Here is a 144,179-nt window from a genome sequence, read left to right as displayed (position 1 = left end):
GACAGACTTCCTTCCCCTGTTGGGAGCAGACTCAGCTCCCACTGCCTCCCTTCATGCCCTGACTCAAGAGTCTTCTGGGCAAAGCCCTAGATGGAGCAGAAGGCAATGCTCATAGGAAAGCCATCCCCCTCTCCACAGGTTAAGGTGGACCTGGCCCCTCAGCTCTGAAGCTATTGTATTCCCTCCTTAATATGGCAGAATAAAGGCCCTGGAGGGCTCCAGGCTAGTACCACTCCATAGTCCAGGTTGGCCACTGTGAGTCTTTTCCTTTCTCTGGCAGATGGTACTGACTGCCATGCCCAGGCCTACCTCCATGAATCTCTAAGTTGTCTCCCAATTTGGGGGTTAAGGAGAGAGTTTGTCACTAAATATCCAAAATGTAGTTTGACATAAGTTTCATTTTCAAACTATCTTACTACACATTTCTGTTAGAAGAGAAGGAAAGAGTATCTTCAAGTTGAAAAGAGCTAAGGCATTACAAGTCCCCAAAGTTTGGGGATCAGCTACTGTGATAACTGAATGTAATTTATAAACTGCTCTGCCTTGTTCCAGTGTAGAAAAATTCGCAACATCCTCTCGATTTATGGTGTTGCCCTTCTCTCTGCAGACAGCAGAGGGCCTCATTAGCACAAACTCAATGTCACTGACATACATGGGAAGGGATGTTTGCCAAGGTTCTCAGTTCAGTTCAGTTCAGTTCAGTCCCTCAGTCGTGTCTGACTCTGCGACCCCATGGACTGCAGCACACCAGGCCTCTCTGTCCATCACCAACTCCCAGAGCTTACTCAAACTCATGTCCATTGAGTTGGTGATGCCATCCAACTATCTCATCCTCTGTCGTCCCCTTCTCCTCCCACCTTCAATCTTTCCCAGCATCAGGGTTTTTCCAATGAGTCAGTTCTTTGCATCAGGTGGCCAAAGAATTGGAGTTTCAGCTTCAACATCAGTCCTTCCAATGAATATTCAGGACTGATTTCCTTTAGGATGGACTGGTTGGATCTTCTTGCAGTCCAAGGGACTCAAGAGTCTTCAACACCACAGTTCAAAAGCATCAATTCTTCAGTGCTCAGCTTTCTTTATAGTCCAACTCTCACATCCATGCATGACTACTGGAAAAACCATAGCCTTGACTAGAAGGACCTTTGTTGGCAAAGTAATGTCTCTGCTTTTTAATATGCTGCCTAGGTTGGTCATAACATTTCTTCCAAGGAGCAAGCGTCTTTTAATTTCATGGCTGCAATCACCATCTGCAGTGATTTTGGAGCCCTCAAAAATAAAGTCAGCCACTGTTTCCACTGTTTGCCCATCTATCTGCCATGAAGTGATGGGACTGGATGCCATGATCTTAGTTTTCTGAATGTTGAGCTTTAAGCCAACTTTTCCACTCTCCTCTTTCACTTTCATCAAGAGGCTCTTTAGTTCTTCTTTACTTTCTGCCATAAGGGTGGTGTCATCTGCATATCTGAGGTTATTGATATTTCTCCCTGCAATCTTGATTCCAGCTTGTGCTTCCTCCAGCCCAGCGTTTCTCATGATGTACTCTGCATATAAATTAAATAAGCAGGGTGACAATATACAGCATTGACGTACTCCTTTACATATTTGGAACCAGTCTGTTGTTCCGTGTCCAGTTCTAACTGTTGCTTCTTGACCTGCATACAGATTTCTCAGGAGGCAGGTCAGGTGGTCTGGTATTCCCATCTCTTTCAGAATTTTCCACAGTTTGTGGTGATCCACACAGTCAAAGGCTTTCGCATAATCACTAAAGCAGAAATAGATGTTTTTCTGGAACTCTCTTGCTTTTTTGATGCCAAGGTTCTAGAAGCACTGTAAAACTTTGATTAACAGAAATGTGCAAGAAAATTGGCTGTTTAGGTTAATTCCCTAAAAAAAGAAAAAGACTTTCTGAGTTAATAGGGGTTAAACAGAAAGGAGGGCTTCCCAAGTGGTGCTAGTGGTAAAGAACGTGCCTGCCAATGCAGGAGACATAGAGATGCTGATTCGATCCCTGGGTTGGGAAGATCCCCTGGAGGAGGCATGGCAACCCACTACAGTATTCTTGCCTGGAGAATCCCATGGTGTAGCCTGGTGGGCTATAGTCCATACGGTTGCACAGAGTCAGAAACAATTGAAGCAACTGAACAAGCAAGCAGAAAGGAATAAAAGAAGGAATCAAGTCTTAGAACATGAGGAAAAATGAAAGAACACGGTTAAGCAAAAACATGGTGAATGCAGTGGGCTTGCTTTCTCTTCTTGAGCTTTCTAAATTATGTTTTATGGTTGAAACAAAATATAACTATGCCTGATGTGGTTCTTAACATATATAGAAGTAATATTTAAGATAATCATATATTTATAAATTATACTTTATTAAAGCTAGCCCCTGGTGGCTCAGATGGTAAAGCGTTTGCCTACAATGCGGGAGACCTCGGTTCAATCCCTGGGTCGGGAAGATCCCATGGAGAAGGAAATGGCAACCCACTCCAGAACTCTTGCCTGGAAAATTCCATGGATGGAGGAGTCTGGTAGGCTACAGTCCATAGAATTGCAAAGAGTCGTACACAACTAAGCAACTTCACTGGCAAACAGCCACTAGAAAAATTATACAAACAGCTAAACCCCAAAAGCACTATAGATAATTAAAATAAAATTCTAAAAACGATACAAGTAACCAACAGGAAGTTAGAAAGAGGAAAACAAACAACAACAACAAAAACCAGAACAAGAAAAAAAAAACAGTAAAATAATGGTCTCAATCTCCAGAATATATAGCAAATTATTCTATCTGATGTACTATATATGGTTTAAATGCACCTAAAAAGTCTTCAATTTACATAGTAGATTAAAAAACATGAAAAAAATACTGGATGGATGTTAAATAGATTTATTGTAATCATTTCAAAATATATATGTATAGCGAATCATATTATACACCTGAAACTAATATAATGTCTTCTCTCAATTAGATCTGCATTAGTATAACGTTAAAAAAATACTGGATGCCCAGCTAAGTTTGAATTTCAGATAAAAATGAATATTTTTTTTAAATGACTAATTTCTGTGGTATAAGTAAGTCCCACGCAACTGTTCTTTTACGTTCCTCATAGCTGGTTCTTTTCTTCCCAATTTGCTCACCTCTTGTAGAAAAATCAGTAGTCTGAAGAAAAATAAGCAGTTTAACTCAGGTCTCTTCTCCAAGGAAACTGAGTTGATTGTCTATGAGGTAGATTTCTCTCTCCAGATTATTGTGTGGATTAGACAAGCAAATGGAAATGAAAGCTCTTAGCACCCAGGAATTGCTCAATAAATATTAACTTTCCTTAAACATCAAGGAGAACTTCCCAACATCCTCGGCTTGTCTGTGGCTCAGATATAAAAACCCAGCTGACCCTCTGAACTCTGCATGTCATTATTATTTTAGTAATGAATGTTTTTTATTGAAAAGATAAGACATGGTTAACAAAAACCCAAGCAGTACAAAATGGTATACTATGAAAACGAAGTCTCCCCTATCCCAGCCACACTCATCCACTTCCTCTCCCTTGAGGCAACCTCTGTTACCAATTTATTCTTCCAGAGTGGCCCTATGCATATGTATGCCTATATATAACCTTCTTTTTTTCCCACCAGTGTGAACATACTAGCCACACTGTTCTGCACCTTCACACGCTATTTTTAGCATCTAATTGCCTGACTGCAGTGGGATACAGGCCACGGATCCTGAGGGTCCTTATGAAAAACAGTCCTTTGAAACTTGTTGCTACCGCTGTTGTAAGGATGTCGTCAAGGATGTTGTTCATTGTATCCCACAGCATCCTCTCTGAGGACCCCCCGGGAGGAATTCCTGTCTGATCTGAGTACTGGAAACAGTTGTCCTTCTGAGCAACGAGTTTGTTTTTATCTCCTGGACATTGTGAATTGTGTAACAAGATTTCTTTCCCCTTTCCTGTTTGCTGCTAGAAAGCTTAGAGGCGACTTTCAGGCCCACCCTTCGTGGGAGCAGAGATTTGATGGTATGCATTCCTACCCTTATTCTTGGCTCTACGTTCTGCCCACTCTTGTTTTTCTGTCTTTAATCTATGCTGCCTTATCTTGTGAGCCTTGTAAACTATTGAGAATCTCTTCTGAGAAAAGGCGAAGTTGGAATAATTAAATAATCTCCTGGCTTTATTCACTCCCTCCCTCCAGTCCCCACTACTCCCCCCGAACCCCCATCATATCCTTTCAGCGGCTTCCAGCACTCCCCTCTGGCCTGCTTGGTAATTACTCTCCCCTCCAACCTTTTATCTCAACCTGCTTTCATTGGTCTTGGCCTTGAGGGGCCTCTCTTGCTTGTCATTGTCCCCTCAACCCCTCACCATCATCCCAACCTCAATATACTCTGTGGGCAGCTTTTCCATGCTTCGTTTGATCATTCTAGGACTGAAGACTCTGGTGCCTAGCTACACATCAGAGCCTTTCTCCATCCACCCCAGGTACCAGCTTGCACCCCTGACAGCCTGGCCTGCATTTCCTAATGTCAATGGTGCATGATGAAGGAACAGAGCCTTCACAGACTCAGCTTGCATCTTTGGACCCACATGGTCAAAGCTTCAAGGGAGGATTCCATAGAAGAGATGAATTCATTTTGAAGGGAGCTGCATCCTCAGGTCCTAACCTTGTTTCCCAGGTAAAGGATTTGCAGGGCCAGGAAGGCAGGGTGGTCTCTGGAAGAGACCCTGCAGACCCACCAGAAAAATTTGGAGTCTGGAGTTCTGTTCCCACACTTGCCACTGAGTGGCTGGGCAATGCTGGACATGTCTTGTCTCCTCCTGGACCCTGCTTTTTTGAATTCATAGTGATAGAAAAATTAGATAGAAAATTAGATCATAGATGATCTCTAATGGGCCTTCTGGGCTTCCCAGGAGGCGCTAGTGTTAAGTGTTATATCTCCCACTTGCCAATGCAGGCGATATAAGAGATGCGGGTTTGATCCCTGGGTTGGGAAGATCCCCTGGCAGAGGGCATGGCAACCCACTCCATTATTCTTGCCTGGAGAATTCCATGGACAGAGGAGCCTGCTGGGCTACAGTCCATGGGGTCACAAAGAGCCAGACACAGCTTAAGCAACTTAGCATGCACTCAAGGGCCTTTCCAGCTTTAATAGTTCATAGTCTCATACTTGGGTTCGCTCTTTTCAGGGCCTCTATGTACTCCTCCTGCCCTGAGGTGTTTCCCAGCCTCTGTTAGCCAGTCCACAGATCTAAGCAGGTCGGCTGGGTCTATTCCCGCTAGACGATGTGCTCACCCCTCTCATCTGCTGCAGGTCTGCCTATCCTGGCCTGTCTACTGAGACACTTCTACCCCTTGGCCACAGAAGAGCAGTTTCAGCAATTGCCAGTCTTCCAAACTGGCAGAGACGCTCCTATAGACTATAATTGTCTGCATTCAAATTGAACAGCATAAGTTCAAGGGAAATGCAGCTGGAAGGTCCGATGGGCCCACCGCTTAGCTAGTTGTGTTTTTCTTTCGATGCCTCTGCAGTATTGTCCATTTCACACTGCAGTGCTATGGCAGGTAAACGGTCTGGATTAAAATGAATGATATTAGCACAGTGATCATTCCCCTAGGAGCTCAAAGTGCTCAGAACTTAATCGATACTTTTTCCACAGAGTGGAAATACATATTTAATAAATTTTGAAATCCTTCAAACACACAGAAAAATAGAGAAACAATAATAGCTGCTTGGAAAAGTTCATCCTTGAGTGCAGTAATGTACCAGTCCTATTCAAAGTACTTTTGGTGGATTAACCATTCTTCACAACAACCCAGTGAAAGTGGTGCTGTTATAATAAACACCAGCATAGCCACCTGCCAGATTTAACAAATGTTCACTTTTTCCCATGTTTACCTAGGATCCTTTCAACAAGCAAACAAAAAATGTGACACTTTCTGACTGTGCCCGTGGCATTCAGGATCTTAGTTCTTTGACCAGGGATCGAATCCATGCCCCCTGCATCGGTGGCACAGAATCTTAACCACTGGACCACCAGGGAAGTCCCACCTAGTTATGCTTTGATAGTTTTACCACATCGGGTATATCCATAAACATTCTGTAGTATTGATTTATATATTTTTTAATTTTTAAAATACTTTTATATTTTTATTTTTTGGTGGTGCTGGGTGTTCACTGCTACATGGGCTTTTCTCTAATTGTATGGCAGGGGCTACTCTCTAGTTGCAGTGTGAGGGCTTCTCATTGCGGTGGCTTCTGTTGTTACGGAACATAGGCTGTAGGACATGGGCTTCAGTAGTTGAGCAAGTGGGCTCAGCAATTGTGGTTCCCAAGCTCTAGAGCACAAGTTCAATAGTTGTGGTGTGTGGGCTTCTCATTGCCATGACTTCTCTTGTTGCAGAGTAAGGCCTCTAGGGCAGGTGAGCTTTAGTAGTTGTGCCACATGAGCTTAGTTGCTCTGGGGCACATGGGATCTTCCCCAGATGAGAGATCAAACCCATGTCCCGTCTTTGGCAGGCAGATTCTTTACCACTGAGCCACCACAAAAGCCCCGATTTCTGTTTTTCTTATTTTCCACTGTTGGTGTCGTGATGTACATTTCTTTCAGAAATGAAAGGTTAATTTGCATCTTGCTCTAGTGCAGTGGTCCCTAACCTTTTTGGTACCAGGAACCAATTTCATGGAAGACATTTTTTCCATGGAATGGTCGGGGTAGAGGGGTGGTTCAGGCAGTAAGGTGAGCAATGGGGAGCAGCAGATGAAACTTTGTTTCCCCAACTGCCACTCACCTCCTGCTGGGTTCCTAAGAGGCCATGGACCCGTACTGGTCCTTGGCCCAGGGAGTTGGGGACCCCTGCTCTAGTGGATGGCTTCATTGACGTAGTTTCCAGATCATAAAATGTCAAGAGTTAGGGCCCATCTAGACTTGCCTTTGGGCTTCCCAGGTGGCTCAGTGATAAACAATCCACCTGCTAATGCAGGAGACGTGGGTTCAATCCCTTGGTGGGGAAGATCCTCTGGAGTAGGAAATGGCAACCCACTCCAGTATTCTTGCCTGGGAAATCCCACAGATAGAGGAACATGGTGGGCTACAGTCCATGGGGTCGCAAAGAGTCTGACACGACTTAGGGACTAAACAACAACAAGATAATCACCTTCACAGAGAGCTCCGATTCCTTCACAGCCTTGTGCTTCAAGAGGTCTTAACACCAGCCTTCCGTAGACCAGCTTTATGTCCCTTACAAATAGAGCCACACTAACTAGCTCCTATCAGGCCAACAGCCAGGAATTTCCTCAACTTTCAAGCTGCCCCCCTACCAAATCTTCTCTATCTTTAGTCACCACCTTAACTTTCCTTCTTCCATCAGTCCCCAGCACTTCAGTGATTACCTACTGAATGTGTGACTCACGAAACTGTATACAGCCCAGACTTTTCTTCCCATTTCCAGGCCTGTACCTCCATCTGCCGAAATGAACACTCTGGATGTCTTAAAGGCACCTCCGACTCAATTTGCCTCAAGTTGAACTTATTTCCAGCCTCCTCTCTAAAACAAAACACAACTCTTGAAAGAATTGTCTGCACATATGGCTTCAATTTTGCTTCCCATTTGGTCTTCCTTTTTAATTCATTCATTCTTCAACCCATTCTCATCTAGTTGCTAGCCCCAACATTTCAGCAAAACCGTTCTTGTCGAAGTCCCTGATTATCTCCAAGTCACCAGCTCCAGTGATCAATTGTCTGTCCTCAACTGACTAGACCTCTCAGCACCAGTTTTGCCACTGATCACTTAGTCCTTCTTGAAATTCTTTTCTCCCTTCGTTTTGGGGGCTCTTCCGCACTTTCCTGGTTTCCCTGCCTCACTGGTTGCTCCTTCTCAATCTGCTTTGCAGGGCCCTTCTCATCTCTGTGCTATTAGCACTCAGAGCCCTTGTCTTGTCTCTCTGCACTCAGGCTGATGGGGAGTTCATTCAGTCTCATTACCAATGAATCCCAAGCCTACAGCCCCACTCCACACCTCCTCTCTGAACTCAGAGTCATATAGCCAAGTTCTTACTAGGAGATTCCACTTGGAGATCACATTGCCCCATCCAGTGTGGTTAAGACTGAGCTCAAGTCATTGCCCAACTCAGATTCCCCCACTTCAGGAACTGGCCCTAAGCAGAAACCGAGAAGTCATATTTGACATCTTCTTCTTGACCTCCTGTGCCCTATCCATTGCTAGGTTCTGCCAATTCTGCTTCTTAAACCTAGCCCCATCCCCACAATATCTCACCACCTCTATAGCTTTCACCCCTTTCTGAGCCACCATATTCTTTCCTGAACTTGTAATTGTTTGTTTGTTTTTTTTTTTGTGCCTCCATTCTTGTCCTGGGGCTTCCCAGGTGGCACCAGTGGTAAAGAATCCACCTGCCAATGCAGAAGATGCAAGAGGCTCAGGTTTGATCCCTGGGTCAGGGAAGATCCCCTGGAGCAGGAAATGGCACCCCACTCCAGTATTCTTGCCTGGAAAATTCTATGGGCAGAGGAACCTGGTGGGCTACAGCCCACAGGGCTGCAAAGAGTCAGACATGACTGAGCTACTGAACACACAATCTTGTCCTAGAATCCATTCTCCATACATATAGCAGATGTATCTTTATATATATATAAATTTTGATATTTAATAGCCCCCGACTAAAATAAATTAATTAATAAAAAATAACAAAAATAAATAAATAAATAAATAAATAAAATTAGAAAAAAAAAAACTGCTGCTGTGGACAATGCTGTGCTATGCTTAGTCGCTCAGTCATGTCTGACTCTTTGTGACCCCCATGGACTGTAGCCTACCAGGCTTCTCTGTCCATGGGGATTCTACAGGCAAGAATACTGGAGTGGGTTGCCATGCCCTCCTCCAGTGCTATGGACAATGTGCAGATAGTAAAGGATTGGAGAGTAAGCAAGTTGATATATTTGACTTATATATGTATTTGATTTATCACAATCTTGGATTTATCATATATATGTATGTATATATATATATATATATATATATATATATATATATATATATATGAAAGCATATAAATCAAGTCTCTTATTCCAAATCATTTGACATTTGCCCACTGTCCACACCAACAGTTTTAAAACTTCTGTGTGGGTGGTGGTTTTAACAGAGGAACTTTAAAAAAAGTTTTTATGGAAACAAATGAAACTTGTAAACACAGGTCAGAATGGAGCTGTTCTAGTTGGAGAGGGGCAAGTATCCTAAAGCCCCATCTGCTCAGTGTCCCTCCATGTCCCTTTCTCCCCTCTCAGCTCCCGAGGAGAGCAGGGCAGCTCCATGGAGGCCATGGGGAAATGTGCAGAATAAAGTCCAAATTAATAAAACAAACAGCAACAACCCATGCTCTGGGTTCCGCTCCCCTGCCCATCTTGCCACCCTACTGCATTCCTTATGCACTGGCCAAGGCCACAGCACGGCCCTCAACACCCCCAGCAGTTTCAGTCCCTTGGTGCATAAACGTCATGTCCCCTGGGAGAGTGCCCCATGCCCCATGCCTTCTCTCACTCTGACAAACTTCTCTTTCAAGAGTCAGTGCAGGGACTTCCTTTGCGGTCCAGTGGTTAAGACTCTGTGTTTACCATGCAGGGGGTATGGCTTCAGTCCCTGGTCAAAGAACTACGACCCTGTATGCCACAGATCAGTTCAGTTCAGTCGCTCAGTCGTGTCTGACTCTTTGCAACCCCATGAATCACAGCACACCAGGCCTCCCTGTCCATCACCAACTCCCGGAGTTCACCCAAACCCGTGTCCATCAAGTCGGTGATGCCATCCAGCCATCTCATCCTCTATCGTCCCCTTCTCCTCCCACCCCCAATCCTTCTTAGCATTAGGGTCTTTTCCAATGAGTCAACTCTTCGCATGAGGTGGCCAAAGTATTGGAGTTTCAGCTTCAACATCAGTCCTTCCAATGAACACCCAGGACTGATCTCCTTTAGGATGGACTGGTTGGATCTCCTTGCAGTCCAAGGGACTCTCAAGACTCTTCTCCAACGCCACACTTCAAAAGCATCAATTCTTTGGCACTCAGCTTTCTTCACAATCCAGCTCTCACATCCATACGTGACTACTGGAAAAACCATAGCCTTGACTAGACGGACCTTTGTTGGCAATGTCTCTACTTTTAAATATGCTATCTAGGTTGGTCATAACCTTCCTTCCAAGGAGTAAGCGTCTTTTAATTTCATGGCTGCAGTCACCATCTGCAGTGATTTTGGAGCCCCCCAAAATAAAGTCTGACACTGTTTCCACTGTTTCCCCATCTATTTCCCATGAAGTGATGGGACCAGATGCCATGATCTTAGTTTTCTGAATGTTGAGCTTTAAGCCAACTTTTTCACTCTCCTTTACCACTTTCATGAAGAGGCTCTTTAGTTCTTCTTTGCTTTCTGCCATAAGGGTGGTGTCATCTGCATATCTGAGGTTATTGATATTTCTCCCGGCAATCTTGATTCCACCTTGTGTTTCTTCCAGCCCAGCGTTTCTCATGATGTACTCTGCGTATAAGTTAAATAAGCAAGGTGACAATATACAGCCTTGACGTACTCTTTTTCCTATTTGGAACCAGTCTGTTGTTCCATGTCCAGTTAAGGCACAACCAAAAAATAAATAAAACGCATTTAGTAATAGAAAGAAAGAGTTAAAACGATGATATAAAATAAAAAAAAATTTTTTTTAAAAGAGTCAACACAAAAGTCCACAAAGCCTCTTTGAAGTCTTGCCTTATTCCTCTTAGGAGGACTTGTGTAGGTGAGGTCTGTGGTGACCTTCTTCAATCTCTGTGTTCCCATTTTCTTGGCCTGGGTGCCCTGGAGGGCAGGCAACTTCCTCTACTTATCTGTGTGAACAATGGCACCTGGTTTGTAACAGGTACCCAATCAATGTTTGGAGAATGGCTGGGGAGACAGAAGTGATGGTCTTGACCCCATGAATAGACCCTATTAATACGTTGCTTTAACCAACAGGACTAAGTAGATAGGGCTATCTTTACTGATAAGAAGGAACTCCCCAGAGCCTGGTTTCTTCTCTCCTATCCTGGAAGCCATAAGCAATGTTTCCCCACTGTTTCAGCTAGCCTCCTGAGAGGGGAAGATAAGTTTCATCAAGCCAGCTGCTCTTGGCAGCTTTCCTCAACCATATCTAACCTGTGTGGGAGCCCAACGAGGCACCTCTAGGTTAACGAGCACACAATGGCTACAATATGCTGGGCTGTGGGATGAAGAGTACAATCTCTCTAGTCTTTATTGTTTACAACAACTTAATAAAAACACTGCACACCAGTGGAGGGGTGGCAGCCTGAGAAGACAGATCAACACAGGGAAAGAGTGGAGGATGATGGAGGAGGGAGTGTAAACTTTCAACAACAACCCTCCCTGGAAATCAGACTGAGGTGGCACCTGTTATCTCCTGATGGGGTTGTTGTTTTGTTTTTTGGTAGCCAAGGAGGCACTGAAGAGGAAAAAGGTGACTTAACAGGTTCCAATTATTTAGAGTTTACTGTGCACCAGATGGGCTTCTCTGATAGCTCAGTTGATAAAGAAACCTCTTGCAATACAGGAGACCCCAGTTTGATTCCTGGGTTGGGAAGATAGGCTACCCACTCCCATATTCTTGGACTTCCCTCATGGTTCAGCTGGTAAAGAATCCGCCTGCGATGTGGGAGACCTGGGTTCAGTCCCTGGGTTGGGAAGATCCCCTGGAGAAGGGAACAGCTACCCACTCCAGTATTCTGGCCTGGAGAATTCCATGGACTGTATAGTCCCTGGGATCATAAAGAGTCAGACACAACTGAGCAACTTTCACTTTCATGCACCAGATGGGTTTCCCTGGTGGCTCAATCTGCCTGCAATGCAGGAGACCTGGGTTTGATCCCTGGGTTGGGAAGATCCCCAGGAGAAGGGAATGGCAACCCACTCCAGTACTCTTGCCTGGAGAATCCCATGGACAGAGGAGCCTGGTGGGCTACAGTACATGGGGTCACAAAGAGTCGGACACAACTGAGCAACTAACACTTCACTTTTCAAGCCCTTGAGATGATTACTATCCTTATTGTCCCCATTTACAGACAGAGACACTGAGGTGTGACAAGGCCAAGTAGCTTGCCCCAATTTACACTAGGACCGAGCCAGGATTCAAACTCGCCCACAATTTGGCCACAGAGCCCACACAATTTACCGTGGCACCACACTGTCTCCCACTTGCTGTACAAAGGCCATGGCAGTTGTGGCCGTGGTACTTGTGGATTTGACAAAGAAGGCAATCAAAACCAACATGATCTTCAAGGGGAGAGAATATGACCAGAAGTACACAAGGCAGAAATAGTAAATGAAGCCCAGAGAGGCTCACCAATCAGAGTTGGTGCTGAGAAACTTTGGCAACAGCCTAGAGGCAGGATGGGGCTTCCCAGGTGGCTCAGTAGTAAAGAATCCACCTGCCAGTGCAGGAGACACAAGAGACCCAGGTTTGATCCCTGAGTCAGGAAGATCCCCTGGAGGAGGGCATGACAACCCACTCCAGCATTCTTGCCTGGAGAATCCCATGGACAGAGAAGCACAGCAGGCTATGCCCCAGGGGGTCGAAGCATGCATGTTGCAACAGGATGGGGTGAAGTGAGGAGCTTTTCCTAGAGACGCTGATAGGTGTGCTGAGACAAAGCAGAGTCAGGGCAGAAATCTGTGAAAGCAAGTTTCCTCCGAGGATGGCCAGGCCACTAGCCTGTTGTGAGGAAGGGGCTAATACCACAACATCCATTCTAGGCAGATTTGAAAGCAGAGACTCCAACAGATCTTTGAACACCTATGTTCACAGCATTTTTCACAATAGTCCAAAGGTGGAAGCCCAAATCAACAGATGAGTGGGTAAACAAAATGTGGTCTCTACATACAGTGGAATATTACTCATCCTTAAAAAAGAATGAAATGCCAACACATGCCACAACTGGCATGTAAAAATTGATGACATTATGCTAGTCAGTTCAGTCACTCATTTGTGTCTGACTCTTTACGACTGCATGGACTGCGGCACGCCAGGCATCCCTGTCCATCACCAACTCCTGGAGCTTGCTCAAACTCATGTCCATCAAGTTGGTGATGCCATCCAACTATATCATCCTCTGTCATCCCCTTCTCCTCCCACCTTCAATCTTTCCCAGAAGCAGGGTCTTTTCCAATGAGTCAGTTCTTCGCATCAGGTGGCCAAAGTATTGGAGTTTCAGCTTCAGTATCAGTCCTTCCAATGAATATTCAGTATTGATTTCCTTTAGGATGGACTGGTTGGATCTCCTTGCTGTCCAGAGGACCCTCAAGAGTCTTCTCCAAAACCACAGTTCAAAACATCAATTCCTCAGCAGTCAGCTTTCTTTATAGTCCAACTCTCACATCCATACATGACTACTGGAAAAACCATAGCTTTGACTAGATGGACGTTGGCAAAGTGATGTCTCTGCTTTTTAATATGCTGCCTAGGTTGGTCATAGCTTTTCTTCCAAGGGGCAAGCATGTTTTAATTTCATGGCTGCAGTCACCATCTGCAGTGATTTTGGAGTCCAAAAAGAAGACTGTCACTGTTTCCATTGTTTCCCCATCTATTTTCCATGAAGTGATGGGACCAGATGCCATGATCTTAGTTTTCTGAATGTTGAGCTTAAAGCCAACTTTTTCACTCTCCTCTTTCACTTTCATCAAGAGGCTCGTTAGTTCTTCTTTGCTTTCTGCCATAAGGGTAGTGTTATCTGCATATCTGAGGTTATTAATATTTCTCCCAGTAATCTTGACTCCAGCTTGTGCTTCATCCAGCCTAGCATTTCACGTGATGTACTCTGGCATATAAGTTAAATAAGCAGGGTGACAATATACAGCCTTGACATACTCCTTTCCCAATTTGGAACAAGTTTCTTGTTCCATGTCCGGTTCTAACTGTTGCTTCTTGACCTACATACAGATTTCTCAGGAGGCAGGTCAGGTGGTCTGGTATTCCCATCTCTTGAAGAATTTTCCACAGTTTGTTGTGATCCACACAGTCAAAGGCTTTGGCATAGTCAATAAAGCAGAAGCAGATGTTTTTCTGGAGCTCTCTTGCTTTTTTGATGATCCAACAGATGTTGGCAATTTGATTTCTGGTTCCTCTGCCTTTTCTAAATCCAGTTTGAACATCTGGAAGTTCATGGTTCATGTACTGTTGAAGCCTGGCTTGGAGAATTTTGAGCATTCCTTTGCTAGCATGTGAGATGAGTGCAATTGTGCAGTACTTTGAACATTTTTGGCATTGCCTTTCTTTGGGATTGGAATGAAAACTGAACTTTTCCAGTCCTGTGGCCAATGCTCAGTTTTCCAAATTTGCTGGCATATTGAGTGCAGCACTTTCACAGCATCATTTTTTAGGATTTGAAACAGCTCAACTGGAATTCCATCACCACCACTAGCTATGCTCATAGTGATGCTTCCTAAGGCCCACTTTTTGCATTCTGGGATGTCTGGCTCTAGGTGAGGGATCACACCATCGTGATTATCTGGGTCATGAAGATCTTTTTTGTAGAGTTCTTCCATGTATTCTTGCCACCTCTTCTTAATATGTTCTGCTTCTGTTAGGACCATACCATTTCTGTCCTTTATTGTGCCCATCTTTGCATGAAATGTTCCCTTGGTATCTCTAATTTTCTTGAAGAGATCTCTAGTCTTTCCAATTCTATTGTTTTCCTCTATTTCTTTGCAATGATCACTGAGGGAGGCTTTCTTATCTCTCCTTGCTATTCTTTGGAACTCTGCATTCAAATGGGGATATCTTTCCTTTTCTCCTTTGCCTTTTGCTTCTCTTCTTTTCTCAGCTATTTGTAAGGCTTCCTTAGACAATCATGTTGCCTTTTTGCATTTCTTTTTCTTGAGGATGGTCTTGATCACTGCCTCTTGTACAATGTCATGAATCTCTGTCCATAGTTCTTCAGGCACTTTGCCTATCAGATCTAGTCCCTTGAATCTATTTGTCACTTCCATTGTATAATTGTAAGGGAGTTGATTTAGGTCATACCTGAATGGTCTAGTGCTTTCCCCTACTTTCTTCAATTTCAGTCTGAATATGGCAATAAGGAGTTCATGATCTGAGCCACAGTCTGCTCCCGGTCTTGTTTTTGCTGACTGTATAGAGCTTCTCCATCTTTAACTTCAAATAATATAATAAATCTGATTTCGGTATTGACCATCTGGTGATGTCCATGCGTAGAGTCTTCTCTTGTGTTGTTGGAAGAGGGTATTTGCTATGACCAGTGCGTTCTCTTGGCAAAACTCTATTAGCCTTTGCCCTGCTTCATTTTGTACTCTAAGGCCAAATTTGCCTGTTACTCCAGGTATCTCTTGACTTCCTACTTTTGCATTCCAGTCCCCTATGATGGACATCTTTTTGGGGTGTTAGTTCTAGAAGGTCTTAGAGGTCTTCACGGAACTGTTCAACTTCAGCTTCTTCAGCATTACTGGTTAGGGCATAGACTTGGATTACTGTGATATTGAATGATTTGCCTTGGGAACGAGCAGAGATCATTCTGTCGTTTTTAAGATTACATCCAAGTACTGCATGTTGGACTCTTTTGTTGACTATGAGGGCTACTCCATTTCTTCTATGGGATTGTTGCCCAAAGTAGTAGATATAAGGGTCATCTGAATTAAATTTGCCATTGAAGGGAATGGCAAACCACTTTAGCGTTCTTGCCTTGAGAACCCCATGAACAGTATGAAAAGGCAAAATGATATGACACTGAAAGAGGAACTCCCAAGGTAGGTAGCTGCCCAATATGCTACTGGAGAAGAGTGGAGAAATAACTCCAGAAAGAAAGAAGAGACAGAACCAAAGGGAAAACAACGCCCAGTTGTGGATGTGACTGGTGATGGAAGTAAAGTCAGATTCTGTAAAGAACCGTATTGCATAGGAACCTGGAATGTTGGGTCCACGAATCAAGGTAAATTGTAAGTAGTCAAACAGGAGACATTATGCTAAGCCAGTCACAAAAGGACAAATACTATATGATTCCACTTATATGAGGTACCTAGAATAGTCAAATTCATAGAGACAGAAAGTAGCATAGTGGTTGCTAGGGGCTGAGGAGAGGGAGGACTTAGGAGTTATTTATTGTTTAATGGGTACAGAGTTTCAGTTAGGGATGATGAAAAAATCTAGACATGAACAGAGGTGATGGTTGTACAATATGTGAATGTACTTAATGCCACTGAATTGTACACTTAAAATGGTTAAAAAATAAATAAAATAAAATAAAAACAAAACAGGTCCATCAGCGGCCTGGTCCGCTGAGCTTGCAGGCCACAAACAGGTTTTGAGGTCCAAGGACAGAGCCTCACATGTCAGAAGCAGGTCACACAGAGAGAAGAGCGACAGTGAGTGGCATTGCCTCAAGAGGGCGCCAGAGAGCTCTGGGAGCGCCTTACTCCACCCCACCCCACGCGCAGTCTGTGCCTGTACACGGACACACACACACCCCTCTGCAGTGAAGACACTGCCGGCCAAGCCAGCAGTTTTGGGTGTGGCCTGACTCTCAGGGAGTCCTGGGGAATCCCTATAACTGGGCAAAGGTCGTGCCTGTTTCTCCCAGCTTCTCCAGGGAGTAAGTCCTCCCCGCCGAGGCCTGAGTCGGTTTATCCTCTCCAGTGAAAAGATTGCTAGGAGGTGCTATCTGTCCAGGCTTCCCAGGTGGCGCTAGTGGTAAAGAACCTGTCTGTCAGTACAGGAGACAAGAGATGCAGGTTCAATCCCTTGGTCGGGAAGGTCCCCTGGAGGAGGGCATGGCAACCCACTCCAATATTCTTGCCTGGAGAATCCCATGGGCAGAGGAGCCTGGTGGGCTATACAGTTCATAAGGACACACAGAGTTGGACACAGCTGAAGCAACTTAGCACGCACGTATGCTACCTGTCCAGTCCTCAGGAACGCTGGGGGGAAAGGAGGCAGTCCAATCAAAGTGGCAAGATCAGGGATTCAGACTAGAATTCAAATCCTGATTATGCCACTTGGTAGCGTATGACCTTGGGCACACTGTTTAACTCCTCTGTGCGTCACTTTCCTTGTCTGTAAGATGTGACTGATAATAGTACAGGAACAGCCCTTCAGGTGTTGTGAAGACTAAATGAGATCTGTCAAGTGCTCACAACAGTGCCTGCACAGAGAGGAAAGCTATGGTTCATGGTCTCTGGGGAAGACAGTGACAGCTAGTCCCCAGAGAGCCCTGCCTTGCATCCCCCTAGGTGGTTGTTGGATGGGTCTCAGGAGGGAAGCCAAGAGCCAGCAGCAGAGAGCTGGTGGTACTGCTGATCTTCCAAGCCCCGGACGCCTTCAGAGAGGAATGGGAAGGGGGTGTGTCCATCTCAGAGTCTCCTAGGGCCAGCTGTACAGTAACAGCCACTGTTTCGATTCCCCCCTCCTGATGTCTAAGCTTGTTTTTGTGGCTGGAGAGGAAAGGCATGGGCGGGGCTCTGCTGCACAGCACCAAGAACCACAAACCCGCCCCCTGAGTGAGGGTACAGAATGTACCCAGACTGCAAACCACACCCTGTGGCTTGGGGAGGCCCTTGGGGTGGGCTGGGGAGCTGTCACACAACACTGTTTGAGAGCCCTGTGCCTAGCAACTGGCTTGGGATGCCACAGCATTTGGACAGTGGGATGTCCCAAGGGGGCCAGGACTGAGTTAAGGGACCTCCCGCCAAAGGATCTCCCAGGATCCTCGGTCCCTCTGATCCAAAGAGAGGTCTGTGGACCCCTGGCACCCTCCTGGGCCAAATTAGGTCTGGAGCTGACCTAGAAGAGCTTCCAGCCTAAGGCCACCAAGAGGGAGCATTCCCAGTCCCAACTAGACCCGCCTCCACCCCAACTCATTTCGGGGAACAGATTCTACCCTCCCCTCCACCTGTCTGCTCCAAGCCCAGGAGGCCTCACCAGGGTTCCCAGAGCAGTGAAAGCACAGAGACAGATGGGACCTTTGGGGAGGGTGGAGACAGTTTCTTGAAGCAATTTGAAAATGAAAGCAAGTTGGGAAGAGGCCAAACCCACAGAAAATGACGGAAGGACTTCTGGTCAGATGAGTTGGAGAAAGAAGGTCCTTTGAAACCAGATGAAATTAAGTGGGGACAAGTGCAAGGGGCTTGTTAGTAACAAAACCTGACAACATAATTTGGCTCAACACAAATAAACATGAAAACACCAAGGGAAGGAGGGAGTTGACCACAAGTTGGATATGAATCAGCCTCAGAAGAGAGCATGGCTCACTTACGTTGGCTGCATTTTCCAAACCAAAGATCAGAATGCCTATTAAGCAAGGATGAGTATACTTAGGGGAAACAAGTTTCAGTGGTTGGAATTGAGACTCTCTCCCCAGCAAACCTAAGTCCTAGGCTCACTGAGACCATGCTCTGTATGAGAGCTATGTCCAGAATCTGGGGGAAATGGAGAAGGTTCAAAAGAAGAAAAAAGATGAAAAATGGGACCTTTGGGCAAAAATTGGCAAAGGAGAGGTAGCATGAGGAGGTGAGAAGAACCTAGGCACCAACATCCGGGAGCTGGACGCTGAGCTACTTTGCAACGTCAGGAAAGGTACTTAACCTCTCTGAACTCCAGTTTCCTTGTCTTTGAAAGTGGAATCATAATATCTGCCATAACAATTTTTGTGAAGATTTAAGTGATTCCAGAGACATAAAGCACAAAACACATAGTAGGCCCTCAATAAATGCATAGCTGTCAGTTTGGAGAGGGAAGAATAAGATACAGAGGATTTTATGAGGAGGTTACGAAGTAGTTGTTCTTCCATATCCATGGAACAAGGAGAAATGGACGACAACCGGAGTAGGAAGCACTTTGGTAGGAGTGGGTCAGAACCTGGTGATCATCAGAAGTTGCAAACTGGCAGCTGACAGGCTGAATCCAGCCCTCAGGCATGTTTTCTTTGGCTCAAACAGTGTTCTCCAAAAATCTGAATTAGTTGCCAACCTTTTAAAATGTGAAAGATTTCACATAAAAGTCCATATTTCTGGCCTCTCTTGAGAAAGCAGAAAATCTGGCAACCCTGGACCCACATGTTTGCATGACAGCGATTGTGGGAAGGGAGCCAGCAAGGGCTGCTTCTGGAAGGTCTCTCACACCAGTGTTTCTCAAACTGTAATTCTCAGAGTAATCACCTAATGTATGTGCTAAATTGCTTCAGTCCTGTCGGACTCTTTGTGATCCTGTGGACTGTAGCCTGCCAGGCTCCTCTGTCCGTGGGATTCTCTAGGCAAGATTACTAGAGTGGGTTGTCATGCCCTCGTCCAGGGGATCTTCCCCACCCAGGGATCAAACCCATGTCTCTTACATCTCCTGCGTCGGCAGGCGAGTATTCTGTTAAAATGCACATGCTAATATCCAGAAGAGGCAAATCCACAGAAAGTATAATAGTGGTTGCCCATAGCTGGATGGAGGAGGGAATTGGGGGAGGCGGGGTGATTGCTAATGGGTACCAGATTACTTTGGGGGGTGACGAAAAGTAAATCAGATAAGAGGTGGTAGTTGCACAAATTTGTGAAACTTACAGTAAAAATGATTGAGTTGTCCTCTTTCAGAGCATGAATTTTGTGGTGTGTGAATTATATCTTAATAAAGCGGTCACTTTAAAAATGCAGATACTGATTCAGTAGGACCAGAGGTGGGGCTGGAGAAGCCCGCAGTTCAAACAAGCTCCTGGGAGTGGACAGGGCTGTGAGGCTGGAGACCAGCTCACTGCAGCTCTAGACACCACGGGCTCTCAACCTCGGGTGCACACTAGAACCACGTAGGGAGTTTTTTAAAACTACTCACACCTGGGTCCCACCCCCAGGGACTCAGATCACTTCTGTCTGGGGTGAAGCCCGGGCACCAGGATTTTTTTTTTTTTTAAGCTCCTCAGTTGATTCTACTTGGCAGCCAACTTTGAGAACCCCTGTCTTGGCCGGTGGCTGCTTTCCTCTTTGCTTCCTTGGCGCTCCCCAAGACATCTGAACCCCTGCTCCGCTCCAAGCCCCCCCCCCCCGCCAAGGAAGGCCGTGACTGGCCACCCTGGCCCTGCCCACTGCCCTCATCCCACGATGGTTCTGGGATTCGAAAGCCAAACATTTCCTACCCCCACTCCTCCCAAGTGCCTGGGAGTTGGCGTAGGTCGTTTGGTCTTCCCAGGCAGCTTTGGGTGAGGACGTTTGTCAGAGGCTTTTGGGAAATTGAAAGAGCCCCCGATTCTCCCAGGTGCCTCTGGTAAGTAAGCCGGGTCTCGCCAGGAACCCAGGTAGGGCTCCGCGGCCGCCGGGCCTCCCCTCCCCACTCAGCCCTCGTCTGGCGGCCGCCCGGCCCACTCACACGCCCTCTAGCTTCTCCTGTGGCGACCGTATGGGAAGCCATGTGCCCACCGGGGAGGGTGAGCGAGAGGCAACGGATGCCTTGGATGCCGCTTAAGAACCAACCGCAGCGACTCTTCCTGTGGGACTAGGGCATCAGTGGAGGAGGAGAGAGGGCGGGGGAGGAGAGCGTCCGGTGCCCGAGGTTGACTTGGATAATTCACGATTGCGATTGCGTGAGAGCGTCTTAGAGCGGCAATCCTGAGCAAGGTCCAGACACGGGCAAGTCATTCCAAGTGAAAAGAGGTTATAACCACAGAAAGACAGAACATTTCGTTCTGAGTGGGAGGAAGACAGCTGGGCAAGGCCAATGGAAAGCCCCCCCCCCCCAACTCCAACCAGCCTTGCTTTTACAGGACTGACACCGTTTCCCAGATGTTTTAAGGATAACATCTGTATTTTTCCCCCCACTGACTACTTATTTTCTCTGTGTAGTTGCCTTGAATGCAGCTATTTGTGTCCTCTTTTTCTCAAGTGCTTGTCTTTTTTTCCTAGAGATTGAGGAAGATCTAATTGGCTTCTACCTAGAAGGTGCAGTAAAAGCTGTTGTTAGGGCTAGATTGCCAAGGCAATCCTAATTGATTTAGCACCGGGGACATTTTCACACTTGCTCTTGATAACTCCTGGGAGGTGCAGGAACAAGGAGGTGCCTTTGAGATCTGGTGTACAGTTGAGAGCAAACAGATGCCTCCAGTGGTGGGTCACTGCTTGGCCCTGCAGGACTCCCTTTGTTTTCAAGACTAGCTTTTCTCCTTCGTTTTTCAGTGTGTGGTATGAATCCAGGCACATGGGTGCCTTGCGCTGGAGGATGGTAGCTGAGCGGCCACGGGGATGGCTAGGTAGGAGGTAATCTTTGAGTTCTCTGAGCTCCTTGTTGCTTCTTTCCACTCAAGAGATCAGAGCTTGTGGGGGAAGGGGCCATCCCCCCCTCCTCCCGCCGCCACATACACCTGCTGCTACCTCCCAGCATGCCTGCTTAGGGCAAGAGCAAGGTTGGACATTCTCACAAAACTTACTCCCTTGGCGGTAGCTGCCTCTCCATGCTGAAAAAGTGCTGATTGGACAGACTCTCAGCATCTGCTTGGCCCCACCTGGCGTAGCCTGCTGGCTCTCTGCCCTTGCCCTTTGCCCTCTGTCTCTGGCTTCTTCTCCAACAATGGCACACGAGATAAAAGGCAAAAGGCTGAGCCATAGAGGCAAGTTGCTATGAATTGGGATGAGAGGCCTTGGAAGGACCACTGTCTGTGGAGCAAGGACTGAGTCCCTCAGACAAGGGTTCTTAAGCAGGGCTCCATGGCTAGGCAGTGGTGGGCTGAAGGGGATGGTTCTGAGCTGTGACCCTGGGGAAAAATCTCACAAGGGGAGATGGACATAAAGTCAAAGGTGAGCAGTTATACCCTTTAGCATTTATTGAATGCTTCCTAAGTGCCAGGTACAGGGCTAAATGCTTTACGTATATAATCTCATTTAAGCCTCCCAACTACGTGTGTGCTAACTCACTTCAGTCATGCCCAACTCTTTGCAGCTTTATGGACTGTAGCCTGCTAAGCTCCTCTGTCCATGGGATTCTCCAAGTAAGAATACTGGAGTAGGTTTCCATGCCCTCCTCCAGGGGATCTTCCCAATCCAGGGATCAAACCTGCGTCTCTTATGTCTGCTGCATTGGCACGTGGGTTCTTTACCACTAGTGCCACTTGGGAAGTCCCCCAACTACCCTAATTGGCTCCGTTTTACACACGGCTAGTAGCAATTCCGGCTCAGAGAGGTTAAGTAACTTGTCCAAGGCCCATAGGTAGTAAAGGGAAAGTGAAGCTTGGCCTCAGCTCCATCTGAGTTTAGAGCCACTTCCCTTGGACCGATAGCCTCCTTACCGCCGGCATAATGGCCTCAGAATTACCGAGGAAGGTGCTGGCAACTCCAGCCCAGGCCCTAAGGGATCACTACCTCTCAGAGATCCTGGAGAAAGACAGTGGCGCTTGTGGGGGAAAAAATCTCACCCCATCCTCTGTGCCCAGCTTTGCAGCCTGTGATGAGCCCTTTCCTGCTGTCAGCTGTAGGTGTCTGCCCCAGCCGTGTGTAGATCCACATGCAGCCACAAGGATCATGGGACGAGCTGGAACCAGAGGGCGGTGCAAATGTCTTGGCTGGTGGGAAACAAATCAACATGCAGGAGGCTTGGTCTTCTTGGCTCTTGCAGCCCCAGGGAGCCCTAGGTTTGAGCTGGGAGAGTATTCTAGATGTTCCTGGCCAGCAGGGCTAAGATAGGGCATCTCTTTCATCAGCCATGCTAAAAATTGCCCCCCAGAGAAAGCCAGCACTGTTTAGACACCTGTTGTTTTCCTCGGTGTGAACTTTTCTGTAAGGGTTTGCACCAGGGGGCCCTTTGGGGTGTTCTTGGGGATGGCCTGGTCCTTGTCCTAGCAGGCAGGGCCTTCTGGCCAGGGAGAGTGAATCACCCAGCCCAGAATTCATGCATCTGTTTGGGAGAACACTGTGCTCTGGACTGGCACTGGAGCCCGAGGAGAAAGGGAAGAGTGCAGAATGGAAGGCAGTGGAGAGACTGGGAGGGGCTTCTGCTTTGGCAGCTGCTCAGTCTCCTCCTGCTAAGTGTCACTGCTGACGCCTCGATTCCCCACCTTGGGTGGCAGGAGGTAGCAGGTGAAATCACTCACGGGTGCCCCAACTTGGAGGCAGCTCTCTTGATGGCCCTAGGTGTTGAGTCACAGTGCCCATGCCTTACTCCTGCAGTGTGTATTTAGCATTAATGGAGCATCATCTGATTTGAGCTGGGTTCTCCAGCCATTCCTGTGCCCACCATTTCTGCCAGGACTCAGACCCTGAGCGTCTGTCTTCTGAATTACTGTTAAAGCCTCCAGCCACCACCACCATGCCTCAGCCGATTACCCTTGCCACTACCTGAACCATTGTTCTGAAAGGTATCTATTCACCTGTGGTTAAAACCCTCCAGTGGCTCTTCATTACCCACCAGGGCACAGGGTGAACATTTTGGCGTGGCATTCAACATTCTCCAAGTTTAGCCCCATCTTGCTCTCCACCAGTGTAGGCATGTCAGGTGAAATGCAGGGGTGCTCAGTTAAATGTGAATTTCAAATACACACAACATATTATTTTTTAGTTAGTGTGTCCCTTGTATTGTGTCCTGTATTTTCATTTGCTAAATCTGGAAACCTTACTTCAGCTGTGTTGCCATTCCTACTGATAGAGCCCTATTTCAGGCCCTTGGCATCACACTCTCTTGGATGAAGTTGCCAAGGAATCAGCATCCAAACTGATTCCTTCACCCCTGGGCTCTCTCTCTTCCAAACCATCCTCCCCTCCGTCCCAAGATGTTGCTTGGGTCATTCTCTTGCTGCCATGGAAGACTGCTTTTTACATTTCCCACTCCTGTCCAGATCCTTCTCCACACTTGAGTTCTTCCTCCATTATGTTCTGTTCAAGAGTCTTAACATTGGTCACTGCCCTCACTTCTGGAATGCCATTAGGACACCCCACTGTTCCACCTAAACACTTGGTTATGTCATGGTTTCATTGCAATGCACTGATCTGTGGAGAGTGTGTCTTCTCCACATCCTCATCATGGCTGACATCATGCGTGGATGCTCAGTCCCTTCAGTCCTCTCTGACCCTTTGCAATCCCATGGACTGTAGCCCACCAGGCTCCTCTGTCCTGGATTCTCCAGGCAAGAATACTGGAATGGGGTGCCATGCCCTCCTCCAGGGGATCTTCCCCACCCAGGGACCAAACCCGAGTCTCTTATGTCTCCTGCACTGGCAGGCGGGTTCTTTACCATTAGCGCTTTTTGTTCTTTCCTTCCTCTCACCATCGCAGAATGGGGCCTCAATCAATGTACATGGGTAAATCAATGATTTTATTTGCTCTCTCACAAGACTGTGAGCTCCTCAAGGGTGGTCTGTGGACTCAATCTCATGCAGTTCTCTTTGGTCTGACAAACGTTTCTTTTAAATTGGAGGATACTTGCTTTAAAGTGTTGTGTTGGTTTCTGCCATGCAACAATGCGAATCAGCCATAATTATCTAATCTAATCTAATCTATATATCTCCCTTCCTTCTTGAGCCTTTTTCCCACTCCAACCCCCCATCCCACCTCTCTAGGTCTTCACAGAGCACCAGGCCTTACTCCCTGTGTTATGTAGCAGCTTCCCACTAGCTATCTGTTTTACACATGGTAGTGTATATATGTCAATGCTACTCTCTCAATTAGTTCCACCGTCTCCTTTCCCAGCTATATCCATAAGTCCATTCTCTATGTCTACGTCTCTATTCCTGAGGATACAGAGATGGCATACAGGGGGAATTGTGCTACTGCTCTCGAGGAACTCATGGTGTGTCTAGGGAGGTATGATCAGTCTGGTTACTTACAGAGCAACATGAGTTGTGCAATGAATAAAGCATATACAAAGTGTAAAGTGCTTCCAGAAGAAGTGATAAGCAGAATTTGGGAAATGAAATGTTGGAGACATTTTGCCAGAGATTATGCCTCTTTAGGGGGATGGAAAGGGCCCCTGGATGAGGGTGAAAGAGAAGAGTGAAAACGCTGGTTTAAAACTCAACATCCAGAAAACTAAGATCATGGCATCTGGTCCCATCACTTCATGGCAAATAGATAGGGAAAAAGTGGAAATAGTGGCAGATTTTATTTTTGGGGGGGCTCCAGAATCACTGTGGATGGTGACTGCCACCATGAAATTAAAAGATGCTTGCTCCTTGAAAGAAAAGCTATGACAAACCTAGCCAGTGGATTAAAAAGCAGAGACATCACTTTGCAGACAAAGGCCCATATAGTCGAAGCTATGGCTTTTCCAGGAGTCATGTACAGATGTGAGATTTGACCTGTAAAGATGGCTGAGTGCAGAAGAGTTGATGCTTTTAAATGGTGGTGTTGGAGAAGACTCTTGAGAGTCCCTTGGACAGCAAGGAGATCAAACCAGTCCATCCTTAAGGAAATCAATCCTGAATATTCATTGGAAGGACTGATGCTGAAACTGAAGCTTCAATACTTTGGCCACTTGATGCCAAGAGCTGACTCATTAGAAAAGACTCTGATGCTGAGAAAGATTGAAGGCAAGGAGGAGCACGAGATGACAGAGGATGAGATGGTTGGATGGTACTCAGTGGACATGAGTTTGAGCAAATTCTGGAAGACAGTGAAGGACAGAGAAGCCTGGCATCCTGCAGTCCTTAGGGTCACAAAGAGTCAGAGACGAGTTAGTGACTGAACAACAAAGTGCATTCCAGGCAGGGAAATTGCAGGCACAAAAGCATGGAGGCAGGAAAGAGTGTATTGGATTGGCCAAAAAGTGCATTCCTATATGTTAGGGAACCATAGGGTCAGGTGTAAATAACCTGGAACAGTAACATGAGGTGTCTGATGGGTGGATGATGAACAGCTGCTCAAGATTTTTTTCCCGACTTTATTGAGATGTAATTGATGTAAAACATTGTGTAAACTTAAGGTGTATCTGATGATTTGATATACATTTGTATTGTGAAATGATTATCACAGTAAGGTTAGTTAACACATCCACCACCTAATTATCATTTCATCCAAGGGTTTTAACTGAGCAGATGTGTATATTAAGAGAAGCAATCAAAAAGCCCAACACAAAAGACCACATATTGCATGATTTCATTTATATTGAAATACCCAGAAAAGGCAAATCCATGGAGACAGAAAGTAGATGAGTAATTGCCTGAGGCTGGGGGTGAGAACAGGAAGTGACTGCTAATGGGCACGAGGGACCTTTTCAGGGTGACGGAAATGTTCTAAAATTGGCTTGTGGTGATGATTACACAACTCTGAATATACAAAGATCGGTGAATTACATGTTTAAAACAGGTGAATTGTATGGTGTGTGTGTTGAGTGCTAAGTCACTTCAGTCATGGCTGACTCTTTTTGATCCCATGAACTGTAGCTTGCCAGGTTCTTCTGTCCATGGGATTCTCCAGACAAGAATACTGGAGTGGGTTGCCATGTCCTCCTCCAGGGGATCTTCCGATCCGGGGGTTGAACCCACATCTCTCACATCTCCTGCTTTGACAGGCGAGTCCTTTGCCACTAGCGCCACCTGGGAAGCCCTGAATTGTATGATATATAACATATATCTTGATAAAGCTGTTTCAGAATAAGACCATCAGTCTGGCCACAGTGTGGGAAATGGATCAGAGTGAGGCAAGCCTGGGCTTGGCAAGAGCAGTGAAGAAACTACTGCAAAGGTCTGGGAAAGAGTAAGCTGCAGTGCTCAGGCAGCGCCGGAGGGGTTGGGGAAGGAGGGCTGAAATCACTAGACATTTAGGAGGTGGAAGCAATGAGCCGTGGTAAACAGATTGCCTGGAGGGGATAAGGAAGAGAGATGGAAGGGTCTAGGATGACACTCTGGTTCCTGACTTTGATGGATGGCCAGGTGGTGGCACCATCAAACCTCACAGCACTTAGTACAGTGCCTGGCCCTCAGCACAGGTCTGTGGAATTAAGAAATGATTGGATGAATGAATGAGGTGCATTCGTGTCATCTCCTGCTCTATTTCGCCCATAGGCTAGGCCTTTGGACCCCAGTGTACTTGTTTCCATCAATGCCCATTTGGAGACAGGGAGCAGCCTGGAGATTCCACCGTTCCCAGTTCACCTCTAGGAAACCCGCATCTTATTCTTTCCCTTCTGGCCCCAACACCACCCGAGCACACAAGGGATCCCTGGTCTGGGGGTGGGGGACACATGGGAACGGATGGCCACCTAGGCCCTGAGGACTCTTGTCATGGGCTCAGGACTCTTACATCCTTAACCGCCACCCTCACCCGGACTCTGTTACTTAACCCTAACCCCTCCCGCATCCATCAGCAATGCATCCCAAGTGCTCAGGAAGTACCGTCATCCTAAGCTTCCACTTAAGTTCCCACTCAGGCATGAGTCGCCTGCCAGAGCAATGGGCCAGTGTCCCTCTAAGTGTTCTCTTTAGATCCCTTGCCTCAAGATGATGTGGCGGGGGTGGGGGTGTTTATTAAACAGGCAGATAGCCAGACTCCACACTTGACCCACTCGATCAGAATCTACAGGGCTGAGTAGGAGGAAGGAGTGGGTTCCACATATTTCAGAAATTCCCTGGATGGTTGTGAGAGCCAGCAATGTGTGACTGTGTATTCAGGGTGCTTGTGGCCCTGCTACCCCAGCAGGCAGTCCCCGATGGACAGAGTCCACCCCAGAATGCTGCCCTCAACATGGGCATCCTTCTTTCCATCAGGAAAAGCACTCCTGCCCCGCCACTAATTAGATCACCCTCTTGCACAATCTTCTGCCCCACCTTCCGCCACTAAATTTCCACAGGACAATCAATTCTCAATTGCTCTTTCCTCTGTCCTCCCGGCACTCAGCACAGGCTGCAGTGCGTGAGAGCTGGTTGTTTACATGTGAGCTCTTTCGGAGCCCAATACATTTAGACCAGCAGCCTTGAGGAAGGGTCGGGCATACTGTAGGTGCTGGATGGATACTAGGGGGGATTGAATCACTAAACAAAGGAGCAAGAGGACTGAATGACATAAACCGAAGTCCTTCACATTTGCCTGTAGGAGACCATGTTTGCCTGCCAGTGAGGTCAATAGATCAACACTGCTGCGTTCGAGCCCCAGAGAGGGTGGGAACACAGTGACCAGATTAAGGAGTTATGGGGCTTACATTGCGGGCTGCCCAGGCCAGCAAGGAGCTTCATTCATTCACTCATTTGTTCACTGAAGCAAATGTGTCAGGCACTGCCCAAGGTGCATGCTCAGTCGCTCAGTCATGCCTGACTCTTTGCGACCCCAGGGACTGTAGCCCACCAGGCTCCTCTGTCCACTGGATTTCCCAGGCAAGAATACTGGAGTCAGTTGCCATGCCCTCCTCCACGGGCTCTTCCCAAACCAGGGATTGAACCTGGGTCTCCTACATTGTAGGCAGATTCTTTATTGTCTGAGCTACCAGTCAGGGAAGGTACCAAAGATAAAAAGGGGAACAGAACAGACAAGACTCCTGCCCTCACAGAGCTTACAGTTTTGTGGGGAAGACAGATGTTAAATAATTGTAGAAAGACTTATAGTTGTGAGAGAGCTATGAAGGCAAAAAACAGTGTCCAGTAAAAGCGTGTATAACAGGAGTACTTGAATTAGACTTTTGGGAGGGGCGATGCTGTCTGTACAAGGAGGATTTTCCCAAGGAGCTGACCTTGAACCAAGACCATAAGCATGACCAGGAGGTAAATAGGCAAAAGGCTGGGGAAGGGCATCTCAGGCAGAGGGTACAGGCATGTGAGGACCCGAGGCAGTTACAAGCTTGATGTGTTTGTGGAACGTGCTGGAATGCTGGGACTGGAACAGAGGGAGTGAGGAGGAAGGGGGTGAGGGGAAGGTGATGAGACTAGACCAGATCACATAGGGCTTTTTGTGGGTTGTGGTAAGGACTTCAGATTTATTTAAAGTGGGATAGGAGGCTTTTAACCTGGGAAGAGTTACAATTTAATTTGCATTTTTAAAGAGGGTCCCCTGGCTGCTGTGTTAGTAATGGATGAAAAGGGGGACGGGAGTGGAAGCAGAGAGACAAATCAGGAGGTTATGATGGTGACCTGGCTGAGAATAGTGGCTATGGAGACCTCAGTGAAAGTGTTCAGCCCACACGTTTTACAGATGAGGAAACTGAGGCCCTGAGAAGGGGAATGATTTGCCCACACTCACCCTGCCCCCGGTCCTGTTCTCCCACAAGAGAGAGGTTAACAGAGGACCAAGCAGAGAAAGCTGAGTGCATTCTGGTAGGATGAATTCATGGATGCCTCGTGGCACATCTGGGTTCTGGCAGCCAAAGCAGATGCTTGGAGTGGGAAGGAAATGAAGTGACTCTGGTATCCATTATATGGGGGTGCTCTGTAGTTCCACTGCCTGGGGGTGCAGTGAAGCCAGCACCAACCCTCAGTCGCATATCCCAGCTCTGTTTAGTCTGGCTATGGCCCAACCAGGAGCTAAGTACTTACTGGCCAGTTCCTTCCTTCCTCCATAGTATAATGAAGTGCTGAGCTGGGCAGAACTCCCAGTGCTCCTGGGTCCAGGAGCAAGCAAGCAGCAACCTCATGCAGGGCCACGTGAGGTCAGAAGGCGGGGCCTTGTACACCCGAGCTTGCATGGAATTGGCTGCTTGTTGACACACCACTTCTGTGGATGGCCAATCACAAGAGCCACAACATCCTTGCTTTCCCCACCCCGCCCCTCACTTGTCCTTGTGAAAACCACAGAACTTCCCACCACAAAATGAGCTGGGGAGAGAAGTCTCTTTCCTCTGCTACCTCACACCAGGCCTTGGCGAGAGGCGTCCTGCTCACAGTCCAAGGAGTATCAATGCTTTGCTTCCCAAAGCAGAATGTTTGATTTTGGGGGAGAGCTCCGTTGAAGACCTATTAGGGAGTTCAGTTCAGTTCAGTCGCTCAGTCCTGTCTGACTTTTTGCGACCCCATAGACTGCAGCACGCCAGGCTTTCCTGTCCATCACCAACTCCTGGAGCTTACTTAAACTCATGTCCTTTGAGTCAATGATGCCATCCAACCATCTCATCCTCTGTTGTTTCCTTTTCCTCCTGCCTTCAATCTTACCCAGCATCGGGGTCTTTTTCAGTGAGTCAGTTTTTCGCATCAGGTGGCCAAAGTATTGGAGTTTCAGCTTCAGCATCAGTCCTTCCAATGAATATTCGGGACTGATTTCCTTGAAGATGGACTGGTTAGATCTCCTTGCAGTCCAAGGGACTCTCAAGAGTCTTCTCCAACACCACAGTTCAAAAGCATTAATTCTTCGGTGCTCAGCTTTCTTTATAGTCCAACTCTCACATCCATACGTAACTACTGGAAAAATCATAGCTTTGACTAGATGGACCATTGTTGGCAAAGTAATGTCTGCTTTTTAATATGCTGTCTAGTTTGGTCATAGCTTTTCTTCCAAGGAGCAAGTGTCTTTTAATTTCATGGCTGCAGTCACCATCTGCAGTGATTTTGGAGCCCCCCAAAATAAAGTCTGTCACTGTTCCATCTATTTGCCATGAAGTGATGAGACCAGATGCCGTGATATTAGTTTTCTGAATGTTGAGTTTTAAGCCAACTTTTCACTCCTCTTTCATTCTCATCAAGAGGCTCTTTAGTTCTATTAGGAAGAAATGACTCCAAATGGATGGTCAACCAAGGTTATAGCCTTTAGGTATAGATAATCACGAAAATAACCGTAGATGGGAAAATTCTCACAAAGCCTCACTTGCTAGTCAGCTCTGGTGCCTCCATACACTGCACAGGCCAAAGAGGCATTTACCATCTGCTCTCCCTGGGCCCCAGCAGGTCAGGCCTGGCCTCACTACCTAGCCTCTGCTTTTGGAGTGCCCTTCCTTGGGCAAGAGAGGCATTGAAAAGGTGCATTGAAAGGAGTCAGGGAAACTTTCCTTTTCTTTCTTTTTTATTGGAGTTGATTTACAATATATAAGCTTCAGGTGTACAATATGTGTGTGTGCTTAGTCATTCAGTTGTGTCCGACTCTTTGCGACCCTTTGGACTGTAGCCCTGCCCATGGGATTTTCCAGGCAAGAATACTGGAGTGGGCTGCCATTTCCTTCTCCAGGGGATTTTCCTGCTGCTGCTGCTGCTAAGTCACATCAGTTGTGTCCGACTCTGTGCAACCCCATAGACGGCAGCCAACAGGCTCCTCTGTCCCTGGGATTCTCCAGATAAGAATACTGGAGTGGGTTCCCGTTTCCTTCTCCAATGCATAAAAGTGAAAAGTGAAAGTGAAGTTGCTCAGTCGTGTCCGACTCTTCGCGACCCCATGGACTGTAGCCTACCAGGATCCTCCGTCCATGGGATTTTCCAGGCGAGAGTACTGGAGTGGGGTGCCATTGCCTTCTCCTGAGCTATGGATCAAACCTGCCTCTCCTGCATTGCATGTGGGTTCCCTACTCACTAAGCCATTGACTCAATATTAGTATAAACATGTATAGTTATTTTAGAATATTGGTTATATTCCCTGTTGTTATATATATATATATAAATAGTTTGTACCTCTTAACCCCTACCCTTATCTTGCCCCTCCTCCCTTTCCTCTCCCCACTGGTAACCACTAATTTGTTCTTTATATCTGTTAAGTCTGCTTCTGTTTAACCCTGGTTCTTTTATTAGAAGTCTAATAGCTACTGTGTACCAAATACCAGGCCAAGCATTTTGCATTCCTCATCTCATTAAATTCCCACAACAACTTCTGTGACATAGATACGATTATGTCTCACCTCCTCTGACTTTACAGATAAAGAAAATGAAGCTCAGAGAGGCTAAGATACTTACCCAAGAACACACAGCCAGCAAAGGGCAGAGCCAGGATCTGAGTTCAGATCTATCTGATCCCACACCCCATACTCATAACTGCTTCCTTAAGCAGTGACTTTACAGGCTACACACCATCCATACTGCCCTTGAAGCCCTGACAAGCTGGGAAGGCCCAAGAGACAAATGACCTTGCCTCCTCATTTTACATTTTGTGTGCCAGCCTGTTATGTTGGTAGATGGACACTTTTCTGCCGTGAGCTGAGGGGTCAGGAGAAGGCCTCTTTCAATTAGTTCCTGGCAAGGGTGCAATGGTGGGGTGTCCTGGGGGCCCAGGGAGAAGCAGGAGGGCACTGCCAGCTGGGAAAGCTGGCAGGAGGAATGCCCCATGAGGGCATCATCGGCATCATCCAATTTATAGCTTCGGATCCCTTCCCTGGGTTCTGGGATATCTGACAAATACTGGACAAGTTCTCAGGTCTGTACCCTAATGATATTAATGAAGGCAGGGGAGCCTAGTGAAAATTTAATAGACAAGTATAAAAAGTTTCACAGACTCTGTTCTGCAGAAGTTCTTTTGAAGGTCTGCACAAAGCCACAAGTGCTGCTTGGAACTCTTCGTCCAAAGAAATTATTAACCTTCCTCATTTTTGGAGAATGATGCAATCTGTTTATTAAATGCCTAATTAAAGGGAGAGGATACAGTGCAGTTGGGGGTTTTCCATCATAATTCATTGGAGGCTCTCAGTCAGGGAAATTCGAGCCTGGGGCAGATTGGGCTTCCTGACCACTTCCGGCTCCCAGGCTCCCTCCAATCCTGTTCTTCTAATAAGTTCAGGTTGCTGGGAGTTCAACTCTCATTAACCCTTTGAAGTCTGGGTAGATAAATTACAATTAAAGTCCATGAACCACTTAATGTACATCAAAGATTGGCCAAGGAAGCAATTGTTCCAGCATGGATGCTTCTGTTGTATGGATCAAATGAGATAATGTGTGTGTGTGGGTGGGTGAGTGGATGTGTGTGTGTGGGTGGGTGTGTATGAAATCACTTTGTGATCCTTGAAGCACAGTAAGTTACTTTTGTTATTATTTTTCTGAATAGGATGGTTTATTTATTTTCAAGATGGATGCCTGTCCTCATTAGATGGCTTTGAACAAACCAAATTGGTACTCATTTAGCCTAGAGAAGTACCAAACTTTCCTTGAACTTCCTCCTTTGTTCCTCAAGCTGATTGAGACTTAAGAACCTTCTGATAGGTCTGGAGCCTTGCACACGTGGAGCCAGTGTAAAATTTGCTGATTGTTTTTCCTTCACAAATAATGTGAAAGGCAGAAGATGCAGGAGCATTGCCAGCAATGCAGGGCGTGGGTTTCTGCACTGCTGCACCCAGAAGGAGAATTCTCAAAGGGCAGGATTGTGTGCTGAGAGGCTGAGCAGCCTTCGTATGTGCTGGGGTGGATCAGTCACAAAGACAGGTGAGCTAGGAAACAGAGCTCATGCCCTGAGAAAACCCTCTTCCAAAAATTCCTGAGGTGACTCTCATACATTACTGGTGGAAAAGAAAATGGATACAACCCTTCAAGGGAGAATTTGACAATATCTCACAAAATCATATCTGCATTTACCTTTTGACTTACCAATCACATTTCCAGGAACCTACCCAGGTGGCTCAGTGGTAAAGAAACTGCCTGCAATGCAGGATATGTGGGAGATGTCGGTTCAATCCCTGGGTCAGAAAGATCCCCTGGAGGAGGAAATGGCAACCCAGTCCAGTATTCTTGCCTGGAGAATTCCATGGATGGAGGAGCCTGGCGGGATACAGTCCCTGGGGTCACAAACAGTCGTACATGACTCAGCATACACACACATACACACACACACACTGACAATATACCTCAAACAATATGAAAATGTATGTGCACGAGGTTGTTCATTACAGCTTTATTTACATACATGCAAAATATTTGAAATTACCTAAGTATCCTTACAGAGGAGAGTGATTGTACAGACTTTGGTACAACCACAGAATGGAGTCCCATGCTGCTATAAAATAGGAGGAGGGTGCTCTTTATGAACTGATAGGGAGTGATTTCTAGGATATGTTGGTACATGAAAAAGGCCAAAATCAAACAAAAAAATTATCTGTAGTATGCTTCCTTTGGTGTAAAAAGAAGAGGAAATAAGTAAATAAAGATGCATCTGCTCATTTGTACAGAAACACAAGAAGTAGAAGCTGTAAACTCATAGAATTGGTTACCTACAGAGAGGGTGGGAGCAGCACGTAGTAGGTGCTTCACAGGCATTTCCTGATAATGACCATTGGGTGCTATAGAGGATACTGTGGAAGGAATGGTAGATTCAGCTGGGAATAACAGGAAGGGTTTCTATTGTCATCTTGAAACATGAGTCTGTGGTCAACTTGCTGGCTGGCCATTTTGAGATATTGTACCAGGCAGAGGGAAGAATTGTGAGCAAAGATCCAGAAAGGGGAGAGAGCGTGGCATGGAAAGGGGCTGTGACTTTGGATGGGAGGGGGGATTATTGTGAGAAAGGCTGGATAGGGCAGGCAGGAAGCAGAATGTGGACTTTCTTTTATGCAATGGTAGTGAGTTTGAATTTTATTCTTAGGAACATGAGAAGCTGTTGGAATATTTTGAACAGAGGAGTGATATGGTCAGTTTATGCTACATCGATCCCTGTGGCTATAATGTGGGGTGTGGACTGAAGTGGGAGAGAGTAGAAGCAGGGAGGCCACTTTGAAGCAAGAGAGGGTAGTGACTTGGAGCAGGAAGGTAGTATTGGGTTAGCCAAAAGGTTCATTCAGATTTTTCCATAAGATGTAGTGGAAAAACACAAATGAATTTTTTTGGCCAACCCAATAGTATAAATGGAAAAGAGTGGTCATGTTCTGGATATGTTTGAAGGTGCAGCTGGTGGGACAAACTGATGGATTGGGTGTAGGGGAGGATGAAGGAGGAAGAGGAGTCTGGGATAACTCCCAGCTATCTGGCTTCAGTGATTGGGTGTCGAATGGAGCCATTCAGCAAGATGGGGAACACAGTAGAAGGAGCAGAATTTGTGGGGAAAGGTCAAGTCACCTCAGATGTGTCAAGTGTGAGGTGTCAGCAGATTGGATCTGTTGGATGTATGGGTCTGGGGCTCAGGGGAGAAGTCTGGGCAGGGACCATAGATGCGGGACCATGTAGATGGAAGTTGAAAAGATGAGGCCAGAATGGGAGAGCGTAGGTATCACTGTGAGAAGAGATCTAAAGGCAGAGTCCTGGGGAACACTAACAGGAAAGAGAGGCAGAAGATGAAGGCCTCATGAAGGTGGCTAAAATGAAATAGTAGTAGAAATAGCATGAGGACAAGGAGAGAATAGGGTCTGGAGGCCCAGGGGGAGGGAGTTGCAAGAGGAGCATGCTCAGCAGTGCCTAGGGCTGCATGGGGGGCCCCAAGACAAGAGCTGCATGATGGGGATGGGGGGCAGCTAAAGGCAAACTACAAAGGCTGCAGAGTGAACACAAGGGCTCAGTGATGGGGTTCTTCTTCAAGGACCTTTGACTGTGAAGGGAAGGAGTGAGGAGGGATGGCGGCTGGAGGAGGGGATGGTGAAGGGTTGGAGGAGAGCCATTATTATAAGGAAGAAACAAGGAAGCTCATTTTTAACTCCCAAGTCAGTAGACACACAAGACTGAAAACCCAGAAAAGGAAGGAATTCACCGGTGGAGGAAAGTGAAAGTGTTAGTCACTCAGTCATGTCTGACTCTGCAACTCCATGGACGTAGCCTGCCAGGCTCCCCTGTCCATGGGATTCTCCAGGCAAGAATACTGGAGTGGGTTGCCATAGCCTTCTCCAGCAGAGGAAGGTGGGGGCCTAATGACATGGAGAGCCCGGAGACTGGGGCTAGGGTTGAGCAGGAAAAAGCATATATCTCTCTAAAGGGTCACTGCCCATGGAATCATTTTCAACATGAAGGAAACAGCGAAGATCAAATTATCCACGGGTAAATTGGGGCCATCTGCAAAGTCAGAGAGTGAGGGTGTAGTCATGTGTCAGTTCAAATAGGATCCCAGGCTGTGGTCAGAAGCATCTGGAAAGGACAGTGTTGACAGAGGCACTAGTCGCCCACAGGGAACTGCAGAAAATGCACACCTCAGGTACAATTGTACAGACTCAAACATAGCCTCACACATGCTTGGGAGCTTTGGATATTAATCAAGGTAAAAAGTCTCCCCTAAAACAAATTATGAGACTTTATGATGAATAAATAGGACCTAATGAATGAGTTTACCAACTGTTCTTCCCTGTTTTGGACTTTGGGCAAGAGCTGGAGGGCTGAGAACAGGACAGAGAGCCAGGCCTCAGGCTCCTTTTTGGCTTTGGCCTCAGGGGCCGCCCCTAACCCTGACAGTTTAGTAGAACTTGGATAGAAGTGAGGCCTGGGTGTGGCGCTGATCTTCTGCGAAGCGGAGAGTTTGTTCTCCGAGGGTGAAGGACTGACGGCTAAAACACTCTGTCCTTTTGCAGACAGTGGAGCTGGTAAGCTGTTTCAGAGGTATTCATGCAAATCATTGTCTAACTAAAAAAAAAAAAAAAAACAACCAATGTGCTGACCCTTGCTACCTGGTGTGATATGTATCAGACAGAGAAACACAACATTTGGTTTTGGCCCAGGCTCTGCTACCAGCTTGCTGTGTGACTTTAAGCAGGTACCTTCTGCTCTCTGGGCCTCAGCCATTGCATCTGCCAAATCAGGAGAGTGGACAGATGATCTCTAAGGGAACTGCTGCATCAACATTCTGGTTTTTTTTTTCTTTAATTAATAGACTACTTTTTAGAGCAGCTTTAGATTCACAGTACAACTAAGTGCAAAGTGTAGAGTTTCTGAATACCCCTTGTCCCCCCAAATGCACAGCCTCCCCCACTTGGCTCGCGCCCCACCAGAGGGGTACGTTTGTTACAATCAATAAACCTACATTAACATGCCATTATCACTCAAAAGTCCTTATTCGTGTTGCACACGTTATGGGGTTTTGACAAATGTATCTGCCATCATAGTATAGTTTCACTGCCCCTAAAAATCCTCTATGCTCTGAGAATTGGTCCCTCCCTCCCCTCAACCCCTAGCAACCACTGACTTTTTCCTGTCTCCATAGTTTTGCCTTTTTCAGAATATCATATAATTGATATCATGCAGTTTGTAGTTTTTTCAGATTGGCTTCTTTCACTTAGTAATAAGCATCTGAGATTCTTCCATGTCTTTCCATGGCTTGATAGCTCACTTATTTTTAGTGCTGAATAGTATCCCATTGTCTGGATGTACTCCAGTTTATTTATCCATTCATCTACTGAAGGACCATGTTGGTTGCTTCCAAGTTTTGAGAATTATGAGTAAAGCTGCTATAAACATCCACATGCAGGTTTTTGTGTGCACATAAGTTTTCAGCTCATTTGGGTAAGTAACAAGGAGCATGACTGATGGATTTATGAAAGTGTATGTTTGGTTTTTTAAGAAACTACGAAACTGTCTTTCAAAGTGGCTGTCCCATTTTGCATTTCTCAGTTCAGTTCAGTCGCTCAGTCGTGTCCGACTCTTTGCGACCCCATGAACCGCAGCACACCAGGCCTCTCTGTCCATCACCAACTCCCGGAGTCTACCCAAACCCATGTCCATCGAGTCAGTGATGCCATCCAACCATCTCATCCTCTGTCGTCCCCTTCTCCTCCCGCCCCCAATCCTACCCAGCATTAGGGTCTTTTCCAATGAGTCAACTCTTCGCATGAGGTGGCTAAAGTATTGGAGTTTCAGCTTCAACATCAGTCCTTCCAATGAACACCCAGGATTGATCTCCTTTAGGATGGATTGATTGGATCTCCTTGCAGTGCAAGGGACTCTCAAGAGTCTTCTCCAACACCACAGTTCAAAAGCATCAATTCTTCGGTGCTCAGCTTTCTTCGCCGTCCAACTCTCACATCCATACATGACCACTGGAAAAACCATAGCCTTGACTAGACGGACTTTTGTTGGCAAAGTAATGTCTCTGCTTTTAAATATGCTATCTAGGTTGGCCATAACCTTCCTTCCAAGGAGTAAGCGTCTTTTAATTTCATGGCTGCAGTCACCATCAGCAGTGATTTTGGAGCCCCAAAAAATAAAGTTTGACACTGTTTCCACTGTTTCCCATCTATTTCCCATGAAGTGATGGGACCAGATGCCATGATCTTAGTTTTCTGAACGTTGAGCCATTCCTACCAGCAAGGAATAAGATTTCCTGTTTGCTCTACATCCTCATCCAAGCATTTGATGTTTTCAGTGTTTTGGATTTTGGCCATTCTGGTAGATGTGTAGTGGTATCTCATTGCTGTCTTGGTTTGCTTTTCCCTGATGGTATATTCTGAAAGAGATGGGCATACCAGACCACCTGACCTGCCTCTTGAGAAACCTGTATGGAGATCAGGAAGCAACAGATAGAACTGAACATGGAACAACAGACTGGTTCCAAATAGGAAAAGGAGTACATCAAGGCTGTATATTGTCATCCTGCTTATTTAACTTATATGCAGAGTACATCATGAGAAACGCTGGGCTGGAGGAAGCACAAGCTGGAATCAAGATTGCCGGGAGAAATATCAATAACCTCAGATATGCAGATGACACCACCCTTATGGCAGAGAGTGAAGAAGAACGAAAGAGCCTCTTGATGAAAGTGAAAGAGGAGAGTGAAAAAGTTGGCTTAAAGCTCAACATTCAGAAAACTAAGATCATGGCATCCGGTCCCATCACTTCATGGCAGACAGATGGGGAAACAGTGGAAACAGTGGCTAACTTTATTTTTCTGGGCTCCAAAATCACTGCAGATAGTGATTGCAGCCATGAAATTAAAAGACGCTTACCCCTTGAAAGGAAAGTTAATGAGCAACCTAGACAGCATATTAAAAAGCGGAGACATTACTTTGCCAACAAAGGTCCTTCTAGTCAAGGCTATGGTTTTTCCAGTGGTCATGTATGGATGTGAGAGTTGGACTATAAAGAAAGCTGAGCACCGAAGAATTGATGCTTTTGAACTGTGGTGTTGGAGAAGACTCTTGAGAGTCCCTTGGACGGCAAGGAGATCTAACCAGTCCATCCTAAAGGAGGTCAGTCCTGGGTGTTCATTGGAAGGACTAATGTCGAAGCTGAAACTCCAATACTTTGGCCACCTGATGGGAAGGGCTGATTCATTGGAGAAGACCCTGATGCTGGGAAAGATTGGGAGCAGGAGGAGAAGGGGACAACAGAGGATGAGATGGTTGGATGGCATCACCGACTCGATGGACATGGGTTTGGGTAAACTCCGGGAGTTGGTGATGGACAGGGAGGCCTGGTGTGCTGCAGTTCATGGGGTCACAAAGAGTCGGACACGACTGAGCGACTGAACTGAACTGAACTGATCTCTTTGTGTATTCTTTCATTGATACCATATTGCCTTGATTGCTTTAGCTTTATAGTAAGTCTTAAAATCAGATAATGTCAGTCCTCTGACTTTGTTCTGTTTCAGTCTTGAGTTGCCTGAGAGTTTGCAATATATATTTACAATTCATCCAAGTTGTATTTCGAATAATACTATACCATCCTATGGGCAGTGCACATACCTTATAGTAACAAAATATTCCAATCCTCTCTCTTGTCCCTTGTACTACTACTGTCATTCATTTCACTTATACACAAACATACATAATCATATGGTTATTGTTGTTTTGTCACTCAGTCATGTCTGACTCTTTGCAACCCCATGAACTATAACCCACCAGGCTCCTCTGTCTATGAAATTCTCCAGACAAAAATATTGAATTGAGTTGCCATTTCTTTCTCCAGAGGATCTTCCCAACCTAGGGATCGAACTGCATCTCCTGTATTACAGGCAGATTCTTTACCACTGAGCAACCTGGGAAACCCCAAACATAATCAAATACATTATTGCTATTACTATTTTGAAAACAACTGTTATTGTAAGATCAATTAAGAATAAGAAAAAAGTTTATTTTACCTTAACTTATTCATTCTCTGCCTAGAGAATCCCATGGACAGAGGGGCCTGGTGGGCTGCTGTCCACAGGGTCGCACAGAGTCGGGCACGACTGAAGCGACTTAGCAGCAGCAGCAGCATTCATTCTCTGATGGTCTTCCTTTCTTCATATAGATCTGAGCTTCTGACCTGTATTATTTTCCTTGTCACTAAAGAACTTCTTTTAATGTTTATTACAACACATGTCTACTGGCAACAAATTCCCTCAATTTTCATTTGTCTGAGAAAGTCTTTGTTTCTCTTTCATTTTTTTAAAAGATTTTTTTTGATGTGGACCATTTTAAAAAGTCTTTTTTGAATTCATTACAACTTTGCTTCTGTTTGGTGTTTTGGTTTTTTGGCCAGAAGTCATATGGGTTCTTAGCTCCCCGACTAGGGATCGAACCTGCACCACCACCCCTCACACACACACACACACACACACACACACACACACACACACACACACTGGCAGGTGAAGTCAACCATTGGACCACCAGAGAAGTCATTATTTCTCCTTCACTTTTTTAAAAACATAATTTTATTTACGTATTTATTTTGGCTGTACTGGGTCTTCGCTAGTGCTCAGGGTTTTTTCTTGTTTCAGCAAGTGGCAGCCACTCTCTAGTTGCAGTGTGTGGGCTTCTGACTTGGGTGGCTTCTCTTGTTTTGGAGCACAGGCTCTAGGGTGCACGGGCTTCAGTAGTTGTGTCACATGGGCTCAGTAGTTGCAGCTCCCGGGCTTTAGAGCACAAGCTCAGTAGTTGTGGTTCACGGGCTAGTTGCTCCACAACATGTGGGCTCTTCCTGGATCAGGGATCAAACTCGAGTCTCCTGCATTGACAGGAGGATTCTTGACCACAGAGCCACCAGGGAAGCCCTCTCCTTCGCTTTTGAAGGATAATTTTACAAACTACAGAATTCTCTGTTAGTGTCTTTTTTTTTTTTCTCTCTCTTTCAATACTTTAAATATTTCACTGCATTCTTTTTTTACATGCTTGGTTTCTGAGGAGAAGGCAAATGTAATCTTTATCTTTGCTCCCCTATGGGTAAGGTGTTTTTCTCCCTCTGGCTTTATTTCAAGTTTTTTTTTTTTCCTTTATCTTGGATTTTTCTCAAGTTTGAATACGATATGCCCTTATGTAGTTTCTTTAGCATTGTTCACTTGGTGTTCTCTGAGCTTCCTGGATCTGTAGTTTGGTGTCTGACATTAATTTGGAAAAGACCCTGATGCTGGGAAAGATTGAGGGTAGGAGGAGAAGAGGGCAGCAAAGGATGAGATGGTTAGATGGCATCACCAACTCAATGGACATGAATTTGAGCAAACTCTGGGAGATAGTGAAGGACAGAGAAGCCTGGCGTGCTGCAGTCCATGGGGTCACAAAGAGTCAGACACGACTTAGCGACTCAATAACAACAACAATTTGGGAGAACTTCTCGATCACTATTGCATCAAACATGTCTTTTCTCTTTGTTTTCCTTGTGGTATTACTTCATATATATATCACACTTTCTGTAGTTGTCCCACAGTTCTTGGATTCTGTTGTGTTTGTTTCCCCACTTTTTTCTTTTTGCTTTTCAGTTTTGGAGGTTTCTATTGTCATATCCTTAAGCTCAGAGATCCTTAAGCTCAGAGATTCTTTCCTCAGTTGTATCCAGTCTACTAATGAGCCCATCAAAGGCATTCTTCATTTGTGTTACAGTGTGTTCAGTTTCTAGTATTTCTTTTTGATTCTTTCTTAGACTTGCATCCCTTTGCTTGCATCATCCATCTATTCTAAGCATGTTGTTTACTTTATCCATTAAAGCCCTTAGCATATTCTTCATAGTTTTAAAAAATTCTTGGTTTGATAATTTCTACATTCCTGCCATATTTGTGTCTGGTTCTGGTGCTTGTTCAGTCTCTTCAGATTGTGTTTTTTGCCTTTTAATAGGCTTTGTATTTTTTTTTCATTGTTGTTGAAAGGGGGACATGATGCACTGGGCAAAAGGAACCAGGGTAATAGTGAAATGGTGGCAAATTGTCAGGGAGCAGAAGAATTCCACAGGTCTAAGGTTAGGTCTCAGTCTTTCATGATGTTGTGCCCCTCGACTTTGAATGCCACCAGTGCATCTCAGTTTTTCCTCCAGCTTCCATGGGACAAGATGGTTAGAATCAGCTGGTATTGACTACTTCCTTCTCCTGGGTCAGTTAGGCTCTGATAAAACCCCAGAAGATTAGGCATTGGTTAATTGGCTTCTCTGGAAGTCAGATCATTTGAAGAAGTGTAGAATGATCTGGTATATTTCAAAATGATTGCTTTTTGCCGTCCCTCTGCCTCAAGCACAGGAAGTTTTTTGTTTTCCAATATTCACGCTAAGGACCTGGTTGAGCTCCTGGATATAAAGTTAACAAAAGTATCATGGCCTCCCTGTGGACTGGGTCCCCTGGAATTTTAAAATCCCAGCTTGTCCACAATGAGTCACCAGCAATTCCTTAAGTATGTTCAGATTTTCCTACTCCAGTACTGGTTTCTGTGGAGGTTTCTGCTCTAAATTGTGAGTCTGTATCTCCTTGTCTGCCTCTCCAATTTGGAGGGCAACAGTTTACTCAGTGACCTCACTTCTCTTATGAATCTAAGCTTTTTATTTGTTGTTCAGTGGAGTGCTGACTTCTAAACTCCTGACATATTTTTTTTTTTTTTGGTCATTTAGTCACTAAGTTGTGTCCAACTTTGCAACCCCATGGACTGTAGCCCACCAGGCTCCTCTGTCCATGGGATTTCCCAGGCAAGAATACTAGAGTGGGTTGCAATTTCCTTTTTCAGGAGATCTTCCCAACCCAGGGATCAAACCCGCTTCTCCTGTATTACTGGTGAATTCTTTACTGCTGAGCCACCAGGGCTTCCTTACATACTGGACTAGAAACCGTAAGTTTCTACGGTTTTCTGTGTGTTTATTTATGGAGACACAGGAGACGTGGGTTCGATCCTGAGTTGGGAAGATACCTTGGAGGAGGAAATGGCAACCCACTCCAGTGTTCTTGCCTGGAAAATCTGATGGACAGAGGAGCCTGGCGGGCTGCAGTCCCTGGGTTAACAAAGAGTTGGACAAGACTGATCACGCACACGCTCCCTGATTATACTATAAACTCTGTAAGGACAGGAACCCTGTCTGTCCTATTTATCTTGTATCTTCAGTGTCTAGCACTGTGCCTGGCACATAGTAGGTACTTGACACTCAAAATATATTCAGTGAAAAAATGAGAGACGGAGAGTCAGAAGACATGGACAATATAATCTCAGGCAAGTCTCTTCCTGTCTTGTAGCCTCAGTTCCTCACTACCTGATGTTGCTGTTGTTTGTTTGCCTCTTTGTTTTGGCTGTGCAGCATGTGGGATCTTCTTTCACCAGAGATTGAACCCATGTCCCCTGCACTGGGAGTGTGGAGTCTTAACCACTGGGCCACCAGAGAAGTCCTTGTTTGTTTCTTGATTGTCTGTCTCCCTCTGCTAGAATGTAGGCTCCAGGAGATCAGGAACCTCATCTGTCAGAGAGCTCAGCACACAATAGGTTCTCTATTAATATTTATTGAATGAAGCAATGGATGACTGACTGACTTAATCTACTAAACCAGGGGGTTAACCTTGGTAATTTGATGGCAGAAATTTCTGGGAACTTTCCCTTTCCCATACCCTAACGGGCATGCCTGTCTGAACTAGTTTTATGTACTTCTAAGAGAGCTTCATGCCTCCCTAGGACAGGAACGGAAATAGGTCGCTTGAGTTAAGATGATCAGAAGTGTATGGAAAAACAACTTGCTGAAATGTGGAGCTCAGTGGCTTCCCTTCGTGTCACCCAGGAGAACACAGGCTGCACTCCAATGTGTGTCTGACAACAATTTGAAGCTTGATATTGAGCCCTGCTAAACCACACAGACTCAGATAATGTCACCCAATTCCTTGGTTTTGCAAAGGAGATGGTGTGCAACAGGGAGAAGAGAAGGCAGTTATTTACCAGTTTCTTCCTCAGGGCAAAAAACAGAATGTTCAGCATTCGTGGGAGGGGCAGGAGTTATGTTTTGCCTGAGGAATCTTGCTTGCTGGATGGGCAGGGTCAGGTGACAGACTTCCATAGCTTGGCCAGAGGCAGGAGCAATATTTTCTTGAAGTCCTAGTTTCCTCAGCATTCCCCAACCATTCCCTGGTGGCACATTTCATGGGCTTGATAGGGAGAATCTCAAATCATTAACCTGTGGGACCTTCCAAGGAAACTCTTGTAGAAGAATTCAATTGGGAGCCTGGAGGACCAAAGTTCTAAAGAGTCCCTTGCTTTTTGCTAAAAGCAAAACAAATCCATTCCTTGACCCTCTGCAAGGCAGAAGCTGCTAAGATGATATGGATGCCTTTGGAGTGAGAAGGAGAAGGGAATTGAGGGAGCAAGTCGGTCCTTCAGGGACACTGAATCATCTGTTATTCTTCATAAGGTCAGCAGCTGCTCTTCAGCAAATTTGAAGACTGTTGAAACAGGTCCTGTATTCCTAGGTTTGGGGAACTGGGTGTTACTGGGTAATTTTTACCCGCAAAAATCTTTTAGCTCTGCAAAAAGCTACATTCCCATATAAAATAATCCCCTCAAATGAATGTCTTCTCCATGCAGCCTGTCTTCCCTGCCCCTACACAGCATGCAGAATCTTAGTTCCCCAACCAGGAATAGAACCATGTCCCCTGCAGTGGAAGTTTGGAGTCCCAACCACTGGACCACCAGGGAACTTTGTGTCTTGACTGTGAGGTTTTGGAGGGTGGAAGACAGTGATGATTGGTGGGATGAGGATGGACTGGATGACTTGTAAGACCCCTTGCAGTCCAAAGATCTGAAGACTGTGTGCTGATGTTCCCTTTATATTCACCTAAAACTAAGAGGATCTTCTCTGGAATTCTGACTTTGGCTATTGGTATCCCAGATTTTGACCTATTGAAAGTGAAAGTTGCTCAGTCATGTCAGACTCTTTGCAACCCCATGGATATACAGTCCATGGAATTCTCCAGGCCAGAATATTGGAGTGGGTAGCTGTTCTCTTCTCCAAGGGATCTTCCCAACCCAGGGATCAAACTAAGGTCTCCCGCATTGCAGGCAGATTCTTTACCAGCTGAGCCACCAGGGAAGCCAAAGAATACTGGAGTGGGTAGCCTATCCCTTCTCCAGCAGATCTTCCCAACCCAGGAATTGAACTGGGGTCTCCTACATTGCAGGTGGATTCTTTACCAGCTGAGCTACAAGGGAAGGCCCAGATTTTGACCTGGGGCCACGTATTTCAAATATCACTATCCCGTTTGCCTCCACAGAGACATTTAAGAAGATATAGTTTCTGGAATCTCTCCAACGAGAGGCCTCTTGGGTCAGCTTCTAAGGCCCACTCGGCTGGAAAATTCTGGAAAACAGTTTTGCAGCAGCAGAGACACTACACCCCCAAGGGTTACTCTGCTCACTTGGTTCCCAGGGCACAGGTCTCATCTGCCAGCCAGCTTTGGCCCATTGGAGTAGGCACATCCTCTTATGCAGAAGTTAGTGGCCATAGGCCCATTTATGATACAGTTTGCTATGCTTTCTTTCTCTTTTCTTCTCCCTCCTTCTCATCTCTCAATATATCCAAACGCCTGAAGAAGAAACTTCTGGTTGTTTACTCTGACATCTGTTCTTCTCTTCCTGATTACCATGGGAAGAGGTAACAAGGCGGGGGGCAAAATAAGGGTAGGGGGTTAAGACATTCAAGCTACTGTGTATAAAATAGAGAAGCAACAAGTTTAGACTGTACAGCATAGAAAAATATAGCCATTACTTTCTTTTATTTATTTTCTTTTTTGCTGCACCCTGTACCATGCAGAACTTCCCCGACCAGGGATGGAACCTGTGTCCCCTGCATTGGAAGACCAGAGTTTAACCACTGGACACCAAGGAAGTCCAAATCATTATTTTATTTTTTTCAAAACACATCTTTTAAAAATATTTATTTATTTATTTTTGGCTGTGATGGGTCAGCGTTGCTGTGCCAGGGCTTTCTCTAGTTGCAGCGAGTGGGGGCTACTCTCTAGTTGCAGCGTGCCAGTTTCTTGTTGTGGTGGCTTCTCTTGTTTTTGAGCACAGGCTCTAGGCACTTGGGCTTCCGCGGTTGCAGCACGTGGGCTCAGTAGTTGTGGTACACTAGCTTAGTTGCCCCGAGGCATGTGGGATCTTCCCAGACCAGGGATCAAACTGGTGTCCCCTACATTTCAAGACAAACTCTCAACCACTGGACCACCAGGGAAGCCCCTCAACCATTATTTTATAACTTTAAATGGAGTATAGTTTATAAAAACATTGAATCACTTTGTTTTATACCTGAAACTAATCTAATACTGCTACCCAACTATATTTCAATTAAAAAAAACTCCACAAAAATGAGAAAAGTATGTGCAAATCATACAACACCAAATTAAACACTGTTAAAAAATTAAATCACAAACAAAAATTTTAAATACTTTGAGATGAATAAAAAGAAGCCACTAGGTACCAAACTTATACTGCTTAAGTGGTGCTAAGAAGAAAATGTATAGATGTAAATGTCGCATCCAGTCCTATCACTTCATGGCAAATAGATGGGGAGACAGTGGAAACAGTGGCTGACTTTATTTTTTTGGGCTCCAAAATCACTGCAGATGGTGACTGCAGCCATGAAATTAAAAGATGCTTACTCCTTGGAAGGAAAGTTATGGCCAACCTAGACAGCATATTAAAAAGCAGAGATATTACTTTGCCAACAAAGGTCCGTCTAGTCAAGGCTATGGTTTTTCTAGTAGTCCCGTATGGATGTGAGAGTTGGACTATAAAGAAAGCTGAGCACCAAATAATTGATGCTTTTGAATTGTGGTGTTGGAGAAAGTCTTGAGAGTCCCTTGGACTTCAAGGAGATCCAACCAGTCCATCCTAAAGGAGATCAGTCCTGGGTGTTCATTGGAAGGACTGATGTTGAAGCTGTCCAATACTTTGGCCACCTGATGCGAAGAGCTGACTCATTTGAAAAGACCCTGATGCTGGGAAAGATTGAGGGCAGGAGGAGAAGGGAATGACAGAGGATGAGATGGTTGGATGGCATCACTGACTCAATGGACATGAGTTTGGGTAGACTCCGGGAGTTGGTGATGGGCAGGGAGGCCTGGCGTGCTGCAGTCCATGGGTTGCAAAGAGTCGGACACGACTGAGCGACTAAACTGAAACTGAACTGAAACATCTATATTTCAAATAAAGATTTTAAGTCAATAACCTCCTCTTTCATCTTAAGAACTACAAAAACAACTAGTTGAAGTAAGCAGAAGAATGTATAAAGGCAAATATGGAAATAAAATAAAGAGTACAGAAAAATAGAAAAAAGTCAACGAAACCAAAGCTGGTTCTAGGAAAAGATCAAGGCACATGAGTGAGTGTGATGAAAGGAAATGAGTTCAGTCCAAATCAGCTGAACCCTACAGACTCATGAGCTAAATAAATATTTATTGTTTTATGTTTCTGATTCTGATGGTTGTTTGCTATGCAGTGTTATCATGGCAGTAGATAACTGAGGCAGTGTAAAAAAAAAAGGTCTCACAAAAACAGAAACTTAAATATCTTTGGGGGAGGCCATGCACATAGTTTAAAAGAAGCCTCCCTTAGGAGGAGTAGCCAGACTAAGATCTGGCCAATGAGATGTAAGCAGAAGTATATTGTATTTCTGGGAAGCTTCCTCAAAAGGAAGCAGTGATTTTTTTGCAATGGCTGGAGCTTGAGCAGCCATTGTCAATAATGAAGCAACATGCTCTATATCTAGTGGAGCAGCAACTTGGAAGAAATTTGGGTCTCTGGTGACGTTATAGAGTCACTCTATAAACCTTGGACTGCCTACCTTTAGACTTTTCTTATGGGAGAGATAAATGAACATCTATTCAAGCACCTATCATTATTTTTTCCATTATTGCAACCAGAGCTAATCCTAACTAATACTATACCCTCTCCCTAACATGAGACTGGAGTTTGAGAAGTAGCTCTAGGTAATGGGGTGAAGTTTTATAGGTTAAAATGTGAATGTGGAGAAAAGTGAGCATTTAGACTAACTTAAGGGATAACAGAGGGAATTTCCCTAGGAAAGAGGTATGGGAATACAACTAGGCTGTATGCAATTTCCTTTCACAGCAAATCCTGTGAGAACCCACATCATACTCTCAGATTTGTCACAATATCCTCAGTGCCTCAGCCGGTGCCTGACACATAGGACAGGCTCAAGTGAAAATTGTTGAAAGAATAAAGAGCTTGTTTTCATAATTGACATAATCAACAGATCAACTTACTTGTGTGATTTGAAAACCTTTGGGAAAGTTCCCTCCTTGTCCCCATCCAAAATGTCTTCCCTAACTTACCATTACCGGCTACAACATCTGAAACGCTCATAATTATTTCTTGATTTATTTCTGGCTGCGCTGGGTCTTTATTGCTGCATGTGAGCTTTCTCTAGTTGTGGTGGATTTTCTGGTTGCAGAGAATGGGCTCATGGGCTCAGTAGTTGCAGCTCACTGGCTTAGTTGCCCCGAGGTGTATGGGATCTAGTTCCCCTACCAGGGATCAAACCCATGTCCCCTGGACTGGGAGCATGGAGTCTTAACCACTGGACCACCAAGGAAGTCCCCATATATTTTTTTAATTGATCAACATGTGTCAAGTCATGGGTTCAACTTCACGGGAGGTAGTGGTGAGCAAAACAGGTGTGGGTCCTTCCGTCAGGGAACTTCAGTGCAGGGAGGCAGAAACAACAAACAAAAATATGTGAACTAAGGATGTCCCTAGTTGTCCAGTGGTTAAGACTCCACGTTCTCAATGCAGGGGGCACAGGTGTGGTCCCTAATTGGGGAATTAAGATCCTGCTTGCCAAGTGGTGCAACCAAAAATATATATATGTATGTGAACTAGTCTTTACCATTCAGAATAAGAGCAAGGAAAGAAATAATAATGGGGGGAAACTCCTGTGGACAAGGTTAGGGGTGAAACCTGTCAGGAAGGGAGACAGCCAAAGGACAAGAACAAACAGCTATGGGCTTCCCTGGTGGCTCAGAGTTAAAGAATCCACATGCCAATGCAGGGGACATGGGTTTGATCCCCAGTGCTGGAAGATTCCACATGCTTAGGAGCAACTAATTTCGTGTGCCACAACTACTGAGCCTGTGCTCTAGAGCCCGGGAGCCACAACTACCAAGCTCACATGCCCTAGATCCTGTGCTCTGCAGCAAGAGAAGTCACCGCAATGAGAAGCCCACACACTGTAATGGAGAATAGCCCCAGGTCACTGCAACTAGAGAAAGGCCTGTGTAGCAACAGTGAAGACCTAGCACAGCCAACAATTAAATAAGTTAATTAAAAAAAAAAAAAAAGTACAAACAGCCATGAAGAGAATTGGATGGCAGAGCTAGTGGGAGCATCTGGACTGAGGGAGTCACATGCACAGATGCTCTGAGGTGTGTTCCAGGAATGAAAGGGGGTTGGAGCTTCATAAGAGTGGGGGAGTGACACACGTAAAGGCTGGAGAGGTCAGCACAGGTGAGATCATGTGGGCACTCATAGACCATGAGAAGGAGTTTGGACTTTATTCTAAGCACAATGATAAGCCTTTGATAAGCTTAAAGTAAAGGAACACCAGGATCTAGTTTTGCATTAAGAAAGTCACTCTGGCTGCTGTGGGGAATTGGACAAAGGCCAGTGTGCAAGCAGGGAGACCAATGTGTGAGACGGCCCCCGTGTGACAGATGAGGATGGCTTAGACCAGGGAGTGGTGATGGGGCTGAAAAGAAGTGGAGGGATTCGGGGTGTCTTTTGGAGGCAGAGTGGCCCACATTGGGTGATGGATTAGATGTGGGAGCTGAGGGGGTGGGGAGGGATCAAGTGTCTGGTTGGGCAACTGTGTAGGTGGTTCTGCCTTACGCTGAGGTCAGATATGCTGGGGGAGGTGGGAGTCAAGACTTTGATTTTGATCACATGGATGTTGATGTACTTGTAACATATACTATATGGGGCTGTCAAGGAGAAAGTAGAATATTTCAGTTTGGAGCTCAGGGGAATGCTCAGGATTGGTAATATAAATTTGGGAGTCACTAGCGTGGGGTTGTTACTTAGGACCTTCGGAATAGATGGAGTCTACCAGAGAGAGAGAGTAGGGTAGAGCCAAGCCTAGAGGCGCTCCAACATTTAAAGAAAGAAAAGTCTGCAAAGGAGGCTGAGAAGGGGGCCTTAAGGTTATTTGTATACTGGTCGTCATCTCCAGCAGAATGGTTTAGAGTTTTGAGGAGGCTGATAAATAGCATCTCTTTTCTTCCACTTAAAATCAGAATCAATCAAAAGAGACACACATATGAGTCAGACAGGAGATAAGAATATCACCTCTATTAATCATAAGGCTGCCTGGAGAAAGTAGAGTTGCCTGTGAATAGGCTGCTAATATGAGCAGCCAGTCTCAGCCACCCTGTCCACACAGAAACAGGAAACCAGTCCCAGGATCGCAGTGTCCAGTTCTGCTCTTGCCCAGCTCTAGCAGAGGGCCTGGCACCCAGCAGGTGCCCATGTGCGTGACATGAATGGATGTCAGAATTGAAACCAACCTCACAGATTATCCAGGAATTCCCTGGGAAGCTGACCAGTGCCAGTGCCCGTGTTACAGTCTGTGTTATAATCTGGTTTTATCAACATTTCTGGGGACAGAGTTCAAGGCAACAATATTCCATTGAAGTCTTGCTGGGTGATTCCACTGTGCAGCCAAAGTTAAGAACTATTGCTCTTGGGAATCCCCTGGTGGTCCAGTGGTTAAGACTGTGCTTCCACTGCAGGGGGTATGAGTTCGATCCCTGGTCAGGGAACTAAGATCCCACATGCCATGTAGTGCAGCCAAAAATAAACAAAACAATTTTTTTTAAGTTTTTACAAAAACCAAAACACTTTTGCTCTGACCCAGTTCCTTAGTTTCCCAACGGAAACACACGAGGGTCATCTGTAACTTGTGGGGTCATCCCAGCCCTCCTGCCGACTGTCTGAGTGGCTGGGACAAGCCTGTTTCTGTCTCTAGGTGTCAGTGTCCTCCTCTGGGAAATGAGGAGGTTGGGACAGTTGATCTCTAGCAGGAAGTTCACCACTGAAACAGCAGCGGAGCCCAGATAAGAAAGGTCTAATGGGCTGGGGATGCCCCTTGGGCCCACATTTGTCCTCTTCTAATTCCTGTCTGGCTCTGCCCACCCACTCCTAAGTCATCTCCTTTTCATTCCTTTCCTGCCCTCTCTATGTATTGGCATCGGTCACAAGTGTTTTGAAGGTGAGCCTATCCTCTCTGCCGACCAGAGACATCATTGGTGCAACTCGCCCTCCTTCCTCCCACATGAATTTGGTGACTAAGAACTCATAAGCGTGTTGTCACAATTTAGGCAACCAGAAGTGATTCATGCAATGAGAAAGCCTGGGAAATAAGGATTGTCAACGATTGCTTCTGCAAATTCACGTGGAGTGTCGGGGAGCAATGTATTGGCCTTTAAAAGTGATTGTTTCTGCAACATGGATGGACCTAGAGATTGCCATACTGAGTGAAGTAAGTCAGACAGAGAAAGACAAATATATGATATCTTTTATATGTGAAATCTAAAAAGAAATTATATAAATGAACTCATTTACAAAACAGAAACAGACTCACAGATTTACAGAACTTACAGTTACCAGAGGGGAAAGGGAAGGTGGGGGGAAGGGATAGTTCGGGAGTTTGGGATTGACATGTACACACTGCTATATTTAACATGGATAACCAACAAGGACATACTGTACAGCACAGTGAACTCTGTTCAATGTCATGTGGGAGCCTGGATGGGAGGGGAGTTTGGGGGAGAATGGGCACATGTATATGTATGGCTGAGTCCCTTTGCTGTCCACCTGAAACTATCACAACATTATCAATCAGCTACATTCCAATATAAAATAAAAAGTTTAATAAACATAAACTTTAAGAAGTGTCTGTTTCTTCAGCAGCTTGTTAAGAACTCAATATGAGGATGAATAGAATCTGGGAGCTGGAAAGGAAACAGGCCCAGAGCAAGGAGGTGGCTGTATAAATCTCACTGTCACACCGAGAGGGTTCTTCCTGGCCAGGGTACTTACCAGGTACCTGGCTGAGAATTGATTCTGGGTAACTGCTTTGTTTAGCAGATTGGAAAGCTCAGGTCTGGCAACACTGCCAATGACTTGCCAAGGTCCTATGGCTTGTTGGCCAAAGACAGGACGACAGCCCAGACTCCTGACTCCTCTTCTCTGAATATCTCAGCTGCTTCCTTCTACCCCAAAATGACCTTCAGGGACTTGTTTAATTTTATAAGCTGGTGGGGCTTGTGCTAAGGACTTTGAAGAGGAAATGTCAAAAAGAATAGACAAAAAGATAAAGATGGGGAGGAGATCACAAACCTCAGTGTTCTATGGGGGGGCCTGTCTTGTCTTTCTCTGACACTTCCCAGCCAGCCCTCCATCCTGCCTCTGCCAGCCTCACTGTGGGCAGCCTCCAAAGTGCAGTTCTAGGCTTTCTGCTGGGCCTCCTTGGCACCCACTTCCTGGAGTACATGTCCCCTCGCATCACTCTAGCTCTTGTGACATGCAGACACACCTGCATCTGGTGCTCTAGCCTGGAAGCTGACAGTTCTTTCCATAGCTGGTTCTGGGATATTTCCCTATGTACACATGGTTAGCTTTGTTGGAGATCAAAATTGGAATTTATCTTTCCTCTGTGAATCTGTCTCCTTTGGGGCTTCCAGGGTCCCCCAGTCTTCCAGACACAAAACTTTCAGATCACCTGAGGCTGAGGGGGTAGGAAGGCGGGAATGGGGAGTTGGTGTCTAATGGGTCCAGAGTTTCAGCTTGGAGGAGGAGACAGTTCTAGAGATGGATGGTGATGATGGGTGCACAACAGTGTGAATGTACTTAATGCCACTGGACTGCACATTTAAAAATGGTTGCAGTGGTCCCTTTTATGTTATATATATTTTATCACAGTTAAAAAGAAGAGAAAACACAAAACTTTCAAGTCATCCTTGGCCTGTGGCTACTTTGCTTTCTCATCCCAACTCACTGTGTTACCAGGTCATGCTGATTTTTCAGTTAGCTGAGGTTCCTCAAACTTTCGCATCCTGCAGCATGACCAGGGGAGCTTGTCAGAATTATCAGTTCCCAAGGCCCACCGGCTTCCCTCTTTAGTCTGGGGTAGGGCCTGGAATCTGCCTTTTAAAATATTTATTTATTTATGTAGCTGCATTGGGTCTTAGTTGCAGCACTCAGGATTTTCGTTGCCATCAGGCAGGATCTCTAGTTGTGGCATGTGGGCTCAATAGTTGCCGCGCACAGACTTAGTTGCCCACTGGCATGTGGGATCTTAGTTCCCCAGCCAGGGATTGAATCCATGTCCCCTGCTTTGCAAGGCGGATTCTTAACCAGTGGACCACTGAAGAAATCCCCTGGAATCTGCGTTTTAAATCTACTTCCCAACAAACCTGACGCGAGTGGACCTCAGACCACACTTGGAGAAATACTGCCCTTCACCTCCTTTTGGCTTTGTCCCTTTGTCTCCTTTCCATGACCCCTTCCCACCCCGGCTGGCCTTCATCACATCACACCTGGATTACTGCAACAGCTGGCCTGCCTTCAGCTAGCCTTTCTCTGCTCCAGCCTCCCCAGCTGCCAGGACCCATCTTCTGCAAATATCTTTGGCATCACATCACTTCCCTGCTCAGAAGTTTACCATGGCTTCCCCAGACCTATGAGATCCTAGCTTAAGTCAACCAGCTGGGAGCCAGCCAACTCGGCCTCCCATTCTTCCTCTCTCCTCCTTTCCTAGTCACTCCAGCCAGCCAGCTTCATTGGTCACTTTCAATGTTATGTTAGCCCCTCTGCTACTTGGGGGTGGTCTTCTTTCTACCACCACCCCAACCCCCCTGCACCATCCCCAGAACACCTCTTGTGACTTAGGGGGAATTATGAAAACTGTTGAGACTCTCCAGCCCATTTCTCAGCACATCTGTCTCTCCTCCCCCTATCGCGGCTTGGCCATTCACTTCGCACAAGTTGCCTCACCTCTCTGTGCCTTAGTGTTCTCATTTTCTCATCTGTAAAATGGAGATCTTAATGGTACATCCTCATAGGTTTGCAGAGACGATGAAAAGAAGCACTAGGTGTCAAGGGGACCTAGAATGTTGTCTGACATGAAGTAAGTGCCATGTTAAGTGTTAGCTATTATTACTTAATCATTGTTATTATGGCCCCTTCCAGCGAGCTCTTCCCCGGAAACCACTTCTGTTTGGAATAGCTAACTGGTTGAGTTCTCCGTCAGACCTTGCCAGATCTGGCAGAGGTGGTTGATTGCTAAGTATTTAGGTTCCAATAAGCAGCTCTGCATGAGACAACCTGAGGAACTGGGCTGCCTACAAAGCGTTAATTATGTCCATTAATTTCTAGCCAACTAGGAGGAGAGGAGGTGAGATTTGAAATCAAGATTTTTCCAGGGTAAGTAGGATGATGTTAGGATACTTCAAATACCCTAAAGAGAATGTGCAGGTTATTTCCTATGGTCTTTCTAGACTCCTTCTCGCTATACCTCAGGTCCCAGTGGCCCTGCTTCCTCATCTTGCTCCGTGGGTTCTTTCTTTGAACCAGAAGCATCTTCTTCTGTAGTGATTCCCAGTCTGAGAGCCCTGTGTGTTGCGCCCCTGCAGTCTTAGTCTGTAAATAATCTACCACCCACATTTCTGTTCTACTTTTCAAATCCACCTCTATGCTTGTGTGGCAAATACAGTAAGTTCCTTTAAAAGTCCCACTGAATTCACAGTCACTGCTTGTCATTATGTGTTCTCTTTCTCTGTCTCAGTGAATAATACCCTGGAGACACCATGCGTTCAGTTCCAGACTGTGGCCATAAAGTGAATATCATAATAAAGCAAGTCACGTGAATTTTTTGGTTTCCCAGTGCATATCAGATGTATGTTTACAGTATACTGTAGTCTATTAAGTATGCAGTAGCCTTAGGGCTTAAAAAGCAATGTACATACCGTAATTTAAAAATACTTTATCACTGAAAAATGCTACGCATCATCTGAGCCTTCAGCAAGTCATAGTAACATCAAAGATCACAGATCACCATAAAAATATAGCAATAACGAAAAAGTTGAAAACATCGCGAGAATTACCAAAATGTGATACAAGGACACAAAGTGAGCAAACACTGTTGGAAAAATGGCACTGATAGATTTGTTTGATGAAGGGTGGCCAGAAACCTTTAATTTGTTTTTTTTTAAAAAAAGGAATATCTGCGAAGTGCAATAAAGTGAGGTATGACTATATTAAGAGTTCAACTACTTTTGGGTTGGGATAAATTGGGGTAGAGTTTTGACATTTAAAAGGGGTCCTTGATGTCACAAAGGCCCCATGGGATCAGTGGGAGCCATGGGAGTAGCACCAAGCTCTCTGGTTCTCAGTTTTCTTATCTGTGAAATGGAGGTGAATCACAAGTGTCTGTTTTTGTAAGGGCAGGAAACATGGATGTGGCCGTGGTGGGGTGGGGTGGCAGGCTGCATGAGGATCAGATGAGATGGTGGTAGGAGGGTCCTGGGAGAGGGGCAAGTCCAGGCAGGGGAACATACAGCTTCAGTACTTCTGGTTCTTTTCCTTGCACTGGGTCCAGCCCGACCAGCTGGGCCCGGAAGCCCCAAGCTGTGAAGGTCTTTCCAGGAGTCATGTGTTCTTTTGCCTTTCCCCACCCCTGCTGGTTTTCTGTGGAACAAAAACAACAAGAGCTGCTCCTCTATGTGACTAACAAACAGCCACAAAGTTCCTCTTATCTAGTCTAGCAACTGCTGTGGCCTCAGAAGGTGCAGTGTTTGTCTCTGTTTAGTCATGGTTGCCTGGGCAACATACTTGTTCTCTCTTTCCCACTGTGTGACTGTGGGTATGTTTTTCCCCTTTCTCGTAGGGAAGGGCTGGATGACCAGAGAGGGCTGTATGTTTGCTGGGCCATCTTCTGAGTTTCCTTTTTTTCATCTGTCGGTTCTTATTTGGCTGGAAATCAGGGTATGGGAAGTCTGCAGATGAGCCTAAGAGTGGAAAAGTCCCTCAGTTCGTGAGAGGGGGAGGGGATGAGAGTAAATGGGAACTGGGGAGAGCCGGGTTGGGTGGAGGGGTGAGGGGAACTTGGGGAGTAGCTGCCTGATATAAAGTTTGTATTCATTCCACCAGCTGTGAAGTCTGCACAGCTAGGAAATTGATCAAATGGGCAGGTGTAGACAATGAACTTGGCATCATGAGTTGAGAGGTGAGGAGCAGGAAGGGAAGTTGGGATTTGAGAGGCCAGCAAGCAGGGTAAGGTTGTGAAGAAGAGGTTTAGTGATTTGAAACGAACAGGCCTACATGTGTGACCTTTACAGTGAAAGAAACCTGCCATTTGAAATATATTTGGGCAGTGATGGGTGCAAGAAAGGGAGCCAAGATCTCTTGGCCCTTGAGGTTTATGGCTCAGGAAAGTCAAGGAGTTCCTTTAAATTTCAAGTGACAAAGAGGTAGGTGCATATGCTACAGGAAGCTGAGATGGAATGGGGTTACTCACACAGGAGTGATTCCCTCCCTTGGGAAACTGGGGGGCTTAGACCACAGCTCAGGGCCCATGGTGGCTCCAGGTAAGGACATAGTGGAGGAGACAGTGAATGCCCAGAATCAGAGAAACGGCTGTACCCCAGATGCCAGAGACATGGGACCTGGGAAAGGGTGATGGGTAAGTAAGGATGCCTCCAAGGAGAGACAGAGGAGGGAAGTGGAGTTGGGATACTTAGACTTGGCCGTGCCCAAGGGGCTAGTGGGTTTTGTGAGCAAAATCTCAGCAGTAACAAGTGGAGCAGCAGAGCTTGAGAGCGTCTCCCCTTGGGGGAGTGGGATGGGGTTTGGGCCATCGTATATACTGTGTGTCCTTTTCTCACTGAGGTCCTCTTAGCGCCTTTTCCAGTGTCAGTGGTCTCCTGTGGGTGGTATTAAGGTAAATGTACTGAGTGATCTGCATGATGTTTCAGAAGGGGAGAGGCCCACTTGTGTTTATTTGGTTCCCCTCTTCTTGCTCCCTCACATGGACCCCCTGCCATTTTCTTTTGGGGCCTTTCTTGGGGTACCCTTCCTTCCAAATCACCCCTCAAGCTGAAGTTGTACATTAGTAGTCACCTCACCACTCACTCCCAAGCTGCCATATGAAAATATGCAGAAGTGCGAGAGAGGGATGGATGGAAGATTTGCCATAATAGCTGTGTGACTTTCAGCAAGTCACTTCAGCGGGCTGAGTCTCAGCTTCCTCACCCGTACAATGGGGTTGTTGTGACAGTTATGCAAGATCATGGCTGTAGCACAGGCCTGCCACTCAGGTGGTGCCCGTGAACAGATGAGTCAGAAAAACAGTGCCCCCAACCATCATTAGGGCCTCTACCACCCACTCCGTTTTAAGCTCAGGCAGACACCAGGTTTATTTTTAGAAAAAAAAAAAGAGCAAAGTTTATTGAAATTTCAAGCTACATTTCAAAAATCAAAATCAAAATCCTGGAGACATAACATCAGGATAAGGTGTTAGAAAGTGGGAAGTGTTCACTGCCACAGAACTCCCTAGAGACAAGCTCCCTGAGCACATCACCCAGGCATCATCGGGTCAGAGTCATCCCCTTGTCCATGAGAGGACACTGGCAAGCTAATTGTTCTCTGCACTTGAAAGTTTTCCACAACCATTAAAAACAAAACAAAGTTTTCAGATGACAAAGTCCCAGCTGATCTTCTCTCAACCCCATTCTATGTAGTCAGCACCAGTGAATGGTGGGTTTGGCATTCAGAAGGGGACCTCACATGTATTCAGGGGACATATGGGGCAAAGGTTGCAGCAGCAAGGCATTTAGAGGCTGGCCCCCCTCCCTGCCTTTACTCTTTAGTTTTACTTAACCTAAAGGACAAACTGGATCCACTTGGTAAATGAACAAATCTAAGAATTAGCCTTAAGAGACAAGGGACCACTCAATACTTCCAAAGCTGGTTAGGCCCTTCAACACATAGGTGTATGTGTATATGTATACATCACTACACTAAGATACAGATCTAGCCCTATGGGTATATATACGCATGTATGGCTATATAGAAAAAACTATGCCAATACTAACCAAACAGAACTTTGTAAGCGGTCATCCCAAAGCCATAATCGCACACTGGGCTGTGCACAAAGCCATGCATTACACCATATTCACCAACAGAAGGCTGACTTGGCTCATTCTCTCCCAACTGTGGCCCTGTCCTGGTGAGGCAATGGAGGAGAGAGAGGTTGCCTCTGCTTAAACCACAATTGGTTTCTTCATAGGACAGTTGTTGTCAGGTTGAAGCTGTTGAAAATGTCCATGGAAATGAAAAAAACAGACCCCTTAGACTTTCTGGAGCAAACGGGCGGCCCGTCTCAAACTACCTTTCTCCTTTGCCAGTTGCAGCTAAATTGCCCAGGCCCTGGGAGCCCACAGGGCGCAGTGGCATTAGAGGCTCACTGGCTTGGGGTGATGAGGCCCCATGCAACTCAGCCTCTAGAGACCTACTCTTTGTCAGGGGTCTGTCACTGGAGTGGACCCAGGTGGCCATGTCCTTGGGACATCTCTTGGCACCAGCTATGCTAGGTGTAAAGTTCTCCACGTGAGATGACGCTTGGGGAGCCAAAAAACAAACTGGAAAGAACTAGGTAGAACAAGTTTAGTGGCTCTGCCCACCCTGAGGACAGAGCCACTTACACCGCAGAACCACCGGGGGCCTCGGGGGTTTCTGGGGTTTCGGGAGCTGGCTCCTCGGGGCTCAGACGGGACTGGAACTTCTCCAGCTGCTCTGGGCTCGCCAGGGTCTTCAAGAGAGTATTCTCCCGCTCCAGCTGGGAGTTCTTCTCCACCAGCTCCCGGATCTGCTCCTTCAGGATCTCCACCTCCTCTCTCACAGCATACATCAGATGATTCTTCACTAGATCCTGTCCCGGAGGAGATGACGATAGAGGCATCCGTTAGCCACGGCGGCCCCTCTGCAGCACTGTGCCCCGGCCATCGGGGCACCTGCTGTCTCTCACATCACTGACCACCATACTTCCCTCAGCATGCTGGCCCTGTGTGGCCCTGCTCCTCCCGCCCCTTTCTCCCAAGCACCTAAAGCCACGCTCAGGAGAGCCGTGGGATCGGGGCCATGCCTGAGTTGAGAGCCCAGCTTAGAACTACGTAGGATTCTCCCCCCATAAGTTTCTAATAACTTTCAAAGCTGGCCTCTTGGGAGCCTTTTGGGTGCAACTTATGCTGGCTGGTGGTGGTTCGCTCTATCTCCATTTCCACATAAGCTCCTGCTGCTGGCCCTGATCCCAGGGAACACCTGCAATGCACCCCCTACTGTCAGTCTGCTTGACACATCTTCACCAAGAGAAGAAAATGGGCTATTCTGGAGCCTCTCCCACTCCTCATAAGCCAGCATACTGAGCTGCAGCTGCTCTGCAGCCTGGCCGGACAGGACACTGGCCCTGGGGGAAGGTACCAGCGTGGCCGTATCCTCTCTGAATTCAGATGACTGCACTGGAGGCAGAGAACAGTGTCCTTAGGCTCCAGGGCACAATGAAGTGGTTGCTAACTGCTCGATGCCCCAAAGCCCTGCAGCCACTGTGGCTGCTTGGTGGAGTATGACCTCTACCTGGTAAGGAGAGGGAGAATGGTTGGGGGGGTGCTTTGCCTCCTGTCTCCTCCCAACTCCTGACCCCAGCCCAGGCTCTGCAGAGGCACTGCAGTGCGCTTACATCCAATGAGCTCTGGCCCCTGCCAAGTATGGGATCTAGACAAATGCAGGTGTCTGAGCTCCCTGCCCTACCATGGGCCCAGGAGAGAGCCAGACACAGCTGCAAAGCCCTGCGACTGGAGAAGGAGGAGGAGGAGGAAAGGAGAGGGCCCAGCAAGTGTGGACTGGAAATGCTCTAAAAGGTGCCATTCCTATGGGACTCTACTTAAGGCCTCTAAGGGGAGAGGAGACAGGCTGTCAGCTTCCCCAGGCTCTTGGCTTTTGCACCCACCCCCTCACCACTACCCTGAGTTACATAAGCAGAAGCCAGGTCTGGGGATGACAATGACGCAGTGATGCCACTCACCATGGCCTGCTCAATCTTGTTGTCTATGGCCACCACACTGGCTCCAGAGGCACTGTCAAGACAAAAAGGAAAGCGACCACGTTACCCATTTGGTTCCAGTCTTAAGTACCTGGTAGTGGTGGCCACAAGGTCCTCCCTCTGCCCCAGCTCTTCCTCTCTACCACCGCCCTGGCCGGGAGTTTCAGGCACTTTGTCCCCAGGTCCCTTTTTGGCCTCTGCAGGAAGCTTCACCTCCCCACCCAGGCCAGCTGCCGGCCACTGCTGTCCGGAGCTCCGCGGGGAGCGGCGCGCGGGTCCGGGGGGGTGCACGGGCCAGCGTGGCCTGCTCGGCGACGTGCAAACAATGGGGGCGCGCGGCTCAGCGAGTCGCCTGCTGCCGGCCCATTACGGCGCCGGCCCACAAGGTCCAAGGCAAACCTACCGAGCTCTGCAGCTAGCTAGGAATTCCTCCTCGGCTCAGAAGCTTCCGGCCTGCTCCCCAGCGGCGCACGGCGCGCGGCCAGCCTCCTGCCCAGCCCTGCCGCCTCTGCCTCCGGCTGTGGTAGCTCGTTCCTACGGCGCAGCGGCCGCAAGGACGCTCCGACGGCGGATCCCAGCGCGGCGGTGAACCCCCCGCCTCCCGCCCCCCGCGTCCCCTACCTCCGCCCCTTCCCAGGATGCTGCACCGCGGGGAACGGGGGCCGCCGGCACACGGCTCGCTCAGAGATCCCGCTCGCAGCCCAGCCCCCGCCGCCGGCGCCCGGGCTCGGGAGCTGTGGCCAGCCGTTACCTGTTATCCAGCTTAACGGAAACCACATCCCCTCCAAGCAGGGAAGAGAAGAAGGAGATGTTGAAATTATGCAGCTGATAGACCGCCACCTCCATGGGGGTCTGATACATTTCGGTGTTCATGGCTCGGGCTGCCGGGGAGCTCTGGCCGGGCTGCGGGCTGGACTGGGCTGGGCAGGCTGGGCGGCCGCCGGCGGCTGGCGCGCTGCTCGGGGTTGGGCTCTGCGCGTTGGGCCCTGGGGCTAGGAGTGGGGCGAAGGCTGCCAGGAGGACCCAAAGCCGGGCGGGCGTTCCAGACTTGAAGGGAAGTGACTCGAGGGGTGTCACCTAGTGTGTCACAAACTCCACGGCCGCCGGTCCAACCCAGAATCGGAGATATTTCGGCTCCTTCTTCTTTATATAGGAGGAGCCGGCTGCGTCACATGGCGTCAGGGGCCATGCAAATGAGTCCTGTACCGGGCTTTGTGGACCAGTTAAACCACATCCCCTCCCTGAACCTTAGGCTGGGACTGTAAACAGTTCAGCACTTTCTTGTGCCAACTGGCATCTCCAAAGAGGGCTCTGGAGATTGGTAAAAACCAAACTGGAGCTGATTTCTTAGGGAAATGAGAAGTACAAATGCCATTATAGGAGCTGCTGCTGCTGCTGCTGCTGCTGCTGCATCACTTCAGTCGTGTCCGACTCTGTGCGACCCCATAGACAGCAGCCCACCAGGCTCCCCCGTCCCTGGGATTCTCCAGGCAAGAACACTGGAGTGGGTTGCCATTTCCTTCTCCAATGCATGAAAGTGAAAAGTGAAAGTGAAGTTGCTCAGTCGTGTCCAACTCTTCACGACCCCATGGACCGCAGCCCACCAGGCTCCTCCGTCCATGGGATTTTCCAGGCTAGAGTCCTGGAGTGGGGTGCCAGTGCCTTTTCCGATTATAGCAGCTAGGAAGTGTTTGGTAGAGGGTGGTGCTGGTTTTAAAAGCTCTCCCTCAGATGTCAGCCAACACACTCGCCCGTCTTTGCCATGCGATCACAAGCTGCCACCCTGGATACCCACCCTCACCACCAGTACGCTCCCTCCTTCCTGCCACGTGCCTTCTTGGCCTCTCTCCTGCACACAGACTTTGTCACCTGCAGGTCCCCTCACCCAGCCAGCTTGCCCACTGGCTTGCCCCTATCCCTGGTACCTGTCCACTCACCTCATCCTCAGATGTACCTGTCCATACACTGACACATGCACAGGTCTGTGGCACGCACAGACTAACCAATCTGTATGTGACAGTGTGCTTGTATGGAGGACACTATAAGTGTTTAGGAATGGGGAACATGCACAAGGGAGCAGCTGGGGGCCAGGCAGGTGACAGAGGGGATGGGGAGGAGCCAGTAGGGGGGTGGGCACTGCAGTGACCACAAGATGCCAGAAAATACTTGTTAAATTTTTTGGCCATACCATGCAACAAATGGGATCTTAGAGTTCCCTGATCAGCGATCGAACGCACTCCCCCTGCATTGGAAGCACAGAATCTTAACCACTGGACCACCGGGGAAGTCCCTCATGGCCTTATTTGTAAAGACAAGATTTTGTTACTTTCATAGAAACAGCAAATGACAACAAATTTATGAATCAAGGCTATATATAAACCATCCCAGGAGAATATCTGCCCTGTGATGGGGTCCAGTCATATACAGGGTTACAGGGTACTTCACAAACACATTCCAAGTCACAAGGAGGATGAGGTGATTGTTGCCTACTAAAAATTACACGTTTCCATCAAAATATATTTTCATTCTTTCTAGCCTCAATCTTAAAAAACAAAAACAAACCAAACCATCAGAAGCTTGAGGTCCTTTTATCCTGCTCTTTCCTAAGTGAGGCCATCTAGTGGACAGAAGGAGAACTGCATCCAGATGGAGCAATCGAGATGAAACAAGGGACAGGTGATGCAACTGGGAGTGTTATTTACACCAACTCAGGACCATAAGGAGAACATCGGGTTCCACCACATATACAATAGTTTGGATGAAGTTGGGGCCAGTACCCATGAATCAGTTTGTGATTCAGGCTATGGTCCAAAGAAATACCTTAGTGCAATCATGCTATTGGAAAAGTACTGGGGGCTTCTTATCAGCAAAGTTTATTATTTGCTTCAGGATGTTTCACCTAACCAGGTGCCTGGCATGGACACCCTGTCCAAGGCCCCAGTTAAGCCCAGTCTGAAGGCCTTAATTTTCTCTAGGCTGCCAGTGCAGTTATGCCATCGAACAGCCAACATTTTTTAGTATGATGTGAAGCTCCCAATGGATCGTGTGTGTGCTAAGTTGCTTCAGTCGTGTCCCACTCTTTGCAACCCCGTGAACTGTAGCCTGCCACGCTCCTCTGTCCATGGGATTTTCCAGGAAAGAATACTGGAGTGAGTTGCCATTTCCTTCTTCAGGGGATCTTTCTGACCCACGGATCAAACCTGCATCTCTTATGTCTCCTACATTGGCAGGTGGGTTCTTTACCACTAGTACCACCTGGGAAGCCCTCCATTGGACCCCATTGGCAGTAATACATGGACCAAGATCATTCTATTTGCAAAGGACTGACTAACAGATCTACCCAAGCAAACCTATTGCACTAGCCCAGGATGGTGATTTTCTTCACCCCAGTTTGGCTGGGAGACAATCCCAATCTCAGGATATCAGGTTATCCTCAGGTCACAAACTCTCTGAACAAGGTGTTCACACTAAGCTGCGTGTAGTAGATGGAACAAAGTGCAGACTGTATTTATAGATCATCAGGAACATTATCTGAGGAAAAAAAAAAACCAAACCTTCTTAAATCTGGAGCCTAATCAATATTGGAATTCCCTGATATCTTAATCTGCCCTCTGTGTCACATAGAGCTTTCCTGGTCCAGAAAGGGTCTAAGCTGACCTTTCATTTGCTTGTAAATCTTTCTTAAACTCACTATTGCTACCCACCTCAAGATTCCAAGGGAGATGATGAAAGAAAAAAGAGAGATAAATAAGCAGGGTCAGGAGGGAAAAAACACCACCAGGAAAACAGGGCATAGGAGAGGAGAAAAACCGGCTCCTTCAATGGGAACTCCCTTATATGGAGAGAGAGGCATAAAATTCCAGGTAGTTCGGGGAGGGGAAAGCAAAGAGGTGAAGTTTGCTAGCGAGGCTGTGTTTGAAGTGTACGTTGTTGTTGTTGCTCAGTCACTAAGTTGTGTACTGTAAGTGTACATTAATTATACTTCAATTAGAAATAAGCTCAGTTTGAGACCCGTTGACAATAACAGCTACCATACACTGAGCTTCGGCTATGGGCCAGACGCTGTGTTGGCTGAGTTACAAACCTGGCAGTGTAGGCACTGTTACTGTCATTTTTACAGATGAAGAAACAGAGGGTCTGAGAGGCTACCTTGCCCAAGGTGGTGGCACAGTGAATAAATTATAGAGCTGGGACTCCAGCCCAGGTCTTCCTGACCTAGAGACCAAGTTTGTTCTTACTACACTTACTAGTGGGGCAGGGAATAAGTTTATTGAATGAGTGAATCAAGGCAGTTGGTGGATGTGTTGAAGGTGCCAGGAAAGTAGTGAGGGAGGAAGAAAAGGTGGGGGCAGGCGAAGTATGCCTAGGACACCAGCAGCATGTGGGACCGGAAGAATATCCAAAGTGTCTAAATGAGCTTTATAAGAGGGCTTTGCTCACCTGCATTATTTCAAAAGGCAGCTACGCAGTCCTCAAAGAAAGCCCTCTCTGTCTAGAAAACTGAAACTATGAGTCCCACCAGGTGGCTCCCAGGATGGACTACACAGTGCCCCACATGAGGTAGGGAGTCTCGGAATAAGAATCCAGTCAAACCTAAAGTCCCAGGGCCCCACTAACTGATGCCCTTAATTAACTCTTTCCCCCCATTCCTGCTGTGCTCAGCTTTTAGAAGAATGAAACAAGAGCAAGAAAACAAGCTCATATCTGGGATGTAGTTTAAAAAAACAACTTGGAAAGAATGTCCCAGGTTCAGCCCACACTCAGCGGATCACTCGTCCCCTGTTCACCTCTAGTTCACCAACCGGTAGTGAGAAGCACTCCCCCTGAGGCCTCATGGTTCTCGGTTTGCAAATCGTGGCTGGACCCCTGGACCTCCAGGGTTTGCTAAACTAAGGCCACCAACCTAAATAAAAACTGTCCCTGTAGGAAGATTTTCAAACAGCAGGCATAAGGGAGATGCGGCGGGTAGTAGGGGGAGAGGGAGAAACTGGAGGAACCCAGAAGGCTTTCTGCTGAACCCTGGGCACACCAGAAAATTCCTCTGTCCAGAATAGCTGCACCAGACCTTGCAGTGAGTGGAAGTGTGCGCTACATAGGTATCTGTGATCTGATCTGATTTTTCTGAGTAAAGTGCTGATCCATGAGGCTGTCAGCATCCTTGTGCCCTGTGGACGTGGGCCCCAAGCAGGAAACAGTGGCCTAAGGATTCAACAGCACAGCCGCCCCAACATGTGTGTTTCCCAACTCCCTTTCTCCCATGCTGTGAGTTACATGACAGGCTGGACTGAAAGCCCCCACAGTCCCAGCACCCAGCTGATGAGCCGGCTCCTTTGCCGGCTCTGATCCTAGCCCTACAGCTGTGGGTTTCTGTGGTTAAACAGACACAGCTGACCCTCCGCCTCCCAGGGTGACCTTCTAGATGGAGGGCAGCAGGAGAAGGGTGGGTCAACTCAACTCCCACCATCTCAGGTGGCCCTGGAAGTCACCTGAGGCTGGATGTTGAGACACTTGTTCTCTTGGAACTGGAAGAAGTGTCTCAACATCATCACCAGTCTCCTCTACTTCAAAAGCCAGACTCTCTAGGGCCGGAGCCCCTTCCTATTTCGGGTTCCCACAGCCCAGGAAGACGGAGAGTGGCCCGTCTGGGCCACAGAACCCGTGGGCAGGATCTGAGCACGCTGCTGAGGTGTGGGGACCAGATTGGGGTGGGTGCGGTAGGTTGGGGGTGGCAAGGAGGGGGAACATCTCACTTCCCTTTTTGTCACACTCAAAGCATTGTGTACCACGCAGCCCAGAGGAAGCTATTTATAGGCAAGTCTTCCTTATTTTCTACAGGATATGTTCCACCCCCAAGATTCAGCCCTGTTGCCAGCAAAACACAGGGTCTTGTGTCAGGAGATGCGGGAAGGTATGGGACTGGCCACCAAGGAAACGCTGAGTTAGGAGCCGGACAAGGAAATCATAAAGGCTATTGAGCACCGGAGCATCAGCACAGTTGACGGGGTGGCTGCAAACAACCCTCCCCACTTACTCCCCTGCCACAGGCCCCCTCCACCTGAAGCTCTGTCTACCTCTAAGTACTTACTTGTCCCTTTTTCTGAAGAGGCTGGGGGAGAAAGGAGGCTGAAATGCCATCATTTAATTTGTCCTGGCTTCACTCTTCTCTTCTCTCTTGCCCTCGGGTTCCACGCCAGGGGTGGGAGAACACAGACAGGAAGGACGCTGCCACTTACATGGTTACTTTAGCCTCATGGAAAATCCCCAAAGTCCAGAAGGAGGGATGCGAGAAGGAAAGACAGTGACAGACAAAGTGCCTTGTCCTCAGTGGGTCACGTGAACTGCCCTACATGGCTGGGACCCAGCATATCGACTCTGGGGGGGCAGGAAAACGGGGAGGAGGATGCAGGCGCAGATGCAGAAGGTGGCGGTGGGCTGCAGGGAGCCCAAGGGGAACTGTGGCAGAGAGGGACACTGTCTTGGAAAAGTGGCTCTAGCAACCAATTTGGGCCAAACCTTGGCACCGAATGGTGGCAGAAGCAATGAATTGTGCCTTTCAGCTCCCTCCGGACGGGGTCCCCTGTGAGCCTCACAAACAATCTCCCAGTGACACTACAGATGACAGGCAGAAGCAAGCCCCATCTGGACAAGGCATTCCACCCTTCTGACCTTCATTCAAAGAAGCCGGAAAGGGCTCTTGTCACATCACCTTGGTTGCCCCACCTCTGGCGTCTCACTTTGCGGGGGGGGGTGCGGTTTGTGCTGGCATCTCAGCAAGACTGGATGTATTGGCAACGTTATCCAGGAATGCAGTTTAGCTCAGTGGATCTTAAATTTCATGAACCTTGTGTCAATATTTATGCTTGTCTCCCTTCTCCTTATGCCTTGCAGCTGGGAAAATTTACCTCCATAACTTTTCTAAGTTCTCTTCCCATTTTCCACTGTCCCCATTACCCATCTACAAGTATGAAACAGACATTCCTGAAAAAAAAAAAGAGAATGTCAAATTCACCTCAGTAAATGGAATACCCATCTCCTCCCCACACTAGTTGCCATTATCATTCAATTCAGTTCAGTTCAACTCAACTCAAATCAAAATAGATTAACACCTATTCAAAGTACAAGGCACATTTTATGGAAATTAAAAAAAATAAATATACAAACTGGTAGTACAGGTCAACAACTGTGCTTCTTTCTACAATATCCTAGGCCTGTGGCGAACTCTGAAGTCTCCCTACTGGTTAGATCTCAGTGAAATGTTTACTTCAGGAAAAAGCCTAGGGCTTCAGGGTGCTCAGGATGGCAGTCTGTGGTTTGGGAGGGCCATACCACCATCATCACTTCATTCCTGAGAATTGGGCACGCTTGTTTTCTCCACACCCTGTCATTTGGTCCGTGTCCATCTAGACAGGGATAACACAGCGGTCAGGGGCTTCCCTGGTGGCTCAGATGGTAAAGAACCCAGCTGCCAATGCAGGAGACATAAGAGACTCCAGTTTGATCCCTGGGTCGGGAAGATCCCCCGGAGAAGGAAATGGCAACCGACTCTACTATTCTTCCCTGGAAAATCCCATGGACAGAGGAGCCTGGTGGGCTACAGTCCATGGAGTTGCTACGAGTCGAACACGACTGAAGCCACTTAGCACGCAACAGAGCAGTCATAAAAGCTGGAATTTCCGTGGGACCTAAGGCTCCACATGGTGGTTGACAGTGCCAGGGTCCCTCACGCTGATTCCCTTCCTTTGTAAACCAAGGGAACAAATTACAGGTCCTTAAGGGTCTCACAGTTGCCAGTGTCTTCCTTCTGAGAAGGGGGGGGAATCTATGTTTAGCATGGGGGGGAGGTGGTCACCTCTGTCTGCCAACCTCCTGGTCTCCCTTCTTTGGCCAGATCCTAGTGGTCTCATCCTTGTTCATATGGCCCTCCCGACTAGTGAGCATCTTCAGGTGGGCAAATAACCCCCCTCATCGCGGCTCACCTTCTGGGAATCCCTGTGCTCGACAGCCTTCCCAGAGGCTGGGAGAGGAAGCAGCAAGAACACAGCCACTCTCCATGTCTGTTCATCTGCACCAGCCCTCCACCAGCTTCTCTGGGCCAGGGCGAGCAGGGCCTCTCCCCAGTCCTTCTGCTCTGTGGAGCAGCCACAAGAGCCGAAATTCCAAGCCAAGCCATTTTTTTCTGGCAGTTGCTGGGGTTACTCTGAGTGGTATGTGAAGGACTTGGGATGATTGGCAATGCTCGGAAGATGAGAACCAGGAGGATCTTGTTGGGGACGCTGAGCCAGCAGACGAGGGGCCTGTGAAGAGGCCAGGGGCTCTGAGGTGGAGCACCTGGCTCCACTGCGGGCCCCCGTGATAGAATGGGTGACCTCTGAAGTGGTCCAGGTTCCCTGGGGAACAAAACGCTGGTAATAATGCCGGCCTCTTCAGGCGCAGGGAGGCTCCCAGGCCAGGATGGGTAAGCATTATGAGCCTCCCGGGGCTCCCACATTGTACTCCTGAGGCCCTTGCTTTACTCACAGTGGAGCTATTCACAGTAGGCTCACTTGAGGTGGCTCCTTGATCCTCTGTTGTGGGACTCTGTGGGCCTCTGGCTCTACAGCCACCTCCCCCCTCCCTCGGGTTTCCTGGATGGAAAGAAGGCAGCCCAGCTGAGGTGGGGCAATGACAGGAAGGGGCAGGCTACACGCTACTCCGTGAACAGAAAGAAAGGGGAGAAACAAGGCAAGCTCCTCCCTGGACAGCCCCCCTGCCCCCAAACTCCCCAGCCACGGGAACTGTGCCAGGGAGCTCAAAGGAGTGCTGGGAGAGGTTAAGGAAGGCCCCCTGCCCAGGGTTTGAGAACTGCTGACAAGGAATACACACACCTTATCAGGAAGAAAGAGCAGCACAGAAGCACACACACACACATTTATGCAAACATCCTTTCGGCCTTTGACGAAGTCTAATTCACAGAGAGGGGCTTCCCTGGTAGCTCAGCTGGTAAAGAATCCGCCTGCAATGGAGGAGACCCTGATTCGATTCCTGGGTCGGGAAGATCCACTGGAGAAGGGATAGGCTACCCACTCTAGTATTCCTGGGCTTCCCTGGTGGCCCAGACAGTGAAGAATCCAACTGCAATGCAGGAGACCTGGATTCGATCCCTGGGTTGGGAAGATCCCCTGCAGGAGGGCATGGCAACCCACTCCAGTATTCTTGCCTGGAGAATCCCCATAGACAGAGGAGCCTGGCAGGCTACAGTCCATGGGGTCACAAAAAGTCTGACGCGACTGAGCAACTAAGCACAACTCACAGAGATAGGCAAGCCCAGGGCATCATTCAATCTCTCTCTCTCAGATGATGCCAGCTTCCCTGTGACCCCAAAGGGGTAGTAAAGCAATAGGACATGGCAAGGAGTCAGGACAGGATACTCTAGACTCAGCCAGAGTGTCACAAGCCACAGCCTCTACTCTGACATCCAAGGATGACTGAGTACTGTGCAAGGGTCATGGGTGACAGGGTCTTGGGAGTGGAAATCAGGTGGGTATAGGGGGAACCAGCTTGAGACTACACACTGTCCACTGGCTGCAAGGAAGTGCTGGTGCTGCCAAGCCCAGTTTTCAAAGAGGTCAGTTACACATTCAAAGAAATAAAAACGAGCACCATTTGTGTACCATGAATCATATGAATGTCTAAGAGATGATTCCTGCAGGCACGTCATGAGATCAGTTCTAAGGAGAGCCAGTCCTGGCATAGATGTCATATGTGACTGACAATCTGTGAAGTGTGATTTGAATGGCACTGAGGAAAACTTCCCCTCAGTCCAAGCTGTTTGCCTGACCAGACTATTGCAGTGCCTACAAACGTCACCCTCCGAGTCATACCTTAGAGTTCTAATGGAATTCTTTACATTTTGAGGAATTAGGAATTTTTCTTCACCATGCAAAAGCCTTGGGAGAGTGCCACTTTCTGCCACTATCAATTACAAATATTTAAATCGGGATGAGCTCAATTTTTGTATTATTTTCAACAGAGTGGTCAGTGGCCGATCAGCATCAGAAGAGTAAACACAGCAGGTACACCTTGCTGGTGGGCTGCGGAGGGCAAGAAATGGGTCCAGATGAAGAGAATATGGATGTCTGTGGATTGGGGAGGGTCCTTTCAGATGTGGATGCAGCGCTTATGGCTCCAGTCCATGGAACTGCCTTTGGGAAGCACTGGCCTACAGGTGAGAGCCACGACAGGGTCTACCTGAAGAGTCACCATAATGCCAGTCACCATGACCCACTTTGTATCACACACCATGATGGGGTTGAGCACTGTTGTTGTTCAGTCACTTAGTCATGTCCAACTATGCGACCCCATGGACTGCAGCAGGCCAGGCTTCCTTGTCCTTCACTATCTCCCGGAGTTTGCTCAAACTCATGACCACTGAGTTGGGGATACCATCCAACCATTCTGAGCCTAACTTCTGTTCAGTCATCTCCTTCCCTCTCCTGTTTGGCTCCCTCTTTCCCTCTCACTCCTAAAAGCTTGATCAGAAAATGAATGAGAGCCACTATTAGAAAGATGACCCCAATCTGCTCTGATTTATAAGTCAACCTTTGGCAAATTTGGCCTCTCCATTATGAGGAACAGATTGCTTCTGAGACACTTCCCAGCTGTTGGTGGGAACTCTTGGCCTGGGAGGTTGGAGGTATGGGGGTGGGAATCAGGGCAACAAGGGAGAAGAAGAACCCAGAGAGAGGGTGAGAATGGGGAGGGGCTTCTTTTTTTTCCAACAGCACAGTCTGGTCAATTAACCAGCCCTACCCACCTTCAACAAAAGCCAGCTCTCCTCCAGCCCTGTGGCTGTCACTGCCTGGTCAAACATGGATCCATTCTGAGGTTGGCTGGAGGGCTGTGACTCACTGCCCCCTCAGGAGCTTGCTGGGCTGACTATAAAGACTGGCCAGGATCTCTGCCAATGTGCCCATCCCCACACTGAGCCAAGCCTTGCTCTCCCCTGCCCCTACCACCCTCATCCCATCCCATGGCTTGCTAGCGCCTCCCTGGCCAGGAGGGCGCCCTTGAGGCTCACTGACTCCCCCTCTCCCCAGGGAGAGCAGAAGGGGAATTCACTGCTCTCTGTGGTATGCATCCGGCCTGTGTTTTGGTATCTTATTTTATTTTTATGTTTAATTTACACTGCCTGCTAGATTTGGGGCTTAAGTAAACAAAGGCTGTGTTTCCCCCAAGGCTTGGACTTCCTGGTTCTCTGTCAGCAACTGAGTGACCCTTTTAACCTCTCACTCCTTGAGACAGGCAGTGTTGGGGGCGGGGTTGGAAGAACAACATACTTTGCGTGAAAAGCCTGGAAATTCTTAGTGCCAGCCTGAAATACCATCCCCTCGCCCTTCTCCACATGAATGTTAAGTCCCAAAGCTGTCTTACCAAGTACGGACTGCTTTTAAAGGGCACTGTAAGAGTGCAAGGGTAAAGCACAAGAAAAGGAAAATTCAAAGTATTCACATTGATATTTTTCTTTTGACAGATGTCTTTGTGCATGCTAAGTCGCTTCAGTGATAAGCCGCTTCAGTCGTGTCTGACACTGTGCGACCCCATGGACTGTAGCCCACCAGGCTCCCCATCCATGGCATTCTCCAGGCAAGAGAATGGGTTGCCATGCCCTCCTCCAGGGGACCTTCCTGACCTAGGGATGGAATCCCCAAGGGTTGAATCCGCATCTCTTACTTCTCCTGCATTGGCAGGCGGGTTCTTTACCACTACCGCTACCTGGGAAGCCCAATGTCTTTGTGCCATCAAGCAAAATCAGAAGAGCCCAGGTCTTGGTGGGCGGAGCCTTGGCAGTGAGCAGCCTTAAAGGCCTATAGACGGAGCAGAGCGCGTTGGGCCTGCCTGGGAAAGGCTTCCTGCCAAGGCTCATACATCTTAAAAAATAAGAGGAACACTGGCCCCTATGTCCTGGGATAGAGCTCTAACAGCAAAGTAACGAATCCTGGTTAACAGTTCTGACATCCTGTTATTTGCTAAAACTAATAATACCATGGTGTTTGTTGACAGAGTTGCAGAAGAACTAAAGTAAACATGGAAACTGAGGAAGGGCCAAGTGTAGACAATTACTAACTCAGCAGTTGAGAAGAGGGAGTTTCTCAGACACTCCTTGGACCTCTTTGGGTAGTGGGGCCTGAGCACAGTTGGGAGACAATCCAGACGCATCTGTCATCTCTCTGGGTGATTTCTCTCCAACAGTAGGCTACTGCAATAAGGGGCTTGGCCCACGGAGTTGAGTCCTCAGACAGAGAGTAATAACAAGAAGAAGTGAGAGGGACTCTACCAGTGTGCATGGCAGGGGAGGGGCTCCCTGAGAAACACGGCTCTAGCACTCGTCTTAAATGAACTTGGTCAAGTAGGAAGAAAACATATCAGAAGGCCAGAGTTCTTTTTCCACCTTACCCCTCAGACCCCCTGGACACTTAGAAGGCTTCTAAATCCCGAAGAGCATATGCTCCCAGCTCTTCGTTCATGAGATGAAAATGATGCTCCCCTCCCCAATACATACAACACACAAAATGTATGTGTTTATGGACATGCCAAAGTCTGGAAATGGAGATAATATTGTATTTTATTGCAGACTGATGATGTCCTTGACAACAATATATATATTTGCCTATGTACCCAGACATGGTGGATATCCTGTAGGCAGCACAGCTGATTTCTTCAGGAATATGAAGGTCCATGTCAATGTGGGGTAAGGGCCCTGTCCCCAAACACTGCTGGTAAAATGGCTCACCAGATGAGCAGCCTTATCACTGCTCTTTCAAAGTCTAGCATTTCTAACTTCCTGTCCAGTTCCAGTTTGTTGCTTCCATGGTTTCACAAGTTGTGGCTACTGCCTATGGGGAGGGGGATAGTGTGAGTGACTGATGTTCAAATGGGTATCAGCAAGTAAAATGTAGTCTATCGAAGGTCTTAGCAATTCTTTCCTGCACGGAGGACTTGTAACCTGCATAAAGTTTTGGCCTTGAGAGTCTCTCTCCAGGCAAGAATACTGGAGTGGGTTGCCATTTCCTTCTCCAGGTGATCTTCCCGATCCAGGGATCAGACCCATTTCTCCTGTGTCTCCTGCACTGCAGGCAGATTCTTTACTGCTGAACCACCAAGAAAGCCCCAAATGGCACCAGCAGTCAGTAATCACCAGGACTTCTAGCCTTTCAAGCAGGACTACAGGCACAGCCAAATAAGAACATATCCACCAGAAGTGGTCAGTGCATACGTTTTCAAGTGAGCAGTGACTGGCTTTCTAGACTAGAATACAAGCTCTTTGAGGGAAGGGGCTTATCTTATTCATCACTGTATCCCTCAGAGTTTGGCCCAGTGCCTGGCACACAGCTTCAATGCCATACACCTGTGCTTAATAAGTAAACAGAAGGTTTAGATGAGTATTTGAACTTGGTTCACGGCCCCCACAGGGAAGAACTATAGGCAAATTCATGAATTTGCTTCCTGTTAATATTTTAATTTGGTGACAATCATTGTCAGAGAGCAACTCTGCAGTTAAAAACACGAAAGACCAGTGCAAATCAAACATATTTGGGAAACCCAACACAATCTAAGTGGCCACTAATGACTTGGAATCAAGGCCCAACCTCTTCAATAAAAAGGATAATTCATCCGTGTGTGCGTGCCTGGTTCTGTGCAAATGCTGGGACTTTGGTCACTTTCCATCTTTAGCTGGAGGGGCTGGGTCAGTTGGGAACAGGGTACCCACAGGGAGCACTAGAGGGTGATGAAGCCCGGGAGGAGGGCAGCCAAGTCTTAGCTGGCAGTAACATCAAAGAGGGATTTCAGGCTAGCAAGCCTGATTCTGAGTGAGTGACAGCCATATAACTGGAATGATGTGCAATGGGGTGGGGGTGTGGATAAAAAACCAATCCTGATTAAAAACACCCTGATACCCGCCAACATAGAGGAAATTCTCACCACTAATGTCACCCTTGGCTTTGAAGTCCTGAGGATCCCTGTTGAAACGAAAAGTCTTTCTCAGAAGGGAAACTTTCATTTTTCTCAGGGAAGAACATGATGACCTGCTCAGTGTGGTCTGAATATACTTACTTTATTTGGAGTACTAAGTTGAGTATTGAAAATGAGTTTGGGGGCTTCTGGGATTAGTGGCCCAGGCTGACTAAGTATAGACTGGGCCTGAGGTGAGGCCTTACCATGGGTCCTGGCTAACTGGTGGCCTTGGGCTTTCAGGGGACAGGCAAATGTGTCCAAATATTCCTGAACTCACTGTAAATAAACCAAACTGCCTGAGTGGGCATGTCTGAATAGCAGAGTTTATGACAAAGGAGCTTGTTTTCTCCTGCTCTTCTTGGTAAACATAAGCAAGGTGTTCTGCAAAGGCCGTGAGGAGCAGTCATATATATGTCCAAGCCCTACTGGGGATATTTATCTTCAATGCTCCTTATGCAGGGAACCTGGTTTGCATGCTCATCAAAGAATCCTCCCTGGAAATCTCCTCCTCAGGTCCTACCAACTCACTGATAAATTGACATAGGTGAGAAACTGACCCCCAGGAACGCTCTGTGACTGATAAGGGGTACATGGGTTCTCCTTCCCTGGGGTAATTTCTTTTTTACCAAGAGCCTCCTGTTAACCCCAGGGAATGAGTCCAGTGGGGGGAATGCCAGGCAGGAGGTCAGGTTGCTGGGCGAGCTTTCTTTGGCCATTTTCTGCCACTCTCTGTTGGCAGCTGACTTCTCTGCCTGTGTAGCAGGCGGCCCTGGCGGCAGACACAATACTCACACCAGAGCTGGCCAGGGCAGCCCTTGCCCCCCAGCACCCCTCCTTCTTGCCCTTGTAAAACTGGCAAAACCTCAGCCCCAGAATCCCACTCTAGCTTGAGCAGGCGATGGCCAACTGCCTGATACCAGGCAGAGTTGGGCTGATGGAGGGAGGCAGGGGAGTAGGGCTGGGCAGAAACCCCCCCAACCCCTGTGGCTCTGTTGTGAGGTGCTGACAGCTGGGAGAGGACCTGAAACCAGTTAGCTTGGGGCTCCCAGCCAGCAGTGTATTTTCATCTTGTTTTGACTGGGACTGTCCTCCTCTGTGTAAACACGTCCATATCAAGGGGAAGAAAATGTAGAACAGCTTAAAATAGGTGGGTGGAAAGCATCCCACCCATGAATCACCAGCTCAGGGAATGCCCTGCAGGTGGGCCTTGCTTTAAGCAAACCTGACATATGAAAACCTCAATTCAGCAAGAGGGCAGGGATGCACAGCTGTTAGGTCTTGACCTATCACTGGAAGATCTCACAGCCACATCTGGTCCAAATAATAACATCAGTAGTTCCCGTGCACTGATTGCTTAGCGGGCACTGTGCTAAGATTATATCCATTAGCCTTTTGAACCTTGTCAATAGCTATGGATAGTTGACAGTAGTAGGAATTGGGTATCAGATTATCTCAGGCCCATTTTGTGGATGAGGAAACTGAGGCTCAGACAGGTTTAGGTGACTGTGCTATGTGCTAAGTCGCTTCAGTTGTGTGTGACTCTTTGCAACCCTACGGACTATAGCCTGCTAGGCTCCTCTGTCCATGGGATTCTGCAGGTAAGAATCCTGGAGTGGGTTGCCATGCCCTCCTCCAGGGGATCTCCCCAGGGATCGAACCTGCATCTTCTGCATTGGCAGGTGGGTTCTTTACCACTAGCGCCATCGGGGAAGCCCCAGGATAGTTGATAGTAGGAATAGGGTATCATATTATCTTAGGCCCATTTTGTGGATGAGGAAACAGAGGCTCAGACAGGTTTAAGTGACTAGCCTAGGGTTACCCAGCTAGCAGTTGCAGAGGCGAGACATGAACCTTTAGTGTGTGATTCTAAACTCCAGGCTGTCTCTGGGTGGGCATTTCACCTTGTTTTGAGATTTCTACGGAGGGCTGCATTCTAGGCATGAATGCCCATTTGTGCTGAACCTCTTTCATCACAGTTCGCAGGGGAACTGTTAACAGGCCTTTATCAGGGTTAGGGTGGGGAAGCCCCTAGATTGGGGCTGGTTCTTTCCACTGACTAAAAGACTTCCATGGGGAGAGGGGCCCTACCAGCATGCCAGGATGGGATGGATCTGCATTTCAATGCAGGCCTGGCAGACTGGTTAAGGCAGCAGTCCCCAACCCTTTTGGCACCAGGGACCGATTTTGTGGGAGACCATTTTTACACGGACTGGGGGTCAGGAGATGGTTTTGGGATGATTCAAGCACATTACATTTATCGTGCCCTTCATTTCTAATCTGATGCTGCCAATGATCTGAAAGGAGGTACCAGCTCACAGCACAGAGGTTGGAGACCCCCGGGGTTAAGGACAACTGCTTGACCAGACACAGGGAAGGCCCCTCCTAATTGCAAATCAGTACAAACTACTCCCACAGCAGGCTGGGGCAGGGACAAAAGACTCAATATAATCCAAGTAGAAGGAAAGACCAATTGTAAACACATATTTTTGAAACGAAATGTCACTGGTCAGTGTTGATGTTGGTGCAGGGCTGGCCTCCAGGCTAAACTGTGAAGGAGGAGTCTGTGTTCAGAACCTTCCCACTTCCTTTTCAGGTACCTTCCTCCTGCTTGTCCCTGAAAGTGACCCGTGCCCTCCTGCTGCCTAGGGTTCCATGGGGCCCCTCACTAATGTTTGGAGGTGCCCTGCCCTTCCTAGCAATACCCCCTTTTAAGGGCGACAGTTGTTCTCCCTCTCTGCAATGATATGCACCCAGCCTCTCCTGAAGGACAAATCGGGGAAATGTGTTTGTGTAAACGGCAGGTAATGGCTTAACAGATTTTCCCCAGATCATGGGGCTCTAACCCTTAGATTTCAGTTAGTGGTCCAATTTTACGCCCAGGTGGGGACCTAGGGGTGGGGAGGGAACAAGCTAGTGGGGGTGCAACAGTGGGAGAGGGGAGATTGCTCATCAGTGATCTTCAAGTCCTGACAAGTAGGCCATGTGCTACTCTGACTATAGGTTAAGTCTGGGTCTGCATAGAGGGATAAGCACTCTGCCCTTACACTCACTGTATTCTTTCCAGAGCATCGTGGACAGGGCACTGGGGTAACAGTCAGGAGACCAGAGTCTGGCGTGGTTTTGCCCCTGGCTGCCAGAACAACATTGGAAATATTTCATAACCACTCTGGGCCCCAGTTTCCCCTAAATGTAAAATGAGAGGATTGAGACTACAAATGTATAGTTATTTAGGTGCTTATTTGATGAATGATACCCCCATTCAGGGGGCTTCCCCAGTGGCACTAGTGGTAAGGAACCTGCCTGCCAAGGGGACATAAGAGACGAGGGTTCAACCCCTGGCTCGGGAAGGACCCCTAGAGGAGGGCAAGGCAACCCACTCCAGTATTCTTCCCCGATTTGTCCTTCAGGAGAGGCTGGGTGCATATCATTGCAGAGAGGGAGAACAACTGTCGCCCTTAAAAGGGGGCATTGCTAGGAAGGGCAGGGCGCCTCCAAACATTAGTGAGGGGCCCCATGGGACCCTAGGCAGCAGGAGGACACGGGTCACTTTCAAGGACAAGCAGGAGGAAGGCACCTGAAAACGAAGTGGGAAGGAATCCCATGGACAGAGGACCCTGGCAGAGTACAGTCTATGGGGTCGCATGGAGTCGGACATGATTGAAGTGACTTAGCACACACGCACCCGCGTTTAGACTTGAGAGCTCCATGAAGCTACATACCAAGGGCCTGTAACAGTGTCTGGCACATAGTAAGTGCTCAACAAATGGAACAACTGAAGGAAGGGAGGAAGGAAGGAATGGCAAAAGTGGCTTCTAAGGTTGCTGCCAGTCCCAGCCTTGATGTCCTCAAATGCAGCTCTTTATAGTTGTGCCTCTGAGTGGAGAGGCCCAGGCCGAGGGCTGAGTGAGGCTTCCAGGTGCTTGCCCTCAGGACCAGAGGGTACAGGGGCAGCCTGCACTGTGGAAGGGCAGCCTCTGGGACCAAAGGCGGCTGGGAAGAGCTTCCAGGAGGCCCAGGAGGCTTTCAGGATGTTGGATGGGGGCGGTGGTGAGGAATGTAGGAAGGGCAGGGTCGGTCAGGAGGACTCAGGAGAGTAACTTTTACACAGTTTTCTGTAAAACAGGAAGCCGAGATAACACAGACTTGATGGGTGTCTGGGCTGAGGTAGGAAAAGTGCCGAGTTGCAATGGTGACTCAAGGTCAGGAGCTGGAATGGGGCCCGGAGCTCTCAAGTCTCTGCTCACCCCCTTGGGACGGGCCCCTGGCTCCAGGCCAGCTCTCTGAATAGCTCTCCCACCCCTACTCACCCCTCTGCCATTCTAGCTTCTCAGGCCAACCTGCTTCCCTGACCAACCGACCAGTGGCTGCCCTCTCCCCCTCCCCCAAGGTGACGTGAAGTCCACCCCCAACCTCCCTCTGGAGGCAGATTTGCCGCTCCTTGTCACATCGCCTGCATTCACACACTGACGCAACTCTTCCCCTTCTTTCGCAAAACAGGTGCATTCGCCAGGCTGCCTCTCCTCTCCCTTCCCCTCCCCTCCTAACATCCCCCTGCCCTCCCCTCCCCAACCCCTCTCCATGGCCAGGGCCCTCTCCAAGGAATACTCCTGTGTCCCCACTCTCCTCCAGCACCCTTTCACATTTTAACAGGACCCACAGTTTCAATCCATGAGAATGAGTCTTTAAGAGTGAAATTTCAGGTATTAGTGAGTGGAGAGAGAGAGAGATTGATTGACGGGGCAGGGGTCTTTTCTGGAGTTCCTGATATGACACTCCATCCTCTGGATGCTACTTAGACCAATTTGGTCTTTTGCTGCCCTGGGAGTTGGGAGACCAGAATTCTGGTCCCATCTCTGCCACTAAAACTGTTTGTGTGACCTTGGGCAAGTCACTTCATCTCGCTGAGTCTCAGTTTCTTCATCTGTCAAATGGGAGTAATTACCCCTGCCCTACCCTTGCCGCCCTCAACAGAGGTGTTATGAAAATTAAAGGAGGTGTGTGTGTGTGTGTGTGTGTGTGTGTGTGTGTGTGTGTGTCGGGGCAGTGGGGGAGCTAACTCCAAAGCCTGGGACAAGTATCAGGGGTTACGTCTCCCTGCTGCTGTGTTTTAAGGACTCATGCAGGTTACATGGTAAAGCCTTCTTTACAGAAATGCCAGTGTGCCTTTGGCCTGCCCCTTTCCCCTGCTTTTCCTCCAGGGCTTGGGTCTTCGCCAGATCTGGTCTTCTGTGCACCTCCGCCCAGCTTCAAGAACATCTCCCGCCCCGCCCCCATCCCCCTCACCACCCATCCAGTTGCCCTCAGGGCTTCCTTCACCATCCAAGGGCCTCTTGCTCCATTCCCCCCATCTCTCGCAGCCCAGTGCCCAGGGCCATCCCTTTGCCGAATGACCCTGCTCTCCTGGAGTGACCTCAGCCCATCCCCATCAAAGCTTTGACGGGGAAGGACTCTGGGGCGGGGGTAATGACTGAACTTGACGATTTGATACAGAGGCTGAGCACAACGCGGAACACCCAGCGTGCGTTCCAGAAACACATCATTGGTTGCGTGTGCTGGGGGAGACTTGAGGGTGGAGGCAGCTTAGGGGCCCCTGACAGCTCACCAGATAGAAGGCTGCTCCATTTCTAGATCCGCGGGGCTCTGCCTGCCTGCTCTTCCCACCCATCTTCACCTCTCAATCCAGAGAATGGGCTGGGCTCTTTCATCTCCAGGACCTGCATGCTAGAATGTGATTTTGGGCCTCCCTGGCCTACTGCCACTACGTTTCTCTGGTGATCCCACCTTTCCCTCAGGGACAAGAGGCTGAGAGCAGTTTGGAGCACCCTCTGAATTTCCCAGCATAAGCAATCACCTCCCTCTCAAGGCCACACCTAGGAGTTTTCTCACCTGAGGAAAACCTGGGTTTTCCTCTGCAGATGTGGGGGCTCTTGGGCTTTTCCCCTTGGCTGGAATGTTTCTTGGACTGGCAAATACTGGAGAGAGTTCCTCCCAAACTGTGGGGTCAAACTCTTCCCTATATTGTAACCTTCTTCTCCCCAAAGGAGGAAATCAGAAGCAAAAGGTGACCTTGCTGGGCCTTGGCAAGGAACCGGTGACAGGGTGGCAACACACGGCCTCATTTTGTTGGCCTCTGCCACCTGTCTCCCTCCCTCCACCCACTGCCGGGGCCCCATGTTGGCAGGCAAGTTGAGAGGAGATGGGACTCTCTGGACAGGCCACCCGGGAAAGCTGGTTTCATACTGGAGGTGACAAAGTTGGTCTCAGAGCCCAGCGGCTGAAGTGGTGGCAGGATTCTGAGGCAAGTCAGAGGAGAAGGAAGTTGATAGTGCAGAGGCTGGGTCCTTGGTAGGAGTGGGAGACCGGTAAGAAAGACCACTACTCTCACATTTGTTAAACCAGTCACTGTAAGAGTAATGATAATAACCATAGCTAATAGTTATTGCAAGTGTATTATGTGCGAGGCACAGTGCCAGGTGCTTCTTGTGCATTATTTCACTTACTCCTCACAATAACTTTATGTAAAAAAAAATATTATTTTTTTTCAGATGACAAATAAGGAAATAGAAACTCAGGGAGGTTGTGACCAGCCCAAAGTCACTCAGCTGGAGCGGCTTATCTGAGGACCTAGTTGACTCTGAAACACCCCCTCTTCACCCTACCCAGCCCTCACCGCCCTTGCCCCCAGCGTGGGCTCTGCAGCCAAAGGGCGTACCAGGCACTCTCCAGCAGGTTTTTGCCTCCAAAGGTGCTGAGAGCCTCAGTCACCTGGAATTGGTTTTTCTTTGCTCCATTCCCCCTCTCCCCCGCATCACCAAGAAGCTAACAATTCCAATCAGGCATTTGTTTAAGTGCATCCAGGAGGCTCACTGGTAAAGAACCCACCTGCCAATGCAGGAGACATAAGAGATGCAGGTTCAATCCCTGGGTCGGGAAGATCTCCTGGAGGAGGGCAAGGCAACCCACTCCAGTATTCTGGCCTGGAAAATCCCATAGAAAGAGGAGCCTGGCAGGCTATAGTCCATGAGGTTGCAAAGAGTCAGACACTACTGAGCAACTTAGCACACAATCCAATGAATGGGCCAGGGGTCATGCACGAGTACTGGGCTTTGAAGGGATCAGTGATGTATAGAATCCAAGGTTGTCAAACTCCCTAACTAATCCTTCCCCTCTGTGCACACCACCACACTCCTGCCCGGAAACCATAAAGTTGTTTTGAAAATAACTTCATTTGTTTCATTTCTTTTTCAGAAGATATAGTTGGGGAGTTGGGGATGGACATGTGGACACTGCTATATTTAAGATGGATAACCAACAAGGTCCTACTCTATAGCAGGGAACTCTGCTTGATGTTATGTGGCAGCCTGGATGGAAGGGGAGTTTAGGGGAGAATGGATACATGTGTATGTATGGCTGAGTTCCTCTGCTGTCCGCTTGAATCTATCACAGCATTGTTTAATCAGCTATACTCCAATAAAAAATAAAAACTTAAAAAGATTTTAATAGCTTCATGAAAAAAAAATCCGAGTGTCAAATACTTACTGATGGGCCCGTGAATCCTCTGCTCTCCATGGAAGAAGCCCTGCCCATTTGTAAGTGTCTCCACTCTCCCCACTCCACTCAGAGCTTACCCTTTGGAGTGTCTGCTGTAACCCTCACCACTCTTAATGTTTGGTCCACTACTCACTCAAGACCTTGGTGCTAGGCAGTGGCTCCTTAACTGGCATGCCCTCCAACCAAGACCTCTCTCACCAAAAATGCATCAGTGTACCTTCCTATCATTTCTCTGAGATGACCTTGTGTTGACTCTTCCTCCCCCTTCTCCTTGTCCTCTTTTCCCCCTAGCTCACTATTGCTCTTTTCTCCTGGCAAACAAGTCTGATCCACAATGGCTGGCTTCCCCCTTACACATGCAATTTTCCCCTTTGGCCTACTTGGCATCATCTGGCCTCTTTCTGTTGTGTTTTGTTTTCCCACATATTCAGAGAGATGCAAGGAACCTTGAGGATCAGCTAGTTAGCTCCAACCCCTCCTTTTATGGGCGAGGAAACTGAAATTTGAATAGAGTAAATGACTTGCCCAGGGTCCCATGGCTGGGCAGGGGTAAAGCCAATACCCCATCTGGGTCTGCCTGATTCTGGGGCTTCTGCTCCTTTACTCTGCTCCCTTACCCTTTAGGTAAGGCCTTAACCCACCAGCTGCCAATCCCCTCTCCTTCTTCAGATGCACCTATGGCTCATGTCACACCACTGTGCACTGACTCTATTTCCTACTTGTTTCCTACGTGTATATCTAGGTTTCACAATGAGAAAGTAGTCTGGGCAGTGGGAGCTAACTCCTTCCTCCAACTTGAATGATGTACAAAAAGGGGGATTGAGCTGCCTAAGGTCATGCAGCTCTCTAGTGGTACAACTTCGGGCCTTATCCATGACACCCCAATGTGGTGCACCTCTCTTTTTATCCCATTTCTCCCTTCTGTACTTCACCGGGATGTTTCATTCTTGCTTCTTCTTTTCTTGATATTATTATCCTCCTTCCCAACTTCTGCATTTTCCACAAACCTGCTGGATTTAGAGCTGGAAGGGACCTCAGGGATCATTAGTTTCACCTATCACTGCACAGATGAGAAAAATGAGACCAGGAGAGGGGAAGTCATTTGCTTGAAATCAGACAGTTAATTAGTGGCCCAGCTGGGACCCAAGTCCAAGTCACCAACTCCTAGTTCAGTGTTCTTTCAACCACCCTCTTCCTGTCTGCGCTTTTGTCAAGAATTCTTCTTGTCTGGAAACCCGTCCTCCTCCCATGATGCTCAGGTCGGGCAAGATCTGGGAGGGCTTTGGCCCAGGGTGACACAGTGTCACCGGGGAAAGGTAGAAGGAGCAGAGGCCTGGAACTGCCTGTATCCTCCCATGTCTCACCATGGGAGGCCCCAGCCTGGCCTTGCCGAGAGTGGTGACTATCAAGTATGTGTTGAGATAAAGCCATAGCCTCTCGGATTCTCAGTTCATGGCCTAGACACTGGCGTCAAAGCCCGAGCCGGCTGCAAAACGAGGTCAGTTCACTGGCCTCCCAATGGAAAAATCTTATAAAATCAATAGCACTTATAACGTCAACAGACTCAGAGACCGTTCCTCTGTTTGTTTTTTTCCTTCTGGGCTGCTCTTTCTCACCCACCCTGCTATGAAGGCATAGACAATACAGGAATCTGGCAAGCAAAGCTGCAAAGGCCAGACCACTGGCCCCAGAGCCCCTGAACTGAATGGGGAGTGGTAGGAGCATGTCGAGGTATGAACGATTTGTGAAGACTCTGACCGAGGCCCTCCTGGCTTCCTTGGGCAATGCTAATTGGATCTGAGGTCCTCCCTGGTAGCTGGCCCCTGAGAATAATCAGAAGCTGTCCAGAGCTCCAATAGCAATTCTGGAAGCTCAACCCTGCCCCAGCTTTGCCGCACTGGGCCTTCACTAAGGAAGAGAGTAACTAGAAAGCCAATTAGACAATGCCATGAGGCCTTCCTGCAATGGGAAGTGTCTGAGGCCCTCAGACTGGAGTGGATGTTGGCCCTTTTCCCAGACATCCTTCCCTCGGCCCCAGTGGGTGTATCCTACCTTCCCTCCATGCACACAGAGGGTGGCTGCCCTCATGCTGTTATCTGCATGGTCACAAACAAGCTTCTTCCTCCTGTCCTGAAACTGGTCCTGAAACCAGACCACAGAGCTTGAACCTGACATTTCTACCATTAAATGGTGTCCTTTCTATGAAAGCATTATGAACTTATTCCAGTCTGAATTCATTGAACAAATATTTACTGAGTACCTACTCTGTGTCAGACACTGGTAGCTTGTATCAACTCTGTTTTGTGCAACTGAAGACTGCTGTACCTCGTGAGCTCCTAATGAGCATGTAGGGTCAGATGAAATAGCAGGTTTGTTGCTACCAGGCAGAGGAAGCTTGGGGATAAACTCCAAAGGCAGGTCCTGAGAGTAAGTATGTACGATAGTGTGGGTCTCTGGACATTGGGGATGTTGAGGTATGGACGCTTAGGGTGGTAAGCTGGGAGATGCCACTTCCACACAGACTCCTAGGACCAGGGACAAATCTCACACTCATCCTGGGGAGCCACAAGCGGCAGAGGTGTAGACAATCGCAGCAACTTCCACGACTAAGAGACAAGCCGTGCCCTCTGTCCTCAGTCCTTGCCTACTGACCTCCCAAACAAGGCAAAGGACAGGACATTTTGTAAGAAGCTGAGATGGTTAGATAGCATCACTGACTCAATGGACATGAATCTGAGCAAACTCTGGGAGACACTGGAGGACAGAAGAGTCTGGTGTGTTATAGACGGTGGAGTTGCAAAGACTCGGACATGACTTAGTGACTGAACAACAGTACTCTCTTTTCTCATATATTCCCTGGGCACCTGAGTTTGTTTCCTTTGCTGCTCAAGAAGTGTTCAAGGCATTTAAAGGCAACTCTTCAGGGGAAAGCATTCCTGGTTAAACACCCACCTCCCAAATGCATGAACTTAATTGTGCAGCTCATCTTCTCCGAAGCATGGTTTTGACCCTGTGCCTGGTGCCCTGACCTTGCCCTCTGGGTGATCTTGCTCAAGGATGCCAAGGGAGTTGGTGGCAGGGGCTGGGAGCAGAGCCCAGGTTTCCTGGATCCTAGCCTGGCACTCTGGCCACCAGACCCCACTGGCTCTCCTCTCTTGCCCTTTGTGCTCTGTCTGAACCGTCTGGAGGCATGTGCCCTGCACCCCACTAGCTTCCACTGGGTGAGATATTTCTGTCTCACACCAGTCAGCGGTTCAGCCATATGGGGCATAGGCAGTCTGGCTGACTGCTGACCAAGGGGCCAGGCCCAGGTTGGGGAGGGGAGGGGAGGTCACTCTGCTGGTCTGGGATCTGCAAAGCTGGGTCCCTAATGCAGTTATTCTTTTTACTAGGGGTCTGAAGTGTGGCCCCTAAGCTCAGTATCCCAGGGCTTGGGCCGGGTCACTGTGGACCCCCACTCCCAGGCTTGTTGCTACGATACAGGGTTCTACAAGTGCTGAGCGGCATTGTCGGGGCCGGATGCAAATGGCACGCAGCAGGGTCTAGCTGTGAGCCAGTTGGCCAGCTGACATTTCAGGGTCCAAAGAGCTTGTGTGTACTGGACAAGCTGTTTATTGTGGTCTTGGCACTGCCCAGCCCTTCAGACAGCAACAAATGCTCCCAAACTGGGAAAGGAGAGGAAATAAGGAATCAGCCGTAGCCAAAGAAGACCTGGAATCTCTCTCCTCACACCATTTGCTCCCTGCAGCTGACATGCTGCTGGTGCCAACCATCGGAAGTGCCCCAGTGAGGGAACCGGAGGGGGCAAGCCCCACAAACCTCCATTCGTGAAGACCTAGATTGCAAACCGTGTACATGCCCACGTCAACATCCTTCTGACTGCCCAGCTCTCAGATGTTGCTGCTGAGGGAAGGTTGAGCACTCAGAAAATACCAAGAAGGAGAAATCTTGATGTCATAACAGAAGAACTGGGACCCCAGGGTTGCAAGTTGTTGATACACACACACATACATACACATCATCATCGTCATCTTCAGGGAAATGGTTATCAACAGGACATGACAGAAATGGTCATTTCAAGTCCTGGCCTGGTTTTTTCAGTTACACTCAGGGTTGACAATGGGCTTCCTTGGTGGCTCAGAAGGTAAAGAATCCACCTGCAATGCAGGAGACGTGGGTTCGATCCCTGGGTCGGGAAGATCCCCTGGAGAAGGAAATGGAAACCCCCTCCAGTATTCTTGCCTGGAAAATCCCATTGAAAGAGGAGCCTGGTGGGCTACAGTCCATGGGGTTGTAAAAGTCAGACAGGAGGGACCATCTTTCACTTTCACAAAGTTGACAACATGCTGGAGAAAATGCGGCAAGAGCATGTGTATTAGAGCATAGGCTGGGGTAGACAGGTGAAATATAGGAGACCCCAATTGAGGGAAGCTGAGAAGCTAGAGTCCAGAGAAATCGCAGGAAATGCGGCATTTCCCAGAAGACATCTGGCCCTATCCACACTGCCTGGAAGTCTAGTCTGGCCTATAGCCTGAGGGTAAGCTGTGCTTGGGAGGGATGGAATCATGGATAAGTGGTTGAACTCTCTCAGGCTCTTGACCTCCAAACTTTGCTCCACCCAAGACTGTGGCTGCCTAGGCTGGAAAAATGGAATTTTCAGAATGCCTTCTGTGTGTCCTGGTGAGGGTCTCCAGTTTATCTGTGGTTTAGCACATAGTCAGTCCTATCAGCCCAGTTGTGCATGATAGACACCTTCAATACACATACACACACACATAGACACAGACACACACACGGCAGCAGCAATAATGAACACCAGCAGTTAACATTTATTGAACACCTGCGAATGCATGTTCAGTAGGTCAGTCATGTCTGACTCTTTGTGACCCCATGGACTGGAGCCCACCAGGCTCCTCTGCCCATGGGATCTCCCAGGCAAGAATACTAGAGTGGGTTGCCATTCCCTTCTCCAGGGGATCTTCCCAAGCACCTACTTTGCACCAAACATAGTTCAAAGCACTTTATATACAGTATGTATTTTTATCTCAATTAACCCTCCCCAGTTTACAGAGGGGGAATCTGAGGTCCAGAAAGGTGAAATAACTTACTCAAAGTCCCACCAGATGCAGTGTCTGAATAGGGATTCAGCAGAGGTCTGGGCCCAAAGTCTGTGCTTATTAAATTACAGGGCCCTTGTGACTAAGCATATGAATGTGCCCATTAATACAAAAAGCCTCAGGGAAGGAAGGAACACAGGAGTAAAAGGGAAGATCCAAGAACTGGGCCTTGGGAGAAGAACCACCTGGGTGGAGGAGATGGTGGGCCATGGGGTAAAAGAGTTAAGATGGGCAGCAGAATACCCACTAGATGCCAGAAACTCAGGTGATCTAAGTTTGCAGCCTCACATGTCTCAGGAACTGCCAAGGTCTCCATCATGGTGCCTACCATCACACCAGTACTCAACTCAGTAAAACAGATAAGGAGCAAACAACACGGCAACCTTGGGGGTTACACACAGACCACATGGCTGCCTCCCCCTTGGTAAGACCCAAGCTTTAAAGTGGCTTCCTTACAGGCCAGGTCACCAGACATTACTTAAGCTCTCAGCACATGGCAGGCAGTGGGGGGAATAGAGACAAACCCAACAGGGACCCTGCCCTTAAGATGTGGCCAGGCTGGCAGTAGGGGAGATGTTAGATGGGCCTTGAGCTGTCCCTGGGGTTAACTGGGGCAAACGATGCAGGCTGTGCCCAGTCAAGGAACAGAAGGAAGCCCCTGGGCCTCCCCAGACACAGGGCCGCCGCCTTCAGCTCCGCTCACAGAGCTGAACAGCCCAGCTGGCACCATTCCCTACCGGGGTTGCTGAGACAAACACAGCTCGGAGCAGCCTTTCAGGGCTGCGCCGGCCACTTCAGCTGACACACCAGGAGCCTGCAGTGGGTGAGGGCTGGGAGAGGTGGGGAAGCCACAGGAGGTTACCCTCGCCCTCTCTCACTTGCCAGTGGGCCTCCCGCCTCCAGTAAGGGGAGAACGCTCTTCTTCAGAGCTCTCCCCCTCCAGCCCATCATCTCCTCCCTCCCTGGGAAGCCCAAGGCTTAGAGAAATGAGTCCAAGTAATTAACTAATTAATGAATATGGATGGCAAAGTTGCTGAGGTTGCTGGAAAACACCCTGTTGCCGCCAACACACACAACCCGGCTCGGCACCCGCCTCCAACTGTGGATGAAAAGGAAGCTCTGAGGGACTACTTGACTGCGTCTCCCCAAGGTGCCAGCTGCAGCAGAAGCGCCCGCCACACAGCAACCCCTTGCCTGATGCCAGGAGACCGGCTTCCAGACAGCACATCTCCCTGCAAGGACAGCCACCCCAGCCCACCCTCAACCCCAGCTAGGCCTGCAATCCACTCAGTCACTCGGCATCAAGGGGACTCTCTGCGGTCCAAGGAAGTCTGTCTGTGGGCTCTCCCAAAGCCAAGTGCAAGGCTGCAGGAGATGGATGGATGGAGACAGAAGAAGAAGAGAGAAAAGCAGAAGGAGCGACCAAGAGGCACACACAGCTGGCAGGAGCCCATCTCCAGCTGTTGGGCGGGCTGTTTCCTTTGATAAAGCACTTGGCAGTACTCCCAGTTCTGTAGTTTCTGGCCTGTGAAAGCACACCCGGAGCACGAGCCTGCCTGTGGGAGGACTTCAGCCTTGCTTTGTTTTCTTTCTTTCTTTTTTCTGGAGCTTTAAAAAAATGCTCCCCTCCTTTCAGGAAACCTCGTCCCTCCCTGACACCTGGGTAGTGTGAGGTTGTACCAACCAGTGACATGGGCTGGGCCACGAGCCTGTCATCACAGAAAGTCAGTGCCACAGAGGCATGGGTTGTGCAGTGAAGCCTCAGCATGTGTGTGTGTATGTGTGTGTGTATGTGAGAGAGAGAGAGAGAGTCTGTGTCTGAGAGGCTGTGCTTGTTTGCTGTGGCTGACATGGCCTTCTGTGTGGCACGTCATCACTGTTCTCCCCACCTAGGCTCCTTCCAGCCCACTAATGCTTTCCCAGAAAGCACTGGGAAATAGGGCAGTCCCAGGGTCATGTGATCACAAGAACAACTCGCCCTCCCTCAAACCCCTGGTGGTGTGGCCTCATAGAAGTCTGTCTCCTCCATCTCGTCCTGTGTGAAACAAGGAGCCAGGCTTGAAGGGCTCCCAGGTCCCATGGAAGAAGCAGGGCATGTACTGTGGCCCCCTCCTTTGCCCCCAGGATCATTCATAGTCTAACTACAAACAGCCCCCAGACCCACACTTTGACCAGCCCCCACGGGGCCTCCCTCAGGCCCGACTATCTTGAGGGAACTTGATATCCTGGGGGTCGGCACCAGCTCTTCACACAGTCCCCAGAAGTTCCTGCTCTTCAGGGCTCTCCCAGCCCAGCGCCCATTCCCACACCTAGCCAGTGCCAGGCGTCCATTGGCTGTGTCTCCAAGGGGACCTCTAGGTTCACAAGCCTGCCTCCGAGGGGAGGAGGCCGGCCTGGCCCGAAAGAGATGATGTCTCTGGCAGGAGACACAGAATTGCCTCCGCAGCCAGAGAGGGAGGTCCAGGGCGGCCTTGAACCACTGACCCACCACCCCACCGTGTTCAAAGCCCAAGCCCAGTGGCCACTGGCCCTTACCGATGGGAGAAGCCAGTTGGGAAGAAGCAAACAGGAAAACAAACATAACCTGGGAACTTTGGACCAGCTTCCAAACTGAAAGTCCTCAAATATTCCTTGTCTGTCCCCTTGCAAAAAAAGACCCTCTCATGAAAAAATGGGGGACCTTTAGACTCCAGGATGGCAGAGCCAGAAGCACCTCAAGAATCCTGTGTTCCAACCATTTCACCTTACGTATGGGGGTCCAGAGTGAGGCAGTTAGTAGAAGAGCTGGCACTTGAAGTCAGGGCACTTGTCCAAAGAGTTCTGGGTTCTGGTCATGGTTGACAGTAGATATACCAACCTGAGGCCCAATCAAGAATTCTGGGGTCAAGAAGCTCGGGGTTAACATGGGTGGTGTAGCCTGGTGAGCTGAATGTGGCCATGAGGCTGGTATGGGGCTATGAGTTCTTGAAATCCCTTTCATCTGCCAAGGGATATGTCTGTTGACTTTATGGGGCCAGGTGAGCAACACAACTGGGACTCAATGTCAAGTCAGACTTGGGTTGGGGACTCTTGCTCTTCCCTGCCTTCATGTTTTCTAGAGTATTCTTCCTACCAAGGCCTCAGGTCTGGAAGGGGGAAGAAACTAAGACCTAGTTTTTCCACTGATGGGAGAGGGCAGTGTGGGGGCAATCCTAGGTATGTGGCCTTTGCCACCCCTTTGAGGTTCAGAGCCCACCTTGCTCCTTTGCGGCCCAGATGTAATACTCCAATTGTGAACAGAAAAGAAAAAGTGGGTAGGTGGGAGGGCCTATGAGCTTCGAGAAGGTAATAAGCCATGGATTAGCTTTCTTTACTTTGAGCAAGCTCTGAGGCCAGATTGTAGGCAGATGGCAAGGCCCACAAGGCTGAGCCTGGCAGGATGCTCAGGACAAAATTATATCAACTGAGTCTGTCTTCAAGCCATGGGCTGGGGTGAAGCTGAGTTGACCCCACCCTCTCAGAAACAGCCAACCTTCCAATGTGGAAACAGCACATGCTGTTTTGTGAGACAGGGTGACCTGGATACCTGGAAGAAGCTCCATTAAAATAAACAGCTCAGCGTGGAAGACAGTCATGCCCCAGACTTTCAGTACTTAAACACATGCTTTAGAACCTACTGTCACCACTTCCATTCCCCTTGTTCTTGCTGAGGGCTATGGCATTCAGGCGACAGTTAGAACGAGGTCCTTCTTGACCCCACTCACAAAGTCCTGCATCAAGATTCCAGACAGCTGCACTGGCCACTTACTTCCACCTATCATTTTATAGAGACGATCATTTTACAGGACATTTTGGCATGTGTTATTTTGCATGTGTGGACTATCTTTATAATTGTTCTGGAGTGATTTCTCTGCATGTAATCCATCTCCCTGACTTGACCCCAAAGCTCCTGAAGGGTGGGAAGCAGGCCTTCAGCGGCTTTTTCTCCCCTCCTCCCTCCCCGTGTGGCACTCAGGACGGTGGTGTGGCCAAGAGGATGGTCTCAATTGTGCTTGTTCAACTCGGTAACAACAACTGGGGAGGCCAGCATAATTTCTGAATTCATCCGCAAGCGCATCCAGTGATGACGGAAATCTGCAGCTGGATGGATCCGTTGCAGCAAAGAAAGAGCTATTCTTGAAGGGAGGGTCACCCAAAGCCAGCATGTCAGTTGACTTAACCACCCCCTCCTCATCCCATCTTGATGAAACAACAAATAAGCAGTTGGGACAAGGGTGGGGTGCCTCACACCAAGCGGCCATTAAGCCGACAAGCTGGACATTGCATTTCCCAGCATCCTCCACTCAGATACATCCATTTCTTTGGCAACAGAGTGTTAGGCTGCTTTCTAGTTTCGTTTCCAGATGTGGCAGTTCCCTGACTCTAGCTGTGGGACTCCACTGGACCCAGAGTGAGTTACTGATAGGAAATTATTTGAAGTTAGAGATCATGTTTGCTCGTTAATGGTTTTTAATGTATATCTTCTTTAGGGGTTTACTTAGGAGAAGATATTAGAGGACTGGCTTTGATGGTGGATACACAGTTACAGATGGGAACCTTGAGTACTTAGGAACACTCTAAAACACTCATCCCAATCAGAACTGTCGCTAGGTTTTCCTTCTCTCCTGTTTCACAAGCAACCTCACAGACTGAGTAGCTAAAAATCTTTCTTTTTCTAACAGAAATAACACAGAGGTAGCCTGGAGACCTATGTTATAGCTGAGACTGGGAATTTAGCTAATATCTCTAAAGAGTGAGCTACTTACTATTAACCAAATCATTAATTAAGGTCATGTTTGCACTTCAATTGTCAGCCTCAAACATCTGTTTGTTTAAACCGAGGTCACTTTAGTTTATTACAGTTATAGCCACTGGTGAGATAATCTGCTTAGATTTCACAAGTATGTGTGAATTGCCTACCTCAGCCCTTATTTTCACAGAATAAGAGTTCTCTTGAAGGCGCGGGGTCAGACTTAAGATAATAAATGATTTTCCTTCTCAACAGAACTAAAAACAAGGCTTTAATTAAGTCACCAAAATTCTCAGATTGAATATCTATATTACATTTCTTAATGATGGTAATCCATCCAAGGGTGATCCACAGGATTCCCATTGATCCAAGAACAATCTTTAGGCAGACATTTCATTGGCTCAGAGATTGTTTCCCAATCATTGACACTGCCCTTCTCAATGGTGGAGTCACCCCCACTTTGTTGGTAGAGACTGCAGGTGGCCTGGGAGAGGGGGCAGTGGGAAGGGATAATAGAGATCATGAAACAGAATGGGGGAGAATACATGGTAGAAAATATCTCCCTAAAGAGGATAAAGTAGAGGCAGAGAACTTAAAGATATCTGTGAGTGGAGAAAAAGAAATTGGGGCCAAAATGGTTTTCCCAGGCAAGCCTAAGACTTGAGGATAGTCTAGATATATACATCCTCACAAACCCTCACCATGCACTCACACACACACACACTCGCACACACACACACCTCAGAGGCACACATGCCTCTTTCACATATAGCTTCCTCATCCTGACTCTCAAGTCAAAAACACAGGAATAGACCCAGACAGTTACACACTCATATGTCATACACACAAGAACACCAACCGTCCCAGATGCCATCCTTTTAGCTGTCCCTTCACAAACACAAGTATCCCTCCCCATCCACACATAAATATATTTCCCATACATTTCCATATCTTTTTTGCATATGATTTTAACATATTTTTATGTATATCTACATTACTACCGAAACTCCCTGCACACAACCAAGTCCTCTTACACACATACATGAGCTTCCCTGGTGGCGCAGGGGTAAAGAATCTGCCTGCTTATGCAGGAGACGTGGGTTTAATTCCTGCATGGAGAAGATCCCCTGGAGAAGGAAATGGCAACCCACTCCAGTGTTCTTGCCTGGGAAATCCCGTGGACAGAAAAGACTGGTGGGTTACAGTCCATGGGGTTGCAAAAGAGTTGGACATGACATAGCGACTAAACACCACCACCACCATACATGCATACATTCAAACACATCTTCTTCCCAACAAAGGCAAAAAGAGGTCTGTGTTCACTAAATTCTAGTGCTTTCTTCCCTTGGTGGATGGGATTTGAAGGAGTGACTGGATAGCTAGGTGAACTGGAGAAGTACTTTTGCTAATGGTTCTTAGCATGGTGGAAAAGTCCATCAAGGACATTTGAAAGCCTCACAGAGTTCACTCCCTTGGCCTATAGACAAGACACCAGCGGTAACCTTTAGCAGCTGCCAAAAGCGTCTAAGACTCTCTTAGTCCTGCTATGCTAGCTGACCTTTGCAAGGAATCCTGGGTATTTTGAACTAAGAACATTTAGTATAAGAAACAAAACAAAAACAAACATCTTTCCCTGACATTTAAGAACAATACTAAAAGTGTCTATCCAAATTCACCTGGCAGGCTTGGCCTGTGGCAAGATGGTAAAGGAGGAGAGGTTGATTTTAAAGCCCACCAGCCCTGGGTGTCCTCTTGGAGTTCCCACTCCCTCCCATATATGCTCTGGAACCTTACTGTCTTCCCCACAAGGCTGCCTCTGTGCTGGCCAAAGAAGACTAGAATCGGGAAAACGCTTTTGGATTCAACCAAAAGGAAGTCATGGGCAAGCTTACAGGGTACAGTTAGTTTATTAGATCTAAGATTCAAGTGGTGGGCACTGTGATCTATGCAGTGCCATCTGCATAGGAAGTCTGTGGTCCGGTTACTTTTTATCCTGGCCCCAACAGCCTGCCCATTAAAAAAGTTCAAATGTGGCTCAGCTGAAAAGCAATCGGATCTGTTATTGACACTGTTTCATTCTGAATAGTACAGAGGACTAAAGGCTTTCTTTACTTAGTTCATTAGTTAGCTAACAAGCATTTTTCAAGGACCTACTGTGCATGGAGCACAGTCCCAGACACTCGCTCTTGCCATTGCTACTTCTGCTATTTAATTTCTGAATACAGGCTGTTGCCAGACATCCAATTTTCTGAGTGCCTGCTCTGACAGGGAACAATGACTAATGAACCAAACATCAGGGAGGGCCCTCTGATCTCCAGCACAGAACATGCCCATAAAGGCAGAGTCTAATTTGTTCAGCAGGCAGCTGCCAATTCTTCTGGGATCTTAATTACCTGGAGCAGTTTATATGGGCGAATCCCCTTGGGAGAGAAACCCTGAACTCTGTCTTTCTCACACCCTATCATACACCAGGCCCTACAAATGGCTTGAAACCCCAGCCACTGCACATGGGTACAAAGTCCAGGCCACGGTGGTTCACCAGACAGGCATTTGGGCACAGCACACAACCCTCCTTCACACCTCTGCATACACTCCCCTACACACACACACACACACACACACACACACACACACACACACACACACAGCGGCAGCAGTGGGTTATAGCGGAAAGCACTCCGGACTGCAAGTATCTTGGTATCAACCCAGCTCTCTCTCTGCTTCTCTGGGTGACCTTGGACAAGACTTTTTCTGTCTTTGGGCTTCTGTTTCCTGTCCTATAATGTGAGAGGTGGGACTAGATGATCTCTGTGGGCCTTTCCGGTTCTAGGACTTGACATTCTGCTTCCTGACCCCCAAGAGAGCTGCATGACCAGGTCAACTTTGTAAAATGGGGCTGAGACAAGATGGGGGCAGTAGTCAGAGTTACGGAGGAGGGAAATCTCTCTGTTTCCTTGGGTTGGCCCCTCCCAAAGCTCCAGTCTATTTCTGAAAAGTTTCACAAACCAAGCTGGGGGAATCTGGTGGCACTGTGGGTTATGCTGTTCCCTTCAGCCTCATCTCCCTCCCCCATCATTCTTTTTATAACCCTTGTTCCAACTCTCATTCCTTTTAACTGGCCCTTAAGCTCATACTGACTAGTTCCCTTTAGCAAGCTCTTCAGAGAGACCAATGATTAAATGGTCTCGAGAGTCTCCTGAGTCTGTAAAATGTAAATAACAGCCCCTGCCCTGGCGGCCTTCACAGGCTTTCCAGAGGATCAAATAAGATAAAGTCTGTGAAAATGCTTTGGAAATTGTCAAGTGCTATGCAAATGCAAGGGATTATTATTAATGATGGGTGAGGAGGTAGCCACGTGAGGCGAGGGAGAGCAGAGTGCCAACTTGCCTGCTCTCATCACCATCTTCACTGGGTGAAGGCACTGGCGTTGCCAGCTGGCCTGTAGTCACCTAACACATCCGTGGGGGTGGTTCTTTGATTAGCATTACCCCCCACTGTCCCCTAGCAGAGTTCAAGCAAGAGGAAAGAGGACAAGGAAGGAGTAGGTTAATTTGGTATGGAGAAAGTCCTAGGGTTGTGATTTTTTTTCTTAAAAAAGGCAACCCTTTCCTTCAAACAGAGTCTCACATGGAAAACTCAGTTTATAAAACAGATGACAGCAGAGCTACTCGAGTTGAAGTTGGGATGATGCCCATGGAATCCCACTGGCTGGAGTCTCTGCTTGCCCTCAAGATCACTCTGGTGGGTCCCTAGGGCTCCAAAGGAGCACATGGAAAAATCCTCAGTGTAGAGCAGGCGCTCTCGCCTGGCACCTGGGGCTCCAGACATGCAGGGGACAGCCACAGTCTGGGCACTGGAGCAAGGGAGTACAGGGCACAGAAAAGGGGGATGGAAGAATGCTATAGAAAGGCAGAATTGGGGGCAACACCTTTAGTTTACTCAGCAGCTTTTGTCTGGGGCCCAGGCCTGCATTCTGGGGTTACCCTAGAATGGTTTGGTTTGGTTTGGTTTAGTAAGTTGTGTCCAACTCTTGCGACCCCATGGACTGTAGCCCGCTAGGCTCCTCTGTCCATGGGATTCTCCAGGCAAGAATATTGGAGTGGGTAGCCATTCCCTTTTCCATGGGATCTTCCCGATCCAGGGATCCAACCCGGGTCTCCTGCATTGCAGGCAGATTCCTTACCAACTAAGTCACCAGGGAAGCCCAGGGCTGCAGTTTTGTGAATCAGTGCTCCAAAATCAGTGCTACAGAAAAACACGGGTCTAGAAATGGATGAAGGGGCTTCCCAGGTAGCGCTGTTGGTAAAGAACCCACCTGCCAATGCAGGAGACATAAAGAGATGTGGGTTTGATCCCCAGGTAGGGAAGATCCCCTGGAGGAGGGCATTTCAACCTGCTCCAATATTCTTGCCTGAAGAATCCTCAAGGACAGAGGAGCCTGGTGGGCTACAGTCCAAAGGGCTGCTAGAGTCAGAAACGACTGAAGCGACTAACATGCACGCACGCAGAAATGGATGAAACAAAGGATGGGACCAAATGAATGTGAGCAGGGCTCCTGCTTTCTCACTTCACTTTGAGGGGGAAGGAGTCTGCGGGAGTAGCTCTTTCCAGACCATGAGCATCCTTGGCATGGGATGAGGAAAAGGCCAGAAGGAACTGGCCAGACATTTGTAGGTGGGCTAAGTGGCCAGACAGACAGCAAGCTGCCACCAGCTCCAGGGACTGGGCAGAGGAGGAGCAGCGGACACACAGGTGAGCACAACTATGGACCCGGCATTCTGAGCAGGGGGTGTTGGGCCTGGTCAGGACTAGAGTCCAGACGCCTGAGAGAGCTGAGAGCTGAGGAGTTGGGGAGGGGGCGGGGAAACAGCAGGCTTCCTCCTGGAGTGCTTGCTCCATTTTCCCACCCTCCCCACCCAAACAGGCTCAGTGACATGGCACAGTTGACTGAGTAGGCAGAAAGCAATCAGATACCGCAGATACAAGCTGAGTGTTCCAGATGCGATAGGGGTATGTGTGCCCAAGCCTTTCACACAGCTAGGACATGCATGGTTTCTGACTCCCCAAAGCAGATGGAACAGTGTCATGGATTTCTTTTGAGTCTCTGGAACTGGGAGGATATAATAATAATAATAACAACAACAATAAAATCACCTTAGACTAAATGACGCTGGCACCAGAGAAACATCCGGTGCTGGTATTTCTGTATTATCCAGGCCCTTTGCAAAAGTCCAACATCTTTCTTGAGGAGATTCTTATTCCACATGTGTCTTCTCTGATTCCTTTTCCACATGTGGTGGCCTAGAGCTCCTTCTCAAATTACCCTGAGGTAGCTGCTACAGAGACACGTTCTCTGTGCCAGGGTTGAGCAGGAAATGGGTAACCCAGAGCAGAAGGATCAGCAGCAAAAGCCATTTGCGCTCGAAGGAAACTAGAGTATTTGGAATTCCGGTGTGCTTGGGCGGAGGGGAAGAGGTCGTTACACCAGCCCAGACAGTCTTTGTCCCCACTCTTCTGTAAAGGAGCAGTGGGACCATCGCGGAAAATGTGTTGGATGAGAGAATCACTTGGCTAGAGGTTACTTCCCCTGCATAAGCCTGTGTAAGCACAGACACTGGGAAGGAGGCAGAGAGGGGGGCTCCTGAGGGGTCTGGGGAGGAACAGGACTCAAGGAGGAAAGAAGAGCAAATGAGCCAAAAATAGCTTTGCAACAGACCCCTCAGAAGGACTGTAACCCTTGCTCTGTAAGTGGTTAGAGCTCCTCCCTTCAGACGAGGATGGTTTTGCTATTACAAGGATATTTAAATCAGGTACACACACACATATACACCCCAGGAAGGATTTCTAGTCTCTTCCTAGCATCTTCCAAAAGTGCCTGCCTGGCTGGTGGCGGGAAGGTGTGCATGCTAGGTTGCATCTGACTCTTTGTGACCCCACAGACTAGCTCACCAGGGTCCTCTGTCCATGGGTTTCTCCAGGCAAGAATATTGGAGTGGGTAGCCATTCCCTTTTCCATGGGATCTTCCCGATCCAGGGATCCAACCCGGGTCTCCTGCATTGGCAGGCAGATTCTTTACCACTTTGCCACTTGGAGGGAGGGCACAGGGGCCTAGGCCGAATTTAGGCTCAGCTGGAGCCCTCCCCTTCTGTCTGGGCTTCTATGAGGGTAGGGTCAGGGCACAGCCAGGACTCTCCCACTCCCCTCTGCTAACGTCAACAGCATCCCCAGGGATGGCTTTATGCGTGGATGGAGAGGGTAGCTGCCTGCTTGGTATGATTTGAGACGTAAAGGTCAGAGGAACCTTGCCCCAAAAGGTCAGCTCTGCTAGCCCCCAGCTAAGCCTGCAGTTCTCACAGTGCTTACTCTTGGCAAAGGTCCAGCTCTAAAGAGAATTGTGACTTGGGCAGGGGAAGCACGTTCAGTTATTACCAGCTGTTTACACCTTGGCTGGATTCACAGTATCACATTAGCAGTAGCAGAAAGCAAGCTTCCCACAGGGGGATGGTTAAAAGACAGGGAGATGAGGAAAGTTCTGGAACATGTGCTATCTATCACCCTGAGCAGCTGGGAGGAGTTTGAGGGAGCTTGTGCTAGAAAGCAGAATGGGGGAGAAGAAAGAGGGTCAAAACCAAATTCTACCCAGTTGGCCATTTTCTGAGGAATGTGCCTGCTTCCTCTATCCAGGCTGAGAATGTTTCAGATTTGACATTTAGGTTTACAACAAAGGAGATAAAATCTCCTCTCCAGAGAGAGGCATTTCCCCAGAATTCAGACTCATTGCCTCCCACTTAACAGAGGGACCATGTGCTGGTGAGGAGGGCCGAGATCCCAAGCCAGGGTGTCACTCACCCTTCAAGGCCTGGCATGGCCCACTCCTTGCTTCCTGAGAAGAGGAGCATGACCACCAACACATGGTCTTTGTCATGGTGGGGAATCTGCTCCCTTGGCCAAGCCCCTGCCCTGGAGACAAAGAATAGGAAAGGAACACACAAAGAGCTGCACTTAGACGCCAGGAGTCTGTTTCCATCGGTGCCAGGAACAGACCTGAGCAGTGGGCTGGATGTTGCAGCTGGGGTCCCTTGGCACTGGAGAGGCTAGAAGTTATCCAGACAATAGAGCCCAATAGATGGAGTCCTGCAGCCCATCTTATATTCCCCAGAGACATCATGAGAGCCTGATGATGTTGCCGAGATCCATAGCCAAAACGCACCCGGCAGGCAAAAATGCAAAAATCGATTCACAAAATCCACAAAGAATTAAGTGTAGATAGAGCCAGATTGAATGAACCCCCTGGCCTCTGTGGGCTGCAGGGACCAGAGGAACCCCATTCCCCTAGGTTGCTACAGTGCCCGTCATGGTGACATGACATCTGCTGCAATGGGTTATGACTGGCTCAAGGGTCTGGGGTCCGTCCCCTTGGCCTCTCACTGCTAGGCAAAAAGCAGTAGTGAGCCTCTTTCCTTCACCTACAGCTTGGCCCCTGGCGGGATGCACCTGGCCAGCTCTCCTCTGTTTTCTTAAGTGTATGGGGAGTCAGAGCAAGGAGGAAGGGAGGGAGGAGGGGAGCAAGGAGGGAGGATGGACTCAAGGAAGGGAGGAAGGGCCAGGATGCTGGCCTCCTGAGGTAGCCCAGATTCCGCATGAATACACTACTGACTATGAAAGGTAGCAGTGCTGCCTCTTCCAATTCTAGCACTTCTGGGAGTCATTTCTCAGCTCACACTTCCCTCCTGTGACAGATACATAAATCCTTGGCTGAAGAGGCTGCCGTGCCCCTTCCTGTCTCAGACGTGATTTTCTTCAGATGAATTGCACCACCTCCTTCAGACTTGCACAGGTCAGGTGACCAGACCAGGCACAGTGCAACAGCCATCAGGCTACAGTGAGGAAGAAGAGAACTGTGATTTCTGGTCAACTCCCTGGCTCTGTGTCTCCCCAAAGCAAACTAGATACCGGTAGACAGGCCCCTGAGACCTTTCTGGACAAGTCTGCTGCATAAACAACCATAGGACACATGCCTAAGACACACAGAGAAGATTTCTGAAAGCCAACTCCCAAGTTTTTCTGGGAGGCTTTTCCACTTTGAGAGATGTCTGTGGCAACACTTGGTCTCAGCTTAGCTTCTCCCTACACCCAGGTTCTTCTCCTAGTTTCTGTATACTCCAGGAATGCAGGCTCACTTTCATATTGGCCCAAATAATTAGGAAAACAGAACTACTGAAAAAAAAAAAAAAACTAGGCCCATATTGCAATTTAAAAGCTAGTTATACATGATTTTTGGGAGGTATAACTTTTATTTTGGATTGTGCATGCCACAGGTCCAATGTTACCCCAGTTACATGAAATTCAACTGTAATTGTATTTGGAATCTGTGTGTGAGTGGATGATTTCTTTTTGCAAGAATCTTTTTTATTTATGTTTGACTTGGACTGGTGTCAAAGTGACTCTGCATGCCTGAGTACCCAGAGAGCAGCTCGCTCAGGTGGGGGTGTGCTAGCAACCTAGAAGTCAGTGACTCCTCTGGACAATCCCCAAAGTGGATAATGAATATAAGAACAACCAAAATGCAACAGATACAATAATGGATCTATGTGGGTAGGGCGGCTAAAGACAGAGGCTGCAATGAATTAGAAGTACACAATTTAGTATTATTGAAGAACAAGCATGATCCTGGCTGCTCTAAATAGAGAAGAAGCATGTAGGAACTCTGAGGTCATCTTCCTTCTCTATTCCATGGCCATTGGCCACTAATGAAACCCTATACTGCTCCAGTCTCCCGTGGGACAGCTAGCTCAGGGAGTTAGGGCAGGTGATTAGGTCCTCTGAGGTTCAGTTAATTTTGCTCCTTTCCAAACCTGCCATCTTGCAAAATGTGTGTCACTGGTAAGACAAGAGATGGGGGTGACTGGCTAAAGCTGTTACAGAGGACATAATGAAGTTTCTGGTAGAGAATTTGGAGATTGTCTAAGGGATAGAAAAATACAAGCTGGTTCAAATTTTTATAATAGATTTTGTTAATTTGGAAAAGAAAGCTGACAAAGGGCGTCAGAACTACCATTAAGCATTACTAAGAGGTGGATCAGAAAGCAGGACAAAATTTGGGAGGAACAGTCTCAGAGAGCGAAGGTTGTTAAACACTGGACTGGACCACCAAAGGATGTTGTATTATTTCCTTTCTTAGAGGTGTTGGAAGTTCAGCTGTCTCAGCTTGAGCCTTTGGCTAAAGACAGTTCCAAGGACAACATAGCAAAGACATGCAAGGCTCCTGAGGTACAATCCAGGCGGAAGGCAGGAGACCAGACCCCAAACCTTGATCACCTTTTCACTTCCTTCTAGGGCTCACCTCACAATCCGCAAGGTGAGCCCCGGGAGGAAGCAGGACTAATAATCATGTTCCTTATCTCAGGGCAATGGAAGGAAGAAGGGGCCCATCACAAATTCCTCGTAGAAGTGGGAACCCTCTTGTACAGTTTGATTTTATACAAATTTCCCACTGAATCTTGCTTGAATCTGTCCAGAAATCGCTGCCAGTCCATGCAAAATTGCCTCAGTGACGTATTTCCTGTCCTTCTAGTGGGGCTTTGTGCATTCAGAGAAAGATTGGAACCTCTTTGACTTACTTCCCGGAAATACTCCTTAAGTTGGAGCTGAATATGCCCATGAACAATGCTGAGAAGAAATCAGTGGAAGGTGGTGAGGACAGCCCCACCAACTTCTCAGCGACTGTGTCCCAGAGTGTGGTAGAGGCGGTACCCTGGAGCCAGGGGAGAGGCCTGCTGCTGATTTGGAGTGTTGAGTGTCACGGGGCAGAGCAGGACACCAGAGATTTAAAAATAGCAGAGTGTTCTTACACTTGGAAGTGGGCTGTCAGAGGGGGCCTTCAAAGTAGGTGTACATGGATAAGTTAAAAAGTGAAAGTCGCTTAGTCGTGTCCAACTCTTTGCAACCCCATGGATAGTCCCTGAGATTCTCCAGGCCAGAATACTGGAGTGGGTAGTTGTTCCCTTTTCCTGGGGACCTTCCCAACCCAGGGATCAAACCCAGGTCTCCAGCATTGCAGGCGGATTCTTTACCAGCTGAGCCATCAGGGAAGCCCGTACATGGGTAAGACGATCTCAAATCATACAGTATGGCTCCCCTTGCCTGCCTCTGCTAACACAGTGTAGTTGGATGGCCCCAAATCCAGTGATTTGCCTACCACTTTCAAGATTTAGGCCATGTTTGAGGACTGCCAGTATTGTTCTTTATTTGTTGTTGTTTAGTCAGTCGCTCAGCCATGTACCGACTCTTTTGCAACCCCATGGACTGCAGCCTGCCAGGCTCCTCTGTCTGTGGGACTTCCTAGGCAAGAATACTGGTGTGGGTTGCCACTTACTTCTCCAGGAGATCTTCTCGACCCAGGGAGAGAACCCAAGTGTCCTGCATGGGCAGGTGGATTCTTTACCACTAAGCCACATGGGAAACCTTATTTATTTAATATTTTCTCTAAAACAGCTTACAGGAGATTCACTTTTTAAAACTGCCTCCAGCTCAGAAATATTTTAGAAATCATACGGTGTATGTGTTAGACACATTCCTCCCCCTCCATACATGTTGAGTAAATAAACAGCTATAAAAATAGAAAAAGCTAGTCCACGCACCACCTAAAATGATCTTGCACACCACCAGCGCCTATTTACCGCGCTTGGGGGGAACAGTGCTTTCTGTATAATGCATGCAGAAGGTCCCCAACACCAACAAGCATGGCTTTATTTCCTCCTGCAATGTAAAGCCGGCAGGGCTTTAGAGGGCTGAATGGCCGGGATGCCATCCTGAGCCTGCCTCCCTCACGCCTTCCTCTAGGGCTAGGGCCCCGGCTGTTACTATTTTCCTCCTTTCAGGTGCCAGCCCTGGCCAAGGCTGCAGTTTGCAGCAGAACACAGGGCCCTTATTCTTTGTCAAGTGCTCCTTCCCTCAAGCTATTTTCCCTGCTGAGAATTCCTCACTAGACCTCACTTAACTTGGACAGTGCCCTCTGTGGAGCAGACTTCCTCAGCCTTGGCCCCAGGGGCTGCTTTGGCTGGAGTGCCCCCAAGCCCACATCAGTAGCCTGCCTGTCCAGCCCAGTGCTCACACGGGGCCCAGCCACCTCCGGCTGAGAAGCGTGGATCGCGTGGTGCCCCGAGCTGGGAACACCGTCTTCCCTGGGAGGCCAGCAAACCCCTTTCTCTGAGCCGGCTCCCCGGGTGGTCAGGAGACAAAGGAGGCCCGCAGCAAGAACAGGAGCAGTGGGGCCAAAGTGTTCTGCAGGCCAGAAAGATTGTGCCAATGTGGGTTAAACACAAGGACTATCTAACAATCAGGGCTGACCAACAAGGGAACCCGCTTGTGGGTAGATGCCTTCAGGCTGAAGCAGTGTGTCCACCCCCTGGGGATGCTTTACAAGAGATTCCTGTTTCGGCTGGAGAGTTAAGGCCCTTCAGGGGCTTAGAGCCCTTTTTTCTGTTATTAAATAGATAATCATTCCCCATTCCACCACCCCACGCCCCCACCCCATCTAACTTGGACTCTCTCAGGGTCTCTGAATGCAAAGTCCCCAGAAACAAAATTGCTCTGAGGGAGGCAGGGCTGAGGCAGGGAGCTCTGCCCATTCCACTCCCCAGGCTCCCAGAGCTCCCTAACTTCCACCATCCACCGGGAGATGCTTTCTAGTTCAGGGCAGCCCAGCTTGAAAATACTGTGGTGAGGAAAATTAAACCAGGTGAAGACCCAAACCCCTTCAAGTTTAAAAGACACACACAGATTTTTTATTTGTGACTTTGCTTGTTTGGAGGTGTAACCTCTATTTGGAGATGAGGGAGGTGGCACAGTGCCTCCTGTCTTTCTTTGTGTCCTCCTCTAAACTCTTCCCTCTTCTCCTTCCCTCCTTCAAATTCACCTTCACCCTGGCCTCTCTTCCCCTGCCCCCAACTCTCTCCTCCCTTTCTCTGTTCTTTCCCTTGGGCAGACCCCAAGGCACCAAGGAGGACCTTAGGGCTCTATGTAGTGCAGCGCTATTCCCTATGGGAATTCTAAGATCCCTTGCAACCACCGGACTCTATGACTGATTAACTGAGGGACAAGAAATGATTGTTGAACAAACTGAGCTAAGAAGAAGGAGAGCTAGCAGCAAGGAAGCAGAATGTGTGACTCTGAGGGTGAGGACACTAGGGCAGTAGGCAGGTGCCTGACAGGTGGGGCCGACTTCTCTTCTACTCACCCTCCCCACTGCAGTAGAGAGGCTGGTGGGTACACAGTTGGCAGAGGACATTGGAGAAGATCTGCCATGTAGGGAGCCCTGAACTCTCAAGCCTCACCTGGCAAGGAGCTCTCTCTGGTTAATGAAGTGTCACCTACTGTGGCTATGGACCCTCATCATATAATCCAGGGAGAGATGGTCCACTATGAAGGAATCAGAATGCAGTGAAATGTACCAAACACCGACTTTCACCAAGTAGATTGGTTTCTAGTAGCTCATCTGTGCATAAGTGAGGGGAAGAGCAGCTATATATAGCAGCAGTCAAATTCTCAAAGGGCCCTGCATTGAGTCATGCAGCGGTGGTTCTGGTGAAAGTGGGGCTTTACCGAGAAACCAGATTTCTAAGACAAAGGACCAGTCTAGTCCTTGTTCTTAGGCAGTCTTTTAGATTGGATGCAAACATCCAAGACCAGAAAGACACACACGAAGAACTCAAGAAACGCATTCTGGGTTGAGGAGTTGAGCTTTGGGGCTGAAGGGGTTGCTAGGAGACATTTCGTGGAGAGCTCATTAGCAACTATACCTTGACCACACCTCCAAACACCTTGGTTCTAGTTACTAAATCATTCCAAGTTCATCATCCTTGAGTTTTCAAACTGGACCTTAATGTTCTATTCAGCCTAGATCCTCTCTTGGGGTTATGACTTTTTACACATTTACCATCTTCTCCTTTCCCTTTCTTGCTTATGTGAATCCCCTCTTCCTCCCATCCTTCTAACCTTCAGGGGTTCAATGACATAGTCATGTGTTCACACATCCCATCTATACACAACAAGATGCTGCTAAAGGTGTGATCTTCCAGAATATCTGATTTGGAAGAGAGTTAAGAAACCCATTTTCTCTCTCCCCTCTCTCATTTTGTAAGTAGGGAAAGCAGCCCACAGAAGGGCAGGGAGTTACTTACTCAAGCTCAAGCATCAGATTGGTGGCAAAGTCGAGACTCGAACCCAGATCTTCTGGATCCAAATCTGACCCACTTTCCACAACCTCAAGCTGTAGCTCCTCCAGGAATTGTGCCTCCTCCATGAATTCAGGGTCCTCTACAAGCTGGGGCTCTTCCATGAGCTGAGGCTCCTCCAGTCTTTCCCCCTTCATTGTCACTGTTGCCCAGGGAAATCTTGATTGCCTGACTGGAGTTGATTTCTCTCTCTCTCTCTCTTGCCTGGCTGGGGTTGGTTCCTCTCTCTCTCTCTCTGTACCTCCCTCTCGCACTCTAGCTCTCCCTCTAGCTCTCCCTCTATAGCTGCCGGGCTAGGGCGGGATCAACTGGAAACTCTTTCCCAGGCTCAGAAGAAAAAGTGCTCAGGGAGCCTCGGGGCCAGCCTGGGCTGGCTCAGTTGTGGAGGCGGGAGGAAGTTCCCGGCCCTGAGTGCCTTCGGGGGCTCCCAGGCTCTGAGGGAAGGCTGGAGCTCCTGGGGCAAGTGCTGCCCTCCGGATCTTCTGCTGAGGCCGGGCCAGCTTCCTAAACTAACTCCCAGACTGAAGGGGAGGGCCGGATCCTCCGGGGGAGCCCAGACAGTGGCTCTGCCAGCCAGCCCCTGTGGTTGGAACTTTCAAAAAGACCAATGTTTCAGCAACTGATTTCTTTTCCAACCCGAACAGCAAGCCTTTCTGTCCCCCTTGCATGACTGTGGCTGTGGCGTGCAGCCCCAGTCTGAACAGAAGCAGAATTCCAGGGCTGGGACTCCATACACCCAAACCACTGGTCAATTCCATTAAATAAAATCAAATAAAAAAACACCGTTTTGGGCATCAGGGAGACCCAAAGCTGGTCTCTTGGCATGGAGATGTTGTGTACCTACTGGGATGGGATGTGCACAGCCATCTAGAGATGAGAAGCCATAAGACCATTGGGTTAGAGAATCAGGAGACTTGGTTTCTCTTTTCAGCTGGTCACTAATTAGCTGTTTGGCTTGTGACAGGCACCCACCCGTCTCTGGTCCTCAGTTTCCTCATTTGTAAAGGGTGAGGGTCAGACTGAGTGACTGCAGAAGCCCTACCAGTTCTGAGCCTCTGTGTCTCTGGCTAAGACGCAAGTGAAGGCAGAAGGTGCCAGCCCCCAACACTGGGTAGACAGAAGTTCAAGGTCTTGAAGAGGCAGTCCCCAGTTCCACTGCCCTCTGAAATCCTTCTCCATTTGCCAGCAGTGCCAGTAGGGTGCCCTTATGCCTCTTTAGGTTTCAATCTCTGGTAAAAATGTCAAAGCTCCCAGCAGTTTGTCCCCCACAAACAGAAGGAAAACTAGAAGCCTTGTCAGTCATTTACACCTGAGTGTGAATGAAGAAGGTTCAGAGAGCAAGCCTTGACAGAGATAAAGCTTGCCAGACTGGGCTGCAGGTGTTAGCTGGCTTTGGGCAGGACAGGTTGTGTGATTGACGGAGCAAGGGGAGGGGTCTGTGAGGGGACTGGTGAGAGCGGGAGATAAGGCATGTCCCAAAAGGTTTTGTTCTGGCTCTTCATATGATTTGCCTAATGATAAGGAAGGCTTCTCTTCACTGAGTGCTTCCTGGAACGTCCTCTCACTCAACCCCCACCCCTCAACCACAGTTCCACCATTTTCTTTTTCTTTTTTTACTTCCGCCATTTTCTAAATGAGGAGACTGAGGTCGAGAAGTCACTTGCTAACGTCACATAGTCTGTCAGGCCCTTCTCTACTCCTCAGTGGCTGCTCTACGGTCTTTTGAGGGTGAAGAGGCCCACCTCAGCTCCCCACAAAGGCCAGCACTTCCCACCCTACTGGGAGAGAAACCAGGAAAAACAGAGTGGGGCCCTGCCTCTCTAGGATCCTGGCTCCCCAGCATTCAAAAGCTCCGGACACACCTTGCAGTTAATACTAGAATATACCAGCAAAGCCACCCACATCTGAATAGGTGGCTGAAAACATAGCATTTTGGAGACATGGTCATTTCGTGGGGCCAGTTTCAAGTATAATTTTCAGTGCATTAGTTCTTTATTCTCTTCACTGACGTCTGGAAGGTGAAGAGCTCTTCAAAGTGTTTCTGATCCTGATTTTCAGCTGATAGGCCATTATGGCCCTTAGAGAATTACTCTGCCTAAATCATGGCTGCTTGATCTTGGCAATGAGAAATTTCCTTGGGGGTTTGCTCCTATCTGAGGCCCCCAGTGAGCCAGAGTGACTTCAAAATCCACACCTTAGTGTATTAGCAGTGACTGGGTTCATTTTAACTTTCCTTGCTACTGATTTGAGGGAAGAATCCCTCACAGAGGGACATAAATGATACAATGCCCAGGGTTTTAACAAGGTGACTTTTGTTTTTGTGAATTTTCTAATCCTGGGGGAAGGATTAGAACACCCCTTAGCCTGTGTTCTCACAGCTTCCTGCACCTTTTCTTCATTATGATCAATTGTAATGATATGGCTATTTGTGTAATTATTATTTGATGTCTGTCTCCACTGCTGCTGCTGCTGCTAAGTCGCTTCAGTCGTGTCTGACTCTGTGTGACCCCATAGACGGCAGCCCATCAGGCTCCGCCGTCCCTGGGATTCTCCAGGCAAGAATACTGGAGTGGATTGCCATTTCCTTCTCCAGTGCATGAAAGGGAAAAGTGAAAGTGAAGTCGCTCAGTCGTGTCCGACTCTTAGCGACCCCATGGACTGTAGCCTACCAGGCTCCTCCATCCATGGGATTTTCCAGACAAGAGTACTGGAGTGGGGTGCCATTGCCTTCTCCGCTGTCTCCACTACTAGATTGTAAATTTCCTGCCACGGGGATCCTGCCTGGCTTGTTGGCTGCCACTTTCTCCTCGTGTCTGATTTTCATGTGTGTGTGGAAGGAGAAATCCTCTTCTTCCCCAAGCACCTGGGGTGTGCAGTCTTATTCCAATGATTTCCCACACTGAGATGCTCCCCAAAATTGTTAGGCCATTAGGATGGATGTCCCACTGAAGCTAATCTGCCTAGGAGATAAGAAAGCTGAATGAAAGATTCAGAGGGGAATTAACAGCTCTTTAGTCTGTTCCCCCACATGATTCTAGTCCTAGAAGAGCTGGTAAAGAATCTGCCTGCAATGTAGGAGACCTCAGTTCAATTCCTGGGTCAGGAAGATCCCCTGGAGAAGGGATAGGCTACCAACTCCAGTATTCTTGGGCTTCTCTTGTGGCTCAGCTGGTAAAGAAGCCGCCTGCAATTGCAGGAGACCTAGGTTTGATCCCTAGGTTGGGAAGATCCCCTGGAGAAAGGAAAGGCCACCCGCTCCAGTATTCTGGCCTGGAGAATTCCATGGAGTGTATAGTCCATGGGGTCACAAAGAGTCAGACATGACTGAGCAACCTTCACTTCACTTCCCTTCCATTTCCAATGGAAATTTCATACATGTTTCTATTATGGAAGTATTTTCCTAAAAACATTCATCTCTCACACATGCACTTTTCTTTTCCTTATAAGCACCTGCACCCGATACCTTTGCTTTCCCCATCTCTCTGACCCCTTCTGTCCATGATCCTTATTACCAACCCTCTCATACTTTTATTCAGTTCTTTATTGGTAGTCACCACCTTTCCCGTGTTTGTATTTTATGTAACATCCCTTGGTAATTTTGTCTAGCTTCTCCACATGCTGGTAGTCAGGAAGTTCTTTCTGTTATCTAATCACAGTTTTTCATGCTACAGTAGAGGCCTGTTTCCTCTCGTTCTGTTCCTAGTGTGGTTTGGAAACAGCTAGTCACCATCTCTGAGTTGTGACTTTCTTATATTTGAAGATCAACCTCTCTTTGACCACTGTCTGGCCCATCCTTATGCTCCTCTTCAGTCAATCATCTTGGTTCCTTTAGCTTGGCCCCACAGCTCCCTGAAGTCCGAGGCATTAGCCAGTTGGCTAAGCAAGCTTCTCTTCCCTTCTGCATTCAGACTGTTTTTCAGCCTGGACAAATTATCTGACATTTGCAACCCAGAAAATTTAACCCTAGGGCCCCAGAAACGAATGCAGCCTGAAGCTTTGTGCCCTATGGCCTCTGTACAATGAGAAGCATTCACAACTTAGAAGGAGGCCCGCAAAGGGAAAATAAAACCCAGATGACCCTCTGTGGTTCTTTTTTTTCTTTACAGTAAATAATTTACAAATACAAATTTTCCTCCACCATAGGCTTTATCACTGGTCCCCAGGGCCAGCCTTTACACATTTCCATACCGTCATGGACTATTTTTAGTGAAAGATGACATTAAGTACTGGCTGCCCCGTGGGCTTCAACCCCCATCTCTTCCTCCTGTCAGAATGTTGTCAGACCTCCCCTTTTGGACCTGCTGGTCACTCATAGCCTAGAAATATTTCCCAGAGTGTGAGTAGCTATGGCATGACTTCACGGGTTTTGGAGAAAGCCTCTGTCTAAACATGTCTCCTTCGGCTTGGGTCTGATGATTAGAATTTCAGCCATTGAGATTCATTTCTTTAGCTCCATATCACTTCCTCAGGAAGCCTTGTCTGATACTTTGTTACACTCTCGGAGAGGAGCTTACTCCTTTTCCCTCTTAGCACTTCTTTTTTTTTTTTCCCTCTTAGCACTTCTTCGTAATCGTAGATTCATTAGCGTGGTTATTTTGGTTTATGTTCATCCCTTTACTCTACTATTCCATGATGGCTGTGGCCATGTTTTTTGTGAGTTCCCCACTCTATTCCCAGTGCCTAACAGTGAGCCTGTCACATGGAAGGCATGAGAGAAATATTTGTTGTTGACTGAATCTGCTCATGAACCTAAATGTGAATTTTCCAGAGCACAGATGGGAAAGGGTGTGGGCATGCATGCCCAGGACACTAGCTCGGTGCGAGGGCCCCAGAAAGCAAGGTGCTGACTGTAAGCAGCAGTCTGCTTCCCCAGATGATCCAAGGCTGCTTCCTTTTTGCTACTCCAGCTCCCTTTCCTTTCCTGTCAGCTGGAAGCTTCCCTCCTTCCTCAGCCCAACCCCAGGACCTTCATTTATATGGCATCTGGGAAGGAAGGGTTTGACCAAGGTATTGATATAAACAAGACTAAAATGACACCCTGTGGGGCCGCCAGGAACTTTTTTTTTCCAGAGAGATTTGAGTGAACAATGTGTGTGTGTGTGTATTCTTGGGCTTCCCTGATAGCTTAGCCAGTAAAGAATCTGCCTGAAATGCAGGAGACCTGGGTTCAATCCCTGAGTTGGGAAGATCCCCTGGAGAGGGGAATGACAACTCACTCCAGTATTCTTGACTGGAGAATCCCATGGACAGAGGAGCCTAGTGGGCTAAGTCCATGGGGTCGCAAAGAGTCAGGCACGACTGAGCAACTAACACTACTACACTACATATATATTCTCAGGGCAGCGCCTTGACATGATCCTGGTTCTGTTATCCCCCTCAGAAGGGGCCTGGTGGAGACAGAAGCCAGAGACGCACATATGTGAAACCATACCCCCAGACTCCTCTGGCACCAACCCTCAACTGCACTCCCACACTTAGCCCTCCTGGTTCTGATGGGCTTTCTGCAAGCATCCAGGAGTGGTGCCTTTCTGCTCTTGGGCCCTGAAGGCCTCCACCTACCCAAGACTAGCTAGGTCCCTCCCCTCAGGGACCGACTCTGAGAGGGGCCACAAGAGGAGGGCCAGAGCAGGCCTCTCATACATGGAAAGTGTTCCTCGCTGTCCCCACCCCAGCCAGCTCCTTCTGACCCATGACCCCCGCTGGACAGGCAAGGTGCCCCTCTTCCCTCCCAACCAGACAGCCTCACAGCTCTTCCCACTGGCCATTCTGTAAGGCCCTGCTGGAAGTTGCTGCCATAAAGAGACTCTCCCTTCCTAGTTTGCTTTGGCACCGCCTAAGTTTTGGGCGTGCAGATCCAGGGAACAGTAAGCTTGAGGCCTTTCCCTCAAGGAGCAGAAGCCCCAGCCTAGCCTGCAGTGGCTGGTGGCTCCGCTGGAACCGCTTTGGTCCTGTTGCCTCCCTCCTCTACCATGCCTAACGGGGCAGGCATTCAATAAATCTGCAGTAGGTGCTGGGTAAATAGCAGGCCTGTGGTTGATAAATGATGGATTGATTAACTGAAATGCTTGGCCGCTCAGTACAAGGTCTAATGAGGCACTGCCGTGGTTCATTTTCCTGTGCACCTGGGGAGGCAGAGTTTAGTGCATTAAGACTGGGCCAGGTTTATCTTATTCCTTTTTCTTTTTCTTTTGTTTTACTGCAACTGACTATGAACTGAAAGGGTGAGGGATAGAGAGAAGTGAGGGGCTGGAGGCCTGGGAGGGGCCTCGAGAAAGGGGAATACTGCACCTTTGCCTCAGTTCCCGCCCCCAACTGTCACTGGATTCAGGGAACTTGGGGTGCCCAGCTCTCCTGAGCCCTGAGATGGTGGTCCTCGGCTTGTCTGAGATTTGCATACAAATCACACCTGTCAGTAATTCCCATGCTACCTTTGACTTTACCTCCCTGTTTCTTCCTCCCTTCCTTGGACAGGATGGCAGTGTCCCCCACTACACTCAGCCTGTGAGCCATTTACCCACTGGCAACACAGTGTGACAGGCTGGGTAGAGACAAGGAAAGAGAGGAAGAAGACCTATTGGTTTAGATATAAACTTTGAGCCAGTGGACTATTAGATTGATGGGGCTATTCTGTGTTGTAGATATTCATGTGAGTTTATTAGAGAAATATGTCATAGAATTTAGCAAGTCCCATTTCACTGAGGGCTCAGTTGCACCAAACCACTAATGCCATTTTCTGAAAAGGCTAGGAAGTGAACTAGGTATCACTGAATTCAGGCCAGCCTGGGGACTTTGAGACTTTGTGAAGAATGGATTGGGAATTGGATTGGGCCTCCCAGCTTCCACTAAACCCATCTCCCTAAAGTTCCCAGAACAGTACCTGACCCAACAAGCAGATACAAAAGGAAGAAGAACTTCTGACACCTGTTCTGCACCCCCCCACCCCCGATGCACCAGGCTGACTTCAGCACTGTACCATCAGGTGACAGCAATAGATGCCACCCCCTCAAGAAGACCTCAAACCACGCTTAAGCGCATAGCAGCTCACCTGCCTGCTTACATGTGCTGCAGAGTGTGGGGGCCTCGGGGGGGAATCACCTTCACCGCCTGGCACTTGCCTCTGAGCAGACTCTTGGCCTGACACTAGGCAGGGGAGGCTTTTCCTTTGAAGTGTAGTGAGCTCCAGTACTCTTGCCTGGAAAATCCCATGGACAGGGGAGCCTGGTAGGCTGCAGTCCATGGGGTCGCTAAGAGTCAGACACGGCTGAGCGACTTCACTTTCACTTTTCACTTTCATGCATTGGAGAAGGAAATGGCAAGCCACTCCAGTGTTCTTGCCTGGAGAATCCCAGGGACGGCGGAGCCTGGTGGGCTGCCGTCTATGGGGTCGCACAGAGTCAGACACGACTGAAGCGACTTAGCAGCAGCAGCAGCAGAGCTCTACTTAGGCCCCCAGCAGGCTTCTGAATGCCTGGCCCCAGGGAAGCCTGCCACTGAGCAAGCAGAAGCTTGATGCCTCAGTAACCTGGCTCTGTTACGTAAGGCACTATGAGAGATATGAGTCAGGGACCTCAGGCTGGCCCAGGCCCAGCCTAGCCTGCAAGTGAGGCTAACAGGGAGGTGTGTGTTTGTGTGTGTGGGGAGGGGGGGTAAGCCAGGAAGGAGCTGCTAGAACCACTTCCCTTCCTCTCGCTTCTCACCCCCTTCTTCCTCAGGGATAGCTATAGCCAATCGCTGGCCTACAAAGCTCGGAGTGGGAATCCCGGCCAGACCCTGAGCTGTGAGCAGCTGCTCTCCATCTCCCCTGAAGAGAAGACAAGAGGAAGTAGGCTGAATACCCAAGGCTGTTTCGTGAGTAAATTCTTCCTTCTAGGAAGGATGGGGAAGGTCCCTGTGGGGCTTTGTCCGCAGGCAGGGGCCTGATTTCAAGCTGAGCCTATTTGAGGAAAGTGGTTCCCAGGGGAGGAAGGCTGATCGCATGCCTGGGGCATCACTGACCAAGCAGCTTAGGGCTCTGGTTTCCCCTCGGGCTAGTGCTGCACAATGGGAAGCCTCTCAGCCAGTCTCCGTGCTGCCTGGGATCTCACAGCTCACAAACTGTTTCCTATAGGGCAACAGCTACTTTGGGGCAGAGATTTCCAGGTAGAAGGTACAAGTGAATTAGCTTTGCCCCATGAAAAGACTCCCTCTTGCCCAGATTAGCATTTGAAAAAGCTATTTTCTAGACTCCTCCCATCTTATCCCCACTCTGATTCCTTAGCTAAGCTGGATTTTGGCATGGATATGTGGTGGCTTCCATAAGCCATTTCCCCACACTGACTCCTCAACAAACCTGCTTTGAGGCTGAGATCTAGCCTTCAGCCTTCACAGATATCCCATTAGCCCACAGGGTCCTGCTCTGCCAAACCCATGGCCCCAAGCGAAGCCCTAACCCTTGTCCCATTATTGCAGGCAATGGGACAGCACAACATGTCCTGGGCCATTATTGCCTTCTTCATCTAAAAGAGAAATTTCGTCTTTTTTGACCCCTGTGGTCAAGGAATGCTTTCCCTTGAGTGCACTGAGCACATTGAGTCCCCCATCAAATGGGCCCAAGCTTCAGGCCCACTCAGCACATTGGCTTCTTCAGGGCTAGCAAGACTACTGCATGACCCCAACCAATTTGTTATGTAAACCCAGCCAGTCATGGCAGATTATGGCTCTGTGGTTATCTTGAGGGATCCCTTACATAAGAGGAGAAAGTTCAGGTAATAGCATAATCGTGATGAGCAAACACGGTGCAATGGCTACCACCAAGGTAAAGACATGGCTGACCTTATTCCTCTCAACCAGCCCACAAGGCGCAGGCAAGTGCTCTGCTGGGCTCCACCACTCAGGGGACCCAGAGACCCTGGCAGCCTTGGCCAGACACATCCATCTCCATTTACCCAGACTTCCTGGCCTTTGGGACCTGTTATGGAAAGGAGCCAAAGCTCTACCTGGAATTGAGAGCTTGTTAGTTTATCTGGAAGTGCAAATATAAGCAGGATTGTTAACCTTCTCTTCAGGCAAGGAGGGAAAATAAGGTCACCCTGGAAAGAGTTATTTTCTGAGGTGTGGGCTCACATGGGCCCATTCCTGGCAAGACTGAGGAGGAGGAGGAGGTGGAATTTGTGTTCTGTTCTTGTCACTTTTCTTGAAGAGCACGAATCTTCCCTCCAGACCTCTCAAGCTCCGTGCTGCCCAGAGCCCCACACCGCAGCAGGCCTTTCAAGGACTCTGTCTCTGTCTCTCTGCTTCTCTTCTCCAAACTTGGCTTTCATAGATTCCATTCTCATAGAACCCTATTCCCAATGAGCTGTCACCCCCGAAGGAAGTTCTGATAAACAAATCCACACAAAGTAGTCAATGATGAGTAAAACATTTACATCTCACTCTTTTAAAACGAAAACCCTGGGTAGCAAACCCAGGTAGACCCTGCCCATTCATGAGAGAGACACACTCAAACTTTTTCCAGTCCCTAATTCATGAGCATCCTGAAAGCACATCATTTGCCTCATAAAATGACTATCATTTGGTTAAACTTCCTAGCTTTCTTTCATTGTAATCATTAGCACTAGCAGCTGACTCAGGGAGGGAGGCCTTCTCCCCAAAGAAATAGACATTTGCTCTTTTCATGGGCATCACTACACTTGAATGAATTGACGATGAGAAAAGGGCCACAAAATTGGATTGAAAAGTAGGTTCTGGGCAACTCCACTCCTAGGTAGAGACCCAAAAGAATTGAAAGAAGGGGCTCAAAAAGATACCAGGACACCAATATCCAAAGCAGCATACTTCACCAGAGCAAGCAGGTGGAAACAACCCAAGTTTGTGAACAGATGAAGTGGGTGAAACAAAATGTTCTGTATCCATCAAAGGAATGTCATTCACTCACAAATAAGAAGTAAGTGCTGATAAATGGATAGACCTTGAAAACATTACCTGAAGTGAATGAAGGTAGATACAAAAGGCCTCATCTTATATAATTCTACTCATACAAAGTATCTCAAATAGACAAATTCCTGAGATAGAAGAACCAAGTTTACCAAGGACTGGAGGGAGAGGAGAACAGGGAGTTACTGCTTAATAAAGTGAAGAGTTAGTCATTCAGTCATGTCCGACTCTTTGCTACCTCATGGACTGTAGCCCACTAAGCTCTTCTGTCCATGGAATTCTCCAGGCAAGAATACTGGAATGGGTTGACATTTCCTTCTCCAGGGGATCTTTTGGACCCAGGGATCAAACCCGGGTCTCCTGCATTACAGGCAGATTCTTTTCCACCTGAGCCACCAGGGAAGGTACTAAATAGATAGAGTTTCTATTTGGGATGTTGCCAAAGTTCTGGAATGGATAATATTGCTGACTGAACCATTGTGAATATACTTAATGCCACTGACTTGCACACTTAAAAATGGTTAAAATGACAAATTTTATGTTATAAATATTTTATTGGTATATATGTATATACCTAATATATACATATTCTTTATATACATATATAACATACACTCAAATATGTAGTATATATATATAGTAGTTGCTGGTAGAGCAGTAGGGTCACTCACCACCCAAAGCCTCTGGGCACATGGAATTCACATCTGTGTCTCAGCAAAAAGACAGTTTCTAACACATCAGGGCTCTCATGAGGTATACAAACCATGAATGTTAAGTCTGCAAATGCATTTGTGTTTTCAACAGAGGACGTGTCTTAATTCAAGGTGCCTATTCTTTGTCAGACCACTAGGCACTCAGGAAAAAGTTATTTTAAATTATCCTGGGCTAGGAAAGGACTTTCAGAGCTTGATACCAAAAGCAAAACTCACAAAGGCAAAGAATACCAGGCTTAAGCACATAGAAACTCAAAATCTTTTCCCAGCAAAGTACACTACCCTCAAAATCAAATGGTAAAATTAGTTGACAAACGGTTGCAATCTCTAAATCAGAATTTCTTGTGGTGTGGCCCAAATACCGCTGCACTATGGAATAGGAACTTTGGAGGGCAAGGATAGAAAACTGATTTTAGAGTATAAAATTAAGCACTACAGCAGGCAAGTGGGAGAGTTTTGCCCCCCAAATCCTCTATGTCCTCAGAAATCAGGTTCAGGAATATACATTTATGAAATCATTACTTTGAAGACTCAGAGAAGTGCAAATAATTTTTATGCAAATTTTTCTTGGAAGCCTGATCTCTGAATCCACATTGTTCCCTTTACTACTATATATCACATCAATAGGGAAGGTTAGAAGTATTAACACATGTAAAATAACTAGAAATCTTGCTGTTATTATTTTCTGAGCATCTAAGTGGAGACCAGTTGTTGCCAGCACAGAAGTTTAAAGGTAGACTCCGAGGGCTCTCAGAGCTGCAAGAGAACTCAGATTCAAAGTAGCTCAAATCACACTGGCTGGGGTGCTGGGGAGCTGAAGAATAGAGCTGATTAAGCAGTTTTGGATAAAATCTTACAAATAAATTTGAGATTACAACAATGACAACAATAGAATATGGCAAAAGCTCCCCTTTCAGCTTGCTATACCTTACTGATCAGAGAATTTGTTGTTGTTTAGTCACTAAGTTGTGTCCGACTCTTTTGTGACCTCATGGACTGTAGCCTCCCAGGCTCCTCTGTCCATGGGATTCTCCAGGCAAGAATACTGGAGTGGGTTGCCACTTCCTTCTCCAGGGGATCTTCCTGGCCCAGGAAATGAACCCATGTCTCCTGCATTGGCAGGTGAATTCTTTACCAATGAGCCACCAGAGAAGCCCAGATAAGAAAATTAAGGCCCCTCAAATTTCAGTTTTGCAAATTTTTTAATAGGCTGCATTTCAACTGAAAAAAAATAGCTCTTTGCCCAGCATATTCTATCTGCCTCTTAGGTTTTCCAGTTTTAGAAGCATTTTCAAATAATACAGTATGCTGCTGCTGCTGCTAAGTCACTTCAGTCATGTCTGACTCTGTGAGACCCCATAGATGGCAGCCCACCAGGCTCTGCTGTCTCTAGGATTCTCCAGGCAAGAATACTGGAGTGGGTTGCCATTCCTTCTCCAATGCATGAAAGTGAAAAGTGAAAGTGAAGCCGCTCAGTCGTGTCTGACTCTTCGCGACCCCATGGACTGCAGCCCACCAGGCTCCTCTGTCCATGGGATTTTCCAGGCAAGAGTACTGGAGTGGGTTGCCATTGCCTTCTCTGATAATACAGTATAGTCCCCTAATAATAGATTGACCAATCATCTCAGTTTCCCTGGGACTGTCCCTGTTTGAGCACTGAAAGTCCTCTGTTGGTGGAAAGTCCTGGGATGGTTGGTCACCTGACCTAATTAGGACATTTTAACCATTTGATTAGTTTATGGGCTAATATTTGCCTCTGCTTAACAATTCTTCCTTCATTGACAATTCTTTAGTGTCCTACTGATCTTAGGTAGAATCTTGGCTCTGCTCTTCATTGTAAGGCATCGAGAAAGTTATTTAATTTTCTCCAGCCTTAATTTCCTTCATTAAAAAATGAAGAATGGTGATAACAGTACCCATTTCATTGGGTTGGTGTAAAATTAAATGAGGCTATGCAGATATAATGCTTAGCACATGCTGTAAACACTCAGTAGATGTTTAGCTATTAATCTATTACAGTTATTAGTTACCTAACACAAGATTGAAGGGCTGGTGTGTAAAACACATCTCCCCCTACAAATAGTTTAGAGGGACTATTTACATACCAATGAGCTACACGCCCATTACCACTGATTCATATGTATATACACAACACTGTTCATCAGGGCTTCTACCAGGCTATCAGAGTTACTGCATGTGGTTCATACCAGAAAAAAAATCATATTTAAACCCTTATAAGAATTTTCCAAGAGTCAATTAAAGTTGTAAAATCTTTACATAGGACCACACCAACAATTAAGCAGTCATCTAGCCAAAAAAACCTTTATTGAGTACTGGCAGTATAATTAGAAGCCAAGGGAAAGCCAAGTAAGTGGAAAACACACCCTACCCTCAAATTGCTTACACTCTTGTGTTCCAAGGAAACCAAGAGCTAAACTGAGAGTCAGGGGCAGGTCAAAGCAGAAACCAGATAGAAATCAAGAATCTGCCCCACGCTTCCTCCCAAGAATATAGGAGCCCTTGCAGCTGGGGAGTGGGCTGTAGGAGGAAAGTCAGAAAGAGTTGCTTCTCCAAAATAGATGGCCATGAAGGAGACAAGTTAGAGGAAAAAGACACTCAGGCAGGAATCTGAAGTAGCAAACAATTAAATGGAATAGAAGTAACAATGATGGCTGTGGTATGAAGCTAGAAAACCAGGGAATAAATGAAGTAGGAAGAGGAAATTTTCACTCAGAAGACTGTCCAGCTTAGATTTTGGAGAAACCCTATGACCAGCAATAATGGCCTCCTACTTTGCCAATGAGCCTGTCATTGTAGGCAAACTTGCAACCAAATTCAGACTCTCCAGTGTCTAAGGTCCCAGTTGTAAAGGCAAATGAGAGAATGTTTTGTCTTTCTGGAACTGTTAAAGTGGTTACCACAGGACCCTGTCACTCCCCAGCCTGTGGGCTTGAGTTGCTCTGTTCCCAGGAGGGGAGGCAGGGTGCTTCCCAATGATATGCCCTGCTCCCTCCACCAAAGCCCTCAGCCCCCAACCCAACCTGGTAGCATTTCCAGGCTTTGCCAAGAACCAAGAGGTGTCAACAGAGTAGGTGACAAAGGAGGTCTTGCCATTTTCAAGAAACCCAGACCACCAGAAAGCCTCCCAAGGTGCAGCACAAGTGAACATTTTGATTTCAGACTTTCAGCCTCACATCTCACTCACTTAGGTCTGACCCTCCCAGGCCTCCAACCTAGGAACCAGAGCTGAGGAAGTGTCCCCTCTTATGTTTCATCAGGCCATTTTGGAGCAGATTCTCTCCCAGTTGAAAGAGTGCAAGTGCTATGAGCCCTCTTTCCAGGTGTTGCCACCGCTTCCCCCCCCCCCCACCGCTACCTACAGCCCTAAGCTCAGCAGACTAATAGGAACCTGTTAGGGCTTTCGCTCGGCAGGGTTGCAGAGGCTGTGGTCTGAATACACTTATAGTAATCTTTCATCAGAAATGAAGATTCCCTGGAAACTCGGCCTGGTTTCTTAGAGACAATGAGATAAATTGATGCCTAAAGAGAAATAATAGATGAGAAAGGGCTTCGATGGCATGGAAAATGCCTGCAAATACAACCTGTTATAATAATGCTAACAAAGTTGGCAGCCTTGCTTGTCCCCTCCTGGAACTTCTGGGAACGTGGAGGCTAACCTTGGCTGAGCACTAAGTGAGGTAGTTCTTGCCTAGCTCGATGGCTTTTAAAATATCCTATTTGTGTCTCACTGTCAAACCATCAAATTATTCAATTACTCTGTGGGAGCCCAAAATTACTTATTACCTTGTCTGAGCACATTACCTGCCCATGACTTGGAATCTCAGAACTAGAAGGAAGCTTAGAGACCAGAGAGGTCAAGCAACTTGCTCAGGGTCACACAGGGAACTAGACACATAACTTGTACTACAACCGAGGTCTCTCTTTCTTTTACATAACCTGTGACCTTGAGAAAGAAGAAAATCCACCCACCCATGAGTGCGTGCACATACACACACACCCCAGTGCCTCGTTTCGTCCCTATGGCTCTAAGAACACCAAACCCACAGCTGAGTTTCCTAAAGTTGCCTCTCCTGCCTCAAAATTGCTGCAGTTGTCTCCCCAAGACCGGCTCTTACCAAAGTGTCTCAGACTGGAAGACTGCAGCCACCTTTGGTCTTCCCATTGTGTTTTTCTCCTCCATTCTACCTTCCTTGCCCTTCAGCAGGATTTCTAGAAAGTCTGACCTGCACTCCAACACAGGCTTGCCATGACATGGACTCATCCACCCTCCTATCCTGGGATGCTCTTTGGGGCTGCTTTTAGCTGTCACTGGAAATGGAAGGCTGTGATCCATGGTGGATCATGGATGGGGAGGGGTCCCCCTATCCAGAGTTTCAAGAAATTCTCACAGGTCTCTTCCTTATCCCCCACCCTCCCCCACATCAGTAGCTGCTGAATCTGTCCGGACAATTTGCTTGCCCCTATTCTCAGTCAGGGCCACTCAGTAATTTAAAAGCCCTTGCAATTTCTGCCCAAGTTTGCCTGTTTGGAAATGGACTTTTGATAAGTGTGGAACTCAGGTCCCAAGAGCATCCCATGGCAGACTCTCCAAAGTGGCTGTAGAAATGTAGGCACTTGGGTAGAAAGTGCTGCTGGCTATCCCCAAAGCATCTACCGCTCTGTCACTCTGTCCATCTTCTGGGCTCCAGCATTTCCCTAGGAAAGCCTCCTCAGGCACCTTTCCAAACAGGGCTCCCACCTGCCAGGCCTCCCCTCAGCCGCACAGAAATCCAGGTAGCCTCCCGGGTCAGGTTGTGGCGACCGCAGGCGCCCGAACACCCAGTGCCCCTCTAGGCCTTCCGGAGGGGCGCATTCCACCCAGGCAGGTGCGAGGCAGCCGGGACTGGGTGCCCACCCGCGCATGCCCCGCCACCCACCTGTGGAAGAAGAGCAGAATGGAAAGCATGGTCTGGTCGATGTTGCGGTTGCAGATGCCCTCGTTGATCAGGTAGCAAGGGTCCCGCAGCACGGGCTCTAGCGAATCCTGCCGCATTATGCTATTGAGCTTGTCGGTGTTGAGGTTCTCGAAGACCAGCTTCTCCTGCAGCTGCCGAAAGTTGCTCACGGTGGGGCTGCCCGAGTTGTTGTTGTCCCCGCCGTTGTCGCGCTGGAGCCCGCTCCGGTGGGCCAGGTCCAGGCAGCAGTTGCAGCAGTCGAGGCCGACAGGTGAGCGGCAGTCGGACTTGGACTGGGCCATGTTCTCCGGCTCGGGGGCCGCGTGGCCCGCGAGGTCAGGGGCAGCCGGCAGGTGCGCGCCCGTCGGGCCGGCCGGAGGAGACTCCAGGGTGTCTGGGACAGACAAGCTGAGAGGAGAAGAAGAGTTGGAAATGAGCGTCGAGAGCCGGCCACCCTCGGCTCGGCCCCCTTCTGGCTGCGCCGCTCGGGGTGCGAATAGAAACAGCTGGACAAACAGCTCTGAGCGGATCCTTCGGGCTCACTTCCTCCTCTTCCTCCTCCTCTCCGCCCCCTCCTCCTCCTCCGCCTCTCCAGGCCGGGGCCGCCCCCCCACCCCGAGGTGCCACACGCGGCCCCCGCGCCGTCCCAAGTTTCCCAAGTGTGAGAGCGGGGGCCGGGGGCGGACCTGGGGCAGCAGGAAGGGCGGGCTGCGGGGCCGACAGAGAGCCGGGGCGCGCCCTCGCTCCCTCCCTCCCGGGTTCCCTCCCTCCCTCGCCAGCTCGGGGACTCGCCGACTCTCGGGCTCTCCGGGGCTACGCCGGCAGAGCGGTGGCAGAAGCCGAGCGCGAGCAAGCGATCCGCGCGCCTGGGAGTCAGCGCGGGGCCGTGACAGCATGCAAATGACCCGCCGGGGGGGCCGGCCGACCACGCGGGGCCGCCGCCGCTTCTCCCGCGCGCGCCCGGGAGCCGGTGGCGCGGTACTGTCCCCCTCCCCCGCCCCGCTCCCACCGGGCCTCCGCCCCCACCTCGCCCCGGCACCCGCAGGGCCACCCGCACCTTCCGCCGCGCTCCCGGCAGCCCGGCCCCACTCGGCCTCCCTCCGTGAGCCCCGCCGCGCTTCGGCTCGGGTTGTCTCGCTGCTTCTGGCGCATCTTGGGCCAGGAATCCCCGAGAGCCGCCGCGCCACCCCCGGTCTCGAGCTCAGCGGGCGGACCAATGTGCCTGGTCCCACCGCGGACGGGTCCCCCTACAGGAGAGACGCGGCCTTCGAGAAGCAGGGTGGGGGTGGGGTGGGTGCGGAGAGCGCGTGGCCCCAGCGGGGTGTCCGAGGGCGCTGTGCGCGCCTCGGGGGTAACCGACACGCGCCTGCAACAAAACTCACAGAAGCACGCTCAACCGCTCCTCGGTTTCTGTCCGATTCTTCTCCCTTCATTCCTTTCCCCCTTTCCCCCATTCCCCTCATTGCTCTCTCCTATGTCTTCCCTGAACCCCATCTGAAGTGGTCTCTGCTCCGGCTTCCCGGAACGCCAGTCCATTAGCAGTTCTCCTTCTGTCTGTACGCCCCCTCCCCCCCGCCTTGCTTCTCTTTGCTCTTCTTCTCCCATTCTTTCTCTCATATTTATTCTCCTGTTCCTTTCTCCCTCTTTCTCTCATTTATTTTTGTTATTTTTTTCCTCTTTCTTTACTCCTTTTGGCCGTTTCCTTTCTTTCTCGCCCCCTTTCGTATTCCTTTTTTTCCCCTTTCCTGGATTTCCTTATTTACCCTTTTTCTCTGCCATTTCTCTTTTACTCCTCTCGGTTTCTTTCTTTCCCCTTTCCTTTCCCTCATTTTATTCCCCCCATGCTCCCCTCACTTCCACACCCCCTCATTCTCAGTTTTGTCTCATCCTCCCTATTTCACTTAGCTTCCTCAATTTTTCCAAACTTGGAGTTTTTTGATCCCCACCTACCACCTTAGGTGATCTCTATCCTTACCTTTTGAAGGGGTGTGGTGATTGGTTGTTCAAGGACACTGCGGAGTGTCCTGAAACCTTGGCCTGAGGGGTTCTTGGCTCTGAGGAGAAAGTGCCCCTGGAGCTGAGCTGGGGTGAAAGGGCATATTTGTGGTCTAACCCCAGCCATGGGTGTGTAAGTGATAGGGTTCCGAAGTGTCTCAGGACTTGGAGACTCGGAATAGGTTTGTATACGTAGAATTCAGTAATTATTGGTTTCTGAGAAAAATTCAAAATATTCATGATGTTCAGTTTTCACTTAAGTGGATTTCAGTTTGTCAGCACTTCCCCACCCTTCTTTCAGCTCGCTTTCACAAGGCCATGGCCCTTGTGATAGACCAGTACATACTGCCATCTAGTGTTCACAAAGCGGAACGTTTCTTTCCGGAGTCAGATCTTGGCGGAGACGCTAGAGGTGCCCCCTAGTGGGATTCACACTGCACTGGTCCTGAGAGCACGAGGCAAAAGGAGGCAGATCCTCTAAGCTAAGAGGGCTTCTCGGCCAGGCTGTATATCTGGACACCAGCACAGCCACTCTCTTTCTAGTGCCGCTCCGCTTATCTGAGTCTCTGGAGATCGGGCTTTCATAGATTTAACATTCCCTCTGTGTGCCACAAGTATCACCCCCATAATGAGGAGCAAAGTACAGCTAACAAACTCCTCTGTTTCCAAGGCTCTATAGATCTTACAAGGGGCCCGGCAATTTTAAGAAATGGAAGGAGGACAGTACTCTCTCCGCTGTAGGACGCAGAAAGCCAAAACGGATCTATATCCCTGCCTCTGACAGGATCCCAAGATAAGACACGAAAGAGGGGTTGCAAGGTCACTGACCCGACCAGCAAAGCTGAGTTTATGGTCCCTGTGTTCTCACAGACTGTTGAAGACTGTTTATCTCAAAAAAGTCAGTCGTTTTGATGCATTAATTTCACTTTTTCTTCTTCATTGTCTTTTTTTAAATGTTCTTGGTTAAAAGCCAGAGGAGGTAGTAGAATATGAAATTTCATATGCATTATGTAGACTTATAGCCTACTGAATTGTTTTTTAATTACAGTGTTTATGATTTTCCCTCTTGTTTATAATTATTTTATGTTAAACATTATAACAAAATATATTAGTTTCATAAATGTTTATTTAATTTGTGTTTTGAGAACTGCAGGGGCCTTTTGCTTCTACACTTGCCTGAATCCTTTTATCTTTGTGCATAACCTTAGGACGGAGCCCTGGTGGAAGTATTTCCTTCTTGGCATTTGGCACCATTAAATTCCAGAATTTGTCCCCTTGACACTTCCCTTGTTGTAGTCCTTTCTAGCAAGCAGTATTGTTAATAATTCAGTACAGCTTTGCATACTATATCCAGGCTGATCAAGAACAAATATAACTTAGAAGAAAATCTAGATAGTTCCAAGATAGAGTTCAGAAAGCTGTTGTGTGTTTGCACACAAGTCCAGCATGTATTGACATATAGCATGCCTTCCTGAAAAGGCTGACTGGGCAGGGCCTCCTTGGCTCCTCTCTGTGAAGCCTCCCTCTGCTCACATATTTTGTGTTGAATGGAGAGAGTCCCATGTAGCAAAACGTTCTTATGTAAACCCAGCGAGCAGAAGGGGGCCCACTTACAGACAGGGTAGAGTAGGAAGGGGGAAAAAAGGGATACCTCCTTCTCAGATGGAGTCATCAACAGTCACTCTCTGCTTGCCTTGTGCCAAGTATGGGGTGAGTGGGGATTCAAAGGTAAGTAAGACACAGCCCAAGCACCCAAAGAACTCATGGTCTAGTTGGCAAAACAGAGACATAAACAGAGAAAAACAGCACAATCTGGGAATGACAATGGAGGCCTGGTGTTTGTGTGTGGGGAGCACTGCTGTGGGAGTGTGGAGGAGAGGTCAGCTCTGGAAGGAGGGAAAGGCAGTCTACATGGAGGGAGGGAGGAGAGAACAGAGGCCTGGAGGTGACAACAGCATGTGGGGGGGGGCTGGGTATGAATTACAAAGAAGTTCAGTGTTACTGGAGAATAAGATGTGAGAGATGGAACAATGAGAGTCAAGGCTAGAAAGAGATTTGGGGACCAGGTATCAGGGGACCTCATGCGAAAGGTGAAGAAAATCCTCCTGCCTCACAAGTTGCCCACATATTTAGCAATTATTAAGAAAAGGAATAGGTATCATTTACTGAGGTCATGCTATGTGCTGGGTACTTTACATATATTATCTTATTTAATCCTCACAACAATCCTATGAAGTAGGTTATGATTCCAGTAATGAGATGGCCTTGGGAACGTTCAAGAAGCTCATGTCACATAAGTAGTAAGTAGTGGCATTTGGATTTGAACCCACCCCTTTCCAACTTCAAAGCTTATGCCTTTAACCATTAGGTGACTTTTTAGTTACGGGTTATCAAACATTTACAAAGCATAACATCTATTTTAAGAAGATAGCATACTCTAAAAAAGTACAATCAATGATTTACTAACACACACACATATATGACTTCCTCTTTTATGTTTAAATTTTTTAATATAATTTTAAAAGGTTACTTTATACTCCCCATGTTATACAATACATCCTTGAGCCTATCTTACACCCAACAGTTTGTATCTCCCACTCTCCAACCCCTATATTGCCCCTTCCCTCCACTGAACCACTACACCGTTCTCTATATCTGAGTCTACTTCTTTTTTAGTTATATTCACTAGTTTGTTGTAGTTTTTAGATTCCACAAATAAGTGATATCACATAGTATTTGTCTTTGACTTACTTCACTTAGTATAATGCCTTCCAAGTCCAACCATGTTGCCCCAAATTGTAAAATTTTGTTCCTTTTAATGGCCAAGTAGTATTATGTTATATATGTATGTATATATATATATATATTCCACATCTTCTTTTCCATTCATCTGTTGATGGACACTGAGGTTGCTTCCATACCTTGGTGACTATAAATAATGCTACTATGAACATTGGGGCACATGTATCTTTTTCAATTGGTGGGATTTTTTTCAGATATATAACCAGGAGTAGAATTGCTGAATCATATGGTAGTTCTATTTTTAGTTTTTTGAAAAACCTTCATACTGTTTTCCACAATGGCCGCACAAATTTACATTCCCACCAACAGTGTACAAGGGTTTCCTTTTTTTCCGTATCCTCATCAACATTTGTTATTTGTGTTCTTATTGATGACAGCCATTCTGACAGGTGTAAGGTGATATCTCATTGTAATTTTGATTTGCATTTCTCTAATAGTTAGTGATGTTGAACATCTTTTCATGTGCCTGTTGGCCTTCTGAATTTCCTCTTTGGAAAAATGTTTATACAGGTCTTCTGCCCTGACCATTATATTTAAAAACTTTTACTTGTGCTGCAGAGAGCCAGAAAGGAAATTGATTAATCTGGTATAATAATTAATATTATAATAGCTGATTTTTTTTTTATTATTACCATGTGCTAGATATTTCCAAGTGCTTCCAGAGACCTCACCTGTGCTTTACATAGTATTATCCAGTTTAATTATCACAACAAGCCAGTGAGATACTACCATCATATCCACTTGAAAGGTGAGGAAACCAAGACACTGAGAGGTTATATAGGGTATCTAGAGAATAGGAACTGTCTCTAGCACTTGCAATCTATTAATAATTAGGTGCAAGTTAAGACATACAATAGTCCTTAGGCAAGCCCATTTCCCTACCATCAATACTCAGTTGTTAAAGTTTCTTAATGGGAAAAAGCAGATTATTCTTCCTGAAACTTTTCACAGTTGTTCACAGATTTGCAGACTGCTATAGTTAGTAAGGGATTCCCAAATGGCTTAGTGGTAAAGAATCTGCCTGCCAATTCAGGAGATGTGGGTTCAATCCCTGCATCAGGAAGATCCCCTGGAGGAGGAAATGGCAATCTTTTCCGGAAATCTCATGGAAAGTGGAACCCAGGGGGCTGCAGTCTCATGGAAAGTGGAACCCAGGGGGCTGCAGTCCATGGGGCTGCAAAAGAGCCAGACTAAACAACAACAGCAGCAATAGTTAGTAAGGGTTTAAAACCTTCTAGATCAGGGGTTCTTAACCTTTTTTATGCCAAGGACTCCTTTGACAATAAAATAAAACCCATGGATCCCTCTTAGAACAAAGTTTTTAGATACACAGAATACAATATGTAGAATTACAAAGGAAAGAAATCATATTGAAATTCACTTATCAAAATATTAAAAATGGAAATTGTCATATAATTATATATAAGTGCTTGTTATTAATGTATATAGCAAGATATGGATGCAGCTCTGATAACCTCGATAACTTTAAAATAATAATGCATGTAAAAATATTTAAAGATATCTGTAATAACAGTAATGTGACATAAAACTGATTCCTGCTGGTGACAAACTCACAGTTACTGCTAATACTATTGTGATCTGTTCTCTGCATGTATAAAAGAAGGAAATCTAAATTTCAGTTAGGGATTGGTGAAAATACAGCTGTAATATTTTCCCTTGAAGTTCATTTATCCTCTGATCTTTCAAGAGTTCCTGTTCTAGACCAACCACAGTACAATATCAGTAACAACAGCAAACGTGAATGAGCCTTTACTATATGCAAGGCATGATGCTAAGGGCTTTACTACCATTTTCCATTTATTCTTCATAGCAAGCCCATGAGGTAGGCTTGCTTTACAGCTCTCAGAGAGATGGAATTAATTTTCCAAGGTTACACAGCTGGCAAGTGGAAGAGAAAACAGAAATTTATTTTCTCACAATTCTGGAAACTAGGAGTCTGAAATCAAGATGTTGGCAGGGTTGTTTTCTTCTGAGAACTCTCTCCTTGCCTTGTAGATGGTCATCTTCTCCCTGTGTCTTCACATGTTCATCCCTCTGTACGTGTCTATGTCTGAATGTACTCCTTTTATAAGGACAGTCATATTGAATTAAGGCTCACCATAATGACTGATGCTGAAGCTCCAATACTTTGGCCACCTGATGCAAAGAGCTGACTCATTGGAAAAGACCCTGATGCTGGGAAAGATTGAAGGCAAAAGGAGAAGGGGGCAACAGAGGATGAGATGGTTAGAGAGCATCACCAACTCAATGAACATGAGGCTGAGCAAACTCTGGGAAATAGTGAAGGACAGGGGAGCCTGGTGTGCTGCAGTCTTTGGGGTTGCAAAGAGTCAGACAGGACTTAGCAATGAAACAACAGCAACAGCAATAAATAGTGACCTTGTTTTAACTTAATTACCTCTTTAAAGATCTCATCTCCAAATATAGTCACATTTTGAGGTTCAGACAGGATTTCAACATGTGGATTTTGAGGGGGAACACAATATCACCACAACAGATCCCAGTTAAAAGGATTCAGATTCAGTAGGTCTGGAGTAGGGACCAGGTATCTATAATTTTAATAGGTCCCCAGGTGATACTTATAGATAGCCAGATTTGGGTTCCCAGCCACAAAATTTCTTAGCACAATGCTTGGACATGGTAGATACTCAATAAAAACGTGTTGATTGATTTTGCAAGAGGAAATAAAATATGAAGGTGAGCAACTGGGGGAAATTTTAAACTGCCCTCAGAGATCTTCAGGTTGAAGTTAGACAATTAGAGAAATAATACGTTTTGGTGCTCAGTCACCCAGTCTTGTTCAACCCTTTGCGACCCCATGGACTGTAGCCCTCCAGGCTCCTCTGTCCATGAATTCTCCAGGCAGGAGTACTGGAGTGGGTTGCCATTTCCTGCTCCAGGGGTTCTTCCTGACCCAAGGATCAAACCCGTGTCTCTTACGTCTCCTACATTGGCAGGTGGGTTCTTTACCACTAACACCACCTGGAAAGCCTAATCTTCCCCATAGAGCTCAAAAAATGGTAATAATTATAATAATTTAAAAAATAGTAGCACTTGTAATTAACAGTAGTAGTAGCAGTAGTATAAGCCCCAGAATGTAAGAATCTATTTTCCAAATCTTCTTAGTGCTCAGGGCTCAGTCATGTCTGATTCTTTGCGGCCCCATAGACTATAACCTACCAGGCTCCTCTGTCCATGGAATTCTCCAGGCAAGAATACTGGTGTGGGTAGCCATACCCCCCTCCAGGGGATCTTCCTGACCCAGGGATTAAACCCACGAGACATGTAGGTTCAAAGCGGATTCTTTGCCACTGAGCCACCTGGAAGCCACAGATCTTCTTTAAATACCAATTTATTTTACTACAGTTTGGTTATCCGTCCTTCTATCACAACTAGGATTTACTCTATTCAGAATTGACACATTTCTCTCTTGATTAAATTTGAAATATATATCCCCTCTGAAAGGATTCCAACTAAGCTGGTAACAGGGGTTACTTCTAAGGAAGATGTGGGATTAGGTGTGAGGGGAAAGGAGTGAAGGAGAGGGACTTTCTAGCTTTTATCATTTGCCAAAAATCAGTATGTTTTACTTATATAAATTTAAGATTTTTTTGTTAATATAAAAGCAACATAAGGATTTTCCTGGTGGCTCAGTGGATAAGAACCCATCTGCCAATGCAGGGGACACAGGTTTGATCCCTGGTCTGGAAAGATTCCACATGCCATGGACCAGCTAAGCCCATGAGCCACAACTACTGAACCTGCTTGCCCTAGAGCCCATGCTCTGCAGTAAGAGAAGCCACCACAATGAGAAGCTGTGCACTACAGTGAAGAGTAGCCCCCACTCGACACAACTAGAAAAAGCCCATGCAAAGCAACAAAGACCTAGTACAGCCAAAAAAAAAAAAAAGTAATACAAGATTATTTTAGAAAATTGCTATTGCAGGATGTTATGAAGAAGCCTCAAAATTCACCCACAATTTAGCCAGCCAAGAGCAACTTTTATCTCAACCTCTATCTTTATAGAACTGTTTCATAGTGGTCATGTATTATTGCAGTGCAGGAGACCAGGGTTTGATCCCTGTGTCGGGAAGATCCCTTAGAGAAGGAAATGGCAACCCACTCCAGTATTTTTGCCTGGAGAATTCCATGGACAGAGGAGCCTGGCAAGCTATAGTCTGTGTGTGTGTGCTAAGTCACTTCAATCGTGTCTGACTCTGCGATGCTATGGACCATAGCCCACCTGGGAAACCCAGTAAAGGGATAATCTCTGGTTTTCTGATCAGTAAAGCCCCTGAAGACAGCTGATAGAACTCAATCAAAAGCTTTTCTCCTCTTTCTTGGGCACTTATACTGTCTGGATCGAGGGTATATAGGCCACAAGTATGGTCCTCAGTCCGATCCCAACTTCCCACAAGAGCCAGGTCTTCCTTCCTCACTGGCAGTTGATGATCAGTTTCCACCCCCACCCCCCCACATTTTCACTAGCTAGTGCAACTCTTAGTGTTCTTACAGAGCTTCATGGATATTGTACCTCAGGGCTTCCCTGGTAGCTCAGATGGTAAAGAGTCTGCCTGCAATGCAGGAGATCCGGGTTCGATCCCTGGGTCAGGAAGATCCCCTGGAGGAGAGCATGGCTACCCATGCTAGTATTCGTGCCTGGAGAATTCCATGGACAGAGGAGCCTGGTAGGCTACAGTCTATGCGGTCGCAAAGAGTTGGACACGACTGAGCGACTAACACTTTCACTTTCATGGATATTGTAATGGGCATTTGTAAGTGGTGGGCATCAGACATTGCTAGCTTGCTGCCCTATTAACCCAGAGTTCCCCTGTTTATTATATAATCAATCTTCTTGCTAAACACTTCAGTGAGAAGGCACACAAGTCGTTTGCTTTTTCCGTGGTTCTTTGTTATTGGCTTTCCACCTCTCTCCATCCTGGGGATCCTGTTTTCACTAGTCCTCTCATTTAACCCAATACAGTAGTCTTCTCCCTCTTCATAAGAAAAAACTGTATGGTACTTTCCTGAAGCTTTGATCTCCTCTTGAAAGAAGGAGATAAGGGCAGAAGGAAGCCAACTGAACCTGGGAGCTGGCTATCAGGGTGTGGGGGTGAGGAAGATGGGGGGCCAGGATGATGTTTTCTGTCTTCTTCTCTGAACTGAGAATCCAGGCAAATTACAGACATCAAGGCAAAGGAGAGTAAGCACCTTGCAGAGATAACTTGTAGGGCTTCTATATTGTTTGTAGATCCCAAGCTACTGATTAGGGGCCCCTAACTTAATATAGTAGAAAAATGGTTTGTGTTGTTTTTGTTGCTCTCTGTTAATATCTTTCCCAAGGTGAATCTCCCTTCCTGCATTAGCTTTTTAAATCTTGATGCTGTGCACTCTGATCTATTTACCCTACTTTCCACTCCTTGGAGCATTCTCATTTACCTTTCAGCCACCTCTGGAATTCTGGAATCAGTTTATCTAGCCCTTTGTCACTGCTCTATATGTTGAAATTCAGGAAGCCTCCAACTTGTACACAGGCTAGGATCTCAAAGTTCACTCTGAAGTCAATTGTTTGGAAGGTGACATGCATTTTTCCATAGGAGAAAAAAATTGTTATAAATGGTAGTTATATTTCCAGATCAGACCATAAAAGACTTTTTAAAATGTTAATGTACTAGAACTGTGGGCCATTTGCGATGAAAAAGTAAAAAATCTTCCTAATTCAGCAAAAACAGGAAGATAGTCCAAAGGAATAAGAAATTCTTTAGCGTAACTGCTGGCTGGCACTGGAATCAAGGAGGTTGAGCTAGATGAGGAAAATGGAGAATTCACTCCATTTTGGAGGCTCTCAAGGGGACTTTCAGGGACTTGGGAAGGCTACACTAGTTCTTTATTATTTCTAATTTCACTTCAAAACTGATGGCTTTCAGTAATAATGACTGCTATGTACTGAGCATCTACTGTGTGACAGGCCTTATGGTAGACAATTTCCATATTTCTCTTCATTTCACCCTCACAACAGCGTGCGTGGGTGCTAAGTTGCTTCAGTCATGTCCAACTCTTTGCCACCCTATGGACTGTAGCCCGCCAGGCCCCTCTGTCCATGGGATTCTCTGGGCAAGAATACTGGAGTGGGTTGCCATGCCCTCCTCCAGGGGATCTTCCAGACCCAGGGACCGAACTCAAATCTCTTACATCTCCTGCCTTGACAGGCAGTTTCTTTACCACTAGCGCCACCTCACAACAGCACTATGAAGCAAATGCTATAATGACCTTTATTTTACAGATGAGGGAACTGAAGCTCAGAAAGGTCCATAAGCTTGATGAAGGTCACTCACACAGTATAATGGGAAACTGAGTCAGTGGTTTCCCACCCCACAAACTCATGCTTTACAATATGTTACCTGGCCACTCTTTTCTTTTCCTTATCTGGGTATATCATGAGCACTATTCCAAAGGCTACCAGCTGTAGAGTTGCTTGTTAGCTTACAATGTAAACAAGGATCAGAGAAATTAAGAGAGGTGGAGGGAGGGAGAAAAGGAAGGAGGAAGGGAGAGAGTTTTGCTAGGCAAAAGTTCACCTAAGAAATCAGTGCTTCTCACTGTACTGTGCATACAAATCACCTGACACTTATTAAAATGATTACTCAGCAGGTCTGGGTTGGGGCCTGAGCTCCTGCATTCCTAACAAGCTCCCAAGTGATGATGCTACCCTTGGTCCATGGGCAACACTTTGAATTGCAAGGCCACACAGAGCCAGTGATAAGCAAGCAAACATATTAAACATCATTAATTCCTTGCTACTAATTTAATCGAGATCAGCTTCTATACTAAACAGTCACTTATTATTCTCTTTTCTCCTGTAGGCTGTCATAGGTCATTGTCTCTGCCTGTCTGTTTCAACTTACACTCTACTGCTTTTTAAAATACAAGTGTTAAAGACATATGAACATCTTCTACTACTTGGAGCCCTAAGCAGCCTCAATCAAGCATTACTTTCTCTTGGCCCAAGCCATATCTCTGGCCATGAGGTCCAGACCTCAGCAGCTACTCTCAGCTTTCTCTCTCCTGCTAGGAACAGTCTTATAAGGGTGAGGCATGTAACACTGCTGTCCCAGCTCTTTCTAATTTCCTTCCTCAGAGCTACTGCCTTCATCTGGAGCAGGAAACAACATGGCTTTTTGAAGAGTCCAAATCTTTATTTCTTCCGCATAGTTGAAATAATACCAAGCATTAATTTAAGGCAGCCATTGAAAAAGTTCTTTGCAGAGTCCTCCTGCTAATTCCAGAAGACTAGTAAAATTTGTTTCCTGGAAGATTATTTGCTTTATCTTGCCACCTTCTCTCCTCTCTCCCCTTAGGATTTGATTGTGATCATTTTGAGCCATTCTTCAAGTTTTTCTTCTATTTTTAGATGCTCTGACTCATTCTTCCCCAATAGCAAGAGGCAGGGAGGGCCTTCTATTCTAGCCAAGCTCTACTTTATAAAGTAGGAAATAGTCTCTCACAATGTCTACAAATCAACTTGATGATCTGTGGCCCGAAATAACTCCACTGCTTTTCCATCTTCTCTCTCCAACTGTGGCCTTTCTGATTCCCTTTTCAGGTAGGTATTCATCCAGTCTTCACTTGAATATACTAGGTAGGTTCACATTTCATCATTGGATAAATGAACAACCGTGCATAAAAAAGATTTGCAGTCTTCTCCTTGTAACTTCTATCCATTAATCTTACTTTGACCATAGGGAGCAGAAATAACCCTTCAAATGTATCATGGCACTAGCCATATCCTCTTATAAAGGTTAACTATCTCTTTGCCAGAATAAATATGCCCAGTTGCTAATCAATTCACTATAGTTTGTAAATGCTCATGTTAAAATAAGGTACCTAGGAGTGCTCCATGTGTGGTTTGAACTGAGCTTAGTACATTAGGACTATTCCTACTTGTGATCTTCTAATGTGATTTTACTATTGTGTTGGCTTTAAAAAGTCACTTCTTCACATTTGTTGAGCACCTCCTTTGGGTCAGATACTTGATATCTACTAAGCAACTTGTCCAGAGTTTCAGTGGCAGAGGTTCTCTGTTCTCTCTTACCCCATGGGTCCAGGAGATGGTATAGCTTCTTCCCAGCCTTCTTCCTCATATCCACTGCCCTCCAGGTCTCTCACTTATTGAGGATCTTGGCATCTCACTTACAGTCTCCTCAACTCTGGCCCTTATCCTGAGTGACTTTAATGTCCTTGTAAATGACCCATGTCCAAATTTCATCCTTTCAATTTCCTGCCCTCACCCCACCCTGCCACAGAGTTGAATCCCTACATGTCCTACCTCCTTTCTTCTTACCTTGCAGGAAGTGCTTATGATTTGGAGCCTATTCTCTCCCACCTCCTTGACCTCTCTTCTTCAGTTATCACCCTACTCTGTATCTTCAACCACTCTTTGTCTTTTTGCTGGCTGTTTCCCCATCACCATTTAGATATGCACGACTTTCTCCTATTACAAAAGAAACAGACATGGACCTAGACATTATCATGCTAAGTGAAGGAAGTCAGAGAGAGAAAGGCAAAAATCGTATGATATCACAAATATATGGAATCTAAAAAATTGATACAAATGAATTATTTACAAAACAGAAACAAACTCACAGACATTGAAAACAAACTTCTAGTTGCCAAAGGGGAAAGGAGTGGGGAGGGATAAACTAAGAGTTTGGGATTCATAGATACAAACTACTATATAGAAAATAGATAAGCAACAAGGTCCTACTGTATAGTGCAGGGGACTATAGTCAATATCTTGTAATAAACTATAATGGAAAAGAATCTTAAAAAGAATATACATATATATGTATGTATACATCCATATGGGCTTCTCTGGTGGCTCAGACAGTAAAGAATCCACCTGCAATGCAGGAGACCTAGGTTCAATCCCTGGGTTGGGAACCTACTCCAGTTTCTTGCCTGGAGCATTCCATGGACAGAGGAGCCTGGTGGGCTACAGTCCATGGGGTCTCAAAGAGTTGGACAGGACATGAGCAACCAACACAACAACAACTATACATACATGCTATACATAGATACATACATACATATGTCAGTATGTGTGTATATATATATGTGTGTGTGTGTATATATATGTACACATATACATACATACATATACATATATACCTGAATCATGTTGTTGTATACCAGAAACTAATATAACACTGTAAATCAATTATACTTCAATTAAAAAAAAAAAAGAAGCAAATTCTCCTTCGGCTCTATCTTTAACTGGTGCTCACCCTATTTCTTTCCACCCACTATCACAGATGCCTTTCAAAAGAATAGTCTACACTCATTATCTCCATTTCCTCACCTCCCATTCGAAAGCCAGCCCTGTCTCTCTCCACATCCCACCTCCCACCCCACCCCCAGTCTGGCTTTTCTGATCCCAGAACACCACTGTTACTGCTCTTTTTAAGGAAACTAATGACATCCTGATTGCCAAATCCAATGAACAATTTTAAGTCTTTGTTTTACCAGACCTCTGTTTTACTGCACATCTTGCCGCTGCATTTAATACCTCACTCTCACTCCATTTCTGTCCTAATGCCTCTCTTGAAAGCGTCTACTCCTTGGCTTTGGTGATGCTGCTCCTCTCCTGATTCTCCTCGTTCTTCCCTAGTTACTCCTTTATATGCTTCTTTGTGGACTCTTCCTCTGCCACCCTTTAAATGCTGGTCTTTTCCAGGATTTTTCTGATTCTATACCTTTCTCAAAACTGTGGAAAATTCTTCAAGAGATGGGAATACGACACCACCTGACCTGCCTCCTGAGAAACCTGTATGCAGGTCAAGAAGCAACAGTTAGAAATGGACATGGAGCAACAGACTGGTTCCAAATCACAAAAGGAGTATGTCAAGTCTGTATATTGTCACCCTGCTTATTTAACTTATATGCAGAGTACATCATGTGAAACGCTGGACTGGATGAAGCACAAGCTGGAATCAAGATTGCCGGGAGAAATATCAATAACCTCAGATATGCAGATAACTCTACCCTTATGGCAGAAAATGAAGAAGAACTAAAGAGCCTCTTGATGAAAGTGAAAGAGGAGAGTGAAAAAGTTGGCTTAAAACTCAACATTCAGAAAACTAAGATCATGGTATCTAGTCCCATCACTTCATGGCAAATAGATGGGGAAACGATGGAAACAGTGACAGACTTGATTTTCTTGGACTCCAAAATCACTGCAGATGGTGACTGCAGCCATGAAATTAAAAGACACTTGCTCCTTGGAAGAAAAGCTATAACCAACCTAGACAGCATATTAAAAAGCAGAGACTTTACTTTGCCAACAGAGGTCTGTCTAGTCAAAGCTATGGTTTTTCCAGTGGTCATGTGTGGATGTGAGAGTTGGACTATAAAGAAAGCTGAGCACCGAAGAATTGATGCTTTTGAACTGTGGTGTTGAAGAAGACTCTTGAGAGTCCCTTGGATAGCAAGGAGATCCAACCAGTCCATCCTAAAGGAAATCAGTCCTGAATATTCATTGGAAGGACTGATGCTGAAGCTGAAACTCCAATACTTTGGCCACCTGATGTGAAGAACTGACTCATAGGAAAAGATCCTGATGCTAGGAAAGATTGAGGGCAGGAGGAGAAGGGGATGACAAAGGATGAGATGGTTGGATGACATCACTGACTCAATGGACATGAGTTTGAGCAAGCCCTGGAAGTTGATGATGGACAGGGAAGCCTGGTGTACTGGAGTCCATGGTGTCGCAAAGAGTCAGACACGACCGAGCGACTGAATTGAACTGAACAGTGTTTTAAGCACTGTGAAAAGTGAAAATGATAGTTGCTCAGTCATATCCAACTCTTTACAACCTCCATGGACTGTAGCCCGCCAGGCTCCTCTGTCCATGTGATTCTCCAGGCAAGCATACTGGAGTGGGTATCCATTCTCTCCTCCAGGGGATCTTCCTGGTCCAGGGATCAAACCTGGATCTCCTATGTCTCTGGTGTTGGCAGGCATATTCTTTACTGTCTGCACCACCAAGGAAGCTGCTTTAAGCACTATGATAGGTGTTTTTCCCTATGACATTGTCACAGCACTTGCTTCAAGGTACATGTTTTTAGCCCCAGTTTATAGATGAGGAAACTGAACTCACTATGGTTAACTACTTTACCAAGGGTCACATTGATAATAAGTGGTGAAGCTTAGCTTTGAACTGAAGTCTTTTGATTTCAAAATTTATGCTTAATTCATAACACTACAAGAGTCAGCCTGAAATCAGGAGATGCAGGTTTGATCCCTGGGTCAGGAAGATCCCCTGGAGAAGGAAATGGCAACCCACTCCAGTATTCTTACCCTGAAAGTACCATGGACAGAGGAGCCTGGAGGGCTATAGTCCATGGGGTCACAAAGAGTAGGACACGACTGAGCAACTAACACTTTCACTGTTTTTTCTACTTTTCACAACACTACACTGGTTAAAAGGGGTGTCTCCACTGCTAACTGCCAGGCAAGGTATTCTCCAATGTTGACTTGAATTCCTAGTGCTAGTACCTAGTGCTCACTGTTCCCCAAGGCAGCCATTCCATCTTTGGACATCCATATTCTGACCATTTTAAAAGCTCTTGTTTGTAGGAAGCCGAAATTATAAATGAGCTGAACAAGACACAGCCAATAATAGAGCTTTTTGGCTCACTCCTACAACTTCCCTTCATGTATGGTACCAAATCATTCATTTGTTCAACTAGTTACAGGCTTATTGCAACAAACAGCTGGGGCACCCAGCCTACATTTTGCTATCTCATCAACAAAGAAAATATGGGAAACTTTGCCTAACACTTGGATGAATTGCAATCCACTATAGATATCACATTCTCTGATCGGCCAATCTAGTAGACAGATAAAAAAAAAAAAGGGGGAAATGAAGTCTGGGAGGGATATTTGTTTTTTAAAGGGGCAATTTGTCAATGACTCAAAGTAATGAGTTTCCAGCAGAAAGTTTCCAGACTTTCAAACGTCACTTAAAGGCTGTCAGGAAGAAGATTTGGGGGCAATGGGCTTCCTACTGCTCTTCAAATGACATCTAAATAAGCAGGGTCCCCCATTTTTATTGCTTTGAATGGTACAGCACTGTTGTTTGCACCTGGTTTTATTTAGGCTCCCATTTCAGATTTCTATGCTTTTATTTTTCTTTGAGTTCTACCCTTGCATATGTTTCTTCTGTCTGGCTTGTTTCCTAAATTTCTACATTCTCCCCTCCCCCAAAACACACACACACGCACACACACACACACATGCACACACCCTCCTTGTCATTTGAGAATCAGTGTACCCAGCCTTCCCTCTGGACACCCTCTCTGGTTCCTCCAAACTGAATAACTGTTCTTCCTCCTGTGTGATGTAGTGGAAAGTGCACACAATGTCTATCACAATGTCGATGCCCAATAAACATTAGTTTCATTCTCTCCTTCCCCATGTATATCATTAAAACAGTATGGATCACACCATATTGTATTCTCTTGTTTACTTGTCCCCTGCATCAGTCAATTCTGAACTCATGCGTTCTTTCATTCAAGAGGTATTTATTGCATGTTTACTGTGTGTGTGAGTCATTGTTCATGCTAGGTGCTGGGGATACAATAATTTCTGAAAATCATACTTACACTGTCTTTTTCATTTTTGCATTCATAGCACTTTGCATAGTGCCTGGCAAATAAAGATTGCTCATTGTAGATTTGGTAAGAGAGTGCATTTCCTCAGAAGAGTTTCTCCAAGTGTGGTCCTAAGATCACTTGCATCTAGATCACTGAAGGGCTCAGGTTACATGTTAAATGTCAGTTCTTGTTCTAGATCTACTGAGTCAGAATCTCTTAAGGGTGGGCATCAGGAAGCTGCATTTCAGTCTGGTTTGCAGATATTTCTTTCGCACTAAAATCTGGGAACCACTGCAAAATAGGAGTCAAGGGATGGGGGAGAACTAATGCATATTTTTGAAAAGTGTAGCTAAAACCAGTTGAACCATGTTTAATGCCTCCGACTACAGTAAGAACATTTAGTTAAGGGGGGAAAAGGCATTCGTTAAAATTATCTGGGAAGGGTTTTTAAATAGACTTGGAATATTCAAATAACTATATTAAAGTTCTAAAGTCTAAGATAATAAGTGGAATTATTGCTAATAAAATCTAATCTTAATTTAGATCAAAATGTGTGATGCCAGAGAGTTTTCAGTTTTATATAACTGCTTGTATACTGAGGGCTTCCCTGATAGCTCAGTTGGTAAAGAATCCACCTGCATTGTGGGAGACCTGAGTTCGATCCCTGGGTTGGGAAGATCCCCTGGAGAAGGGAAAGGCTACCCACTCCAGTATTCTGGCCTGGAGAATTCCATAAACTGTATAGTCCATGGGGTCTCAAAGAGTCAGACACGATTGGGTGACTTTCACTTTCCCTTTTCACTTCACTTATGTACTTGACAGTATATAGAGATTTTGCCTAATTTAACAGTATAATATAGTGATTGCCATATTATAGGTCTGAATCACAAATTTGTTATTTTAAATTATGAGAGAGTATGTCACAACTATATTGGTGCTTTGGCCCCTGGTTATGTATGTTTTATCTGATGCCTAGTCCTTGATCAGGAATGGCAGTAGTGTTCATTCTCCATGAAAATTTGATTCATTTTATTGTTTTATGCTATGTTTTCCCAGAGTGTACTGTTATTAAATGTGTTCTTTGGTAATAGATGAGGTATGTACGACATCTGAGTCAACCTAAGGCAGCATAACTTCCCTTTCAGGAAGACTTGCAAAACTGTATTTTATGACCATGTTCCTGGGGCTTGGGATTTACCATTTTTGGTTTGCCTTGATGTGATTTTCACAGTCAAGAGCTGAGGTTGTCTATGCCTCTGGATGCAAACCTCAAATACACACAAATTTGTATTTCAGTTTCCCTCCTTGTAACTTTACTTTCTTTAAAATTTAATTTAGGGCTTCTTTGCTGGTGTTGCTACTGCTAAGCTGGATCAGGAACCGCCCTCATGGTGCCCACATGGCGCCACGTCCAATGACCTAAGCGTTCTGTGCAGTGACTCCTCCCTGGAGCTGAGCGAGCACCTGGACCAGAAGTTTAGTGGTGACAACGATGAGGAAGAAAGATTACTGATGGAAAGCTCCACACTTTATGTGGGGAATCTTTCCTTTTATACAACCGAAGAGCAAATATATGAGCTCTTTAGTAGACGCAGTGACATCAAGAAGGTTTATATGGGCCTGGATAAAATAAAGAAAATGGCCTGTGGTTTCTGTTTCATAGAACACTTTAACAGAGCTGAGGCCAAAAATGCCATGCAATTCCTAAATGGCACCAGCCTAGATGACCGTATTATCTGCGCAGATTGGGATCTAGGCTTTAGAGAGGGCAGACAATACGGCCGTGGTCAATCTGGGGGCCAGTTAAGAGATGAGTTTCATGAAGACTTCAATGTTGATAGAGGAGATGTTGGAAAACAGGCTCAGGTCCCTGGTGGGAGAGGAATCCACTCAAAAAGTCTTTGTTAAACAACAATGCCAGGCCAGCAAATAGCCCATTTCATAACAAATTTAAATTACTTTATTTGCTGGGCAGAAGCCCTATTAATGTATTTTTCTCTCTGAAATGATATTAAATGGTGCCAACAAAAATAGTCTCTTGTTCTTGTCTTAATTTTGAGACTGGTTGTCAGGTTACCAGTTTGATCATCAGGTGGTCAAAAGTGAAATGTCCTTCAGGAATAAATTAGCTATGTGAGATATGAGTCATGAAAAGCACAACTTCCCATTCAGGAAGATTTCAGCTGGGTTTTATGACCATGTTCCCAGAGCCTGAAACGATTATTTTTTAGACTTTGCATAAAATAAAGTCAAATAATTGGAAACAATTTAAAAAGCCATTAAAGGAATGTAAGCACATTATTATAAAGTATTAAAAAAAAATCCAGAAGAGACTATAAGGAAAGCAAAAATCCTCCTGCCCCACCTCTTCCTACCCTAGGCCTATTCCCTGGGTAATAACTTTCAATTATTTTAGCAGCTTGTTTTGGTATCTTATGGCAGAAAGAGAAAAAAAAACTAAAGAGCCTCTTGATGAAAGTGAAAGAGGAGAGTGAAAAAGTTGGCTTAAAACTCAACATTCAGAAAACTAAGATCATGGCATCCGGTCCTATCACTTCATGGCAAATAGATGGGGAAACAATGGAAACAGTGACAGACTTGATTTTCTTGGACTCCAAAATCACTGCAGATGGTGACTGCAGCCATGAAATTAAAAGACACTTGCTCCTTGGAAGAAAAGCGATGACCAACCTAGACAGCATGTTAAAAAGCAGAGACTTGACTTTACCAACAGAGGTCCATCTAGTCAAAGCTATGGTTTTTTCAGTAGTCATGTATGGATGTGAGAGTTGGACTATAAAGAAAGCTGAGCACCAAAGAATTGATGCTTTTGAACTGTGGTGTTGAAGAAGACTCTTGAGAGCCCCTTGACTGCAAGGAAATCCAACCAGTCCATCCTAAAGGAAATCAGTCCTGAATATTCATTGGAAGGACTGATGTTGAAGCTGAAACTCCAATACTTTGGCCATTTGATGCAAAGAACTGACTCATTGGAAAAGACCCTATGCTGGGAAAGATTGAAGGCAGGAGGAGAAGGGGATGACAGAGGATGAGATGGTTGGATGACATCACTGACTCGATGGACATGAGTTTGAGCAAGCCCGGGGAGTTGGTGATGGACAGGGAAGCCTGATGTGCTGCAGTCCATGGGGTTGCAAAGAGTCAGACACGACTGAGCGACTGAACTGAACTGACTTTGGTATTGTTCCTGGTAGTTTTATCCATATTTCTAATAACATGACTACTTACACTGTTTAATTTAATTTTAAATCTCATCTATTGACTTCCTGCTGTCAGAGATGAGGATGTAGCTCTATTACACCCCCACTGTCACTTCTCTTCTCTCAATCCTCTCAATATAGTTTACAACATTTTACTTACATTTTATATTGTTACATAACATAGGTTAGCTTATGTTCCAGTGACAAACAACCCCAAAAGCCTTAGTGGCTTAAAATCACTGAAGTCTGCTCCTCTAACTGTATTCTCATTACTGATTGCCTGGGGGTTCTGCTCCATGCCATGATCATCCTCCTTTGGGGGCCCAAAAGGCTTACCCACTATCAGTCATGTGAATTAGTTATGGTAATTCCCTCTTTCTTGTTAGTGATTGGTTTGGGAATCAGGCTTAAGCCAATCAGAGGTTTCCAATCCCATGAGATTAGTTATTAATAAGGCCATAGGTGGACAATGACCAATGAGGACCCCAGTAAGACAGAAATGAAGGATTTTTAATTTATGTTTGAATGAACCATTGTCTCTCCTTCCCACTGCATATGAATAAATATGTGTACAGTGATTGCTACAGATGGTCTTCTTATGACCACAAGAGAAACAAGCCCTAGGATGAATTGGGCTCTTTAGATGATGGGAAGAAGAACCAAAGCAACTGTGTCTTTCATGAAATTACCCAGATGCTGAATCAACTAACCTTGTAGCACCACTATGTCTGGATATCCTATTATGTGAGATAATACAGTATTTTATCCTGTAAACCAGCTTGTTAACATGCAGCTGAAAGTACTCTGATACTGAATACTTTTTCTTAATTTTATTCTTGTATAAAGGGTTTAAACTGTTTTCTCATGACCCCAAACATACCTCTCCAGGGTTCATGACCTTTCATCTGGGAATTTGGATAAAATCCCCATCTTACTCCTGATTTCTTCACCCTGTGTCCTGATGTTATTCTCTCTCATCAGTAACGTACTTTCCTGAGTAGGAGAAGAAAGGGAATGCCAATTTTTATGACTATTAAGTCCTGGGCATTTTGATGGAGGCTTTAAAACACAATTTCATTTATTCTTAACAACTCTATGCCCATTAGATAAATGAGAAAACAGAGGCTCAGAGAGGTAAGGGCACTAACTAGTAAGTGGCAGAGCTGGGGTTCAAACCAACGAGTCTCCATCAAAGGTGGTGTTAAGCAGGGTACTCTATTATCTCTTTCCCTTATCTTCAGTCAGGCCGGGAGGTCCAGACCTCTATTTGAGTTTTCTTTCTCCAGAAATTGCCCCACTGACTACATCATATCTGAGCTGTCTCTCCCTCAAGCAAGGTTCTCAAGCCTTTCTGTCTTGATGTCGAGAACTCCACCCAGCCATATTTATTTTTACTCTCTGGGGGAAAGAGGAGCACCTAACGTGCATGTCTGGCCAATTTAGCTTACTCTGCATACAGCAATGGAGTTTACTGACTTTTTAGTGTCTCCTCTTTACAACCTCCCTAAAATAGAAAAAGAGACTTTTCAAGTCATGGGATTAAAATTTTGTTTTTATCACAGCATGTTTCTGGAGGAGTACCTTGGCATATCTCCCAGCCACTCCTCCTAGTGGCTACCCACTTAGTCTGCTCCCAAATATGTCTTTAAGCATTTAACAATGTCTTATGAAGCATACTGTCAGTTAAGTTAAAGGAACTTTCATACTGTGTGGCTAGAGGACTCTTCCAGGAGTTCTTACAATATAACATATTCTTCAAAATCATGTTGAGTAAATCAGTAGACTAAAGGATAAAAATCACATGATAATCTTCATAGATGCAGAAAAAATATTTGAAAAAAATTCAGTTCCCTTTCCACAACAAAAATGCTCAACAAAATAGGAATAGAACAGGACTTCCTCACTCTGATAAAGGGTATCTATGAAAACCCCATAGTCGATGGTGAAACACTGAATGTTTTCCCTCTAAGATCAGGAACAATAGACTTTTGTTCAATATTGTGCTGGAGATTTTAAGCTAAGATTAATTAGGCAAGAAAATGAAATAAAAGTCATTCATATTGAAAAGGAAAAAGTAAAATATCTTTATTTGCAGGTTGCATGATCTTGCAGAGAGAAAATCCCAAGGAGTCCACTGAAAAGAGAACTACTAGAGCTAATAGTTCAGCAAAGTTGCAGGAGATAAAATCAATATACAAAAATTGATTGCACTTCTATGAACTAGGAATAAAAAATCCAAAATGAAATTAAGAAAGCAATTCCATTTAAAATAGCATAAAAAGGAACAAAATACATAGGAAAAAACACAAGAAGTGTCTAATTTGCACTCTGAAAACTACAAAATATTGTTTGAAAGAAATTGAAGAAGGCTTAAATAAATGGAAGAAGTATCCCATATTAATGGATTGGAAGACTGATTAATATTGTTAAGAAGACAATATCTCTCAAATTGATCAGTAGCTTCAATCCGATTCCTATCGAAACCCCAGCTGGCATTTTTTTAAAGAAATTGACAGGCTGATCCGAAAGCTCGTATGGAAATGTAATAGAATAGCTAAAAAAAAAAAATCTTGAAAAAGAAGAACCAAGGGGAACGGTCCTAAGATGGTGGAGGAATAGGACGGGGAGACCACTTTCTCCCCCCCGAAATTCATCAAAAGATCATTTGAACACTGAGCAAATTTGAACACTGAGCAAAACAACTTCTGAACGCTGGTGGAGGACACCAGGCACCCAGAAAGGCAGCCCATTGTCTTCGAAAGGAAGTAGGACAAAATATAAAAGATAACAAGAGAGACAAGAGTTAGGGATGGAGACCCGTCCCAGGGAGGGAGTCGTGAAGGAGGAGAAGTTTCCAAACACCAGGAAACCCTCTCACCGGCAGGTCTGTGGGGAGTTTTGGAATCTCAGAGGGCAACATAACCGGGAGGGAAAACAAAAAATAAAGCCCACAGATTACGCGCCTAACCGCAACTCCCAGTGGAGAAATAGCCCAGACACTCGAGTCCACCACCAGCAAGCGGGGGCTGAACAGGGAGGCGTGGGTTGCATGATTAGGGTAAGGACTGGGCCTGAATGCCCTGAGGACAATCTGAGGGAGCTAACATGAGATAGCAACCCAAACTGTGGGACAGCCAGAGAGAGAGAAAAAAAAGGAGAGAGAGAGAACTCTCCCACGGAAAGCTCTAACCTAAGGCACTAC

General features: G+C 47.1%; 2 protein-coding genes across 9 annotated transcripts; one reads left to right on the top strand and one right to left on the bottom strand.

Moving 5' to 3' along the window:
• Positions 1–57,358: 57,358 nt before the first annotated feature.
• TSC22D3 (TSC22 domain family member 3) lies at positions 57,359–121,505 on the bottom strand. Of its 8 annotated transcripts, none has more exons than XM_081567329.1 (5): positions 121,343–121,505; positions 120,268–120,693; positions 60,024–60,075; positions 58,648–58,874; positions 57,359–58,254 (listed from the first exon to the last, which is right to left on the bottom strand). In XM_081567329.1, the coding sequence occupies exons 1-5, from the start codon at positions 121,435–121,437 to the stop codon at positions 58,227–58,229; spliced, it is 828 nt and encodes a 275-aa protein (XP_081423455.1). In that variant the 5' UTR covers positions 121,438–121,505; the 3' UTR covers positions 57,359–58,226. The 8 variants fall into 8 exon arrangements, 7 of the variants coding, with proteins under 7 accessions (XP_081423455.1, XP_081423457.1, XP_081423454.1 ...); XM_081567331.1 differs by lacking the exon at positions 121,343–121,505 and adding an exon at positions 120,972–121,160; XM_081567328.1 differs by lacking the exon at positions 121,343–121,505 and adding an exon at positions 121,078–121,160.
• A 16,617-nt stretch (positions 121,506–138,122) lies between these two features.
• On the top strand, positions 138,123–139,664 carry NCBP2L (nuclear cap binding protein subunit 2 like). The gene is made up of 3 exons (XM_081564041.1): positions 138,123–138,144; positions 138,848–138,852; positions 139,095–139,664. Exons 1-3 carry the CDS (start codon positions 138,123–138,125, stop codon positions 139,662–139,664), a joined length of 597 nt encoding a protein of 198 aa, XP_081420167.1.
• The last annotated feature ends 4,515 nt before the right edge of the window (positions 139,665–144,179 follow it).

Source organism: Giraffa tippelskirchi, chromosome X (assembly GCF_054371585.1).
Source record: "Giraffa tippelskirchi isolate mGirTip1 chromosome X, T2T-mGirTip1v1.2.pri, whole genome shotgun sequence".
In the NCBI taxonomy this organism is placed as follows: Eukaryota; Metazoa; Chordata; class Mammalia; order Artiodactyla; family Giraffidae; genus Giraffa; species Giraffa tippelskirchi.
This window is presented reverse-complemented; position numbering and strand designations above follow the sequence as displayed.

Coding starts and splice junctions, on each gene's coding strand:
- TSC22D3 (XM_081567329.1), bottom strand. CDS start 121,437: ATGCGCCAGAAGCAGCGAGACAACCCGAGCCGAAGCGCGGCGGGGCTC. Junction 120,694..121,342: donor TGCCGGGAGCGCGGCGGAAG/GTGCGGGTGGCC, acceptor TTCTCCTCTCAG/CTTGTCTGTCCCAGACACCC. Junction 58,875..60,023: donor ACAAGATTGAGCAGGCCATG/GTGAGTGGCATC, acceptor CCTCCGGGACAG/GATCTAGTGAAGAATCATCT.
- NCBP2L (XM_081564041.1), top strand. CDS start 138,123: ATGTTTAATGCCTCCGACTACA.